At 38.9% G+C, this 121896-nt stretch overlaps 9 protein-coding genes, 2 long non-coding RNA genes and 1 pseudogene across 15 annotated transcripts in view; 8 read left to right on the forward strand and 4 right to left on the reverse strand.

Annotated features, from left to right (window-relative positions):
• LOC146523011 (uncharacterized) overlaps positions 1-4707 on the reverse strand; it is an 8772-nt gene extending 4065 nt beyond the window's left edge. Inside the window, exons 1-2 of the mRNA XM_085141733.1 lie at positions 4606-4707; positions 683-1015 (exon numbers count right to left, since the gene is read on the reverse strand). Of these exons, the coding sequence (XP_084997859.1) occupies positions 683-1015; positions 4606-4681 (409 nt within the window). The 5' untranslated portion in view covers positions 4682-4707. The remainder of the gene's footprint in view (positions 1-682; positions 1016-4605) is intronic.
• Positions 4708-9770: 5063 nt separating this feature from the next.
• Positions 9771-17480, forward strand: LOC146523012 (uncharacterized). 2 transcript variants are annotated; one of them, XM_085141755.1, is made up of 6 exons: positions 9771-9871; positions 10954-11068; positions 13172-13513; positions 13932-14210; positions 14307-14462; positions 14799-17480. In XM_085141755.1, exons 2-6 carry the CDS (start codon positions 10963-10965, stop codon positions 17081-17083), a joined length of 3168 nt encoding a protein of 1055 aa, XP_084997881.1. In that variant the 5' UTR covers positions 9771-9871; positions 10954-10962; the 3' UTR covers positions 17084-17480. The 2 variants fall into 2 exon arrangements, with proteins under 2 accessions (XP_084997881.1, XP_084997871.1); XM_085141745.1 differs by lacking the exon at positions 9771-9871 and having other exon boundaries at positions 10899-11068.
• Positions 17481-24044: 6564 nt separating this feature from the next.
• On the forward strand, positions 24045-66511 carry LOC146523013 (uncharacterized; annotated as a pseudogene). Its single transcript, XR_014871147.1, has 23 exons — positions 24045-24111; positions 24612-24722; positions 24877-24981; positions 25176-25265; positions 25396-25491; positions 25834-25932; positions 26163-26261; positions 26501-26692; positions 26776-26844; positions 27009-27107; positions 46841-46909; positions 47077-47175; positions 47961-48017; positions 48176-48250; positions 61329-61427; positions 61803-61913; positions 62196-62309; positions 62475-62591; positions 62876-62989; positions 63083-63199; positions 63586-63699; positions 63829-63918; positions 64854-66511. The product of XR_014871147.1 is annotated as an uncharacterized LOC146523013 (transcript).
• LOC146523014 (uncharacterized) lies at positions 29887-36812 on the forward strand. Its single transcript, XM_085142890.1, has 6 exons — positions 29887-30365; positions 30463-30549; positions 31286-31402; positions 31507-31602; positions 31801-31896; positions 33302-36812. Exons 1-6 carry the CDS (start codon positions 30354-30356, stop codon positions 33416-33418), a joined length of 525 nt encoding a protein of 174 aa, XP_084999016.1. The 5' UTR covers positions 29887-30353; the 3' UTR covers positions 33419-36812.
• LOC146523015 (uncharacterized) lies at positions 36979-40801 on the forward strand. Its single transcript, XR_014871162.1, has 4 exons — positions 36979-39568; positions 40062-40107; positions 40430-40534; positions 40712-40801. It is a non-coding gene; the product is annotated as an uncharacterized LOC146523015 (long non-coding RNA).
• Positions 51245-57686, forward strand: LOC146523016 (uncharacterized). Its single transcript, XM_085142760.1, has 6 exons — positions 51245-51899; positions 52133-52243; positions 52742-52855; positions 53050-53166; positions 53463-53576; positions 53722-57686. Exons 1-6 carry the CDS (start codon positions 51840-51842, stop codon positions 53806-53808), a joined length of 603 nt encoding a protein of 200 aa, XP_084998886.1. The 5' UTR covers positions 51245-51839; the 3' UTR covers positions 53809-57686.
• Positions 66512-67365: 854 nt separating the features above from the next.
• LOC146523017 (uncharacterized) lies at positions 67366-71927 on the reverse strand. Of its 2 annotated transcripts, none has more exons than XM_085142204.1 (6): positions 71333-71927; positions 70510-70773; positions 69502-69750; positions 68516-68620; positions 68284-68349; positions 67366-68078 (listed from the first exon to the last, which is right to left on the reverse strand). In XM_085142204.1, the coding sequence occupies exons 1-6, from the start codon at positions 71361-71363 to the stop codon at positions 67972-67974; spliced, it is 822 nt and encodes a 273-aa protein (XP_084998330.1). In that variant the 5' UTR covers positions 71364-71927; the 3' UTR covers positions 67366-67971. The 2 variants fall into 2 exon arrangements, with proteins under 2 accessions (XP_084998330.1, XP_084998329.1); XM_085142203.1 differs by having other exon boundaries at positions 68516-68623.
• Positions 71928-73396: 1469 nt separating this feature from the next.
• LOC146523018 (sialoadhesin-like) lies at positions 73397-79756 on the reverse strand. Its single transcript, XM_085142300.1, has 6 exons — positions 79368-79756; positions 78690-78953; positions 77614-77868; positions 77160-77270; positions 76819-76884; positions 73397-73989 (listed from the first exon to the last, which is right to left on the reverse strand). Exons 1-6 carry the CDS (start codon positions 79396-79398, stop codon positions 73928-73930), a joined length of 789 nt encoding a protein of 262 aa, XP_084998426.1. The 5' UTR covers positions 79399-79756; the 3' UTR covers positions 73397-73927.
• Positions 79757-81387: 1631 nt separating this feature from the next.
• Positions 81388-98322, reverse strand: LOC146523019 (uncharacterized). 2 transcript variants are annotated; one of them, XR_014871145.1, is made up of 10 exons: positions 97788-98322; positions 93753-93828; positions 91686-91788; positions 91354-91395; positions 90943-91047; positions 90758-90781; positions 88427-88473; positions 83133-83171; positions 82163-82716; positions 81388-82008 (listed from the first exon to the last, which is right to left on the reverse strand). It is a non-coding gene; the product is annotated as an uncharacterized LOC146523019 (long non-coding RNA). The 2 variants fall into 2 exon arrangements; XR_014871144.1 differs by having other exon boundaries at positions 83133-88473.
• On the forward strand, positions 82601-86652 carry LOC146523020 (general transcription factor II-I repeat domain-containing protein 2B-like). The gene is made up of 6 exons (XM_085154178.1): positions 82601-82696; positions 84133-84214; positions 84564-84734; positions 84838-84906; positions 85004-85088; positions 85226-86652. Exons 1-6 carry the CDS (start codon positions 82601-82603, stop codon positions 86184-86186), a joined length of 1464 nt encoding a protein of 487 aa, XP_085010304.1. The 3' UTR covers positions 86187-86652.
• Positions 98323-107355: 9033 nt separating the features above from the next.
• LOC146523021 (low affinity immunoglobulin gamma Fc region receptor III-A-like) lies at positions 107356-112328 on the forward strand. Its single transcript, XM_085142867.1, has 5 exons — positions 107356-107565; positions 107658-107924; positions 108301-108420; positions 108646-108705; positions 108876-112328. Exons 1-4 carry the CDS (start codon positions 107463-107465, stop codon positions 108684-108686), a joined length of 531 nt encoding a protein of 176 aa, XP_084998993.1. The 5' UTR covers positions 107356-107462; the 3' UTR covers positions 108687-108705; positions 108876-112328.
• A 734-nt stretch (positions 112329-113062) lies between these two features.
• LOC146523022 (putative high affinity immunoglobulin gamma Fc receptor IB) lies at positions 113063-118290 on the forward strand. Its single transcript, XM_085142783.1, has 4 exons — positions 113063-116288; positions 116423-116689; positions 117038-117304; positions 118127-118290. The coding sequence occupies exons 2-4, from the start codon at positions 116527-116529 to the stop codon at positions 118270-118272; spliced, it is 576 nt and encodes a 191-aa protein (XP_084998909.1). The 5' UTR covers positions 113063-116288; positions 116423-116526; the 3' UTR covers positions 118273-118290.
• Positions 118291-121896: the final 3606 nt, after the last annotated feature.

The following is a 121896-nucleotide window of genomic DNA, read 5'->3' on the forward strand; positions in this document are numbered from 1 at the left end:
GAATCAGAGTTTAAGAGACCGATCAACTATTTTAAAAATTAACCAGCATTTGAATAATATTTTCACTTACCAACAATAAGCTGAATGGTAGTGTGTTTATTCAACTCTGGAACCAAACATCTGTATGTTTACATGAAAATTGGCACAGAAATTTTAATATTTTCTTTATCTTTCTCTGCACTGCTGGCCTGTGAGGCTTGTGTTATGACGACAGATTTTGGCTTATTCAAGAAACTCAGGGTTAACTCTGAAGGCGGTTCAATTCTTATTGTATCAGGGTAAATCACCATGGTAACTCATACTGTGAACCTAATCTGCTCTGTAGCAGGCTAGGTTCTGGGACAGAGAACCTAACCTGCTACAGAGCTAGGTTTTGGGACACACCTTTAGAGTTTGTTACTATAGTGAATGACAGAGTTTAAGTGACCTGAAGTTCTCCTAATTTCTGGGTTAAGAAAGTCTGACCCTGCTTTATGGAACAGCTTCATGGAGGGATTGTTTAGTTTTCTATTCTTCTGGCTGATGTTAGCCAATGTTAGCTCATGTTTAATAGTAAACAATAGATGTGACCCAAAACCTAGGCCGCATCCTTCGGAGGACCCAGCCTTTGCAATCTACGTGGGCCGGGTCCTAATGAATTGCTTTTAACAAAAGAAGCCAAATAACCTGAACATCCACTTACCGACAAAGAGCTGAACAGTAGAGTCTTTACGTAGGTCTGGAACAAAGCATCTGTATTTTCCCTCATCAGACAGTTTCACTTTGGAGATCTTTAGAGAAATGTTTCCATGTTTCATTTCACTAATGAACAGAGACGTTCTGTCCTTGTAGAATGGATTTTGTAACTCAGGTCTCTCAGGCCACACATGGACTAATCTGCGGTCCAGGTCAGGTCTACTCCACTCCACAGTCATGTCTGAAGCATCGATGGTTGGGTAGAGGTAACTTTTCAAAATAATGTCATCACCAACTGTTGCCACCACTGGCTGATTTGAACCAATCACTTCCGACTGACCTGAGACAACAAAGGCTTGTGTTTTTGTTTCAGACAGAAATGAACAACAAAGCTTGTTATTACTGTAAGCACATAACAGTTTGGTATAGTTCCAGTGAGTAGATGACTACTGAACTTAACTATTGTGGTCACTTTAAATGTCTAAAAAAATAAAATCAGCAGCTATGGAAACTTTCATACAAAATAATTAATTGAAAATTATAAATATCAAAGATGGGGCCAGTTCACTGTGTTATTTCCAGCGAGAAATGTGATGATCAACTTAACCTAGTCAGATCTTTGAGCTCCATTTTTTTTAAACAGTTTATGAGGTGTGTATATATACGTGATATATAGAAGGCAGTTAAGATTTCTTTAGTATATTATATTTTGGTGTGTGTGTGTGTTTGTGTTTGACCACACACATTACTAATATTGAATAATAATAATAATAATAATAATTATTATTATTATTATTATTAGTAGTAGTAGTAGTAGTATTATAGTAATATATATATATATATATATATATATATATATATATATATATATATATATATATATAGATAGATAGATAGATAGATAGATAGATATAATTATTATTATATTAAACCTTGGGTAAAAAAAAGATTGCTGAGGGAAAGGTGTATGTCCCAAGGCCCTCAGGTGATGTGCATCCCAGCTGTCTGGAGTTCTACGTCTGACCTTCAACATGAGTCTGAAACTGCAGAGGGTTGTGGAAGACATCCTGCATGGTTCCTATCCCCAAAAAGATCAGCCCGTTAACCCCTAGTGACTACAGGCCAGTGGCTCTGACCTCACATGTCATGAAGACACTGGAGAGACTCATCCTGAGACACCTGTGTCTGCTGGGGGAGCCTTGGCTGGACCCCCTACAATTTGCTTATCGACCTCATATCGGAGTGGAGAATGCCATCATCCACCTCCCGGACCAGGCTTATTCTCAGTTGGACATTGTTGAGAGCACTGTGAGGGTCATGTTCTTTGACTTCTCTAGTGCTTTTAACATGATGAGACCATCTGGGGAATAAGCTCACCGAAATGCAGATGACACCCCACTGGTAGCTTGGATCATGGATAATTTAACAAGTTGACCACATCATGTCCGGCTGAAGAGCTCCCGCTCAGATAACATCCCGACCAGTATGGGGGAGCCGCAGTGGACCGTCCTATCACCCTTCCTCTTCACCCTCTACATGTCTGCCTTCAGGTACAAGTCTCAGTCATGTCATCTGCAGAAATTCTCTGATGACTCTGCCATTGTGGGCTGTATCAGGGATGGACAGGAGGAGGATTACAGGAGCATGGTGGACAGATGTGTTGAGTGATGTGAGCTAAACCATCTACAACTGAACATCACAAAAACGGAGGAACTGCTCATGGACTTTAGGAAGCATGCTCCTACTTCTACCCCTGTCACCATCAGAGGGGCTGACATGGAGGTCGTAGAGGGCTACCAGTACCTGGGGGTACACATTGACTGTAAACTAGACTGGTCCAAGAACACCAATGCTGTCCTCAAGAAAAGGCAGAGTCTGCTTTTCCTACTGAGGCAGCTCAGGTCCTTCAATGTTGGTGAAGACAGCTGATGCCAACAGGTTGAACAAGCTGGTTAAAAAAGGCTGGTTCTGTCCTGGGTGTCAGACTAGAGAACTTAGGAGAGGTGTCTGAGAGGAGAATGCTAAAAAAGCTTCTCAGTATCATAAACAACCCCTCTCATTCCATGCACGCCTCCATGATGGACCATTGGAGCACACGCAGACTGATCGCCTCACAATTTTACACTGTGGAACATTTTTGTGATATTGTTCCAACATTTGTAGATAGTTGTTTTGCACATTGGTGAACATCATCTAAATGCAGAACTGACTACAGGAACTACAGGACCTTTTTAGGATTAATATAAATGTAACTTTGTCTTTTACTCAATTGTGCAATGTTATTATTCATCTGTTTGTTATTGATTGAATGTTTGTCTCAATCTCCCATTATTACGCCAGCAAGACAAAGGAGATGATCATAGACTTTAGGAGGAAGTCACCCCCTACAACACCGGCGAACATCCAAAGAAAAGACATTAAGATAGTGGACTCTTATAAGTACCTGGGTGTTCACCTCAACAATAAATTGGACTAGAAATACAGACATCCTGTATAAGAAGGGCCAGAGTCGACTCTGCTGAGGAGACTGAGGTCCTTCGGAGTCTGCAGGGCTCTGTTAAGGACATTCTATGACACTGTGGTAGCATCTGCCCTTTTCTATGCAGTGGCCTGCTGGGGGAGTGGATGCACAGACATGGACATAATCACATATGCTACCATCGTATATAGTGTATTATCTTACTTTTTTCATTGATTGTACTTATTTGTATTTTTGTATTTCCTTCTGATATCTGTACCTGAGCTGAGGTGATGGAAAAATGTCCCTGTTGTGGGATCAATAAAGTCTTATCTTATCTTATCTTATATGCTGCTACACTATTTTTTATAATAACACAACGTTAAAAATTAATTTCCCTTGGGATGAATACAGTTATCTTATGATTAGATACTAAAAGTCTTCACAATTTTGCACTGTGGAACAGTATTGTGATATTGTTCCAACATTTGTAGAGAGTTGTTTTGCAGATTGGTGAACAGCTGCTCATCTTTACGCTTCCACTCTAAAAATGCTATTTCTTTAAGCCAAGTCATTTACTGATATGGAAGTATAGTTAATGTATAGTTAATTAGTATAGTTAATGGAAATAAATGCACAGAGTTCTTCCAGTTGATTTTAATTTTATTTTTTTGTAATACTTTCATTTCCAGCCTTCCCTTTCAAATTCAAACAAAAGCTAATATTTTTCATAAAATAGTAAAAGTTTAAACAAATATAATATTTTCTGTAGTGGTTGTCTATCTCTTTGTGTTGTTGCCCTATGGAAAACTGGGAACCTGTCCAGGGTGCACTATGCTTGTAGCCCTATGGTAGCTGTGATAGGCTCCAGCGCCCCAGCAACTATGAATTAAATAAGCATAGGATGGATTGTTTCCTTTGTTCAATTCTAATTAAAATATAAGCTTTATGTCATTTGCAAATCATTGCCTATTGTATCCATATTACAAAAATTTAACACATTCACTCATGAAGCCAATTATTGAGCAACTATATCAAACTTTAATACTGGCTACACACCTGTATAAATGTAATTAAGTCAAATGATGTCAGTTTTTCCAGCCTGCAAACCATTTGCATTTTGGAAGTTGTGTGTTATTGACATATAGAGTTAAACTATTATGGTGGTGGATATGTCTGTGAAGGTTCTCAGTCATCCAGGTCATCGTAGTCTAAGGAGCTTGGAAAGAAAAGCGTCTGAACTTCTTTGAGTTGCTTGAAGACGTTTCACCTCTCATCCGAGCAGATGAGAGGTGAAGCGTCTTCAAGATTTTGTGATTCATAAATATATATATATATATATCACAAAAGGCTGATTCTGTTCATCTGGACATTTGGTATTTCCTTTCCTGGATGATTGAGCATGCATCAAGAGATAAACACACAATTTATCTTTTATTTATATAAATGAATGACTTGATAATGTAATTTACCGTGACATGAGGATATCAGACCAAGGACAATATAAGTGCATAAAACACCGAAGACATCAAAGCAAGGATGAAGCATCCTACAGGTCTGAAAAAAAAAAGAATATGAACAGATACTTGATAAATACTTATTACTTTAAAAAAAAAATTACTTAAATGATATTCCTGTTGCCACTAAATGTGATAATATCACAAGGAAAAAGCAGATGAAGTTACTCTTTTACATTAAGAATTGAATAACATGGTCCAGTCCCAATAAAGACGTATAATAGGATGGATCCATCAAATATTTTAACCCACTATGCAATAGTACTTTTATTCAGGTTGTACTTATAGAACTACAAATGAACTGTTTTAAAAACATAAATAATTACAGTAAATACTAAGAAATAGACATTTTGCTTTCCCGTGTGCACTCTGTCATTGTTGATGCAAAACAGGCATCATCTTTGCTTCACTTTAATTTGCAGTTACATTAAAACACAAACAAGATTTCCATGGACATTTCTTTTTCTATAAAGGTCTTTAAAAAAATTAAATGTCCAGCACCTGGAGAAATTATTTAAAGCTTATTCAGTCCCCACCCCCCGCCCCGGTAACGTTCAAATCAAAAGAGAAGGTCCTGGAATTCGACGACGATTTCCAAATTAAATGCTACTGAATTTAACCTACAGGCTATAAGATGGAAAGTGTCCGACAATATTTCATATTGATTTTTACAGCTCTATAATTAAAAAAAAGAAAAAAAAAAAGAATCAAAACAAAAAGTGGAGTAACCTGCGCCATGCCCACAGGACAAAAACAGCACTGCCTTCATTGTAAATTAAACCAAAAATAGTCTTTTCGTCTCCTCGAAAGAGCGCATTATACACATCTATGAAATCATAACTGCCAAACTGGTGTGTGTTTCGGAAAGGCCTCTGCCAGTGTTTAACGGCCAAAATAATAAAAAAAATAATAATAATAATTAAAAAAAAAAAAGAATCGGGAAGGAAACACTTCTTGAGCAAAAGGTAATATTCCGCATATCTTTGGCGGCTGGAATGTCAGGATTGTTTCTTAACCAGTTGAATCCGCAGATTCATTTTCACTGAATGGCGTTTTCTGTTTGTCAGTCTCCTGCGGTTTGAAAGGATTTAAGTCATCGGCAAAAAACAAAACAAAACAAACAAACAAAAAAAAAAACATATTCAGCTCGTGAAAATGCATAAACGTATCAATATTATCTTCAGACAACAATGAAATCTTCTTAATAAAAAAAACAACAACAACAACTTAAGAATTCCGCCTAGTAACCCTGCCTTACAGATAACAAGCCGACATATTCCTCAAGACTAGCACCGATCAGCTCGACTGACCTGGGACAGACTGTTCACCAGGCTGTCCCAGGTCAGTCGAGATAAGGAACAGCTGATAGGGACATGTAACCACGCCCACGTTACAAACGACAGACATGGCTTAACGTGGGCATCACAATATTCTGCACAAAATAAATGTAGCTTGTATCAGGCAGAAGTCTTTCTAATTTTTTAAGAAAGGTAATTTTATTGTCGTTTCAAGATGACATTGATACGTGTATGGATTTACACAAACTGCAGTGCAAATGTGTGTGTCTCCGACATAGTTCCAAATTCACCCGCAACGAAATAATAAAAATATAATCACGGAGGGAGAGTGAATCAAAGCTGAAACTGACATGGTTTTGAGTTCAGATTTCACACATTACCCTTAATCCAAGAAAACAGACACTTGTCTTTCCTGTGTGATCCGTTGGTTTCACTTTCATTTACAATAAAAGAGCGATACGGTGTACTTAGATATAGTAAAACGTGTTTACTTAAAATATTAGACCGTCTGAAAAGCAGAATTAAAGCTTTGCTACATCAGCATTCATTCAAATATTAAAACCTAACGATCAAGTTTGCACACGCACGATCATTTCGGAGGAGATTACACTATTCCCACCATCTTCATTTTTATGAACACTAAGTTTTCTATTTTAAGAGCAAAATACCTCTCTTGAAGCATCTGCATACCTGTTTCTGAACGTCCTCGGCATGATGTCAAGAAAAAAGAGGAGAAAGCTCTTTCAGGTCACCTGGAGAATAAGAAGTGCTTCCGTGTTTCCTGCTTGGAGTTTTTTTTTTTTTTTTTAAACTGTAACTGTAATATATGCCATATGATTAATGTTTGCTTGATATGTTTATTTTGCTAAATGTATACTTTAATTAGCTTCACGCAATCATAGCTAAACTTTGATAAATACATATATTATAAGTATATAAGTATATAATAAGACTTTTTCATAGTTGCACATTTCATGTTTGTCCACATAGTGGCACGCACGATTACAGGTGAATGCAAGGTTTACAAGCAGAACAACATTTTTTTTTCAGTCTGACTCGACCCTAATGCTCTAGAGCAGATTTTGTAGGAGATAACGTATGTCTCACGGGATACACTCCACCATCTTGATTTATATGAGCACACTACGATTTCTGTTTTCTGAGCCAAAGCCATAATATAGGTAGAGGATCTGTTGGAGCATCTGGATCCCTGTTTCTGAACAGAAAAAATGAATTTAAGATCTTCTGACATCCATTATTAGTAAGGTTGTGATACTGGGATATTTGAAGCTTCTTATTGATGATTCATCCTGATACATGTTGTTTACAGACCGATCTGTAGGTGTTGCTGTCTCTAGTTTGGACAACAGCCTGGAGTATAGATGTGGGTCTACATGTGTGGATGACGACTATAAAGTAATAAAGTGCTTGTTTGTTTTATTTGACTTCTCGCAACCAGTGGAAGCAGCAGTTTTACTGAGTTGTTACTAAGCTTGACCAACAGGACAGCAATGTGCAAGTAAATACATGGTTATTGCTATGATGAAGGATAAGGAACCTATCTTTAGTATCTTCATGGTTACACAAGATGAAAAATGATCTTCACTATGAGGTGGCAGTTTGACGAACACAAAAAGATTTACGAGCATGTGAATTTCCATCGCCGTTCCCAATGTTACAGTGAGAGCATAGAAACCTTTGTTAGAAATCTCTGTCAGATAGCAGGACGTTTGGACTTTGATGCCAACAAAGATGAATAAATATGGGGCCGCATGGTCATCAGTATAGCGGACAATGAAATGCCACAGAGGCTCTAGATGAAGTCTGACTTAACCCTGGAGAAGGCTGATTATTGCTCGTCAGTCTGAACTAATCAAAATGCAAAATCCTGGTACCGGTAAAATGACAGGGAGATAAATGCTGTTGCCCGTACGTTTAGGACTTTTAGATGGTTTGAAAAGAAACACTTTAATGTCGGCAACAAATCACAAGGAACCAAAAAAAAAAGTAGAGAAGAGAGACAGTAGGAACTGCACAGTATGTGGGAGATTGGATGACTTCAGAAAGTGCCCACTAAAGGTAAATGTAGTGGGAAGTGCCATATGAGTGGATATTTTGAAGAATGTGTAGGTTGCATGTTCTATTAGGAATATGGAGGACAACATAACTGAAGGGGGGAGATGTGTTTTTTACTGACCGATCTGTAAGTGTCACTAATCTTAAATATATATTCACAACATAATAGTCCTTTAGAATATTTAATTTAACTGGTTAAAGTCATTTTTGCTCCTAAATCGCAGGACACAGTTTACACATCAGGGCCGTTGTCAGACACAACGCAGGAACACACTGGTTACATCAGCAAGTTGTCACACATCTGAGATTATGAATATTCAAACTTTGAATTACATTTAAATTAAATTATTTATTTTCCAAACTCACATGGAGCTGCAGCAGAGGAATGAAAAAGCCACATACTTCTCTGAAGCTGTGAGGTGCTGAAACCTGCTCTAGAGCATACACATAGCAAAATTGGTATGGCCTGGATATGGCCCATACAATGTGATAACACACACATTGCCCACATACCGCAAAGAATGAGGTGCCCCATACATGGGCCAGCACAAGGCCAGTTGCAGACACACTGGTGGTCCTGTGCTGGCTCATGTGTGGATTACCTCTGGCAAACCTGATCTGGGCAACCAAAGGGCCGTCATTCTTTGCAGTATGTGGGCCATGTGTAAGTTACGTGCAGCCACGGGCCAGTTGCAGACACATTGCTAGCTCTGTGCTGGCCCAGAACAGTTTCAGCTCTAGCCCCAGATGTCATCCTAATATGTACCTTAATCAAGCCATGTAATAACAACTTGTGCTGGAACATGAAAGTGCAAAAGTAACATAACAAAACTCTGTTCTGACAGTGAATGGACTGATTCTTACATAGCGCTTTTTTACTCTGTCAGATTTTTTAAAGTGCTCCATACAACAAGCCCCATTCACCCAAACACACTTTCTCTAAACTGAGTACTTTCTAACTACATTCATACACATTAACACTCGTAACATGCAGAATGGAGGAGCCAGAGATCAAACCACTAACCTTCTGATCAGTAGTTAACCTACTCTACCTCCTGAGCTACAGCCACCCAGTGGCAAACATGAGTAAGTATTGCAACAAAGCATTTGGGTCTTCTAACTGAAATAGGAAAAAAGGAACACAAATAGTGCCATCATTGCCAGACCTCGCCCACATCTGGTGGACATACACCCCTGCCATGACACCAGTCAATGTCAGAAGTGCCAGCTTGATGCTGGGTCTGGGACAGACCTGTTTTCTATGAGCCTGGGCCACATAAACCAAACCATAATCGGGCCAGACATTGCATGCCGTCACATAAACAGTGCCATCATTGCCTGGATCTGGATGACACACCACTTATCATGCCAAAGGTCGGCCAGCAGTGCTGGCTTGCCACCAGATCTGGGCCAGACCTGTCTGCTATGTGGGTTAGGGTCAAAATAGTTGTTCTGCTCGCCTGACACTTCATTGTTCACCTGTAATCATGCACTGCCACCATGTGGACAGACATGAAACATGCCAAGTGGTGAACTATCATAGATATTTTAAATTAGTCTTATTATTTACTCATTTATTTCTTTAATTTTAGCTTTTAATTTTAATTTGGTTTCTTGAAAGTGATTTAAGTCTAAATTTAGCAAAATAAACATAATAGGCAAACATTAATCATACGGCATATATTACATCTTAAGGCAACGGTGGCGTCCATTCTTCTGAAAAAAAAAAAAAAACAACCCTCCAAGCAGGAAACACGGAAACACTCCTTTTTCTCCAGGTGACCTGACCATATGGCACTTTTTCCTCCTCTTTTTCTTGACATCACGCAGAGGACGTTCAGAAACAGGTATGCAGATGCTCCAGCAGATGTTGCACATATATTAGGTATTGTGGTCTTAAAACAGAAATCTTAGTGTGTTCATATAAATGAAGATGGTGGAGTGTGTCCCGTAGGAATGGTGTAATCTACTATGCTTTCGAAATGTGCCCAGGTAAACGTCAGTTTTTAATATTTATGAATGCTGACTTAAGAAAGTTTTAAACCTGCTTTTCAGATGGTCTAATATTTGAAATAAATACTTGTTGGATTAATTTGGTTCTAGACCGTCGCTCTTTTATTGTAAATGAAAGTGAAACCAAATTCAGTGCACACTGCAGCAGAAAGGACAGATATCACACAGGAAAGAAGTGCCTTTTTTTTAGGATTTAGTATAAAGTTTGATCTCTGAGCAAAAACCAATTGAAATTTCCGCCTCGATTCATACTCCCTCTGTGATTATAATGCAGAGTAATTATTTCACTGCGGGTTAACTTGGAAATGTGTCCTCACGTCCTGCAGGGGGCGCCAACTCCCAGTCTCTGAAAATCCTACAATAATTTATTGAATCAGTGTCTTTTCACTAAAACCGTAAACATTTTTCATCTTGGTGGTGAAAGCTTAATGCTTCTTTTTCTGAGAGGTTTTGTGCAAGTGCTGGTTTCTCACAACAAGTTTTTTCTGGAAAAAACACCAACGTGTGTTGTCAGCTGCAAAAGTTGATGACACTAAAATGAAATTTTATGTCACATCAGCAGAGGCCTTGTCCTGTTTGTAATGAATGTAAAAAAAAAAAATACAAAACCTGACGTGAAATATGATAGTATTATTATTATTATTATTATTATTATATTACTATTATATTATTATTGTCAGAAATCCACATTCAGATTTTTTATATGTCAGATAAGCTGTGAATTAGCAGACCCAACACACGTTATACATCATTATACTGTGAATTGATCCATGTTACTTCTGATCATCTCACTTTAAACCCAAATTAGACGTCTGATGATGGTAAGGCTAATAAAATGATGTTCTCTGTATCTGTTAAACAGGTTTTTGGTTCTGGAAACATTTTCCTCACAATGCTTTTTCATTTCTATTTTCAGAATAGCACCATGCTCCATGTGAAAGCTGAACAATCTTTAATGGTTCTGTTTGATCAATGCGGCTTCCTGGTTTTCCACATAGCTGCTGTCTTTACCCTGATGCACTCATGTAGTGGTAAGTGAAACACATAGAGTGATTGTGTAACACATCAACCTTAACAGAGGTAGAAATAATCTGTATTATGAACTTCTACAACAGATTGATATACTCACATAGAGTTTTAGGTCAACCTGCTGGGGTAATAATGAAACTGTGTCCAGTCTGAATGTGGATGCACATCAGTAATACTGAAATTCATATTTTAAAACAGCATACATCAGCACACCTTTACATAAATAAGTGACTCAAGAAACTGAAAGTCAACTGCAGTATGATAATTTTGTTAGTAGGGTTGCAGCAATTCATCGGGTAATTAGATTAAAACCAATTCTCAAAGTTAATGGTTTGCTTTGATGCTTTGTTAACAAACGGCTCTGTAGCACTCAGTCGCCACCATGTAAACACCTCCCACCTCTGCCCACATTTGCAACTAAAAACAGACCTGCGATAGAATTGCATTTAAGAGCTGTGTGTGAATAAATATTTGGACAACATTAGGCCAGCACAGCTCATTGTTTCTGAGCAAAAAGGTTGCTGATTTATCTTGATTTCAGCAGTGACGATGATGCTGTCATAGTTTAATGTGGAGTCTGTCTTCACTCACACCACAAAGAACAAAGAAAGCATCAGAGTGCAGATTTGCTTGCTTTTCTACACTGGAGCCACCGCATATTCTTTTAACCCTTTAATTTTAAGTGTATGATTTTATATACATGAACAGTTTTTGAGATTTCTTTTTAACTCCTGAAAAACTAAAATAAATTTCACAATACATTCTTAAGGAATAAATTAAAAAACGTCTGATGTAGTAAAAATGTAGTAATTTATATATATATAAATTCCCATCATGTCCCAAGCTCGGGTCCTCTACCAGAGGCCTGGGAGCTTGTGGGTCACGCAAGATCTTAGATGTTCATAGGACTGCGCTCTTCTGGACAGAGATCTCTGATGTTGTTCCCGGGATTTGCTGGAGACACTCGACTAGCTTGGGAGTCACTGCACCTAGTGCTCCGATTACCACTGGGACCACCGTCACCTTCACCCTCCACATTTTCTCAAGCTCCTCCCCGAGCCCTTGGTATTTCTTGTGTTCCTTGTTCCTGATGTTGCTGTCGATCACTACGGCCGTCTTCTTCTGTTTGTCTACCACCACTATGTCCGGTTGGTTAGCCACCACCATTTTGTCCGTCTGTATCTGGAAGTCCCACAGGATCATAGCTCGGTCATTCTCCACCACCCTTGGGGGTGTCTCCCATTTTGACCTCGGGACTTCCAGTCCATATTCGGCACAGATGTCCCTGTACACTATGCCGGCCACTTGGTTATGGAGTTCCATGTATACCCTGCCTGCTAGCATCTTGCACCCTGCTGTTATGTGCTGGATTGTCTCTTTACACAGCCTACACCTGGGGAGCTTGTTTCTGTGCTGCCATGATTATTGCCTCTGTGCAGGGGCTTATCCTTCCATGATGGTACCTCCTCTTGCTCTCCTTCTTTCCTGGGTTTCTGCTGCCTGAGGTATTCACAGAGCACATGGTCATTTGGGGTCATATTACTGATGTATTTTTGGATGTTCTTTGGGTCATCCTGGACTGTGGTGCTGACACTCACCAGTCCCCGGCCTCCTTCCTTCCGCTTAGCGTACAGCCTCAGGGTGCTGGACTTTGGGTGAAAACCTCCATGCATGGTCAGGAGCGTCCTTGTCTTAATGTCAGTGGCTTCTATCTCCTCCTTTGGCCAGCTTATTATCCCAGCAGGGTACCCGATCACCAGCTGGGTGTAGGTGTTGGTTGCCTGGATCTTGTTGTTGCCGTTCCTCAGGAATTGCCTGACCCTCTGCATTTACTTGGCAGTTGCAGCTCTCCTAGCGGCCTCTTCATGGTTCCCATTTGCCTGTGGGACAAAAATGAAAGAAAAACGGTGTGTATGATCAGCCTTGGTGTTTAAAAGGGAATCACTGTTTTTTCACACAGTTTTTAACAGTGTAGAAATGTAGAAACCCTAGTTTAAATTTATTGAGTTGTGGTCCAAATGCAACGTGGCTATTTCAGGCACATGTATTTAGTATTTACTGTTGTCTTTTACTTCAGTTACCAAATGCAATCTTCTTCTCTTCAGGTCAGTCACAAGTTATCGGTCCGCTTCAACCAGTAGTGGCTTTGATTGGTGATGACATAATCTTGCCATGTAACCTGCACCCTGTTATGGATGCTTTTGACATGACAGTGGAGTGGTCAAGACCTGACCTAGACCCAAGATTTGTCATAGTGTGGCGTGACAGTGTCGACCTGGAGTCTAAAAAACATCCATCCTACACCAACAGAACGTCTCTGTTGACAGATGAACTGAAGAATGGAAACATTTCACTGAAGATCTCCAAAGTCAAAGTTTCTGATCAGGGAACATACAGATGTTTGGTTCCAGAGTTGAATAAACATGCTACCATTCAGCTTATTGTTGGTAAGTGAATATATATATATATATATATATATATATATATATATATATATATATATATATATATAAAATTATTATTATTATTATTAGTAGTAGTAGTAGTATTATTCAAATGCTGGTTAATTTTTAAAATAGTTGATCGGTCTCTTAAACTCTGATTCAAATAAAAGAAAATAGAACTTGTTTTAGGCTGATTCACAAACCTCTACAGTATGAGTATACAGTGTACTTATTTTGGCTGATCTTCCCTTTCTTATTAATTTTCAAGATTTTTTTATTTTAATAACTAATTAACCAACATTAAGATCCATTAAGTAAAACATTGATGTAAGAACTATGATCAGCTCCCCCACCTGTTATCTGATAACGTAATGAAGTTAAGAAATCAAGTCAGTGTTTCGTCACTGTTCTCTTTCATCAGGTCTTGCCTCCTCACCTGCTGCATGGATTAACAGAACCATGAGTGGAGTGGTGTTACAGTGTGAGTCTGCAGGCTGGTATCCAGAGCCTGAGCTGCTGTGGTTGGACGGTGAGGGAAACCTCCTCTCTGCTGGACCTACAGAGACCCTCAGAGGTCCTGATGACCTCTATACTGTCAGCAGCAGAGTGACTGTGGAGAAGAGACACAGCAACAACATCACCTGCAGAGTCCAACAGAGGAACACCAACCAGAGCAGAGAGACACACATACATGTTCCAGGTAAAGCTCATACATGAGGTAATGATGTGAATTCCCATGAATAGCTGGACGGTTTTGGTCAAATGTATGAACTACTCTACCCCGTTGTCATTTCAGATGATTTCTTCATGGTCATCAGTCCTTCCAGTCCTCCCAGTAAACCAGCTAGTCATCCAAATATCATCATTGGTGTGGTCACCGCTGCTCTTGTTGTGCTCATTCTGATTCTTACTGTTGTCGTTGTTGTGTGGAAGAAGAGACGAGCCAAATGTAGTAAGTTCTTTTTTTTCCTCCCTTTTTTCAATAATGAATATTTAAGTGTTTAATTCCCTTGTTTTTATTTCTTGTTATTTTTCTCATACAATAAATGAAATGATCAGAGTTTATATTTTGTTATTTGTAGCTGATTTTCAAATTTCTTAAAGTTTTTAATTTCAAGTCTGCAGGATTTAAAAGGCTCGACTGGCACAAATGGAAAATAATATTCTTAATTATGGTTTCATTCATGTAGCGTTGAATCACCTGAACTGTGTTTTCTTAGCCCTTGAACGGCTCCACTTTCTCACTTTTTCATATTGTTCTTCATCCATTTCTCCTGCTTCTTTATAGGTACAGAAAAAAATAAGAGCGAGGAGGACGGAGCTGAACAGGCCGGGAAGAAAGAAAGGATCAGCTATAAAAATGATACCAGCGGTTTGCAGTTGGTGGAAGAAGAACGTGAACCACTCATGACAGGAAGAGAAGAAGAGCAAAAAGAGACACAACAAAATGATCATAAAAAACCAAAAAAAGAAACAGATCAAAGAAGAAACACCAACAGTTCAGGAACAAAAACGACTGCTTTGACTGAAACAGAGCCTCAGTTTGAAATGAAACAAGAAACACATGAAGAACAGAGCAGGAGAGAAAGACATGAAACACATAATATGGACATCAGAGGAGAGAAGAGAAAAAAAGATAAATTAAAAATTGGCAGGACAGAAGAGGACAGGATAAATCAGTTTATTATGGCTGAAAAAGTGTCTCAGTGTACCACAGAAGAAGAAACACATGAAGAGGAGATGACAGGAATGAAAGCTGAGAGGGCTGAAGGTGAACGAGAGAAAAAGATGGAAGCAGGAAAAAATGATTCAGGACTTCAGTTTTTACAACTTAGAGAAAAACTCAAAGAGCCGATAGTGTTTGGAAAAGAATCAAAGTCCTTTAATTTTAGTTTTCATTTAAGCACTGATCAGGAACCCCGGAGAGAAAAAGAGACACAACAACAGCAGCTTGTAGAAAAAGGAGGGATGCAGAGAAATGTGGACATGAAAAAGTCAGACACTGAGAAAAAGAGAGCAGAGGAAAACAGTGATGAGGTAAATAATCTATGTTTGTTATTTATGGCACAGAAGGAAACACAGAGAGAAAAACTGGAGGCAGAACAACAGAGAGAGGAAAATCAGAGGAGACTTCAATCAGAGACACAGAGGGAAAGAGAGAAAGATGAGACAGAACTGAAAACAAGGAAAGATAATAAAAACCAACATCACAGAGAAGAAAAAACAGTTAGGAAGAATCAAAGAATAAAAAAGGTAGAGAGGGAACACCAGAGAGACACAATGGGAATGACAGAGAGGAAAAGACAGGAAAAGAAGTTTGAGAGAAAGGGCAGGATTTCATCAGTGAGCAACAAAGTTCACAGTACAGATCTGAAAATACAAGACAAAACACGAGGACAAAACCACGAGAAACAACCAGACAAAACATCTCAGCAGAGCCGAGAAGAAATCAGAGAGCAGCCAGAGAAACTGAGAGGAGCAAAGAGGAAAGAAGGAGCTCAGGGAGAGGAGCTGGAGGTTAATGAAGGGCTCAAATCCGAGGAAACAAACAGGAAGTACAAGGAGAGAGAAAAACTACAACTCCCACATGAAGGAGAGCTGCAGGTGGAGCAACAGGTGAACGTAAATCAAAAAGAGCAGTTGGAGGAATCTGTTAGTCTCACAGGGAGAGGAGTCAATAGTGTAGAAGAAAAACAGGAGGAGGAGCTGTTGGAAGAAGCATCTGATGTTGATCGACACAACATCCAGAGTAGAAAACACACACAAGAAATAAAACTGCAGGACGTCTGCACATTGCCAGACAAGAAAGAGGAAAGTCAAGCAGGGCATCATCAAAATTTGAAAAAGGTAAAAAAGTATGTGAACATACAAAATGATCAGTTTATGGATGTTGATGATTTTGCTCACGATCAAAACGCAGCAACAGCACAACTGAATGAAACCTTTCAATGTGCCAACCATCAGCAGAGACTGCGAGTTCAAACAGAACCACAAGAATTTCTGAAAGAAAATGATGAAGATCTCCAGGATCAGATGGAGGTTGAAGAATATTGCCACCCCAAAGAACCCAAAGAGGAGCCCACGTTATTATTAGGAGAAAAGTCCTCTAATTTTCCCTTACCTCTTTACACTGATCAGGAACCATGGAGAAAAACAGAGACACAAGGGCAGCTTGTAGAAAAAACACAGAGAGTGGAGAGTGAGGTCATGGAGGTTAATCAAGGGGCCCAAGCTGATGAAGCAAACAGGAAGGACAAGGAGAGAGAAAAACTACAACTCCCACATGAAGGGGAGCTGCAGGCGGAGCAACAAGTGAATGTAAATCAAAGAGAGCAGCTGGAGAAATCTGTCAGTCTCACACAGAGAGGAGTCGACTGTCTGGAGGAGGAGCTGATGGATCAAACATGTGATGCTGATCAAAAGGATGACAAGAATAGAAAACGTTCAAATGAACTAAAACTGTGTGAGGTCTGCACACTGCCAATCAAGAAACAGAAAGTTCAGAAAGCAAGAAAAGCAAGAAGAGCAAGCAAGCATCCGCAAAAAAATTATGTGAATAAACAAAATGATTAATGTATGGATAATTTTGCTCACACTGACTATGCAGCAACACCACGACTGTATGAAAGGCCGAAAGATCAGCAAAAGCTGCCAGTTCCAACAGAACCACAAGAATGCAAGCATTAGAATGCGAAAAGCAGATAAAGTAAAATGTGGAAAAATGAAAATATAACTATATGAAGGTTGATGATGCAACTCACAGCACAAATATGAAAGTATTCAAAGGACCAAAGATCAGCAGAAGATGCCACTGCAAACACAACAACAAGAATGTTAAAATGAAAATGATGAGGCTGACAAACATTCAGGACTTCAGTTTCACAATTTACAAGGAACTCACAGAGAAGCCTGTTTGATTAGGAGAAGCAAAGTCCTTTAAGTTGTCTTTACATTGGCACTGATCATATATATATATATATATATATATATATATATATATATATATATATATATATATATGTGTGTGTGTGTGTGTGTGTGTGTGTGTGTGTGTGTGTCTATATGTATACATGAATTGTTATAACTATTTTGAATATGTTTTTTATATCCTGAGATAATTTTGTATTTACTACTATGATACCTTTTGGATGCTTAATCTGAGATCAGGTGATAAAATTGTGTTGATGTATGTGTGAACAAAGTCAGTGTTAAAATCAGTGAAACGTTTCTTCATTGATTAAAAGCAGGTGCCTCTTCTGAAAATGTTTGATGGTAGAAGGAAATGCTGGGAAATAAATCACTTATACTTCCTGACTTGTTCCCTGTCATTCGTGGAAAATAAGCGTGAACCTGTTGAGCCAAATCTAACAGACCAAACCAAAATCAGCCAAAAATAAAAGCATGTCCTGAATGCACAGGTGAAGTACTGTGTGACCCTGTCTTTGCTGGAGTATCATACATTTTGCTCAAGCAAAATTTTCAACTTGAAAGACATTTTAGAGACTTGTGTGTTTTCTTTTATTATTCAGTTACTGTTCTTAATTATGTTTCAATTACTGTGGAGTTTCAAAGTTTAAATTTTGTATATTCTGTCTTTAAAGTACTTTTTGACTCCTGTCTGTGTGAAAAGTCATAGAAATAATATTACCTTTGCTTTTTTAATATTTTATTTTTGGATTTATTGAAGAGTGACAGGTAACCGGAGGGAGAAAGGAAGGGGTAATACATGCAGCAAAGCGCTGTGGGTTGGACTTGAAACTGAGCCGGCCATGCTCCGAGATGTGGCATTTGGTCATCTGCTTATCCCAGTGAACTAAACCGGCACACTCGCCCTTGCTTTTTAACATCAAACTGGGGCAAAACGTCATACATACTTTTTACGTTTATATGCTGCATGTTGAGCAGTTGCTACTTTAGACCAAAGCTGCTTTTGCCCTGAAATATGTGTTCGACAGGGTAAAAGAATACATACAAATTTGGTTTATAAATAAATAAATAAAATAACACAAATAGGATCAATACATTATACAAATGACACCATGCATAAAAATTACCTAAGCCACTTAAAAACCACATATTACACCAAACCAAACATTGGCTCTAAGAGGATCTGTTGGCTTGGCATGTTTTCAGCCATCCCTCTTTTGATCCCTAAACACTCAAAGGCAACAATCTGAGTTAAAAGAGCAGAAGGTAGAAACCAGAGAAATCACCAATCAGAGACAAGAATAAAAAAGGAAAACAAAGAGAAATTAGATCACTAAAAGGAATCTGAGGATGAAAAAGAAAAAGGCAAGATAAAAAAAATCAGCCTTTAGAGGCAAGAAACAAAGAAAACGGAGTTGGAAGGAAGGACAAGGAATTAGAGACAGAATAAGTGTTTATCCATCAGCAGGAAAATAACAGATCACATGGAAATGTGAGATGGAAGAAGAACTCAAAAATCTGATTTGTTTATTTATTTTTTTAATCTTGTCCTATATTGCTGCTGAAGAACATGATGACAGTTTTTGATGCCATTGAATGAGGATGCTAGGATATTAACACTCAGCAAGTGCCTGAAGATGGGCCATGATTACATCTGTTTACATCTGTGTTTTTGCAGCGAAAACTCACAGATGAACCCAAAACATATTACATGCAGGCAGTCATAAATCTGTTTTGGTGTTAAAGTTAAAATTAGCTTAAGAGTTTACTACTGTCAGTGAGTGTTCTCATAAACACAGTAAGAGTCATGTTTATGTTGAGCACTCTCTGTAGGAAAAAAACAAACTTTTAACTAAATCACAAGAACTCTTCATTCAAACATGCTCAGTTTCGGTCCTGCTTAATTTTCTGCACAAATTAACCATAGAGACATTTATTTGTGATTAAACATATAGCTGAGGACTTGCCTAAGTAATCTGCCTAGGCTATTAAAACAAATACTCATTAAAATTCACCAGCCTCACCACAAACACAGCATCACATTCGACCCATCAAATATGTTTAGCTGGTGTTGAAAGAGTTTGTGAGTTTTTTTTTTTTATTAAACTCTTGATTCGTTTTTAATACTGTTATATAATGTTTTTTATATTCTAGTGGTTTATAAACATACCTATTCGTAACATAACTTGTAGATTGCAGTGATATTTGCTTTGCTTAATATTTTTAAGCAAAGGAGCACAGCAGAGGCCATTCATGGTCGTTTGATGCCATCTGATGGATTCTTGACAACATGCTACAAAGAGATTTAAAATCAGTTTTTGAGACCACTGTGCTTTGGGATCTCCTTGAATCATACAGCTAACATGAGGAAAATAAATATTTCTAATGTTTTGGGGCAGCAGTTTTGGGCTGCTGTCCAGTTTTTCTTTTCTTTCTTTAGATCTCATGTCAGGGTTCTTACAAGCTCAAATTATAATGAGAGCTCAGATATGATGTCACCTGTTACCAGTTTCCAGAGAAGCAGCAAACTAATCAAATGAAAGAATGAAGTAGGGTCTGTCTTAAGAGGTGATGTTAAATGATGAAAAGATGCCATGTATTTTTCCCTTGAATTCTACTGATTGTCATGTGGTTGATTTATTCCTTCATTGAGGTTACTGGGGGGAGGTGCTTTCTTTCCTAATGCTTGTATATAACAACAAAGGGGCTTAAGACATCATGGTTCTTACTTAACAAACAGTGTGAATGTGGAAAACATGCAAGCAGAAAGACAAAATGAAAAACTAAAAATGACATAAACAAAAGACGTGTTGTTGCATGTTGTGCCGTGTTACTTGTTTCCTGCTTTTTCTTCAGCTGCAGTGACCTTTGTATTTCATTTTAATATTTCCCAAGTATTTTTAAACCTCTGATTTAAACAGTGCCAGAAAACCACTCAAAACAGATTAAATGTTACATCATTATATGTAAAGGAACTACTTTTAAAAGCTTTCTTAATTCAAACTAATAACAAACAAACAAAAAATGTACCCTGTCACAGACAAATATAGTCTGATTACCCTAAAATCCTGTAATTTAGTTCTCAGCTTTAGAACTACACACTACAGTCTTTATATTGTGTAAATTTGTACTTTAATCTTGTAGATTGTAGGTCAGTTGACACACTGGTGACCTGGACTAAAGTGACCTAGTGTTCCACTTTATATAGCATTTATTATTCTCTGTTCTCATCTTCCAACAAATTGGAATAATGTCCCACATTTAATTGGGTCTAATGAAGTCAGCAAATAAGTCTAGAAACGTGTGGTTAACAAAAAGAGAAAACGTGCACTGAAGCACAGATTACCTGTCAGAAAAGCAGCTGGAATAACAATACTGGCCTTTAACACTGATTACAATAGAAAGCAACAACAGGGAGGTACAAATGCATGATGAAACAGCTTTAGTTTTCATTTATGCTTATTGAATTAACTTCATTAAACTAAAGTATGCTCACACAGATGCCAACAAACTCGATAAACTGATTCGTAAGGCCAGTAATGTTGTGGGGATGGAGCTGGACTCCCTAAAGGTGGTGTCGGAGAGGAGGATGTTGAAGGATGATTCTGAACAACACAGGAAATCTTTCCTGTGGCCATCTCCCTGTACAACTCATCCACTTAACACACTGTTTACTGCAACAGTATTGATTCCTAGGGATCAATAAAGTATTCTGATTCTGATTATTCAATACCAGAGAACCATAGTTTGTTTGTTTACTTTTTAATTTTTTTTTTATTATCAAAAAATACTTTTAAATATTACTAACATTTTTGCCACATATTTACTTTGTTGATTTGTTAGTTTGTGTCTGTCCTGAAACATGTTTGTGTGCACAAATGTAAACAAAGTATGGACACACTCAAGAAAACATTTTTTCATAGCAAGGTCAAAGGTCAAGGCCTTAGGTTTGTATCAGCTGCTTAACCAGATCGCATCACGCTGGCATTAATTTAAGCATTTAATGAAGTTTCATTTTAAGATGCGCACACTCACATGAACTGATTGTTTGTTTGCTACATGCAAATTCTTTTCCTCTTCAGACTTCTGAAGAAACCACGCCTCCTGTTATGTCAGGTGTTTTCCTTTAACGAGTGCTGAAGGAGTCATGCTGCACAGCCTCACTCACTGCAAGGAAGCAGATGCACCAGTTTCATTTATGAGGTAAACACTTGTTGTTTGTATAATTTACTGTATAATAGAAATACATGATGTGTGTCTCTGTGGTTTTCAGTGACGTGAGACTAATATTTTTACACTGTTAAACTTGTAGCCTCAAAAATGTAAAACTGTAGTTCTCATATGCAGATTTTGTGGTGATTTAAGGTGTATTTGTTTATTTGTGAGGCAATTTACAACAAGCTACATTGCAATGGTTATTATAACTCTGTGCTGCACATTACACAGTGTGTGTGCAATGATGGATTTGATCGACTGGTCTCTGAATGCTATTGACACCCTTTGCTCAACGAGAAGTCTGGGCTCGGGAGAGCCCGAGTGCCCTGGAGGGACTTTTCCTGCCGGATACACGATGGACGGGTGGCAGAAATGGAGGGTCGCGTGCCTGGCAGGACTGTCGATCGAGGACACTGAAGATATCTATCTATTCGGAACCATGATAGCAGGGTTCTTGCTGATTGGAGCTGGCTCGAAAGCAGAATGGTTAAGACCTTGGAGACGCTTACAGCTGCCATAAATACTCAGAATAACACCTTTGAACGTATATTGGGATACATCAAGGAGAGGCCTGCTCAAAATAACACCCTTGAGTGAAAGTTGGATTGTATCGCAGAACAGCTCACTGCAGTTGTGAGTTCTCAGAATCGGCTGTTTGGGCAAAAGAATGAAAACACCAGCAAGTTTGATACCATCATCGGGAAGCTCGCAGTTCTCCAACGGGAGATTGAGAGACCAGTGTCGGAGTGTTAAAGAACAGCTTTGAAATTCTCATGAGTTGTCGCAAAAGAAAAATTACCATCATAATCCAGCTACCCCTTCGGCGTCAGCTGTGGGCTCAAGGCTGGAGCCGAACAAAAACTCCCTGATAACGACTGTGTTTAGTCTGTTCCTTCCCATTCCCTACAAGGCCACCTGGGTTGGCTGGAAGACTGTTTACTTAGCCTAGCAGGGCGCAGGACACTGTCTCAGCTGAACTATGGACACGCACACACATACATATACTGATACTGATAAGCACTCACTGACGCATCACCCTCCCTACCCCGGATCCAACGCCACCTCCAACGCTTACCTCCCCTCTGATGTGGACATTAGGTCAGTTGGAGGCGCAGTCGAAAGATTGCAGCGGTCCCAGATCAGATGTACACACTGGAACACTTTCCCATGTTGCTTGTCTGTGTTTATTGTGCTATGGTGTGTTGATATCTGTGCATTCCTGTATTATCCTTTTGTGTTACACATTTTAATGTTTTTTTTTCCTCGCTACCTAGCCTGACCTGTCTCCCCAATGTGATGTTTGTATTGTATGTACGGTCGGCAAGGTCTGTCATCTCGGTTGTGGGCAAAAGACCTGCAACTGACAAATAAATGCTATCTCATCTCATCTCATCATCTACATCATCATCATCATCCACAGTGAAGAAACAGTAAAAAGCATAATTACAGCAAATAAGTAAGGCCTCATTTACATGAACTCTTACCTTTTTGAGTAAAAATACATGAACTCAATTATTCTGATCATAGTTAAGTGTTGATAGATCATCAAAATGAATTCAAAATGAATGTGGAGGTTTGATTGCCACAGTGTGTGTGCAATGAAGGCCATCTACAGAGAAGAAACAGTTTAAGCATAATTATGGCAAATAATTACAACCTAATTAACATGAACTCTTACCCTTTTTCTTGAGTCAAAATAGATAAAATAATTTATTCTGATTATAGTTAAGTGTTGATAGATCATCAAGTTGAGTTAGGATGCTGTTTTTAAACATCTACATTTTTTGAGCACAACATGAATGCAGAGGTATATCTCTTTAATGTGACAATTTCCTTCTTGTTTTACAGAACAAAATGAGCCTAAAAAGCTGGTTTGGATTCTCAGTCAGCCCAGGTAACCTGACACAAGTATATTCAAATCTAAAGCTCAGTACTTGTTTATATGTGTATAAAAATACTTCAGAAAACTCTTCAGAAAATTATTATTATTATTATTATCATTCTATTATTATTATTATTATTATTATTATTATTATTATTATAGTTATTTTATTTTCATGATTTTCTTTAATTTTTCACTTCAGAGAATTTGACTCCTACTCCGGTGCTTATCTGCATCTGTATTACTGTTGTCTCGGTGCCCATTCTTCTTGTTGTCATTGTCACATACAAGTGTAAACAAAAGAAAAACAGTAAGTTACAAATTCATTTTTCAGTCTGACACAAGTTCAATGAGCTATATAAATAACTTGTTTCATTTTAACTGTATTTTAACAGATGTTGAATAAAGCACAAGATCACCCAGATTAATTAAGACTGTATAATAATCAAACTAAACACTAATCTACAACTTAGGTATTGTGTTTCTGACAGGAGGGAGCAAAAATGAAAATAGGACAGCTGAGAGGAATTCAACTGAAGCTTTGAGCTCAGGAGAAACAGAAAATGAAACCAAGCATGTAAGTAAACAATGGACATTAATTTTATCTACCTCAGATGAAAAAAGAAACAAAGAGAATTGTGTGTCAGAGGGGAGTCTAACCTGAACAACAAGGTTCAGTCAGAGCTGAATCAGAAGAGAGAAATGAACAGGCTGCACTAAAACAAATTACAGATGGTGTAAAAATGAATGACTGTCATGGCTGTGAGTAAAGGCATGATAGAAGGACAAACTTAGACAAATGAAGAAATAGATACCACAATAAAATTACCAACCAGTGAGACTCCATTGTAAAGCAAACATGAGTTTTTAGAGGTGTTGATTTGTTGACTTTTGACAGCTTGTTTCAGTCTTTATAGTTTGTGAAATTATGCACCTGTGGATTTGTTACCTACAACTCTTAATTTCATTTGTCTTCACCTATGATGCAGAAAAGATTGGCTGAGCCAAACTGCCCACAGACATGTTAAATGGTGTGCTTCACTACTTCAACTTTTTTATTTTACATTTCTCTCCCAGTCCAAAGTCAGAAAAGCTCAGAGTCAGAAGGATGAAGGGCACGAGAAGCAGGAGGTTGAGAAGAAGGTGAAGGCAGAGACTCTGAAGGCAAATGAGATCGAGGGGAATGAGGTACATTGAGTTTCTAATTATTTATCCTCTTTTTTACAGTTTACAGTAACTCCCAGTAAAAACTTAAATATGATTTACACCAACAGAAGCGGAAGAGAAATTAAAACCTCTAAAATTCAGATTTTTTTTGTTGCATTTTTACTTTAAAAAACAGTCTGAGACTCAGAGTCAAGATGTAAAAGCTGAAGCCTGGATGGTTGAGGATCAGAATGAAGACCTGCAGACACCAAACAAAGATCTGAAGACCGACAATGCTGAGGTTAAACTCTGCTTTAATACTTTAGTCTTTAAATCTTAAATGTTATCAATTTTAAATTATTTTTTCTTTTTAATTTAAAACCTAATGGTAACACTGCTAAATTATGGAACAGAATAACAAACGATAATGCAACTCTATATTGCTCTATCACCAAACAATCATGCTGGCTCACATACACTCACACTGACTTTCAGCTGCAGCTGTCAAAGTCAGATGAGGTTTTAAATAAGACCAAACCTGAACCAGAGAAGCAGAGTGTGGAGATCAGTACACCAAAGGAGGAGGTGTGTTTGCCCTCGGACAGCTTTGCATGCACAAAACCAGCTCAGATGTTTCCCCAGTTATTATCTAGTCTATGCTCAGGTCTCAAATGAGTGGACTATTAATCCTCTCAGCTGTGCTTTTGTCTGTTAGTTGGAGAAAAATGAAGTAATGGCACCTGACATGCTTAAGAAAAAGCAGAAGACTTCTTCACTGAAGCTTGACCTTGCTGTCACCAGGAGGAATAAAGTACGCAACATCCCCTCTTACAGAACACATGAACACAATTAACTTCATAACTTTATTTATATTACACCAAATAATGACATCTGCCACCTTATGGTAGTTTTTTTAAGGACCCACATTTGAATGTCATTAGATAAATTAAACAGTTACCCCTTCAGTGAGCACTCGGTGATGTTTAGAAGGAAAGGTTTTGTTTTAAAACTGAGGCCGGCTGAGGAAGCACAGCCATATTTGATCAGTAGCTGATCTTTGTCTTACTTTATATGTTAAAATCAAGGGAAAAAAATCCTGCTTCAAGTCTTTTTATATGATCATCACTCATTTCAAACACTTTTCTTTTTTCAGCTGGAAGACACAGTTGATCAGTTTTTCAGTGGTAAAAATCAGTCAATGGGAAACGAGCTGGATAACCTGAAGAGGACGCTGCAGGCCAAAGAAAAAGAGGTTGATTTCTTCACTTCACTTTTTATAAATTGGCATTTATCCTTTTATATTTAGTTTATATGAGGTTTATTTTCAGATATATCAGATTTCAGATATCTATGTTTAACCTGATAGCAACTTTGAAAAATGTGTCCCCTGCACAGACTTATGCTTCATTTGGCTATTCAAACCTCAACCTTGAGGCCAAGTATAAGCTATGGTGCTAACTTAACTGTGTTTGTGTTTGTTAGCTGGAGACATTTAAATGGCTGAGAAATTACCTCATTTATGAAATCCCTGAGTCTTTTTCACAACTGAAGTTTAAGCTCGCCATCAGCAGGGTGCAGAAGGTAAACACACACAAACATACACTCTTCTGTAACACATGCACACATAATGTCAGGGCTGTTTGATTCACCTGAATCTTATATAATATACCAATTTATAACAGAGAAATGTCAAGACTTCTGACCTCAGTATTATATACTATAAAAAGAAAAATAGTTTCAGATTTGTTTTCTTTTTGTATTAATCTCGCCTTTTAATGTCCTGCTTAATAACACAGTGTGTTTCTCGATTTATATTTCAGCTGGAGGACAAAGTAGAAGAACTACTTCATGTTAAGGATCAGTCAAATGAGAAAGACTTGCCGATCCTTAAGTGGAAGCTTCAGGCCAAAGAAAAAGAAGCTGCAGCCCTGAAGCTCAGTGATGAACACCGGAGTGAGGAAGGAGATGAGAAGAACCTGCAGACACAGGAGAATAATTCACCAAACCATGTTGTGGGTAACATTTTTGCAAATTAAATCTTCCAAAACTTTGAACATTTATTTTAAAAGCTCCAACATTTTTTCTCTAATCTCAGGTGGATAAGGAAGTAGCTGTGGCACAGCAGCAGCTGCAGTGTGAGGAGCAGCGCAGGGGGAATGATGAGGTGAGGATGCAGATACTGAAGAGGCTGGAGAGCATGAATGAAGTGGTCTAAATGCATGCAACCAGCTCAGATGTTTCTACAGTTGTCATCTAGTCCACGCGTAGCTGTATGCTAACCTAAATGAATGAATAATTGATCCTCTCAGCTGTACTTCTGTTTGTTAGTTGGATAAAACTGAGGTGATGACACCTGACACACTTAAAGAAAAGCAGGAGGCCTCTTCACAGCTGAACCTCAGCCTTGCTGTCACCACGAGGAACAAAGTAAGCAACATCACCTCTTACAGCACACATGACCTTATATTCAGTGTTGGGGAGTAACGGAATACATGTACCGCTGTTACGTATTTAAAATACAAAATATGAGTAACTGTATTCCGTTACAGTTACAGTTTAAAAAGGTGGTATTTAGAATACAGTTACTTTGTTGAAATAAATGGATTACACGGCGGTACTTCCCTGTTTCATATTGTCGCGGGTCAGGCCTGTTTGGGTTTTGTTTGACAGCTACGTTCTGTTGTTCCAGGCGGCAGCGTTACGGTTGCCATGGTTACAGGGTGACGCTCTCTCTCTGCGTGTTTCCTGGGTGAGAGAGGCCTTTTTGTTGTTGTTGTGCTAAGCTAATAGGCAGGATGCAGAATGTAGCTTCATGGGCAGTGTAGTCCGTGCTGCAGGGAGAATGGACTGCCATACTCGTTATGTGTCTGTGAGCGAGGGAGGGAGAAAAAGGGAAAGTACGAGCTGTCATCGAGCAAAAACGGGAGCTGGAAGCATGTAAATATAATAATAACCACTGCAGCCAAGAAGAGTGCCTGACGAGCCCAGTTGTAAGTAAGCTATTAAGACTCGACTGTACACCGTGTTCGTGTTTTCCTCTGAAACAATAAGCTCTGTTGGAGCAGCCTTTCAAGGCCTCTCTCTGTCTCTCGCTAGCAAAGTGACCCAGACAACAAAGTAAAGCTAGTTTTCAGCCCGACACGAACCGACGTATTAGCCAGAGGTCCTTTACTACGGTTCAGAGCCGCGGACCTTCAGTAACAGTAATAAATCACAACAATAGTACATTCACGTAGTTGTAAAATGCATGATAATATGTTAAGTAATCCAAAGTATTCAGAATAGGTTACTCTCATTGAGTGACGTAATGGAATACGTTACAGAATACATTTTGAGGTATGTATTCTGTAATCTGTAATGGAATACATTTTAAAAGTAACCTTACCAACACTGCTTATATTACACTAACTCAGGACAACCATGATATGGTACTTTTTAAAGAACTACATTTGAATGTCAGGAGATAAAGTAAACAGTTGGTGAGCACATGGTGATGGTTAGAAGGAAACGTCGTCTTTTAACAATAAAAAAAAGTCTCTAACAAACTGAGGGTGCACAGCCGTATTTGATCAGTAGCTGATCTCTTACGAAAAAAAATTATCAGTGGATGGAAAAAGAGCTGGATAACCTTAAGACAACACTGCAGGCCAAAGAAAATGAGGTGGATGTCTTACCTCTACTGTTTATTAATTGGCACGTATCCTTTTATATTTAGCTTATATGAGGTTTATTTTCATATATTTTTTACCTGATAGTTAATAAAGGTAGAAAAATGTTTCTCCTGCAAAGACTTGGTAAGTCATCATTGCTGATGCACCATTCCACCAAACCTGTGGTTTCAAGAGAAGCAAAAAGTCATTTTAGCATTAAAATGTAAACAGATTTTGATCTAGATCAGGAAGTAGCTACAGCACAGCAGCAGCTTCTGGGTGAGGAGCAGAGGAAGGTGGATGTTAAAGTGAAGACAAGGCTGGAGAGCAAGAACGAGGTGATAGACAGAGTGGGCAGGTTTGAGCGGAAGCTCCCGGGTGCACAGCAACAGAGTAGGGAGGACACTGAGGAGCATCTTCAGGACAGAAAAGTTATTCCCTTCATTTTAAGTTTTACTGTATCTATAGATAGTACAACTAATTTCAGTTTGAAATGCATTAAATAAATTCATTATGTTTTGTTTTATTATTCTTTTTAACTAATAAGTGTTACGGATTCAAATATTGAGGATGGATACAGGAGGAAAACCCAAAATAACCACACTGGTCCGGCCGGGTCAAGTCAAACGATGATTTAATGAACACATGCGTGGGAGATGGACACCATACAGCAGACAGCATCAGATCTCAAAATGGTGGAGCCTTGATCAAACTCTTATAGCCTCTAGTGGCCCCCACCTCATCATAAAAGCCTAAACATTCACATTCTTTCTCACACACAGCGCCTAAGCTACGACCTTGGCTCCCTGTTTATCTGCTCCTGATGAGATGGGGCAGTATGCTCTGTTCTCTTCTAACCAGACAAATAAGGTGATGACTTTCTGTGAACAGTATTTCTTATAACTCAGCAGTATAATGCATCATAAAACAATATCATTCATTCACAATAAATCAGCAGTCTAATGTAATGCAAATCAGTTTACCAAATGTAATAGTTATCACCTTCTTCTAATTCAGGAGCATAATGCAAACTAAAACTACATAATAATTCACAATCTTTAATTAGGGGTCTAACATTGCATAAAGTAATATCATAATCCGACATAAGGAAGCCAAATCACAGTGTGACACAGACAGCAGTTATGGGCTTTATTACAGCAAAATTCAAATGTTTTTAAGCATGTTTAAGCCGTCCTACCTTTGTTACTGTATATAATTATGAGTGATGATATAAAACTTAGGCCCTGCTGGCTATTTTTCAATTACATATATTAAATATTTACATAACTGTGATTGTAAACCACTTACAGTGGAAAATGCTGCTTTGATAAGATTTTTTTGAACACACGTTTTATCCTGATTTGTGTCTATTGGTTTGCCTGTCGTAGTCTCCTCTTTCCTGTGACCCTGATGATTTGTTGAAAGTCATTGAAGAGATGGTTGCAGAGTTGAAAATGAAAGATAATTATGTGCAGACGCTGAAGAAAGAGCTGGAAACCAATAAAAAAACAGGTTATTTCCTTTAGTTTAATTCCATGAGTTCATCTCATATTTGTCTCTTACATGTAGTTTGATATCATATCCACTCAGTGTTCTAACATTAATGGGGTTCAGCTGCTGCTCTGGAGCTGACACAAATTATCACTGATATTTGTGTTCATTACATTTATTGCAGTAATTGTTTTTATTCATTATCATTTGTCCCTGTAGTTTTGTCTCATGTCTCAAAAGACATCAACAGCTTTACTCAGTTCTGGTGTTACTGGACTGTTATAACTGAATCTGTCTGAAAGATTCATGAATGTGAATAATTGGCACAATGGGTTAAAATAAATGATTTGCTACTCTGTGTCTCAATTTAGATTTACAAAAACATGAGGTGTCTTAGTTTAAAAATCTCATTTGTTTGTGTGATTTATAGATCAATCGGCCATCAGCTGATCATGTGGACACAAGTCATACTATTGACGAGCTGAAGAAAACCCAAAATCTGCTGGAGGAGAAGAATGCAGAGATCAGGAAGATGTGGAAACGGGTATGTGGAAATCCCCCCTTTTTAGCCTAATGATACATACGTGACCAAAGGCTGGGGATAGCTGACCTGTTTCATTTTGATCATCTTTTCCTTCCAGTTTAAAAACACACTCAATGAAGAGAAGCAGAGAAATAAGGAAGACCTGAATTCCCTGAAGAAGGAGCTTGAGGCCCAAAACAAGAAGGTTATTTCCTTGATTTTAATGTATTCATTTTTCATATGATATTAACTCAGCGGTCCCCAACTTTTTTTGTGCCACGGACCGGTTTATGCCCGACAATATTTTCACAGACCGGCCTTTAAGGTGTCGCGGATAAATACAACAAAATAAAACTAGTACCGGTACCGAAAAAAGATTTATTCGTAACACATGTAAAAAGACCCAGGAAAACCAAGTTAACGATAAAAACGATAACAAAATAACGCTGAAAACCGATAAAAACTCTGAAAACCATACATTTCACACCTGAGCCTCAACTCTCGCGGCCCGGTACCAAACGACTCACGGACCGGTACCGGTCCGAGGCCTGGGGGTTGGGGACCGCTGTGTTAACTCAAACACAGTTATAGAAAACTATTTTATTCAGTTTTATTCAGACATTAGCTGTACGTTTTGTACTTAACAAGTAACATATACTACATTTGAACACGAGAATATTGAAGGTGCTGCTGTAGCAATAAAGTGTAGATACATGTAGATACATTATTTGTCTGATGCAACATTGCATCAGACAAATAATGTATTTTAGCCATAATGCTACAATAATAAATTTTAGCATTATTGCTTTTTTCCAAATCGCAAATCCAAATTTTAACAAAAAACAAATAAATGTAAATCTCCTTATTAAACCAAAAAAAGGACATGTCTCATCTTCTCTAATTATTTTCAAAGACTTACATTCTCTTCTCTTTCCTCCCAGCTTGAAATCAAGGTAAGTGAAGTCCAGCAGCAGCTGAAGGATGAACAGCAGAGCAGAGAGAAAGCTGAGAAAGATGTGCAGACTCTGAAGGATGAATTGGAGAATAAAAACAAAGAGGTGCATATTCATTATATAAAGATCTACATATCCACCATAATCTTTGTGTGTTTTTCAAGGCTTTACAATTTGTTCAAAATCCTACATGTTTCTTTGTTTGTTAGCTACAAGAGTCCAAGTGTCAGTTTGAGACTCTCACAGAGGTGAGCCAAAAGTCTGAGAGACAGCTGAGTGAACTAAAAGAAAGATACAAGGAGGAGGTCAGTGAGTTTATAATCTGCTCTTTGAAAAACACGCTTCACACAGGAGGGAAGTGAAACAAAATCTCACCATAAATGTTCAACACAAGATTAATAAAATGAATTCTAGTTTTAAAATTACATTTATATGTATATATAAATAAATAAATTTATATGTATGTATATAATATAGCATTTTCTTTCTTTCTTCTCTTCCAGTTCAAGAAGAAGATTCGGGGCGAAGAGCAGAGGAGGAAGGAGGTTGAGGAAGATATAAAGGCCCTGAAACAGGAGCTGGAAAACAAGATAAACCAGGTATGTGCCCATTTTTAAAGATCTTTTCTATTTTCCTATTTTTGTTATTATGAATCATTTTATGTATTAATGCTCCATGCTCATTTTAAGGATGGCCAATGTTTTAGATAACGAGGTCATTGCATGTACAAGTAATATGTGTGAGCCAAAAGCGTTCGCTTGAGACAGTTTTAAACTTTTTTTTTTTAAATTCTGTATGATGTCACTGAGAGGTAATACATATATCACGTTATCCCAGGTACAGAAGCCACACCTACTTCTGTTCAGATCAGGAAAAAGCTGCTATTAAAGGATAAAGAAAGAGTGGAAGCTGGGCTGTTTTAGCCAGCTGGGCTGGAATTATTACATTATGCACTGTGGGCTAGAATCACAAAAGTATTTCCAATAATTACACTGCTGTGTCTTTGTGAGCACCAAAGATAAGGTATTATTATTACAACTACACAACAACAAAAAAGGATACAGTAATTGTAGTGGAATTCATGAGCAGAGAAAGCTTAGTGTAAGCTACGACGTTTCAGATTCATACCAAAAAATGAAACACCACACTGAACATTTCAGAGGGTTGCACTGCAAAGGTAAAAGTGTGTCACAAAACGGCCGGAGGCCAAGTACCAAAGATCAAACCCACGTGCAGAAAACCCAAAGCGGAGGCTGAGGAAAGGGTTTAACAAAGGTTTATTAACTAGCACAAAAATGATGTTTACGATAGCGCTTGACTTAAGGCTTGACACATGGGGCATGAGGGTCTTGGCCAGGGGAGAGGGATAAGCAAGGGGACAGGTCCAAGAAAGCAGCGGCAGCTGGCTGGTGATTAGGTGCGTACTGGAAGAGAGGAGAGCAGTAGCCAATGAGGAGTTCTGGAGAGACTGGAAGCTATGAAAATCTTCGTCTTACTGTGCAGGTGGGAGATGGAAGCGTTGAAGGAGAGGTGGTGTGGTCCAGGTGGGTTAGGTGGTGTGTGTCGGCTGTCCTGAGCGGTGAAGATCCCGTGGTGGTGTAAGGGCAGGAGGGCAGGCAGGTGAGGCAAGGAGATGATTCTGAAAGCAGGCGGGTTAACCAGATTTCCAAGATGAGTGGTTCAGTGTGATGGAATTTCCAGGAGTAACTAGAACACAAGTTTGCAAGACGACACTGCAGGCCACAGGATTGCAAGGTTAGGTTGAGAATCATAGACATGAAGCGTGAGGCCTGGTTACCAACATAGGGTAGTTGACGAACTGGCGAGGAAGCAGTGTCAGCAAGCAGCTTAAATCTCCAACCTGATTGCCACAATCAGCTTCAGGTGAGGGAGGTTGTAGGCTCTGCCCATGGGTGGACACCAGACTTTCAGCGGAATTTTACAGCCACACACCCAGACCATGACAAAGTGGTTCTTATTGTGTGCATTAATTCTTTGCTTTAGTTACAAAAAGCCAAAGAAGAACCTGAGGAGGCTGAAGAATGTGACATCTCTGAAGATGAACATTTGGTACCAACAGAACAACCAAAGCTCCGGATAATTAATAAAGTACAGTTATAAATAACAATGTCACGGGCAAAAAAGAAAAAAATCCCCTGAATTTTATTTAACTGATCTCTGTTTGAATGCCGTACACACACACACACACACACACAGTGAGCTTTATAAATATTTGATGTCAGTAGTTGAATATTTCTTTTACATGATTGTTTATTGAATCAATTTCAGAATTGTTGAAGGCTACAGTTTTTTCTTACTGTGAATTTGTATTACTGGACAATCTATGCAGTAATGTAATACTGTGACAGCAGGAGGATTTCAATGCAGATGTTTGTACTTTAATTTCTGATGTTTCACGTATATGTTTACTTAGCTGTCACTGGCCTTTATCATACTCACATTTAGTTTTGTGCTTCGTTCACTAATTATTAGTGTAACAGTCACATATGAAACTATTCTGTCGTTATTCTGACTGTGTGACTTTGTATTATTATTAATATTATTATTATTGTTTTATAGCTGAAAGATTGGATATACATTTAATATTCTTTGTTAAGAGTATTTTCTGTTCAGTTTGGACTATTTACTTTTATCTTTTATAGCTCTTGATAAGTCTCTTCTGCTGAAACTGTTAGAACAGAAATGTATCTTATCTTTGAAAGAGCATTTGCACATCGTTTGTCCTAAGGCCTGATCCCTGTCTTTCATACAAACTTGTTTCCCTGGAAAATAATTTCTTGAAAAAAGTGTGTTTCCTAGTAATAACCAGTTGATGGTACAGTGCACACATAGTGCAGCTGTTTGTCTGTTTACCACAAATCTCTCTGATTCTTTGCTCCCAAATACAACTTCAGTTACCAAATAAAACCATGTTCTCTTCAGGCAAAGGTCACTGGTACAGTTCAAGCAGTAGTCGAACTGATTGGTGTTCACTGTGGCACACTTGAGGCCTTACCTAGACCCCAGATTTTATCCTTGTGTGACATGGTGGGCTGAAACGAGCCCGTTTTCACTCCCGAGGCGTAACATGCCGACGTTTTGTCACGTCCCACGGCGTTCCTGAGGAACGCGAAAGGAGACCTTCGGCGTTCTTATGGTACGCGGTGGGTTATGGGCGAAATCCAGTGCAATGACGCTTCCGCGGTAATAGACGTTCCAGCCCTGTATTCCAGCCCTAAACCTAACCTTATCCCTAGCCCTAACCATAACCTTTTTCTTGAGCTTAACCAGGACTTCAATGATGTTAAATAGCGTGTTTCTAAGTGATTTGAAGAAAAAGAGCGAACATGTGTAGATTGAGTCCATACAGTTCTCATATTTCCTCATTTTTCCGAGGTCGTCATTTAGGAACAGGGTGGGTAGCCGAAAATGTAATATGTTGACGATTTGTCACCTAGCGTAAAATGTTACGCTTTGGGAGTGAGAACGTGTTGGCTGAAACACATCTGTCCTTTGACAGAAGAATGTCCCTGTTTTCATGATCTGAAAATGGAAACATTTCACTAAAACCTTCAAAGTTAAATTGTCTGATGAGGGAACACAGTTGTGAAAATAAAGTTTTAACAGATCCCCATTCAGTCCTTTGAAAAGTACATCCTTACTGTTTCCATAGGAAATTACAGAGTCACTGTCATTCAGGTGCAGAAAACGGATCATCACAAAGTGTCACAACATTTATAAAAGTTGTTGTGTTGGTCAGTCTTTGATCCAATGCAGTTATGGAGCTTCCGGGTATGTGTTAATATAATGATACAATCGTCCCCCGAGGATATGCAAGCAAACTCACCTTTAGGTCAGATTGTGTAAAATGACATATATAGTACTAAATGAATAAGCAAGTATCACTTACTGTATTTGGAAGGGTTGAAAGAAGAAAGTATCTTCTCGCTAAAAAGAACAAGAGCACAAAATATCTCAAACAATGTCCTTTGGACAAGCAAGACCAAAGGGGAGATGTTTAGACACAATGTACAACCGCACATTTGGATAATCATACTGCAAAAAGTTATCATAAACACATGACTGCATACTACCCAGAATCCCGTAAAACTTCCTTTTTCCTATGACTGAATGCATTGGTCCAGACAACAGAAACACTACAATTCAGCTTTATGTTGAAGAGGAAGAATTTTATGCGTAAAGCTTTTTACGCATTTGCTTATCTTTTATGTGTAAAATAATTTCCCCTTCTCTAATTCTGAGTCATTTATGGTCTAGTCACATTAGCAGTGCAGCCTTCTTCTTTTTTCCTTGTTTTGGGATTGGTAGTCAGTTACTTTATACATGTGAGGGAATGTATAGATTTTTTGTTGCAGAGTTAAATAAACACACTACAGTTCAGCTTGTCGTTGTTAACTGAAAATATTATGAGTTCAAATGCATTTTATTTTTAAAATTGTTGATCTTTCTCTTAAACGGGGATTCATAAATTGACTAAATTTATGTTGACTTGTAAAACTGGAGGTGGCAGAGTTGAAAATGTTAAGATTTTTACTGGGATCGACAAAAATGGACAAGATTATAAATGAGTACATCAGACACAAAACTCAGCAATTTGGAGATAAAGTCAGAGAGGAGAAGCTTAGATGGTTTAGATATGTGCCGAGGAGTAGAGGTAGATTCATGGGTATGTGGCAGGAGACATGCAGATGGAGGCAGTTGAGTGAAGCAATTGAAGGAAGAAGGAGAAGGCCGTAAAGTGCAGCTGGGAGCCTTCAGGAGGAGACAATAACAGGGGCCGATCCAATCTTTTTTATTAAGTGTTTTTGTAGAACTTGGCCTGAGGATACAGATCCTCTTTCACTGATCAATATTCAGGTAATTTTTATTTTAAATTTTTTTTTATTCAGGTTTTTATTCAGGTAAATTCAGTTCAGCTTATTGATGCAGACCTTGATGTGATGCACTACGTCTACAAGTCTTTGAATGCACAGGTGAAACAGTCTGTCTGCCTCTGATAAAGTCTCATACCTAATGCAAAAAAAATATCAGTAGAGGATGGGGAAAGGGTATAATCAAATTTCAGATGCATGTGGTGAAACAGTCCAGAGACACTTATGTTTTCCTGCGACATAAGCCTTTGAAATATGGTAGAAGAATGCATTAAAAGGAAATAAATGAGTATGTGGTCAAAAAGAAGGCTGAAGCACAAAGAGGAAGAAAACATCCTAAAAATGACATTATATATGAAAACACCTAAACTTTCTAAAAGACCCCCAAAAACAAACAAAACAAATACTGGCACCAACAAGAGCCTTTGACTTGATAAACACAGAAAACAAACCTGATGCAAAACAGGAGACTTAGGAAAATCAAAAGAAACATCAATAAGAGACAAGAATGCAAAAGAAAAAAAAAACAGCTCAAATCACTGAATAGAAAAGACAAGATGACTAAAAGGGACCTGAGCATGACAAAGAAAAAGAACAAGATAAAAAAAGAAAAAAAATCTTTAATTTTATCCAGTGGCAGAGAAATGTATATATATATATATATATATATATACACACATTTCTCTCAACATACAAAGAAACAAACATGGTATATCATGTTTAAGCGAAAACTAGTGAGCTAACTTCCTGCTAACTTCTAACTCTGTTAAATGTAACAAATTGTAATAAATTCTGTTTTCATGGATGCCTGAATGTTAAACTTCATCGTTACACCTGGTAAAGCAGCAACACTGATGATTTTATTAAAGATGGAAGAATTTAGAATGCTTTTAACTCTCAGTGATGCCGCAGTGTTCGTTTGACTTTGGGACTGTCATGGCTCTGTGCAGGCAGGCAGGGAGAAAGGACCCAAAATCCAGGACTCACGGAGGCAAACATAACTCAAAACACTTAGCTTTATTGCTGGATAGCAACCGAACAGAAAACTAACCAAACTGAGAGTATAAAAACAAACTAAACAGGCAGGCAGGGTAGCAAAGAGAACACACGGTGAAAGTGAGGGTATGACACGACAACGAGGAAGACGCAGACAATAAATACAAGAGGTGAACAGGACTAAGAGGAAACAGCTGGGAGACACGGCTGACGCTGATTACACTGATGAGACAGGGAGAGCACAAACAGAACACACTGATAAAATACACAGACCTTCAAACTAAAACAGGAAATGCAATGACTGGACTCAGAGATGCGGTACAGACAGAACAGAGGGAAAACATGGGCAGACACAAAACAGAGGGAGCACAAAACCAAACCTCTAAGAACCAAAGGGTGTAAACCCAAACACACAATCAGCATAAACTAGAACAAAGAATAATAATAACAACAACAAAATAATAATAATGAAAATAAACACAAAACACTGTTTCAAATGACCCAAGACCGCGATAGGGGCCTGAAATGGACGGAGTTTTGGACCCAGATTACTCCACAAGGCTCCTGACTACGGCAGCCGTAATGCTTCGACAATCCATCAAGCAGTGCGGCTTCGTAGCTTACCAAAGTTGTAAAAGATTTTTTGACAGATTTTTGAGCGCCGTGTACCACATAACATTGTTTAGAGGTCAGTGAGCACAACCAGAATTCATACATAACGCGCACCGTTGATTTTTTAAAGAAAATTAAAGGACTTTAAGTGCCCCTTATAGTGCGGGAAATACGGTATTTTATTCATGGTTATTTGATGCCCTGTGTTGGATTATTGACCCCATGTGTGTTGGGGTGTGGGTGGTTTGTTTAGTGTTGAGCACACCTTCATTGTTTCAACTGATAATTATTAACTCAAAACCACATTGAGGACATTGCTTTACCAGCTACTGTAGTTACTCTAAATACGATTTCTTGTGGTATTTTTGTATGTCACAGTCTCTGGAAAATTCTGGATGCCCGCATCATTTGTGGCTCGGCTTCAGGGATGACAGTGTTGCTCTGTGCCTGCTCGTCAGTCTTTGATCCAGATTAGTGCATGTCAGCAACCATTTGAAGGAATGAAGTCAATCTTTATTGATCCCAGAGAGCTTGAATCGTCCAAATTGTCCTCTTGCTTCATGGTTTAAAGTCAGCCAGTGGATAAAATGCAAAGGATATTTATTTATTTATTTGTCCACTAACATCATGAGGTTTAAATGTCAAAGTGCATTTCAATACTTAATGACCAAATCTCATCAAAACAAATTGTAATGCCCTATTTAACAAGTGTTATCACTGTGAGATCTTAAACCAAGATACTAAACATAAACATCAACATCTCAGTATTGTCATCATTCACATGTTGTTATACTAACGTTACCTGTGAGGTGTATTGCCACAGCCACTAACAATAATGTCCAAAAAGATTGGACTTGGGAAGACATGGGACCCATGGACGCTTATCCCATTTAATCTGTGAGCTGTAACAGGACACCACAGTCTAAAACAGCGTTGTTCCAGTGAAACAGGAAACTGATCAGATCTTGAGATAAAGAAGTGAAGCAGCTGTTATGACAAGTAAAGTACTGAATATTTGTGGTGACCTCATGCTTTCATTGTCCAAACGTAGTCATAAACCTGTTTGTGTTTCTGTGCAGAAATGTTTCCCTTGATTTGTTTTCTTTTTTCTTAGATTATATCAGTAAATGTTATCAACTAAAGCTGATTTCAATAAAGGCAAAAAACTAAAAGGAGGATTTATTTGATTTTCTGAAATAGTAATACATGAAAAACTGATACTAGTGAAACAACATACAAACAGCTTTAAACTCTGTTTTTGAAGACAAACTGATTCCAGATATTTTGCTTTTTTATTTCCTTCTTTAGATCACATGTCAGGGTACTTATATGCTCAAACAATAATGAGAGCTCAGATATGATGTCATCAGCTTCCAGAGAAGCAGGGAACTGATCAAATGTTAAGATTTAAGATTTGTTGATTTGTCAGTTTGTGTCTGTCCTGGAAACATGTTTGTGTGCACAACCGAAACAAAGTATGGACACACTCAAGAAAACATTTCATCATAGGTCAAGGCCTAAGGTTTGTAACAGCTTAACCAGATCACATCACGCTGGCATTAAAAACATTTAATGAAGTTTCATTTTAACATGTGGACACTCGCAAGAACCGTTTGTTTGCAACACACACATTCTTTTCCTCATCAGACTTCTGAAGAAACCACACCTCCTGTTACTGCAGGTGAGTGTTTCCTTTAACCAGTGCTCAAGGACAAATGCTGCACAACCTCACTCACGGCAAGGAATCAGATGCATCAGTGTAATTTATGAGGTAAATACTTTATGTTTGGTTGTTTGTATAATTTACTGTATAATAGAAACATAAAGTGTGTCTCTGTGGTTCTAAGTGACAACTTGTTGCCTCAAACATGTAAAACTTTAGTTCTCATATGCAGATTTTGTGGTGATCTAAGGTGTATTTGTTTATTTGTGAGGCAATTTACAACAAGCTACATTGTAATAGTTATTATCCCTCTATGCTGTACATTACACAGTGTGTGTGTGCAATGAAGGCCATCTACAGAGAAGAAACAGTTAAAGCATAATTATGTTAAATAATTATAATCATTTACATGAACTCTAACCTTTTTTGATTCAAAATAAATAAATTATTCTGATCATAGTTAAGTGTTGATAGATCATCACATAGTGGCATACATCAAATTTGAATTAGGATGTTGTTTTTAAACCACTTTTTGTTTTCATTTCAACGTGAATGCAGCGGTATATCTCTTTATTGTGACTATTTCCTTCTTGTTTTCCAGAACAAAATGAGCCTAAAAAACTGGTTTGGATTTCTGGTCAGCCCAGGTAATCTGACCCAAATATTTTCAAATGTAAAGCTCAGTACTTGTTTATATGTGTCTAAAAAGTCTTCAGAAAACTCTGCTTTTCTTCACTTGCTAATTTGTACTGGCAGTTAGATGACAAATAAAGAAACAATTTTTTTGACATTGGAGATTATTATTATTATTAGTAGTAATTCTTTTGTAGCTAATTTTTACTGGAATTTAGAAGATTATGAAGAAACCTTTTTGTTTTTGACATCGAAGATTATTATTATTATTATTATTATCATTATTATTATTACAGTTATTTTATTTTTATAATTTTCTTTAATTTTTCACTTCAGAGAATTTGACTCCTGCGGTGCTCAACTGCATCATTATTATTGTTGTCTCGGTGTCCATTCTTCTTGTTGTTACTGTCACATACAAGTGTAAGCAAAAGAAAAACAGTAAGTTACAAATTCATTTTCCAGTTTGATACAAGTTTAATGAGCTCTATGAATATTTTTTCCCATTATAATGGTATTTTAAAAGATGTTGGATAATGAGAGATACAACCCAAGTTACTTAAGACTTTATAAGAATCAAACAAAACACTAATCTACCATGTTTTGTGTTTCTGCGAGGAGGGAGCAAAAATGAAAATAAGACAACTGAGAGGAATTCAAGTGAAGCTTTGAACTCAGGGGAAACAGAAAATGACAACAAGCATGTAAGTAAACAATGGACATTACTTTTATCTGCTTCCGATGAAAAAAGAAGCAGAATTGCGTGTCAGAGGGAAGTCTAACCTGAACAACAAAGTTCAGTCAGAGATGAATCAGAAACACAAAGATAAGATAGCAACTCGGGAAAAAAACAGGGGGAGGAGAGAGAAATGAACCAGCTGCACTAAAAACAAATTACAGATGGTGTAAAAATGAATGACTGTCATTGTCTGTGAATAAAGGCATGATAGTGGGGAAAACTTAGATAAATGACAAATTGTTTGACAAAGACTTTATATCTGCATGAATCTGAATGGAGCCAGTTAAGCACTGTAGTTGAGTCTGTCCAGAACACCACATCGTGGATGTCAAGGGTCAGTTCTTTCTTCAGAACAGAAGCCAGCTGTGCTCCTGTAAGGGCTCCACACAACTCTAGCCTTGGAATTGAGAGTTGCTTCTTGGGTGCAACTCTCGACCTCGCAGCCAAGAAAGCCACCTGGACCTTTCCTTCCCCTTGGTCGGTGCGTAGATATGCCACAGACCCATAGGCACGCTCAGAGGCATCACAGAACACATGAAGGCTTCGATGGCTGTTACTACAATCCAAGCATGAGTCAGTGTAGCATCTCGGCAGCATTATCTGTGAGAGCTGGCCGAGTTCACTTTCCCACAAATGCCGAAAAGCAGATTCTCAGGTAAGTGAGGATCATCCCATCCTCTTTTCTTGTCCCAGAGGTGTTGCACGATGACCTTTGCCCTGGTTGTATATGGAATAAGAAACCCGAGAGGATCATACTGCTGGGCGAGCAGCCGATAAATGTTGCGCATTGTTGGCTCTGAACTGACGCTCTGCTTATGCTTGTACTGGAGTGCATCAGTCTTACAGTGCCATACGCGCTCTTGAGGATCGGCTGACTCCTGGGAGAGCCAGAAACGCTACCCTCTGACTGGGACTCAACTGGTCGGTGGCTGATGACCGTGTGGACATTGCTAGCCCATTGTCGTAGTTCAAATCCACCCTCCAAGAGGAGAGACTGCAGGTGATCCACCAACTTCTTGGCTTGGCCTTCTGATGGGAGGCTCTGCAAACAGTTGTCAACATAGAAATTACGTTCTATGGACAGACGAGCATCCTCTCCTGGCTCAGTGTGTTTCTGGACATGGTGTTGAAGTGCAAAGGTAGCGCAGCACGGACTGCATGTAGTCCCAAAGGGAAGCACCTGCCATTGGTAGATGGTGGGTTTTTCGTCTACCTTCATGTCTCGCCACAGGAAACAGAGAAAGGGTTTGTCCTCATCTAGCAGACGGACCTGATGGAACATCCCCTTTATGTCACTGCTGAAGGCGACTGGGTATTCCCTGAACCTGAGAAGGACTCCCAACAGGCTAGCTCCCAGTGTAGGCCCTGGAAGAAGGCAGTTGTTCAGGCTCTGACCCTTGTAGGTGAAGGAACAGTTGAACACTATCCTGTCCTTCCCATTGTGGTGCACCATGTGATGGGGGATAAACCACGAACAGTTACTCACTGCAGCCTCTTCCGGTGCAACAGCTGTGACGAAGCCAGCCTGGAGCAGTTTTTGGATTTCCCGAGAGTAGGCAGCTGCCTTCTGTGGTTCTCTGGCAAGTCGCTTCTCTGTACCACGAAGCTGGGGCAAAACTGCCTCTGGTGTAGCACGGAGAGGGGGAAGATTCTTCTTCCACAGTAGTGGGGTGGCATAGCGGTTTACTCCATCAATTGTTACTCGAATTGTCCTTTCCTCAAGTCTCTGAATGGCCTCAGCGTCTTGTCGGGACCTGGTAATGAACCGCTCACTCCGGTATGGCAAGGTATCCATATTCCAGAGTCTCTCAACATGGCTGAAGAGCTCAGCTTCTGGTGAGGCCCCAGAGGTGAAGAGACACAGAGGCGAGGCTGCCGTTTACAATAAAATGTACTTAACGTGTTAGAATCTCGATGGACCCTGTAAAGTCCATCCAAGTCGGGTGTGCACAGCTGCTGGTCCACCTGGAGGGCCTAGACATACTGGCTCCACAGGAGTGAGAAGATGTGGATTATCCAACCCAATAAGCAGAAGGGGTTGTACTTCCTTTATGTCTGGCAGTGGCAGGTGCTTAAGGTGACGGTACTGCTCCTGTAACACTCTTATTGGGTAACTATGGCGTGCTAGGCCAAGTTCCTTTGCTGTGAAGGCTCGGTGGATCTGGAAGGACTTGTTAGGCTGTGAGGCAGGAGAAATGGAGAATGACACACCATGGATGGTACAGATATCTTGACGGACAGTGCGGAGTGCTAGGTCCTCAGCTTCCCCGTGCAGCCCCAAGCGATCAACCGCTTCATGCAGAAGTATGGTACGCTCTGAACCATCATCCAGTATAGCATAGGTTTCAACCATCTTGGTACTGCTCCTAATGATGACACGACTTAGCTTGAGTAGCACCTGACTGCTATTGGTCTGCCGGTCTACGTACAGTGTCTCAGAGGTAGAACTTACTAAGCATGTGCTTTCCTCTGGTGCCCTGGTTGAATCAGAGGCTGTAACATCTGGGCTGGTATTGATATCATGAAGAACTTCAAGATGTCAGCGCCCACATGGTTTACACTTGGCTTTGATAGCTGCTTGATGATCACGGGCGCATTGCCAGCACCTCTTATTCGCCTTAATCCACTCTGTCTTCTGCTCCTTCGACAAGAGTTTGAAGTTACTGCACTGATTCAGGTAATGCTGCACCGTATTACAGAATGGGCAGTACTTCTTGGACCTTTCTTGTGTCGTTGACATGTCACCTTCCGTCTTTCTCCTGGGCTCACTACCATGGAGAATGGTGGTAGCCTTCTGAAACCTATGCTCAGGCCTTTCGTGAAACTTGCCTCTCCCTGTCCGAGTGGTCACAGTATTGGTCTCCAATTACCTGGACACGCACCTCATACTCAAGCCATTCAGCCAGATCAAGCAGTGTTGGTATAGGGGTGTTGATGGGATTGACAAATCTCTGGAAATTTGCTCTTAGGTCATAAGGTAACTTAGCTAAGAGGCGAGATACGTGTGAGCCACACCTCAACTCTGTCCGACCTTGTTCTCCCAACTGGTGTAACATACCCACTAGTGCACGGACTTGGAGTGCAAAAGACTTGAAGGCTCTGATGTCACCATTCCTAATGTTGGGTCCATCCATCAGTTTGGTAATCCTTTTTAAGGCCAGATGTTGAGGTTGCCCTTACATTTCTGTAAGTGCTCTCATGGTGTCAGCAAATGAGAATGGACTGTTACTGTATGAGTCAGCTACAAGTAGTGCATCTTCACACTTAAGGTGATCTGTCAAGATCTGGAACTTGAAGTGTTCAGGAGCATCAAGTGGAAGTATGTTATCTAGGGCTAACTTTAATCTTGCAAACTCACGTGGGTCCTCGTGCACAAAGTCGGGGATCGTTGGTTGAGGTCCACAATAAGTCTCTATTGGTTGGGCTCTGCTGAGAGAGAGTGGTGTCTGAGGGCACCCACCTGGTTGCAGGCGATTGGGCGGACACTGTCGGCGGTCATCTGGGTAGTTACCACAGCGCCTGTACTGATGACTCAAATCCTGATACCCATATCCATAAGGAGGACGATAGTGACTGTCAGGGCCGCTTGGGTGACCAGGGGTAGTATACCTGTCATCTTGTCTGTAGGATGGATCATCTTCATAGCAGGCTCCTAGTCTTGGCAATCTCGGAGGAGTGGCAGCCTGACTGTAGCTCCTGTGGCGACGAGCATACACCTCATCAACCCTTCTTTGGTGTCATTGGTGGAAGAAAATCTTGAGATTCAGGGCATGAGTCGACTGAAGGTGATGGTGACTGTGCGCTGCACTCCCTGTCGAGATCTGCTTCATTTAGACTGTGAGTGAGCTCCTCAATCAGGCCATGCTGGCTGTCCTTTGGATGTTGAGACTCATCCCCAAATGACACCTGTGGAGCACTTTCAGGCTGATGTGGGCTCTTCTGACCTTTGATTGGCACCAGCTTACTAGTGTGGGCAGGTGTGGTTGACGTCCCATCCTCACAAAGTCCAGACCGTGATGTGGCATGCTGTGGAGCTAGTACAGGTGAGCTAGAGATCAATTCTGTCAGGCGTTGCACATCTAGTCGGAGTTGATTGTGTTCCTCTTTCATGTGATGAATATATTGGAGAATTTCAGGATGAGTAGAATGCTTGCCCTGATCATCACGTGAGAGTCGGTTCTTAGCGAGGTCGTCCACTTCATAGTTCTGGAGGTATGATGGCAGCTTGCTACGTCTGTGCGGACGGTCAGACTCTCTGTATGGGTATCGGTCTTCCATTCTCAACATATAAGGCTGAAGCAGTTGCTCACATCCGGCTTGAAGGACCAAATGTTTAGAAGGGTGAAAGAAATCTGAGCTGGCAGCAATCACTTCAGAGTGTCGGGTCAGAACACTTGCAAATGTTCAGATGTGAGAGGAACAAACAGGCAGAGTCCAGGAATAAAGTTGTCATTCTTTGTATTTCCAATTGAGCCCGCAGCTGGGCAAGAGAGTGTGTGTGGGTGTGTGTGTGTGGTTTCTGCAGACAAAGCATAATGATACAAATCAATTAGGAATCAAATTACATAATAAACATAAAGATACAACTGAGGTGTACTCAAGTACAGTATATAACTAAATAAGCTGACATTATACTTCAGACTGGTTACATAAACTTAAAGTCAGACAGTATGCATTAACACACCGCATACAACTATGCACTGAAGGCAACTTTACATTGGTTTATCATCTGTTACACAGAACACAGAATCAACAACACGATAACAACGAATCTCTCTGCTAGAAGCTAATTAGCGAACAAATCTGTTATGCTAGCGAACTGCCACTTGTACATAACGTCAATTAAACAGAAGCAGAAACTGCTGGTAAGTCATCAAATACACTCATGGCTGAACATCAACATAACTTAGTGAAGTAAACATTAACTTACGGTCTTATGAACGCACACACTGTCCGTTGTTCGGCTGCCGTTTGTCTCTGAACTAAAGTCGCGGACATGCACACCGATGGAGCATTCAGGGGGCATAGGAAATCCCATACACAAACCTAACCCTTTTGTACAACAAATAGACTCAAGGACAGCTTTTACAACAGGGCAACGGCCCTAATCAGTGCAAACAGTTGACCTGATTGGTTACCTCCCAGGACTTCTTTTGGGGGGTAACAACAATAACAATAATAATATTTTTGTATTTTTATAAAAAAAAAACAAGGTGCAATAATAATTAATGTGAAATAGTAAGAGTATGCAATAGACATACACTTATTCGTCATTTTTATAAGTTAAGTTGTGATGTGTGGTATCGTGTCATGTTGTGTTGTATCTAGTGCTGATATTGGACAGTTTTCCAATTTCATTCTACTATACACCACCTTCACAGAATCTGTGTGGCCAATAATTATACAATCTCTAAATTCAGCAAAGTCATTAAAATAAATAATCCATTAGATTTGACTTCAATTGATGACATCTTCCATTGAAATTATGCACCTGTGCAACAGAGGCATGAAGAGGGAGCACAGCCATATTTAATCAGTAGCTCATCTTCCTCTTATTTAAAAAAAAAAAAAAGATGAAATGTTCTGGCTTTAGGTGTTTTTCTATGATATATATAGACTCTTATCCTCCATCAGAAGGATGCATTGCAGTGTGTCCATGATATAATGCTGGCAGTTTTATTGTGTTAAGCTAAATGACTGTAAATAGTCTGAAATTTCACTTTTAGAGCATTTCCTTCACACACACACAATATTCTTTATGTCTGATGATCGCTCCAAAACATGCTTCTTTTTCATAATGTTCTACTTTTGTTAAAGTTAAAAGAAAAAGAAGCTGCAGCCCTGAAGCTCAGTGATGAACACCAGACTGAGGAAGGAGATGAGAAGGACCTGCAGACACTGGAGAATAATTCACCAAACCATGTTGTGGGTAACATTTTTGCAAATTAAATCTTCCAAAATTTTGAAGCTTTATTTTAAAAGCTCTAACATTTTTTCTTTAATCTCAGGTGAATGAGGAAGTAGCTGTGGCACAGCAGCAGCTGCAGGGTGAGGAGCAGCACAGGGCGAATGATGAGGTGAGGATGCAGACACTGAAGAAAAGGCTGGAGAGCATGAATGAAGTGGTCTAAATGCATGAAACCAGCTCAGATGTTTCCCCAGTTGTCATCTAGTCCATGCTTAGCTGTATGCTAACCTAAATGAATAAATAATTGATCCTCTCAGCTGTGCTTCTGTTTGTTAGTTGGATAAAACTGAGGCGATGACACCTGACATGCTTAAAGAAAAGCAGGAGGTCTCTTCACAACTGAACCTCGGCCTTGCTGTCACCACGAGGAACAAAGTAAGCAACATCACCTCTTACAGCACACATGACCTTATATTACACTAACTCAGGACAACCATGTTATGGTACTTTTTAAAGAACTACATTTGAATGTCAGGAGATAAAGTAAACAGTTGGTGAGCACATGGTGATGGTTAGAAGGAAACGTCGTCTTTTAACAATAAAAAAAGCCTTTATCATACTGAGGGTGCACAGCCGTATTTGATCAGTAGCTGATCTCTTACCTAAAAAAATTAAAGCAATCTGACAAAAAAAACCAATTGTTTTTTCAAGTGTTTTATGCAATCTTCTTTGATTAAAAACACTTTTGTTTTTTCATTCAGAAGACACAGTTATTAGTTTTTCAGTGGTAAAAATCAGTCGATGGAAAATGAGCTGCAATGGCCATCGATGCTGATGACCACTGTACCAAACCTGTTTTTTAGAGAAGCAAAAACCACTTTCAGGATTAAAATGTAGACAGCTTTTGATCTAGATCACTTAAAATCATATTTGTTTTGAAACCTGATTACACTTGGAGATTCACCAATTCAAGAATATGTGTATTTTGTTAACAATGCTAACAAAATATACATTTAGTATACAAATTTCTTATGTTGTTTTTTTTCTCTGTGATCTCAGGTGAATGAGTGGATTCCACTTGCATAAGTGGATTTTGTTAGACACTGCCATCAAGTGTAGTTTCATTCTGATGTACACATCATTAAAAAAAACCCACTTGCATAAACTGAAACAACTTCCTCAACATGTGTGTAATGAGCTCCTGATCTTTTTAAACATAGCAGTTACAAGCTGAACTGAAGAGCAAGGATGAGGAGACTGAGGTGCTCAAGACTCAGGTAATTCTATATAACAAAATTAAAGGACTTTTTAATTGTTCTTTCAATCACATATGCGTCAATAAAAGCAGATGCCTATCAATGAGTCTCCGAGTAAAGATATAAAAGCTGATGTCCTGATGCTGCATGATGAGAATGAACAGAATGAACTCCTACAGATAGTCGAGCAGTTGCAGAAGACAGAAGCTGAACTCAAGAGCAAGGATGAGGAGATTGAGGAGCTCAAGACTCAGGTAATTCTATATAACAAATTAAAACATTGCTCTTATCTGTAAGGAGGCCCCAGGGCAGATCCAGGACACAGTGGAGACACATATCTCTCCTGACCTGGGAACCACTTGATGTTCCCCGAGAGCTGAAGCAGGGGGCTGGAAAGAAGGAGGTCCAAGTTTTATTGTTTACACTACTGACCTCATTCCACAAGCCTGGATGAGCAGAAGAAGATGGATGGATAACATGTCACTGCTATCTGCATATTTGAGCTGAGACAGATCGGCAACTCTTCCCCCCATTCATTATGTAGCCATTAAGCTAAGCTCTAGGAGTATAACCAGTATGACTAATGTGATACTGAGCCACTGTGTTTGTTTTTTGTTAGCTGGAGAGACTTCAGTGGCTGAGAAATGACACACTTTGTCAGGCGTTGTGTGGAGGCGAGGAAGAAGGAACCCAAACGCAGGACTCACAGGTAGGTGAAGACTGGTGAAGGTTTATTATAGGGAGTGGAGGAACAGAGGGTGAACGGAGTCCACAGAGAGACAGTTCAGGTGGGTGGCCGCGTGGCCGGCGGCCGAGACGAGACAGTTCAGGTGGGCGGCCGCGAGGAAGACGGCGGCGGCCGCTGAGCTGGTCCGGTGGGCGGCCGCGAGGAAGGCGGCGGCGGCCGCGGAGCAGGTCTGGTGGGCGGCCGCGAAGAAGGCGGCGGCAGCCGCGAGGAAGACGGCGGCGGCCACGAGGGAGACGGCGGCGGCCGCAGAGCAGGTCCGGTGGGCGGCCGCGAAGAAGGCGGCGGCGGCCGCGAGGAAGACGGCGGCGGCTGCGAGGAAGACCCGCCACGAGGAAGACGGCGGCGGCCGCGGAGCAGGTCCGGTGGGCGGCCGCGCCGGCGATGACGTCCAGAACGTGGCTGGGGCGAAGCAGAGGCTGACGCCAAGGCTGAGGCTGACGCCGAGGCTGAGGCTGGCCCAGGCGAAGCGGAAGCTGAGGCTGGACCAGGCGAAGCCGAAGCTGAGGCTGGACCAGGCAAAGCCGAAGCTGAAGCTGAGGCTGGACCAGGCGAAGCTGAAGCTGAAGCTGGACCAGGCGAAGCTGAAGCTGAAGCTGAGGCTGAGTCTGGACCAGGAGAAGCTGAAGCTGAAGCTGGACCAGGCGAAGCAGAAGCTGAGGCTGAGGCTGGACCAGGCGACGGCACGGGAGCCGGGGGTGACGGAGCCACAGCTTTAGGGCCAGCGGCCGCGGAAGCCCCTGGCTGGAGACAGGCAGGGCCAGCGGGCGCGGAAGCCCCTGGCTGGAGACAGGCAGGGCCAGCGGGCGCGGAGGCCCCTGGCTGGAGACAGGCAGGGCCAGCGGGCGCGGAGGCCCCTGGCTGGAGACAGGCAGGGCCAGCGGGCGTGGAAGCCCCTGGCTGGAGACAGGCAGGGCCAGCGGGCGCGGAGGCCCCTGGCTGGAGACAGGCAGGGCCAGCGGGCGCGGAGGCCCCTGGCTGGAGACAGGCAGGGCCAGCGGGCGCGGAGGCCCCTGGCTGGAGACAGGCAGGGCCAGCGGGCGCGGAGGCCCCTGGCTGGAGAGCGGCCGGGCCAGCGGGCGCGGAGGCCCCTGGCTGGAGAGCGGCCGGGCCAGCGGGCGCGGAGGCCCCTGGCTGGAGAGCGGCCGGGCCAGCGGGCGCGGAGGCCCCTGGCTGGCAAGCAGGAGGGCTCACAGCTGGCTCTGGGTGCTGTGGCTGCAGGTCCGGGAACTGAACTGACTGGACGGGAGGCGACTGGACTGACTGGACGGGAGGCGACTGGACTGACTGGACGGGAGGCGACTGGACGGGAGGCGACTGGACTGACTGGATGGGAGGCGACTGGACTGACTGGACTACAGACTGGACTACAGGGGACTGGTGAACGGGAGGAGACTGGACTACAGGGGACTGGTGGACGGGAGGAGACTGGACTACAGGGGACTGGTGGACGGGAGGAGACTGGACGACAGGGGACTGGTGGACGGGAGGAGACTGGACGACAGGGGACTGGTGGACGGGAGGAGACTGGACGACAGGGGACTGGTGGACGGGAGGAGACTGGACGACAGGGGACTGGTGGACGGGAGGAGACTGGACGACAGGGGACTGGTGGACGGGAGGAGACTGGACGACAGGGGACTGGTGGACGGGAGGAGACTGGACGACAGGGGACTGGAGGGCAGGAGGAGACTGGACGACAGGGGACTGGAGTGAAGGCTGAAGAGCAGGTGAGGGAACTGACTGGAGTGGGGAAGCTAAGGGATGAACAGAGGTTGGCGATGCTAATGGCTGAGCTAATGACAGAGTTACCGAGGGGATAAGATTGCTGCCTGGGCTAATAAGGCTGGTGCCTGAGCAGGGGACACCTCAGCCAGCCTAACCAGGGACAGTGCGAGGGCGTGAAAGGCTGGATCAGGAGGTGGATGAAGAGGTGTAGTAGTAGGTGAACCGGTTAGCTCTTCCAAGCCTCCAGGGAGGTCAGGTTGGGTTGAGGCTGCCCTCAGCCTGGGCGCTGGGACAGGCACGGGAGGTGGCTGGACACCAGTCACCCCCACCCGGGAAACAAGAGCGGATGTGGAGGTAGACTGCGTCGCAGCTGCCTTCCTCCTGGGAGCTGGCACCGGTGTGGGTGTAGGCCGGGCCCTAGACATCTGAGGAGGTTATGTGTTTTATGAGAACAATCAGATGACGGATGTGGAAAACAGTTAGTGGAACTCACCACCGGGAGTTGTTGAAAATAGTCCATCTTATGGCGGCGTGTGCGCCGCTTTCTCCGGGAAGAGGAAGCAGCCGGGGTAAACAGCTGAGCCTCTGGCGCGGTAGCCTCCATTGAGCCGCGGTGGGAGGCGTAGCCGCGGTGCCGTGGCGAAGGTGGAGGTCCGGCGAATGAGGCGGCGGGTGTGTGAACGAGGAGCGGAGCGGCGAGAGAGGGAGCGGCCGAAACGCGGCATGAAACGTCCGCTCTCCGCGGCAAATTGCTCCGGGGCAGGTGAGACAGCAGGTGGGGGAACGCGGCGTCTCCGAGGCCCGCCCAGAGCCAGGCGAGTCCCCTCGAAGACGTGCTCTCTCTCCGCGAAGAGCCGCTGTTTTCCCCTGACCACCTCTGCCCAACGGGAAAGCGCTGCCACCTGCCGCTCGTAGAGGTCCGAGTCCGCTGGGTCCCAATCGTGTCTTCGTGGCACGGGTCGTGTCATTCTGTCAGGCGTTGTGTGGAGGCGAGGAAGAAGGAACCCAAACGCAGGACTCACAGGTAGGTGAAGACTGGTGAAGGTTTATTATAGGGAGTGGAGGAACAGAGGGTGAACGGACACTGACTGGCTGGAACACTGAATGGCTGACTGACTGAGAGAACACGGGGAGGACAACATCACACGAACATCAATGACACGACAAAGAACTGGTGAAACCGAGGAACTTAAATACACAGGTTGAATGATGACAATGATTGGAAACAGGTGAGTACAGGGCTGAACATAATCTGACTAATGACACGAGAGACAAGCTGACATGGGGAAAAAACAGGAAGTGAAAACATTGATGTGGGAAAACTGAAAACACTGGGTCACCGACCCAGGAACCCTGACACACTTAAAGGGATGGATGAGTCACAAAGGAAGTTCACCAAGCTTACCCTTGCTATCAAGAGGATGGAGAAAGTAATTCTCAAATACAAACACAAACTTCCACATACAATATCAGCACTGTTCCATTAAGTTTGTGGTAGATTGCAACACATGCAACACAACACAAGTTTATGCAATCGAGCCTTTGTTAAAAGCAGAGTTAGGAAAACAAATCATGTCATCTCAGGCTGACCCTGGTATTAGAGACACAGAAGAAATACGTTTTAAGCTTAATACAACAACATGGTTCTTCAATTATTTTTCAGTTGGAGGAAAATGTAGGTTTACACAGGGTCCAATCACCTTGTTCTAAATATGAATCGTTGGAGAAAGACCTGCAGAAACTGAAGACAGAGCTTGAGGCCTGCCAATCAAAGGTTAGTGTCTTTTATTTCTTTTACCTCCATATATTCAGTTTTATATCAAGTTATATCTCTATGAATATTTTTATATGAGTCCATCAACCACCTTCAAAAAGAGGAATAGAAGCAACAATATTTTGCTACTTGCCAGTGCTAAGATTGTTGCCAATGTTTGGTAGCAAATTAAATATTTCATTAGCCCATTTCACAATATATTCTGTTATATTGATTCTGTATTAATACACACTTCATCAATCAGTTATAATTTCTCTCTGGACGTGACTATCTCTCTGTTCGCCACATATTTTTTGTTTTTAAAATTGTTAAGGTGTTTCTAAAGTAGATATTGTTCTTTGTAGTAATTTTTTGATGAACTCAATACCAGCTTTATTCCATCATTTTGGTTGGTAAATATGTTCCCTAACTGAACAGATAGATGACTTACACAGTACAATACAGAAACTTTTCCCTTTTAGTAAAAATGACTGTTGTCATGTTTTCCTTTTCTCCAAGGTCAAAGATCTAGAGGCTGAAGTCCTCAAGTTTCGTGTTGAAAAAAATAAGTGGTTAGGAGATAAGGAGGAGCTACAAACCACACAGAGGAAACTTGAGGCAAAGAATAAAGAGGTGAATTTTTCATTCCTTATGATGAAGAAGCCGATTGTTTGAGGGTACATAGAATTATTCAAACTGTTAATTTCTCAATAATCTTTATTGTGAGTACCCTTACTGACACAGCAGATAGTGGTTAAAATATTTCTTTGAAAACATTAAACAACCTGAAACCACCACAACTTAAAAAAAAATTTCTACTTGCTCAGCTGAATGTTGAAGTATCACAACTACAACATCTGCTTAATAAAGAGAAGCAGATGAGGAGGGATACTGAGATGGACGTGGAATCCCTGAAAACAAAGCTGGAGACCAACAGTAAAGAGGTAATTTTATTTTCATGTTTTTTTTTTATTATTATATTAACTTATTACCTTATATCTGTTTCCTTCTTTTATGCATTCAGGTTTGAATTTGACTCCAAATATAAACATTTTCGAAAATATTATATTTTAGCTGCAGTTTCTCTCTGGAAATGACTGTCTCTATTTAATGTCTTTTTAAAGATCATTACTGATGTTTACATTAATTACATAAACTGAAATAATCAGGTTAAAAATTTAATATTTGTTTTGTTCTGTTAAATGAGTCAATTTTCATTGTTTCTCCTTCCCATGAAAAGTTAAAAGAAAAAGAGGCTCAACTCTTGGAGCTTCGCGCTGAGAGAAATAGAAGAGAAAGAGATGAGAAGGAACTGCAGACCAAAAATAGGAAGCTTGAAGCCGAGAAGAAAGAGGTTCATATTTTGTTCATTAGATTTAATATCTAATATTTCTAATGCAAAATAAAAAGTTAACATGCTTTTTTTTCTCATCACAGTATGTAATTATGTTGTAGAAACTCTTATAAATGTACCTTTACCTTTTTCCCTCCCGTCCCAGTTGAATGAAGAAGTAGCTGAATTACAGCAGAGGCTTGGGAAAGAGAAGCAGAAGAGGCAGGATGCTGAGATGGCCCTGAAGTCCTGAATGAAGGAGCTTGAGACCAAAGACTAAGGGTTCATATCTTTAATTTAACTGCATTCGTCAAGGTCTTCATTACTTCATTACAAATTTATTCAAATAACGCAAACTTTACATTGGAAGTTCATCAAACTATCTAATATATGATTTAATCATTTTCTGTTAAAGTGCATGGACATATATCAGTTTTAAATTTGTTTAAACATTTGTTTTTATTTTGTTTTCCCCATTTTCTGCCTCTCAGCCATTTTTACACATAGTAGGTCCCATCTCATTCGGTTAATTATTAATCTATACTACTTATTTTTGTACATCAGTTTATTTCATGTATTATACTTCTTAGGCATAGACAGTAATATTGTGGGTCAGAATGACCTATAAATCCTGCTAGCTTGCATACTGTAAAAAGTGACTGCTTAGGAGATCCAGCTAATTTTGGCAAAATGTGTTTGAAACACTTTTTTATTTTCTTCTAATTTGTTTGTTCGTTCAGTTTTTTTCTGCCATAGTAAATATTATTATTATACACATATTGAGAGTGATCCAAATGTTATATAATTATAACTCCGAGTTTATTTTTTTATTTTGATTTGATAATGCCATGAAAATATTCTACACCCTAAAAAAATTGGGTTAAAAATAACCCAATTTGTAACCCAATGCTGGGTCAAATATGAACAGACCAAACGCTGGGTTGTTTCAACTTAAGATGGTTGGGTTAGTGGTTTGACCCAGCACACTGGGTTAGGATAACTATCCAAAAATTGGGTTGAGGTTGAGTTGAGGTTAACAAAAATTGGGTTGAAACCCATCAGAAGGGTTATATTACCCTCTGCATCTGGGTTAATTAATGGTCATGGGAATTTGCAAATGTACTGTTTATGAGATTTGGGGAAACCTGCAGTCAGCTGAGACTGAAGAAGTCACTTGGATGAGTGATGAAACGTTTCTCCCACTGAAAACTCTACATCCAGATGAACAGAATCAAACTTTGGGGATTTACTTATCTGGATGATTGAGCATGCATCAGGGCATTGTAAGGTGTGTATTTTAGTATTAACCAGTTGATGCTACAGTGCACACACAGTTTGTTGTTGCTGTTTGTCTGTTTACCACAAATCTGTCTGATTGCTCCCAATTTTAACGTCAGCTACCAAATAAAACCAAGTTCTCTTCAGGCCAATCGTAGGTCACTGGTACAGTTCAAGCAGTAGTGGATTTGATTGGTGTTCACTGTGGCACACTTGAGGCCTTACCTAGACCCCAGATTTATCCTTGTGTGACACGGTGGGGTGAAACACATCTGGCCTTTACCAGAAGAATATCCCTGTTTTCATGATCTGAAAAAATGGAAACATTTCACTAAAAATCTTGAAAGTTAAATTGTCTGATGAGGGAACATACACAGTTGTAAAAATAAAGTTGTGACAGATCTCCATCCAGTCCTTTGAAAAGTACATCCTTGCTGTTTCCATAGGAAATTATGAAGTCACTACCATCCAGGTGCAGACAACGGATCATCACAAAGTGTCACAATATCTATAAAAGTTGGTCTGTTGGTCAATGTGTTGATAAAATCATACAATCTTCCCCCGAGGACATCCAAGCAAACTCACCTTCCGATCAGATTGTGTAGAATGACATATGTTACTAAATGAATAAGGAAGTATGACTGTGTTTGGAAGGGTTGAAAGAAGAAAGTATCTTCACAGGGTGGTTGTAGCTCAGGTGGCAGAATCTGGAATTCAAAATGTCCTCTGGATTTGTAAAAAAAAAAGAAAAAGAATTTACATACTGTCTTGGGAATAGTGTCGCACACACAGTGTGTCGACATTGTATTAGCTGTGTTGTTAATATGGTCCTATCAGTGAAAATCTTGGCCTGTTGGCCAGTCTTTGGTCTGTTGCAGTTGAATTCTTTGATAGCTTTGGTTACGCCCTGGTTTTCATCTACTTTAATCAGGTTAAAATCTAAATACATGTTTCAGTTTGCTTTGTGACCAAATACCTGAAATCAGGTAAAAACAGCCCTGAGGCCCTTTATGTTGTCCTAGCAAACCATGACACTAAAAATCATCTTAACATTCCCATTGCAATTATTTCTCATTGGAACATTTATAACGGATCATGTATATGAACGATACTGTAATAAAGAATAGAAGAGTGATCTCAGTGATGGTGAGACCAATGCCATGTGTGCCATGTCAAAGTGTACAAAATGTGTAATTTTGTTTGGGTTTTTAATTATAAGCAGGAAATAGTGTGTACGTAACATGTAATATTTTATTACTGCAAAACATTGTGGTGGTGAAGAAAACAGCATTAAATGTATATTGTTGATGGGTTTCTTTGGTACGCAGATGTGAAAAGATTGAAGTGTTAATAAAGTTAGTGTCCCTAGGATTTGTGAAATCTGTACAAGTGCTGGAGCCTGTTGGATACAGTCATGTGTTAGGCATTGTTGTTCAGTGAAGGGGAAAAAAGAAACAGTATTAACCTAATGATATTAACTATACAAAGCCTTTAAAAAGCATCTGTCAGAAAGTAGAAATTAATTTTAAAAAACAGAAGTGAAGATGTGGATAAACATTCTGTGAAAGTAACTATTTTATATCTTTAATTCAGTGGGTTTGTGTATGTATGTAGTATCAGCTGTTACCTGTGTCTTCCTTAGCTGTATTCTCAGGTCTCTTGATCATTGGTGTAAACCGACTCTTCTAAAAAAATGTTTTAAATGTATTAATTTTTGTTGTGCTTCAATCCTAACATACATGGTGAATGCATTTCTTATGTCAACTTTTACCTAGATCTTTTTAGCGTGTTTAAAAAACTTTGGCCTACAGAACAGGCTTAACCTGTTAGCACTACCAGGTGATTAGTAGACAGCTGGGCTAGAGTTTAAGCTTTCATTTAGCCACATGATAAATAAGCAGAGTTTCATAAACTTGAAGACCTTAACTTTCAAACAAGTCTATTACATGTATTTTGCTTTGTTGTTCTTTTCTATTGTTTCCATCACAATTATAATGTGTATGTTTGCTTCTTTTGGCGGATATAGGCTATCATAATTTTATGAGGTGTTTCGATCTAAATTTTGTTTGTTTAAGTTGTTGATTTCTGTCAGACATGCTTCTGTGTGCAAATGTAAACAAAAGTAAAGGTGCACTCATGCAAACATTTTTTCATAGCAAGGTCTAACATAGTGTAGCTTTTAATGTGCAGCAGGTGAATATAAGACACTGCCATCCAGTGTACTTTCATTCTGATGTACACCAAAAGGAAACCACCATAAAAAAATCTACTTACATAAACTGAAACAACTTCCTCAACACGTGTGTACAGAGCTGTTCGCAGTGTATAAAGGAGAAGTCAAGCCAAGATACAAAAAGATACACTGTCACAGATTATTACAAGTAATCAACTATATTTATCTTGTAAAACCTAAATCAGTTTTTGAACTACACCTCTGGAGTCTTTACATTATGTGCATTTGTAATATAATGTTGTAGATTGTAGGTCAGTTGAAACACTGGAGCTCCTGCACTAAAGTGACCTGGTTTCCCACTTTATGTGGCATTTATAATTCCTTGTTCCCATCATCCCACAAACTGGAAGAATATCCACATTGTATTGGCTCTAGTGTATTCAGCACATGAGTCTAGATCAGGGGTAGGCAACCTTTCTGATGATGAGTGCCATCTAAAATTTCCTAAGAAGTCAATATGCCATATGATTGCATTAGAAATAAATTGAACAACGCTATATATCAACAAACACTATATAGAACAACTTTATAGAATTATATTTGTTCGCAGATGTTGGCAGCTATCAGCAAATAGTTATCAGCTATTTCAAAAAAAGGACAATTTTATCCATAACAAGAACTCCATAACAGCAAATGAACTACACAACAGAAAATACAAATGCTATTTATGGTCTCTTCACAACAATGATAAGAAAATAAACTGGGCCAATATGGCATGTTTGTTAATACAGAGATACACATGTTAATGGGATCCCTGGTCTCCCACTCAGAGACACAGGTCTCCAAGTGTCCAGCATTCAGACGGCTACCTGAGGAAAATCATATGAGAGAAAATCTGCTCACACAGATATGTAGATCCAAATACTGTCAATAAGGCCTCTGCAATGTTCTGAAGACAGTTAACCTTGTCAGGTAGTGATGTCCAGCAGGTGAAAATGCAAGCTCCATGAACACGCACAGCTATGGATTCCAACTGCATCTGTAGTTCTGCAAACTTTGACCCCGACAGAGTCGAGGTTTTCAGTTCAATCAGCTGCATTTCGATGTCCTCTGTGTCCAGCCAGTTAAAGAGAGAAAAAATCCAGCTGCTCATTAAAACTTTCTGGTAAGAAAAGAAAAGAAAACTGGTCCATACACCTGAAAGTCCCAAAAACACATTGTGAATTCTGTCTACAGATGTATCCATGTACAGTGGCTTGCAAAAGTATTCGGCCCCCTTGAACTTTTCCACATTTTGTCACATTACAGCCACAAACATGAATCAATTTTATTGGAATTCCACGTGAAAGACCAACACAGTATGATTTATTGTAACTGACTGTAAAACGTCAGCATAACGAAAATAAACTCCACCTAAACTTGGTTTATACCCAGATAGACTGCAGGTCATAACTTCTTACCTGAAGTTCAGTTCACCTGACACTCGGACCGCCTCGGGTCTCTCCTCCTCCACCAAAAAACTGAGTTATTTTTCACACCAGCCAGCACCTGGCCAATCCACCACCTTTCATTGTTTATACCGTTACTAAAAAAAAAAAATTAAAATGAAAATGAAAAAAATGAAAAATCACCATCGGCCCACTGGACAAATGGTCGGTATGCCTGATGGGCAGTCCAGCTATGGTCGTGCCATAGCTGGACTGCCCATCGCGAAGGGTCGGCAACGGCACACGTGCCCAGGGTTGCTGACCCCTGGTCTAGAAGCATGTGGTTAACAAAGAGAGAGAACATGAAGCACAGATGAAGCAGCTGGAATAACAATAATGGGACAATAGAAAGGAACACCAGGAAGGTACAAAGGCTAACGCACAATAAAACAGTTCAGTTATCATTTATGCTAATTGAATTATTATTATTCATCATTCAATGCCAGAGGAGCATAGTTTGTCTGTTCATTTATTTATTTATTTAGTTATTTATTATTATCAAAAACTAATTTAAACCATTAGTAACATTTTTGCCACATATTAACTTTGTTTTGTTAGTTTTTGTTTGTCCTGGAGACATGTTTGTGTGCACAAACAAAACAAAGTATGGACACACAAGAAAACATTTCATTATAGCAAGGTCAAAGGTCAAGGCCTTAAGTTTGTAATAGTTGCTCAACCAGATCATATTATTGGCATTACAAGCATTTAATGAAGTTTCCTTTTAACATGCGCACACTCACATGAACTGATTGTTTGTCTGACAGGCACAAATTCTTTTCTCATCAGACTTCTGAAGAAACCACGCCTCCTGTTACTGCAGGTGAGTGTTTCCTTTAACCAGTGCTGAAGGAGTCATGCTGCACAGCCTCACTCACTGCAAGAAAGCAGATGCATCAGTTTCATTTATGAGGTAAATACTTGTTGTTTTGTTGTTTGTATAGTTTACTGTATAATAGAAACATAATGTGTGTCTCTGTGGTTGTAACGGACAACTTTAAACTGTTAAACTTTTAGCCTCAAAAATGTAAAACTTTGATTTAAGGTGTGTTTGTTTATTTGTGAGGAAATTTACAACAAGCTACATTGTAATACTTAATATCCCTCTATGCTGTACATTACACAGTGTGTGTGCAATGAAGGCCATCTACAGAGAAGAAACAGTTTAAGCATAACAAATCATTACGACCTAATTAACATGAACTCTTACCCTTTTTTTTTGAGTCAAAATAGATAAAATAATTTATTCTGATTATAGTTAAGTGTTGATAGATCATCAAGTTGAGTTAGGATGCTGTTTTTAAACATCTACATTTTTTGAGTACAACATGAATGCAGAGGTATATCTCTTTAATGTGACGATTTCCTTCTTGTTTTACAGAACAAAATGAGCCTAAAAAGCTGGTTTGGATTCTCAGTCAGCCCAGGTAACCTGACACAAGAATATTCAAATGTAAAGCTCAGTACTTGTTTATATGTGTCTAAAAATACTTCAGAAAACTCTGCTTTTCTTCACTTGCTATTTTTTACTGGCAGTTGGAAGAAACATTTTTGTTTTTGACATTGGAGATTATTATTATTATTACAGTTATTTTATTTTCAGTATTTTCTTTAATTTTTCACTTCAGAGAATTTGACTTCTTCTCCGGTCATCTGCATCGGTGTTGTCGGTACTCTTGTCTCGGGGGGCGTTCTTCTTGTCAAATACAAGGTAAGGAAAAGAAAAACAGTAAATCACAAATTCCTTTTTCACTTTTCCTCTCTCTGACATAAATGTAACAAGCTATATGAATAACCTTTTTAATAATAATAGTATATTCTAACATGTCTGATAATGAGAGGGACAACCCAAGTTAATTAAGACTTTATAAGAATCAAACTAAACACTAATTGACGATTACCAACTTAGGTGTTGTTTTTTGAGAGAGCAAAAATGAAAATAATACAGCTGACAGAAACTCAACTGAGGCTTTGAGCTGAAGAAAAACAGAAAATGAAACCAAACATATAAGTAAACAATGGACATTTCTTCTGTCTACGTCAGATGAAGAAAGAAACAAAGAGAATTGCGTGTTAGAAGGAAGTCTAACCTGAACAACAAGGTTCAGTCAGAGATGAATCAGAAGCACAAAGCCAAGAGAGCAACTCAATACAATAAAATTACCAACCATCACATCGAGACTCTGTTGTAAAGCAAACACAAGTTTTTAGAGGTGTTGCTTTGTTGACTTTTGACAGCTTGTTTCACTCTCTCTTTAGTGCCACATTTGTGTGTACAAATCTAAACAAAAGTAAAGGTGCACTGATGAAAACATTTTTAAATAGCATGTACACTAAAAGCAAACCATTAAAAAAGCATAAAAAATCCACTTGCATAAACTGAAACAACTTCCTCGACATGTATGTACTGAGCTCCTGATCTTTTTCAACACAGAAGACACAAGCTGAACTCAAGAGGAAGGATGAGGAGATTGAGGTGCTCAAAAATGAGGTAATTCTATATAACAAATTAAAGCATTGTTCTAATCTGGAGGGAGTGCCCAGGGCAGATCCAGGACACAGTGGAAAGACTACATGTCTCTACCAGCTTGGGAGCTGCTTGATGTTCCCCAGAGCTGAAGCAGGGAACTGGGAAGACGGAGTTCTTGGCTTTCTTGCTTACACCGCTGCCCCCATTCTACAAGCCTGGATGAGCAGATGAAGATGGATGGATGTGATAATATGTCACTACTCTCTTCATTTTTGACTCTTCCCCCATTTATATGTAGCTATTAAGCTAAGCTCTGGGATGACCAGTATGACTAATGTAATATTGATCCTCTCCACTATTGTTAGCTGGAGAGACTTCAGTGGCTGAGAAATGACACACTGAAGGGGTAGGGGTCACAACGGAAGTTCACCAAGCTTACCTCTGCTATCAAAAGAATGGAGAAAGTAAATCTCAAATACATACACAAACCTTCTTGTACAATGTCAGCACTGTTCCATTAAGTTTGTGTCAGATCACAACAGAAGTCGTCTCAAGGGACTTATATGATGGGGAGGCAAAACCACTTTGAGAATGAAGCCTTTGTTAAAAGCAGAGTGAGGATGTGCAGCAATGTTTACTGTCTCTTCAGTTGGAAGGCAAAGTAAACAAATCTCTACATAAATTAATAAACATTTTATACATTTCTAGAACCAAATCATGTAATCTGAAGGTGCGTTGTAGGGAAAGGTCAAAATCTTTAGGTGACCCTGGTATTAGAGACACAGCAGAAATACATTTAAACTTAATACAACAACATGGTTATTCATTTATTTTTTCAGTTGGAGGAAAATGTAGACTTAGATAGGGTCCAATCACTCTGTTCTAAGAATGAATCGTTGCAGAAAGACCTGCAGACCCTGAAGACAGAGCTCGAAGACAGCAAATCAGAGGTTATTGTCTTTTATTTCCTTTACCTCTGAACATTCAGTTTGATATCAAGTTATATCTCAATGCACTGAATATTTTTATATGACCCCATCAACCTCCTTCTAAAAGAGGACTAGAATGAACAACATTTAGCTATTCTCTAGTGCTAAGATTGTTGCCAATGTTTGTAGCATCAACATGAACGCTTGTTCACCAACCACCTGGCTTTCAGAGAGCTTTCTTCACTTCACTTAACAGTTAACTCAAATATTCCTCTTTTGAAATAATGTTTCCCTTTGCCCAAGTTGAAAAAGAAAACTGATGAAGTCATGAAGCTCCGTGCTGAGAAAAATAGGAGCACAGAAAATGAGAAGGAACTGCAAACCATGAAGCTGAAGACTGAGGACAAGAATAAAGAGGTACATAATTTACCATTTTAGTACTATTAAGCTTTTAAGCTAAGATAGGGCCTGTTGACATGAGACCACTGACATTTTGTAATTATATCTTTAGATATCAAATATGATTTTTTTTTTTATTCCACTGATATCTGATGTGTTTCTAATCTTTTTCTCCTTACTCAGCTGAATGAGGAAGTATCAAAACTACAAGGTCTACTTAATAAAGAGGAGCAGAAGAGGAGGGATACTGAGATGGACGTGCAATCCCTGAAAACAAAGGTGGAGACCAACGATAAAGAGGTAACTTCATTTTTATTTTTATTTTTATTATTACATTAACCTATTACCTTATATCTTTTATTTTATACATTCAGGTTTGAATTTTACTTCAAATACCAACATTTTTGAAGCTGTTATATTTTAGCTGCAGTTTCTCTCTGGAAATGTCTGTCTCTATTCAATGTCTTTTTTTAAAAAATAATTACTGATGTTTAAAATAATTACATAAACTAAAATAATCAGGTTAAATATTTAATATTTGATTTGTTTAGTTAAATGTGTTCATTGTTTCTCTTTCCCCTGAGTTAAAAGAAAAAGAGGCTGAACTCTCGAAGCTCTGTGCTGAGAAAAATAGAAGAGAACGAGATGAGAAGGAGCTGCAGACCATAAATAGGAAGCTTGAAGCCGAGAAGAAAGAGGTTCATATTTTGTTCCTCAGACTTAATGTCTAATATTTATCTGTAATTATGTTGTATGCAAATGTATCTCTACCATTTTCCCTCCCCTCCCAGCTGAATGATGAGCTAGCTGAAGTTCAACATCAGCTCAGGGAACAGCAGCAGAAGAAGAAGGATGCTGAGATAACTGTAGAGACACTGAAGAAAGGGCTGGAAACCAACAGTAAAAAGGTTTACTTCAGTTTTTTCAGTTTTAAGTATTATTTCATTAGCCCAATATACCATATATTCTGTTATATTGATTCTGTGTTAACTCATGCTTTATTAATCTGTTATAATTTCTCTCTGGAACCAATGATCTCTGTTCGCCACATATTTTGTTTTTAAAATGAATGTTGATATTTTTAATGTTGACATTGTCCTTTATTTTTATAATTTGTTTGATGGCCACTGCAATTTTGTCTAAAATCTGAACGCAATAACAGCTTTATTCCATCATTTTGGTTGGTAAATATTTTCCTTATCATAGTTGAACTGAACAAATAGATAACCTACGCAGTACCTAACAGAAGCTTTTCTCTTTTATTAAGAATGACTCTGTTTTCCTTTTCTCCAAGGTCAAAGAGCTAGAGGCTGAACTCTTGGAGGTCCGTGCTGAAAAAAATAGAAGAGAACAAGATGAGAAGGAGCTGCAGACCATAAATAGGAAGCTCGAAGCCGAGAAGAAAGAGGTTCATATTTTGTTCCTTAGACTTAATGTCTAATATTTCTATAAATAAATAAAAAGTTGACATGCATTTTTTCTCATCACAGTATGTAATCATGTTGTATGCAAATGTACCATTTACCTTCCCTCCCAGTTAAATGAAGAAGTAGCTAAATTAAAGCAGATGCTTGGGAAATAGAAGCAGGTGACCTGAATGAAGGAGCTTGAGACCAAAGACATAAAGGTTTGTATCTTTCATTTAGGTGCATTCACCAAGATCTTCATTACTGATTTTTCACTGAAAGACAAATGTATTCAAATAACAAAAATTTCAAATTAGGAGTTCATCAAACTATCTTTAATTTGATTTTAGTTATTCTCTGTTTAAGTGCATGGAAATATATTGGTTTTATATTTGTACATTTTTTAAATTTTGTTTCTCCCTTTTTCAGGCTCTCAGTCATTTGTACACATAGTAGGTCCCACCCCACTTACGTATGTTCAATTCATTAATATTAACTACTTTTAGATTTTTACATCATTTTTTATATTATACTACTTAGACATAGACAGTAGGGTTGTGGGTCGGAATGGCCTTTTAATCATGCCAGCTTGCATACTATAAAAAGTGGCTGTGTGTAGCAGTAGATCTAGCTAATTTTGGCAAAATGCATTTGACACACTGCTTTATTTCCTTATAATTTTTTTGTTTGTTCTATTTTGTTTTAGTTATTTGTCTGTCATAGTAAATACCATTATCATACACGTATTGAGAGTGATCTAAAAGTTATATAGTTAGAGTTTATTCATTTATTTTGAATTGATAGTGTCATGAAACCATCCTAGAATTGACCATGAGAACGATAAAATTACCTGTTTATCTCTGTATTGTTTTATTGTACAGCCCAGTATTACACTGCATTTTTTCATCTTTGAATCTTACAGTCAAGTTAAATGTTATACATCTTGTAATCATATGCATCATAACATGGATTTATAACAAATTATGTTCTGGGTGTGAAAAGTAAAGCCAATTAAGCAAAGTTTGTTCAACCTATATTAATTATAATGACCAGCAGGGGGAGACTACTGTGCAAATAAATGTACTCAGCTGTAACTTATGTAGTCATTCATTAAAGATTAACCTCTCTTCTTATATTTCCTTCTCTCTCTTTCAAGTTTGAAGATAAAATAACGGAAGTCCAGCAGCAGGTAAAAGATGAACAGCAGATGAGAGAGGAAGCTGAGCAACAAGGGGAGGTCAGAGAGAACAAGATGAGAACTACAAACTTGTCATCTGGAATTCTTTCAGAGTTTTTTGCAGATAGTGTGTTATTTACCATAAAGTGATTCAGAGTTATTCATACCAGAGTAACCAGAGAGGATCATATGTTTTTAAATATATAACTTTCTACAGGACTGAATATAATATCTTTATGTAAAAGTCCGGAGCCTCTGGGGAGTATCTGAGTATTTATAACATTACACAAGCCAAAGGTCTCATCATAGTGTTGATGAAATGCTGGGTTTATCCATCTTCTGGGGCGGGCCTACGGAGGAGTGCTGAAGATTTCCCTGTGAGGGAGCTGCTGGTGAAGATCATGAGTTCGGCTTGATCAATGCCATGAGCTTCAGTCTTCCTGGTGTTTCTTAAATGATGCCTCTTACAGTGGGTCAACAGAACTTCCGGCACAGGACAGCTGTGATGAAAGAAAGGGAAGAAGTTTCTCCAAACCTCTGGACCCGGAAACCCAGCTTGGTCCTGATGGTCTCCCTCACTAGTTTCTCTCCGGGGTGAATGTAGCTGTTGATATAATATGGACTCTATTATTAAATGAAAAAAACAAATTACACTACACTACTGAAACGTTCTGCTGATGTTTTAAAAGTCTCCATGTTACCAGGCTGTAGAGGGCTCTGAAGATTTAAACAGTTTTAGATCCATTACACTCACAGTCTTATGTTAAAATCTCAAAGGACAGCATTATATTTTTGATATTAACAGTAACTCTGGGCCTCTGTGGAGTGTGCAGCTGATATCATCGCTGTCTAAAAATAAATAAAAAAAACCCCTAAGAAGTGCTGAATCCTTCAATAACACAGACTATTAGAGTAACAGGTGTGTAGCATCGCTAACTAGCTAGCAACAAGCCTCCAACAGAGTGCGTATGCTAGCGGCTAATCTAGCTAACGAATTAACAACAGAGTGATTTTAGAACTATAAGATGATAAGCTGTGTGTCTTTTTCATAACAGTGACATGGTTGTATTTACCTTAATTAAACGAGTCGTCAGTCGCGGTAAACCAGCAAAAAACTCGAGTCGCCAGGCTACGTAAAAAGTGTAGGGGGGCGTGTTTCCGGTGTCCTATTCGCGCCTTGTTTACGGTCCAAAACAAGTTAAGCAAATGAATGAATCAAGCGGCAATTTACATTTCTATAGATGTCTTGGGCATTTACCCAATATATCTGTAAATGATGTTCATCGACTTGTCTATATTTTTCCCCCGCGCCTCAGAGCAAAAGAGAAAAGGGATTCAAATGTTATATTTCTCAGTATGTGTAAACAGCGGTCCCTCGTTTATCGCAGGTGTTATGTTTTTAAAATAACCAGCAATAAGTGAAATCAAGTAGCCAATTTTATCTTTTGACGGTGCAAAACGTTTCATCAACATCCAGTACTGCACTTCAGAGTCACACTGCTAGCGTTCGATGCAGCGATTCTGTACTGTACAGGAGAGACGTCACGGAGGAGATTGTCTGCAGCGATCAGGACGCAGGACATAATGTGATGTAAAAAAAAAAAAAAAAAAGCATGCAAACTTGCACTAAAAAATCTGCGAAACAGCGAGGTGAAAGGTGAACCGTGTAATAGCGAGGGACCACTGTAATTTTGAAGGTAAGTCATAACATACCCTTCGTAAATACTAATGTATAGAAACCGTTACCAGCAATCATTCATTTTTGTGTGGCTTTTTTTCACGGCTTGTTAACATGCTGTGTAGGTGTGTACTTGACTAGCTGATATCGACATAACGGGGAAACATCTGGTTTGACTATTGTTCACCTGTAGTTTGAATGCTGAACATTTGCCTGTTTAAATCATAAGACCAGTCACTATACAGAGATGTGCTTCTGAATGTGGACGATGTGTCTTCTGCTGCAGTGATGCAGTTCTGCTTGTGTTGAGTGATGTAAACAACTGATCGATCTAAACGCTTTAAACGTCAAAATTGATCATTAGATTTTTTATGACACAACAGTGGTGAGTGTTCCCACCTTCTGCTCTTTGTAACTTAACGCAATCTTTCCGTTTTTGAGTTTTGGACATGATTTTGGAGTATATCTTCGCAGTAGCGATTGACCGCAAAGTAAAGCTACCGGAAATGTACAACCCTACATCCGGTCTCAAACCAAGAAGTTAGCATTTTCTCGTGCACAGGATCTATTCCCAGTTCATGTTCACAAAGAGAAAAGTTCATAAATATAATGATTTCATGGTTTTTAGTGATTTCATGTATTTGCATTATATGGTTGATTGCTGAATCAATTTGCCAAATGTGTAAGTCAGTTCTAACTATGCATTTATATTAATCGACAATGACGGCAATAATGACAGCAGGAGAAGAAGAAGAACTAAGGTTTAAAAAAGAGTGCATATGAAAGCATTTAAATGCAAATATACAATATACATAGAAATATATATATATATATATATATACAAATATAATTTACTTTTTTTGTATTCTATTTTTCTTTGTTAAAAAGAAGAAAAATATAGTTTTATAAATGCAGCTGCAATACAGGTTAACAAACTCCAATGTATTTTTAGATCAGATGAGGGTGGCTGTACAAAACGGTATAGAAGTAGATATAAATATATAAATAGTGTACAAATTCTCTACATGAAACATGTTGTGAGCATGCAGTGTGTGTCATTACATTTTGTGTGAAGGCAGAATCAGAATTGATCTCAGCTTAAAGTTAATAGGGGGCAGTCAATTTTCTGCACTTATGCACTCAAGGAAAAAAAACACGTTTAGTACACAAACTAAAATGCAACACATAGAGTTCATTCATGACCACTATTATCAAAAAAATATATATATATTATTATTTTTATTTATTTATATCTTAAATGGGTTTACTTAAAAAGAGGCCAGTGAGGATTTCCAATTCTAGTGTATTTCTTTATTTCATTCTTTCTTTTTAATATGTATATTTCTTTGCAGGTGCAGTGTGGAACACAAAGTTTACAGGTGGGTTAAAGTGCTTAAACATATCACCGTTATCTCTTCATCAGCTGTCGGCTTTATAAGTCAGCACAGTGCACGACGTGTGTGTGCAAACGCATCTGTATGCAGCCTTAGATGATAACAACAAGGACCTCTTCCTCAGTCGTCGACCTAACAAAAAAAAGAAAAAAGTAAAGATGCAAATGACCAGACAGGAAATGAGCATGCTTAGCACCAACATGTCGGGGGCATTTCACTCATATGAGTCATTTCTGGATTGTGGGACTCAATGTTTAAATTTGAATTGGTGCCATTATTATGATTATTATTATTATTATTTAGGTTAATAACAAGGTCTCTGTATATGTGTGTTAACCTTTTCTCCTGCATTTTTGTGTGTAGATGACTTCAGTGTACGGCACGACCACAGGGTCAATTTTACCTGCAGCAAAAAAAACAAAGAAAGTGTTGCAGAGCATTTAAATGATAAAAGTTGGACAGATGTTTATTTGTTTCATTTACAATATTTTAGCAGAGTGAAACTGTAACAGTCTTCTGAATGTTACTCTTCACATCTCACAAGATAGTAATTTCTTCTGCATGCATACCTTTGCTGCTGAGGCTGAGCAGAACAACTGAAAACAATAAGAGGAAGATGCAAGCCACAGGAAACCGAAAGTGTGTCAGGCCAGGATGACGCAGTTCAGGATGTCCTGCTTCAAAGCACAAAAACCACAGGTTAGCATGATGATAGAAACAACTATGTCCACTGTGTACATGGCTCTTTATTATTCTTTATTTTCATCATCAGTGATTTAGGGCAGAACAGAACTGAGGATCCTTCGATTTGCCAACCACTTTATCGGGAACAAAAAAGAAAGTCCCCTGACATCATTGCACCATTTCACCTCCTTAAATCTGTCAGCTGCACATGCATGACACATCCAGTTTACAAGATTTCACTGTTGTCACTGAGGAAGGCTGTGAAGTCTAAGCTTAACCACAACGCTCCTTCAATGTGTGAGATGTCACACTTTCTGAAAATGTCAAGAAATTCTGCTGTTTTGACAAATTAACATGCATAACCATTACTGCACAATGCCAGAACATATGTAATGACAGGTGATGAAACTGGATAACTCGCATGAGCGTAATCATCTTGCTCCTACTTCCTCTCTGTATCTAAGATGGTGAACATTGGCAGCAGGGGGTGAACCGCTTCACAATCAAACTTTTCCTTTTATTACACCATCAAGTACCAGCAAAGTCTGTACTGGTACTTGTCAGGATACATTTTTTGACTTAAAATAGCACGTATAAGTAAAATATTAGATGAATTTATATTTGTAAGCCAACAGTTACGTTGTTAAATGTGATTCACATAGTCATCAACAAAACTTTCAAAATACGACCATCCTGACATCAACACACTGCCAGGAGCAGTTTGATCAATTTAAAGCAGCTTAGATTCAGTAGGCGTAAGCCAGTATACATTTGCTCCTAATAAAATTCACTCTACAGTTAAACAAAGTAGTAATAATAATAATTATTATTATTATTATTATTATTATTATTATTATTATTATTGTCTTACCTCTGACAGTCATCCAGCTGTCAGGTGATTCTCCTGCTCCAGAGATGTTGCACTTGTAGAGTCCCTCATCACATTTAGAGACTCTGTAGATAGTCATGTTTCCTGTTGAGCTGCGCCCAATAAGAAGCTCATTTTTGTAAAATTCACTTATGACATTATCATAGAGAGTGGCCATGTATTTACAGTTCAGAATTACAGTATCTCCCTCCATCACAGGATGAACAGGACTCTCCAGGATCACAGAACCAGCTGAAACACAAACATGCAAAAGGTCAATGTGATACTGGAGTTTACTCAGTTCTGGATGTTTTAATTGAAACAAACAAACAAACCAACAAAGAGCAAAACTTCTTCTTCTTGTCACGCTATAAATTTACAAAATCAAGAATCCATGCTGCTATAAAAAAATCTAAGTTAATTAAGTAATGAGAAAGTATATAAAGACATACGTTATACTCAAACATGCATGTGCACTCTGTCAGGTTAATATTAATTAATAGAACTGGGTATGTCAGCAGTGTCACCGGGAAAGCAGGAGGACATGGCACAAATGCAAACATTGCGTTATTTAAGACTACTGAGCTGGGCAGAGGGGAGGAGAGTTATGTCTTCAAGCAGACTGTAAGCAAATGGACACAGAGGTGCTCAACAAGCTGGAAGTATTTTTTGTTTCTGTTATCCCCAATAAACTTTGCAAGCAAAGTTTATGTATTCTAAATTATGATTCTTCAAGTTGAATACCTCCCTACCGAAGACAGTTTGCAGTATATTCCACAACTGCATTTCTCGAAGCCCTGAATCACAACTGAACTGCTTTTATTAGCTTGCCAGATGTTGTCATCTTTACATGAGTTTGTTTTTCATCATCATTCATCGTCACTCATTTAGAACAGGAATGCAAAATATTTTTAAAAAAGAAAGAATTTGAAACACGTGACCTGACAATTAGATTCACATTTTAAGTCCATTGTTAACAGAAGAATGAAAAATATATTAGTGGAAACCTACCTGTTACTGTGATTCTGACAGCATCGAAGCACTGTCCTGCTGCAGACTCACACCAGTAAACTCCAGTGTCTGCTGGGTAAAGGTCACTGATGGAGCAGTGAGATTCATCTATTCCATTTGAGGATGATGGACATGTTGTGTTTATGTATAAGGACGTGTTCCTCTTAATACGCCACACTGAGGAGTTGTCCTGCTGCCCACAGCTCATGGAGACAGACTCATACTGGAAGAACTGGGATTTGTTGGGAATGATTCTTAGAGAAGCTGCACAAAACAGAAAAATGATGGAAAGCTTAGATTTTTAATTAAACCTGTTACACATGCCCACATATATTTAGGTTATTAGTGGAAACATTCTTATTGACTGACACAAAGGCATACTTTGCAGGAATGATAATTTATGAGTATTGTCATACTATTGTCCATGTCTATGACGGTGAAAATAAAGTGCCTAAACCATACATTAAATCAAAAGTTGCTACAATGAATAAAGTTGGTCTAATTTAGCCGTTATGACTTTAAACATCCCAGAACATAGTTGAATATTTCTCAAAACACACCAGAAAAAAAATAAATAAAAACTAGTAAACTTTAAACATCAAAAATTAAATATTTGCTACTTCCGCTAAATCGTGTCACATTGCCTCCAGTTGTGAGAGCAGATGTGAAAGTGAATTGTAAAAGAAACCACTTCCTCATTAAAGCCCATACTAAATTTTGATGTTATTTGAATTTTATTGTCTTTATAGAGCACAAATTAAACACACTAGTCAGTGGCTAAAGTGGATTTCAGACGGCACTCACATATAAATACAGTACTCACCAACAATAGCACAAAGTGTAATGACCTCCATGATACTTGGCTGCTGATATACGGACTGGCTCAATGGTGTCCTGAGAAGGTTAAGTCACACCTCTATCACAGAGGCCACAGCTTCCTGCTGGTGTGGAGACGTAAAGCATCACATCTCACAGTCACGGGTTGTGGCTCCACCTTATTTACTTCAAATCAACCACCTTCACCTAAACAAGTACAAAAGCCTAACCCTTTGTGTGTATCGTATTAAATGTGTAACAATTAAGATGTAAAGACTTGTGCATTAATACTGTTCAAAATGTCACGATCCTGGCACGTCCTCCCACCCCAAAATGATCCTGTTTTTCACTGAGATTTATTGTTATCATTCATTTAGAGCTGAAAGATAGATTTTGGTTACATATTGTCATGACCCAGCTCCTAGTAACTAATTAGCAACCAATCGCCATAATCATTTATATATTTATGTTTATAGTGACCAACTGCCTCATAAGTGGTCTCATAGGTCTCATAAGTGAGAAAAAACAGCCTCTGAAAAACATAAAGATACCCATATGGAAAAGATATATATAAATCTATAAAGGTTTGTATCTGTCTTGTGTAAAACTTGTATGAAAAGCATACAAGAGTGAAAACAGATATAAGATCCCTTGAAAAATTATATAAATGGAACGTGTATGTTTTGGATACTTACTTAAACAATATATGACAGTGTCCACTTTCATGAGTAAATCATATAAGCCTTATATGATTCACTATATATAAAAACACTATATAGTCTTTTTATAAGTTTTTCTTTTCCATATATGTAAAACAGAATTGTCAGAATTGCACATGTGTGTATGTACATAATATTCATTCCTGTCTCTCAAGAGACGTTAGGCAGGGTGTCACAAAGATATTATCTTGTGGGGAAGATTTTGTACTGAAGATGTTACTACAAAGAAGCTTATACAAAAAAGGACAATTTAAGAAAACAAAAACAAGCCCCTATTTTGTCTTTAGTGTCATCTCATTGGCTGATTTACTGTGTAAAACTGTAATACTCACTGAAGACAAAAACACCTGAAATAACCTCTTAGTGTATTTTAAATGGGAACTCAAATTCTGCATCTGGACTCCAGTTAAAGGCAGATGTACTGTATATATATAAAAAAAAAAAAAAAACAAGATACAACATGTATAAAAGTACACGAAAAGAAGTCTGTAGTGGAAGCATGTTGAACACTGAAGAGAGTATTTTGATCCAAAACCATTGCTGTTATCAGTAAATCATGTGTAAAGGCAAAATTTAGGATGGATCCATGTTTTTAGGCACATGAATCATTTGTAGGGATGGGTACCGGCACCGGTTCTGACATAAACAGTAGTAACCAGACCGAAAAGCAGCGCACATTTCGGTGCTTTATTTCGGTGCTTTTTTTTTCCTGAGCTGTGATACACTTTAGATTCTAGCCAATCATTTTACGTTTCCGGGGATAGTAGGCGGGTCCAGGTACGTACGTTCTTTTAGAGCAGAGCTACAGAATAAAAATACCCAAGGCGAAGCGGTCAAAAGGCTGGCTGTACTTCACAGCAAAAGATGCAAACTCAGCAGCCTGCAACAAGTGCTTTAAGGTGATACTGTGATACTGTCAAAGGAGGTAACACCTCAAATCCGATGAAACACCTGGCGACGCATAGCGTTTTTTTTTAAAAGCCGAGAAATGTGCCGTATTTGATAGCTTGCTGCGAGACCTCACATCGTGCACATCTACTGCGGGTGTGGTGCCTGTTATCGGACCCGGAGTTAGCAACATCCCCCAAAAACCCAAAGAGGAGAGTCCTGGCCCCTAGCCCTGCCAGTGTAGCAGAAATGATGAGGATGATGATGGCAGCAGCAGCCGTTCTTCTCTGCGTGAGTAGCTTAATGTTCGTGTGTAATTTACGTTGAGTAGGCTAAACACGTTATTACATTAATGCATATAAGGTGAACTAGCAAACATCATCATAGTTACATGTGGCTGTCTTCTTGTTTGATGGCAGATGCTCTCTTCACCCTGGCCAAAAAGGCTAAAATGACCAAAGAAAAAGTGGAGTTTTGTTTTTTTCCATTGTTTAAGCACTGCTTCCAGCCAAGAGTGATGCCATAAACCCCCTATAGCTGCAGAAAAGGCTAACATTGTTATCTTTTTACAAAAAAACAGCTGAACATGAGAGGTTTTTGGACAAAGTTTGTGTTCTCCATTCTTTAAGCACCGGTTTGAGCACCGTTTAAGTACCGGCACCATTTCAAAAGTACCGGTTTGGCACCGGTATCGGATAAAACCTAAACAATACCCACCCCTAATCATTTGTGGACATATTTGATATGAGAGCTAACCCAAAATTGATAAGAGGCTAAATTATGACGGGTCTGTTTAATTTTTACAGTTAATGGACCCAGAAAAGTTCATTTCCCATTTTTTCAGTTGTACAAAGAGTAACTATCACAATAAAAATGTATTTAATTTTTATTGTGTTTTATTTATGTAATTTGTATTTCAGTGATGTTTTTTTCTTAAAAACACATTTTAAAAGTCTTTGCAGGCTTTGTGAGTCAGCTCATGGTGAGGCATTTATTTACAGACGAGTCTTTGGAGCCTCAGAAGAGAATAAAGAGGATCTCTTCCTCGGTGGTTCCCCTGAAAAACAAAGAACATAATTCATGAAAAGTGTGAACCACACCTTACACTTACACGTTTATATACCACCTACATGAAGTCTCACAGTCTGCACACACTGTGAGACTTCATGTATGCAGGCTTAATTCGTGTGATGTTTTAAAAATCGTATCTCCAAAAGTTGATACTGTTCATCTGGAAGTAGTGTTTTCAGCGGATGTGACACCGAGGATGTGGACAAGTGGGTGAAGAATTTGTCTGACAGACAGCTCACCCAAACAGAGAAAAACATCCTTGCTAAAGGGTTGAATTTTGCTGTCACGCCGAGACAAATCCAGCTAGTGGAACTGATCACAGCCACAGAAACAGCAATTTGAAACAACAATATTGCTGAAGTGGAAGCGGAGCAACTACGGACGAAAGTTTCAGCCTGTCTCAACAATGCAAAGCCCCCAGCATCCAACATCACCATGGAGGAGAAGAAGGCACTCGCATCACTTAGTAATGACAACAAAAATGGTAAAATGGTAAATGGCCTGTATTTGTATAGTGCTTTACTAGTCCCTAAGGACCCCAAAGCGCTTTACAGATCCAGTCATCCACCCATTCACACACACATTCACACACTGGTGATGGTAAGCTACATTGTAGCCACAGCCACCCTGGGGCGCACTGACAGAGGCGAGGCTGCCGGACACTGGCGCCACCGGGCCCTCTGACCACCACCAGTAGGCAACGGGTGAAGTGTCTTGCCCAAGAACACAACGACCGAGACTGTCCAAGCCGGGGCTCGAACCAGGCGAACTCCCAACTCTTGAGCCACGATCACCCACAACATTATCATCCTTCCGGCAGACAAGGGTAGGTGCACAGAATGGTCAATGGTAATTTTATTGTCCCCATTGGGAAATTGATTTGCAGTATGCCCATATATATATATCTATGTCTATGTCTCTTTGTCTTCACTGCAGGTACTTTATAACGACGACCTGATGGAAGCAGTTAAAAATCATTAAAGAGAGGATGATCTGAACACAACAAGACAGAGGTTGCCTTCCTCCTGTTATAAAAGTCCACAAGCTGGACCTGAGACCTCCCTGAAATCTGACCAGCCACTTTAACCAGGTTGCTAAGTCTGGTCTTATTATTCAAGGACATACTACCATACCAAGCAATGATACATAAGGTTTAAACTTATCCAATAAAACTTTTATAAAAAAAGAGTCATCATTACAGATGAAACATTAAAACCTCTCAACCTCCTTAAAAAGTACAGTCTTTGTTGAACCTTTTTCACTGTAGCAGCAAGATGAGACTCAAAGGACAGAGCCTTATCAAGAACAACCCCCAAATACTAGATAGAAAGACTATCATGACAAAATTTCATCACTACTCAGTGATCAAAATACTTATGAGCCCCTGAAACGAGACCCAGGAAGTGCCTACAGGAAGAGGGTGATAGACTGTCTGAAGCAGTTAGAACAAGACAATTCTATTGACCGGACATCATACCACAGGCTATACACAGGGGAATCTACACCAAATCTGTATGGTTACCCTTTACCGAAGATACATAAACAGGGTGCACCTTTAAGACCGATTGTCTGTATGATCAACTCGGTCACCTATAACATCTCCAAGTTTCTGGCTTCGATCCTCAACCCGCTGGTGGGCAGCTCTGAACACCACATCCAGAACACCCTGGATTTTGTTGAGAAGGTGAGAGATCGACCAGGGAAGTAGAAGAACATCACATCAAGAAGGCCCTGAGTAAATGTGGTTATCCCAGCTGGACTTTTGTCAAAGCTGGGAAGGCACCTAAATAAAGCTCCAGCCGATCCAGGAGAGAAGGACAACCGCTGCCCAAGCGAAAACCTGTAGTGATCCCGTATGTGTCAGGAGTATCGGAGCAGTTGAGACGCATTTTCTCTAAACACCGGGTCTCTGTGGCTTTTAAACCCCAAAACACGCAGCAACAAAAATTGGTTCATTCCAAAGATCGGGTCCCCCGACACAAACAGAGTAACACAGTGTACGCTGTTAAGTGCCAAGAGGATTGTCAGGATTTATACATCGGGGAAACCAAACAACTTCTGGCGAAGCGGATGGCACAACACAGAAGAGCTAACAGTTGTCAGGCCAGGACTCTGCAGTCTATTTACACCCACAGGCCAGTGGACACTCTTTCAAGGATGAGGATGTACACATCCTGGACAAGGAGGAATGCTGGTTTGAGCGCGGAGTCAAGGAGGCCATTTACGTGAAAAGGGAAAGACCATCTCTGAATTGAGGAGGGGGCCTAAGGGTACATCTTTCACCATCTTACAATGCTGTGACTGCAGCCATTCCCCAACTCTCTGTGAATGGTACTCATGGACATTGATCAATGGCCATGAGAATTTGCATAATTAAGATTAAGGAACTGACCTCACAGCCCATTGTTCCTTCAGTGGGCTGCTTTCAGTCATTATGCAAATGTACTGTTTATAAGATTGGGGAAACCTGCAGTCAGCTGAGACTGAAGAAGTCACTTGGATGAGTGACGAAACGTTTCTCCCACAAAACGCTACGTCCAGATGAACAGAATCAACTTTTGGAGATTTACTTTCCTGGATGATTGAGAATGCACCAAGACGTTTCAAAATTGTACCACTCTCCATTTTATTTTTATTTATTTGATAATAATTTAAACACTAGAGTGTGCTGTTTTCTAATGAAATCATTATTTTTTGACACAAATTCTACAAAGTTTCTTTTGATTTACATTCAAAATGTGAGAAATTTGCAAAAATTAACCTACTGATTAATTGTTGCCATCATTAATACTGAGATGTGTGTCAGTGTGTTTACCTTTTCTGTTGTAGTTTAGTTTGGTGGCGACTTCAGTGTAGAGCACAACTGAAGGGTCGATTTTACCTGCAGCAAAAAACAAATCAGAGAGCATTACAATCTTGAAATCCTGAGATTTTTTTAAGGTGGATATGATGAAGTAAACTGAAAGCACAGCTGTGTTTAAAGTTAATTGTGAACCTTTAGTATGCTAAACCTGGGCACTGAAACTGTGACAAACATTTGAAACATTACTATACAAAACATTATTTCATTAACTTCTTTAAAAGCTAAAAAAAAAAAAGAAGAAAGTAAAATTGTTTTTTCATTTACAGGGGAGTGCTATTTTTCCATGTGCTGACCTTTGTGGGTTTTCCAGAGACTGAGCAGCATTACTGAAACCATTGAGAGGTAGATGCATACCACAGGAAGGAGAATGTGTGTCAGGCCAGAGTGAGCCAGCTCACGGGGCACTAAAGCAGAAACACTCCAGGTTATCAGCAGTGGGGAAAAAACAAGGCTTACTTTACTCACTTTATATTTATGTGTCTCTCAATTACAGTAAATCATGCAATGAACAAAGTGGAGGATGCTTTTTTAATAGCCAAAAACTTTATTGGGAACACGAAACAAAAACAGCTCCCATGACTGCCTCACATATTTTATCCACATAAAATACAACTACACATACATGACATATTCCAGAGCAACCAGAGAGCATTGCTTTTGTCAGAGCTGTTCAGAGTAAAGTTGAAGTTGCATAAAAAATAACGTCCCAATATAAATAAAGAGGGAAAAAAAATTACGCCCCCTCACCCCCGAGACTGACAGTCAGCAGGCTGCCTGGTGATTGTCCAACTCCAGTGATGTTACACTTGTAGAGTCCTTCATCTGATTTGGAAACCCTGTGGATGGCCAGGTTTCCTGTAGAGCTGCTCCCAATAATATCATAATTTTTATAGAATGTAGAAGTGAAATTGGAGGAGGAGTCTGCATTGTGTCTACAGTGTAGGGTCACAGTGTCTCCCTCCATCACAGGATGGGCAGGACTTTCCAGGATCACAGAACCAGCTGAATGACAAAGATGTCAGAGAACAAAATGAGTAAATCAGCATATTGGAGTCTACTCTATTAGTTCAATCAGTTTTGAAACAAAGAGCAAGGTGTCTCTAAATTCTAAATTCTCCCCAATTACACCAACAAGTGTTGCTCACAGTTTTGCTGCAACATTAAAATTAGTACCAAATATCCTTGGGCAAGATAGTAACCCCAAGTTGGAATGTGATGAATTTCAAATAGAAAGCATTTAAGGGTGAATGAGGCATGTTATATAAAGCCATTTGAGAGCTCCAGTAGAGGAGAAAGGTGCTATATAAAAATCAGTTTGTTTACCAGACCTTTTGAGAAGCTCATGATGAGAATAATTTTTGATAATGTGGGCAAAAACTTGTTAGAAGACTAAAATCCAATGTGGACGTCTGTAGTATGCAAGCATTTATGTCCTTAGGATCGAAGAAGTCTTTAACTGTACTGGACATGTCGACACTGTTACCAAGAAAAAACAGGAAGCTTGAGATGAATTTCTTAGGAAGGACATTAACAAACTGTCAGATTGTGTAAGACAACAAAACCAGGCAGAGAAGGAATACTTAGTAAATTTATGAAATTTGATTAGATTAACGTGAAAAGACAAAATAGCAAATTAAACTTTGTCTTCCCCAATGTTTCTGTGGTTGCTACTGAAAAAAGGGCACAAAAGGGCAATTAAGATTTGCAACAGATGTCTCACTAGTTATATTACATTTTTTGTGTTTATGGTTGAATGATGAGTAACTGTTGTGTATCGCATAAAAAAAAGAAAGAAAATCGGAAACTTATTTGTTTAAACCCACCTGCCACAGTGATGGCGACAGCATCAAAGCACTCGCCTGCTGCAGACTCACACCAGTAAACTCCAGTGTCTGTTGGATAAAGGTCACTGATGAAGCAGTGAGATTCATCTATTCCATTTAGGGATGAGGGACATGTTGTGTTCATGTATAAGGGCGTGTTTCTCTTAACTCTCCACTCAGAAGAGTTTTCCTGCCCCCCGCAGCTCATAGAGAAGGACTCATACTGGAAGAACTGTAATCTGTCGGGAATAATTCTCAGAGAAGCTGCACAAAAGAAAAAAAAGGTGGAAAGGTGAGATTTTTCTTTTGCCATCAACCAGCCATTTAGTCATATGATGATTTCAGAAAACCAATCACAGTAATTCAAGCTTCTGGCTGAAATATGTGTTTCATTACTGTTAGAAACAGTTCAGAGATATAAACATAGATTTGTTTTCCAGTAACACTGCAGCACCTGACTCTTGCAACTCTAGTAAACAACATTAATCGATACCACAGCAGAAACTGTTGGTTTAGGACATGATAAGCAACAAACAACCTTATAAGAAACCACTTCCTCATTACAGACTGGGCTAAAAACTGAAGTTACTGGAATGTTATCGACAGCATAAATCAATCTCATTATTTGGTGACTGAAGTGGATTTCAAACAGTACACAGGTATAAATACAGTACTCACCAACAACAGCACAAAGTGCAGCGACTTCCATGATGCGTGGCTGCTGATGTACTGACTGGCTCAATGGCAGCTGAACAGTGTTAAGTCACGCCTCTGTCAGAGGCCACAGCTTCCTGCTGGTGTGGAAACATAATGTGTCACAGCTCATCACCTCACTTCCTGACTCCACTCTAATTAAAACCTTTTCTTTTGTTTATTTGTATTTACCCACAATAAACTTCTAATAGCTTAAAATATCTCAGTAACTCTACCTCCTTCTTTCACACTTGAACAGGTAGCATTAGGTTGAATGTGTGTCACAAAATATTTTATCTCTACCATCTCTTAGACTGATTTCTGTGGAAGTCTTTTAGCATATTTTGAGAAAAGTTGACTCAAGACTTATAACAAATATAAAGACATATAAAGCGTGTGTCTGTTTCTCTGTGTTAGCCCTGCGACAGACCCGTCAAGGGTGCACCCCACCTGACAGACTCCAGCCCCCTGACCCTGAATAATCAATGAAAAAAAGGGATGGAGTTGATGAACCCCAAAGGCGACAGAAAATTCACACAATATTAATCATAAGTGCTCGTATTAAAATCCACAAAAAAAGCACATTTAAAATACACTTTTCAATGTGACACTAGTATCAACACTTTTATTATCACTGTGAAATTTCAAAGGTTTTGATTAGTGACCACAGATGACCAACCAACCCTTAGAAAATTATACAAAATATAAGATTATTATCTAATAATCTCATATTATTAGATTCCCCCCATAGCCATTCATGTTATACCAAAGTAGTAAGTAACAGATAAACAATTAAATGACAGTAAATTTCCTGTTTACACTTTCTAGTACAGAAATTTCTTCTAAAGTAAAATAAAAATTTCATCAATGAACAAAAACTTTATTCTTTTAAATACAGGACACTCTGGGAGCAGACGGATCTTTTTTTCTGTAATTTTGCATCTTTATCATGTAGAAAAACTGAGATGTGCTGTTGAAGTTGCATTTATTTATCTTATATTAAAATTTCTCAGGGATTAAATGTGTAGTTAAACATCTTTGCAGTGACAGAAAGTGCAGTTTCATTCATTCATTCAGCCCACTTGAGGTCAAAGTGGGCTGTATGTAGCCCTTGATGTAAAATAAGTGTGACCACTAACACATCCCTGCTTCAAATGCCAGCGAACAAAATTCATTGCTGTGTGCAAAAAAATGTATTTCACTGTTTGCTATTATCCATATACACACACAATAACAGCCCCTCTCACTCAGTTTTTGCATTTGCTCTTGCTCAGATCTCTGCAGTGTGTTGCTCGCACTCTCAATATCTCTGCCCCTGCACGTTCAACTTTCTGTACAGCGTTATATTTGTGCCACAAAACCAACCAATCACAGAATTGGATGCAAAAATTCAGATTGGCTGTTTTGGTCTCCAATCAGCTTTCTAGCTACTGTAGCCAAACCTAGGCAAATATCCAAGATACTAGTATCCTAGTATCCTAGTTCAATTCTCTTCCTCCAGAGTACTGTCATTTCTTTGAAGCACTAACCTAGCTAGAAGAAATCCTTCTAGCACTAGCTTATTCAGTGACAGAGCAAAACAGCTGAAAACAGTAAGATGTAAATGTACAGCACAGGAAGTATAATGAATGTTGAACAGTGAGTAGCTGAGGAAGTTCCGCTTCGAAGCACAAACACATCAGGATAGCATCAATGCAAATAAAAATAGTCTGTGTCTAGATGGCACAGTTTAATTTATCATTCTCTCACTTAAAATAAATTATGGTCCAATGCAGTGACGTCATCAGTGAGCCAGGTGGGAACGCGAGTGAATGGAGACTGGCATAAACAGTGTGAGAAGAGAGAGCATAGGTTAGCAATGGCATGCTTCATGTAAACTGCAAAACTGGACTGCAGGAAATAAAGCTGACTTACATATACAAAGACATGAGTAAGAGATAGGCAATGTATCAGCAGTGTCATCTCAAACTACTACAGAAAGGACAGTGGGTGGTTTTGGTTTAAGGTTTGCAGTGAAATGGAAGTTACAGAAAATCCTCAGTGGGGGTTTGCATTCAATAAAGTGGTGACTTTGTGAGGACATGCCAATCAATGTTCATAAGTGTTAGAAAGGTGCTAACAATGACACCGGTTAAGTGAAACAATTCCCTCAGATTCTGCAGGCGTAACATAAGAAGAGAAGCCTTAAGGTCTTTATTTAACAGTTCACAATTAACCATATGGATCATACATATAACAAAGTGGAGCTATATGAACCATGTTGAGGTTTCTTATATAGAAAAAAGAAAAAAAAGTGAAAATAACCATTACTGAGCACTATACATGCTAACTAACAACATAATAGTCAACAACAAGTTGAATAAAAATGAGTATAGAGAGGAGCACATGGAAGCTGGTGACAGTAGACCTAATCCACAGTATCCAGAGGAGCAGTCAAAAAGCTGTTGTTACTGGGTATTTTAATGCAAGCAATCAGTCCAACAAAATATTTGGGAAACTAAATGAAGGATTTCACAGAAAAAGCAACAACTATTACAAAAGTCGATAACTGTAGTGCAAGAATTCCAAAAGTTGTTCAAACAATCGCAACATCTTGTTAAGCTTGCGTCCCGACTTGTAGTGATAGCTGTGTACACGAAAACACACAAGAAAATGTCAGTATCATCCAAAATAACATGCATTTTAGTTATTTATTTATCATTCAGGATAATAAATGATATTATCATTATCATGAGGATAAAAAATTGTAAATTTGGGTTTGAGAAAATCTTCACATTTACCTGGCTGCTGCTGGTTAGTTGTTCCTTTCAAAGCAAAGACAAAAAACTGCTGCTGTTATCAGATATTCTCATTTAAGCAACCAAGACATGCATTCAAATGCCCACAGCAAGTTTGCAAGTTTTAGTTTTTCATAAAAACCTCCACAATATTCCAAAAAAGTCAGTAAAAACTGGTTTGAAACATATGCAAACGCTGTTCAAACACTTGTAACATCTTGTTAAGCCTGTTTCCTGAAGTGCTGTGATAGCTTTGCATACAAACACAAACACGTACGCAGACTTGTGAATGTGATCAAAAATAACAAGTGTTTTAATTATTTATCATTCAGGATTATCATTCATATTTTTTTAAATAGTTTCTAATATTATTGATAATAGTAAATGTGAAGTGTTATCCTTGAGTATTAGAGTTTCAAATGTAAATTTAGTTTTGAGAAAATGTTCACATTTACCCGTCTGCTGCTCAGCCATTCCTATCAAGGCAAAGACAATCACAGCCACAATGACAACAGCAGTGATGATGCCAATGTCAAGGTAAATGTCTGCCTGCAGTCCTGAAAGAATAAGAAAACTAGCAGTTGGAACAAAAAGTCCACAAACAATTACATAAATAATGATAATTATATGCATTCAAAGTTCAAAACGATAAAAAAGGAAAGAAATATATCAACATTTAAAATTAATGTTATTGAAGGAAATAGTTTCATAAGGGTATCTGTTAAAATTAGATTTTTTCTAAGTGGTTGAAGATAAACCTGTTATAATCCTGTCACTCATTTGTGCTTAATGAACTTGTACTTAAAGTACAGTCGTATAGAAATATCAGCAAATGTTATTTCATCATTTTTGTTTCACCAAAATGATTTATCAGATTGAAAAACACATGGAAAACAATAATAATAATAATACATATATAGAGCAGTTAATTTAAATAAAAATATAATAAGAAGAATTTTAGGTTGTTTCTTACGTGAATCCTCTGTCAGTGTTGAACCACTGTCTATTGGAGCTGTTGGACAAAATGATTGCGATAAATGTAAGAACACTCATTCAGTCTTACCCCTATTTTGATTAATTATTATTATTTTGCAGTACTTTATCTGTTTTACATACCAGACAATTACTTGGTTGTTCAAACTGGAATAAACTTTGTTGGTATTATTCAGCTAGTGCCATATCTGTTGTACTATATAGTAAGTATATGTAACATACCTGTTGAGGCTGCATATGTAAGAAACAAAATGATGAATCCCACTGATGACTTCATTGTGCTCAGTGAAATCAGTGAGCTGACAAATGACAAAGACTAGAATTACTGTACTACTGTTTTAGAAACACTGGTGCCAATATATAGTCTGTCTGTGGAAAGGGACCGGTTTGACCAGATAAGCTACAACAGGAAGTCCACTTTGGAAAAATTAGTTCCCCCCTTAAAAGTGGCTCAACATTTGTTTGGTGCAAAAGTTAAATGAAATGAAATTAACTGTGCAGTAAATACAGCCAATGTGAGCAGGCCTAACTTTAGTCTAGGTTTATACCCACACCCTGTTTCTGTGAAAGGATGAAAGCAGATTGTTAGGGATTTTTAAAAAATGAAATATATACCTGTATACACTGCACATATACATATATACTATTTAATATGCATGGAATTCTTGTATTTTTGCCAATCATATTATGGAGTCATGTGACCACCAGGGAGCCTCAAGAGGGATTTGTGTGGATGTTCGTGTGAAACAACATCAGCATCTGATTCATCAATGGAAACATTTATTATGCAAACTGGAACAACACTGAAAACTTTAACAATAAAGATAAACACAACAGAACATTTAAAATATAAAAACATTTCAAACCGAAATATCCTGGCTTCGAATATGTGATGTATGTGTGTGTTTGAGAGAAATACATAATTAGATTGAGAGAGGATATGGCTTTCTCTCTTTGTGTGTACGTGTGTGTGCATTTAGTTCATTTCTAGCAGCAGGAGAGCAGGTCCTGCACCATGTGACCAGGTGCTCTCTACAAATGCAGCTGCTACACTTGATGCAGGTGGAAGAAGAGCTCTTTTCAGACCTGTGCAACACAAAGGTGTTGAAAGGGTGCAAAATTTAGGGAGGGCACAAGGGTTCATTTTGTTTTTAAATACTGATCAACAGTTTAACTGCTTTTTTTTTGATACTGCATGAAAAGAACTTTGTCACGGACCCGGTTCCAAGGACTCGGGGTCTGTGAGCAGTGTGGACTACTATTGTTGTTGTTGTTGTTGTTATTTTCATCATTATTATTATTATTATTATTATTATTATTATTATTATTATTATTATTATTATTACTATGGTCGTGTCTTCTGCACTGCTGCTGTCCTGTGTTCCATGTTTGTGTACTGTCGGGTGTTTAGGGGTGTGTACGTGTGTGAGGGTGCGGACGTGGAAGGCACTTTCAGGCCTGGTGGGTGTGGCCCTACCAGCTGACCGTCACACCCAGGAATCTCCACACACACCTGGTGCCGATAAAGCCTCGTCAGAGGAGCTTCAAAACAGTGTGGCTGAGAGCTCCTCGATCCTGGATGGTTGAGTGACTTCCCGTCAGTCTCAGTTTAATGTGCAAGGTTAGTGCAAGTCTGCCGTTAGGTTTTGTACTCACGACTGCCTTTTGTATGCGTGTTTCCCCAGGAGGAATTGTGGCGTCCAGGAGGCAGCACACGGACAGTACACAGGGAATGGAGACAGAGCACGGGATAAGTGAGAAGACACAGAATGGGAGTCGGGATTGCACTGGGGATTTATTATTGTTTGGATTTACACCACTGTAAATAAACGCATTGCCTTCATCATCAAGTCCTGCATTTTGGGTCCTCATTCCTCACATCCCTACGGTCTGCCATGCAGCCCATGACAAACTTTCCTAATTTCCTAATTGGAAGGTTGGTGGTTCGATCCCTGGCTGCTCCAGTCTGCATGCCAAACATCCTTGAGCAATATACTAACCCCAAGTTGCTCTCTGATGCATCCATTGGAGTATAAATGTGTGAATTATAATCGGGCCATGGAATCCCTAAAGGGGTAAACAAGGGGGTGAGAGGACTTGTATGACAGCATGTCAGAGGTCAAGAAACTTAATAAACTGTAACACTTTTCAATTATCCCAAAATCATCCCAAACTGTACACTTTTACAACTGCAAAAGTCACCACAAATGAATCACCATATCTGACTGGAAAAAAAGTCAGGTTGCTCAAAAGAATCCAGCGCAGGGTTAGAGAGTACAACCCTGAGCAGGACATAATTTGTTTACACTGCATAATCCACCAGGAAGCACTGTGCAAATCTGTATTGCAGCTCGATCGTGTAGTGAAGCCAGTTGTAAAATGCATTAACTTTATTAAAGCGAGGGGACTCCAGCATCATCAGTTTATTAAGTTTCTTGATGAAACTGACGCTGATCACCAGGACTTGCTTTACCACTCCAATGTCTGTCAGTTAAGTTTGGGGAAAGCATGTCAACAAGTGTGGGAGCTCAGGAAGGAGATTGTCTCATTTTTTGGGCTACTTGAGAAAGATGGTGATTTTCCTGGGCTGAGTCACACAGATTGGCTTTGTGATTTAGCTTTTGCTGTGGACACAATGACACACACGAATGAGCTGAATGTGAAGCTGCAAGGGAAAGACCCGTTTGTGCATGAAATGTACACTAACATCAGGGCCTTTAAAACCAAGCTAAATTTATTCTCAAAACAAATGTCAAATAAGTTAGTCACTCATTTCACACTGGCTATGCTGAAAGAGGCACCTCAACATGTGAAAAACTACAGGAAATCACTGGATGACCTGCATGTGGAATTCTGCCTTCGGTTCTCTGATTTTGGGATAATTGAAAAGTCACTTCATCTGGTGTCATGTCCCTTTACGCAACACCTTGAAACAGCGCCACAGTTGCAGTTAGAACTGATTGATCTCCAGTGTGACACTGTCTTAAAGGAGAAGTTTAACTCTCTTAAACTAGATGAGTTTTATGCACACTAAAGCCAAATTTCCAAACATCCAGAAGATGTCAATGGATGGAGGATGCTGGTGATGTTTGGCTCTACGTATGTATGTGAAAAGACTTTTAGTGTGATGAACAACAACAAAGCATCCCACAGATCCCAGTTGAGTGATGAACACCTCAGATCTGTTCTAAGAATTGCCACAGCAAAACTAACACCAGATTTCAATGCTCAGACAAAAAAGCGTGATCAGCAACACTGTTTCCACTAAAAGTGGATGCAAGTATTAAAACTATAATTCCTTCTTAATGTTTTTGTTTAATATGTGCATCTGTTTTTTTGTTTTTGTTTTTTTATTTTAAAACTCAGTGTGGCCCCTGAGCCAAAACGTTTGCCCACCCTGCTCTATCAGCACTCTTTCAGATACTTTCTCTGTGCAGCTCCTTCTGACCTTCTCTATACTCTTACAGCAAACAGCATATCTGTAGTGCTGTTTCTAGGGAGACAGAAAAGAGCACTTCAGATGCTACTTATTTCCCAATTTTCAGTTTTGTTCTATTGCTGCTCTGGTTATGCAGGAGGTTTGTATTTTTGCAACATGGCAAAATATATTATAGTGTAATAAATATGTTAATAAACTAGTAAACACAGTAGTACTTAAGTCTATGAAGATAATCCCAAAAGAAAAGACAGACACGCTTCAATCTGAAGAATGAAGACTCCCTTTATCTTTGTAATCCTTCATGAGTCAAACATAGAAATCGTGGCGATCGTGGCTCAAGAGTTGGGAGTTCGCCTTGTAATTGGAAGGTTGCCGGTTCGAGCCCCGGCTTGGACAGTCTCGGTCGTTGTGTCCTTGGGCAAGACACTTCACCTGGTGGTGGTCAGAGGGCCCGGTGGCGCCAGTGTCCGGCAGCCTCGCCTCTGTCAGTGCGCCCCAGGGTGGCTGTGGTTACATTGTAGCTTACCATCACCAGTGTGTGAATGTGTGCGTGAATGGGTGGATGACTGGATATGTAAAGCGCTTTGGGGTCCTTAGGGACTAGTAAAGCGCTATATAAATACAGGCCATTTACCATTTACCAAAATTACATTCATGTTTTTAAATATTGCATATTGACTACTTCTGATTTTTTTAATATCTTATCATGGCAACTGCAGGTTTAAGGATACCTTGCAATGAAATTTTGAGCATGCACCCACATTCTTCACAGTTTATTACATTTAGTTAGATTAGTTAAAACTCCTGGGAAAAAAAATATTGAAAAAAAAAATTAAAACCCTGAAATATGGATAATTTAAAAAAAAAAACTATAATAGCTATACACAAGCAACCATGTATTTGAGCCATGATTATAACCCAACATAAAGATTTAAGAACTAGTGATTTGTTCTGTTGTCTTCTGTTTGAAGTTTCAAGAGATAAAATCAAAAGTAGTCAAATCTGGCCAATTATACCCTCGACCCCAGGAGGTTAAACTATTTTTTTAAGTAATACAATAGTTACTTTTCCTAGTAATTAGTAACTTTTCCAATATTTTAACTCAGTTACTTTTTTGAAGAAGTAACTAGTAACTGTAACTAATTACTTTTTCAAAGTAACTTGCCCAACATTGTCAGTGATACATGGTTCATCGGGTTCACTGTATCGAAAAAGCCAGTGTTTGTCATCCTAACCAAAATGAAAATCATCGCTGGGAGCTAAATCTGGAAAGTAGGGTAGACAGGCAAGTAGGTTTTCAGTGCATTGTCAGACGGCCTACAGTAGAGTGACAGATAATACCAACATTTAGGTCACTGTGTCAGTGTGTGTGTCTGGATAGCGAAAGTAACACTGCTCTGTGTTGTCATTTTGAAGAGCGTTTGTAACTGTGTAGATGATGTTGCTGCAAGGGAGGCAATTTGAATGCATATGAGAAGTTTATGTAGTTATTAAAACACACACACACAAAAAACAAAAACAGCAATTTGAGGGACAAGTTTGTCGGAATAAATAGTTGACCCACGAGCAGAACTGACGCATACAACATGTTTTCACAAAGGAGACATGAAACCCCGATGACAACTGCAGGTTTAGAGTTACCTGGCACACCCACATTCTTAGTATTTTAGCATATTTAATCAGTTAAAATTCAAAGTCCTGTTCAAATAAATTTCAGTTCATTTTTTCACCAGCGCTTAAAACTAATTTTGTTTTGTTTTTTCTTAGTTTAACATTATTTCAGATGAAGTAAACACAAGTTCTGTTGTAGTGTTGATTTAAATTTTTTGGTTTACCTCAGTACTTGTTTTGAGTGTGTCATCGCTACCTTCAGAGTTTCAGCCTTGTAGAAAATCAAGAATGATTCAGGGCAAGTGTCAGAATAAAAATTAGCAAATATGAACAACAGTCAAAAACTGGAGCTTTTATTCTTGCAAAGGAGCAAAAGCATCAAATACAAGGTTTCATGCAAGTGCTCAAAGGTGGAAGTCCCCAGTGAGCTTTATCACATTTTATCAGTCCCAGCCTCCTTTGTCGTAAAACTGTCACACAACAACACTTTTCCTTTTACAGGCTTCTCACAAGAACAGTTATAAGCGTCTGTCGTTTAATAAGCAGATACTGTAATACTTCTTTTGGTAACCAGGCATGCTTACAGGCATTAAGTGTACTGAGTGTGCCCTTGACTATCATACAACTCACACTAATTAGTACATTGCGTAACATATTTTTTCCATCATTTCCCTCCTGTTTATCCAGTTATGCCCCAAATTATAACATGACACGACACACAAAACAATTTAAAGAATATACACATATACATACACATAATTAAGGCTGTGTTTATCAACAAAAACATTCAGTAACATCTCCTCTGGTTAGGATTTTCGATATGCTCATCCTAAATGCTTTTCACTTTAGCTACTGCTGTTATCATACTCTTTGTTCTCCAGCTCATGATTATTTGGGTCCATGCGTGGAATTTAGATACATCTCTGCTCACCCTTTCTTTTCTTTTTTTTAGTGGGTGCTGTCTTCGGTGAGGGCTTTAAAATGTTTAGGGGATTATTTTTACTGGTTCTATTCCTAGTTTAGTCATTAAATTTATCCCCTGCAAATTTACAGGGCCTAAGGATGAGCAACAGACTCCAGCACTCACAGTTTGTTTCTCCAGACTCCCTATTTTCCATTTTCACAGGTTTTTTTTACCCATTTCTTTAGACAACATTAGCCCGTGTGATTCCACTATCACAGAGTAATATTATGTCTTTTCCCCAATTTTTAGGGTCACATGTGGTATATTATCCTCCATGTGTAAAATGTCTTTCAAATTGGCTCAGCAGATCATCTCTTTTTTTCTCCCCTCCTGCATCTGCTAACAGTCCCTGGTCATATAAGAAAGTCTTCCTCCCTTCTTTGCCAGCTTTACTTCCCCCTCTTTTGTTCTTTCCTAAGGAAGCTCGTGCCCAATGTGCGTGACAACTGCAGTTAAAGTAGTCTTCACTGTCCCTTTCTCTACCATAAATTCCTTTTGTCTTTTGATTTGCATAATTCCTTAGTTCGTATTTGGTTTACTAGGTTTTTGCATTTCCTTGCATCTAGCTTCTTTTGGAAAACCTATTTGCCCAACAACAACAATTTATTATTATTACTTTTGCTTTTAACGTGTACAAGCTGCCCTCTAGTCCCGGACTAGAAAAGTCGGACGCCCACCATTCGCTCCTCTGGTTTATGGAGATCATCACTCTCCCAGTCGCCTCTACATCCTCAAACAGCTTTTTTGGAGAACGTCTTTCTTTTTAAGGAGTCCCAGACTCTAGTACCTCATATGCAAGTGCTCAAAAGGGGAAGTTTCCAATGAGCTTTTTATTACATTGTATCATTCTCACCCTCCTTTGCTGTAAAACTGTCACACAATAACACTTTTCCTTCTACAGGCTTCTCACAAGAACGGTTATAAGTGTCCTTTTATGAACTGATAATGCTTTTTTTTGCAAGCAGGCGTACTTTCATCCAGTAACTGTACTGAGTGTGCTCTTGACTGTCACACTGCTCACACTAATTAGTACATTGCATAACATATTTTTCCATCACTAACTATGCTCCAAAGGCTTGCAGAGTGTAAACAATAGCAAGTAATTTCTGAGTCCATGTGGATGAAGGGAAGCAGCTTGCACTGTAAAGCAATGTTGTCTGTTTACTGAGTAGAAAGGTTATATCAAAACATATTCAGATACTTTCATGAGCATGGATAGCTGTATAACAGTAAAAATTATGTATAGAATATTCAAAGGATACTTTAGAAAGGTACCATACATCCATAACCTAGAGACATGCAGCATATGTCACAAGCTTTGGTAAGTGATTCAGCACAACCTGAACAACAACAGGATAAAAGACTGCAACAATATTCAGAATATTTGTTGCAACATTTTGTACAGCATGTTTCCTGGCTTGAAGTCATACCTGCACACACACACACAAACACACATATTAGTGCCCCCCAAAACAATAAACAGTTTTAATAATTTAATCATTCTGGTCAGTGCATGAATTTTTGTAATATTACCCACTTTAACCTAGTTTGCACACTAGTTTATATCAACAGCAAAGTCAAGAATACTCACCTTTATTTAACTTGACACGTTCGTCTAAAAAGAGTAAATTAAGTCAAAGTTAGTCAAAGAGGGAATAATGTTTTTTATAAGATTGAACTCTAGCATTAAAATCTTGCATACAGTGAATATGAAAGATGATGTTGTCAACTCTCAAATGTGTGTGTGTGTGTGGTTTTTTTTTTAAATACACTTACCATCCTGTTCCTGGTCAGACATTCCTATCAAGGCAAAGACAATCACAGTGACCATGATAATGCCAGCTATGATGCCAATGTCAAGGTAAATGCCTGTTTGAGGACCTGAAAGAATAAATGAAAGCATTGGCTGTAAAAACATGTTTTACTTGACTAAAAGTTTACATTTATCTATATATCTATATCTATATATATATATCTATATATATATATATATATATATATATATATATATATATAATGAAAGTACTTACTGTTGTAAATTATATTTTCTGATGTAAAACTATCCTTGAAATATTTTATGTTCTAAGTGCTAAAATTAAGCCTGTTTTGCTCATTTGTGCCAAGTTCCTTTCTTATCATCTGGTATCATCCTTGGAATATAACCAGATAAGTGAAGTATTCTCTTACTTGCATTCTCTGTCAATGCTGAAGCAATGTTTATTGGAGCTGCTGGAACATTGAGAAAAATAAAATATGAATTAATTTTTTCTCAAATATCACTTGATCTCACCAAATGACATCCGGTGTAACATTCACTTTAGATATGATACTTCTATACAGTGTACTAACCAAAATCAGAATTTATATATGACCATTTTAAATAAAACAGAAAAAAATGACTTACTGAGAACAGAGGAAATAAGTAAATTCGACCAGTTACATGCTTTGAAATGTAATACCTGGAATGGTTAACATCAGATCAAGTTTGCGTTATTATATGAGAAAGACATATAACGTACCCGTTGAGGCATCATGACTGAGAAGGAAAATTAATAATCCTACTGCTGACTTCATGGTGCTCAGTAAATTCATCATGCTAGCAGGGCCGTTTAAAAGTCTTTCCTGTTCAAAGGAACTGCAGTCAAAAACAGGAAATGCCAAATAAGGTAACTTAAAACATAATATAATCAGACTGGTTGACCCTGATCAGCACATTAGAAGTCAATGTTTGCATACAGTGGGGCAAAAAAGTATTTAGTCAGCCACCGATTGTGCAAGTTCCCCCACTTAAAATGATGACAGAGGTCAGTAATTTGCACCAGAGGTACACTTCAACTGTGAGAGACAGAATGTGAAAAAAAAATCCATGAATTCACATGGTAGGATTTGTAAAGAATTTATTCGTAAATCAGGGTGGAAAATAAGTCTTCTGTAAGAAGCTTTTCTGTCCCCCACTCGTTACCTGTATGAATGGCACCTGTTTGACCTCATCATCTGTATAAAAGACACCTGTCCACAGCCTCAACCAGTCAGACTCCAAACTCCGCCATGGCCAAGACCAAAGAGCTTTCGAAGGACACCAGGAAAAGAATTGTAGACCTGCACCAGACTGGGAAGAGTGAATCTACAATAGGCAAGCAGCTTGGTGTGAAAAAATCAACTGTGGGAGCAATCATCAGAAAATGGAAGACATACAAGACCACTGATAATCTCCCTCGATCTGGGGCTCCACGCAAGATCTCATCCCGTGGGGTCAAAATGATCATGAGAACGGTGAGCAAAGATCCCAGAACCACACGGGGGGACCTGGTGAATGACCTGCAGAGAGCTGGGACCAAAGTAACAAAGGTCACCATCAGTAACACACTACAACGGCAGGGAATCAAATCCCGCAGTGCCAGACGTGTTCCGCTGCTGAAGCCAGTGCATGTCCAGGCCCGTCTGAAGTTTGCCAGAGAGCACATGGATGATACAGCAGAGGATTGGGAGAATGTCATGTGGTCAGATGAAACCAAAGTAGAACTTTTTGGTATAAACTCAACTCGTCGTGTTTGGAGGAAGAAGAATACTGAGTTGCATCCCAAGAACACCATACCTACTGTGAAGCATGGGGGTGGAAACATCATGCTATGGGGCTGTTTTTCTGCCAAGGGGACAGGACGACTGATCCGTGTTAAGGACAGAATGAATGGGGCCAAGTATCGTGAGATTTTGAGCCAAAACCTCCTTCCATCAGTGAGAACTTTGAAGATGAAACGAGGCTGGGTCTTCCAACATGACAATGATCCAAAACACACTGCCTGGGCAACAAAGGAGTGGCTCCGTAAGAAGCATTTGAAAGTCCTGGAGTGGCCTAGCCAGTCTCCAGACCTCAACCCCATAGAAAATCTGTGGCGGGAGTTGAAAGTCCGTGTTGCTCGGCGACAGCCCCAAAACATCACTGCTCTTGAGAAGATCTGCATGGAGGAATGGGCCAAAATACCAGCTACTGTGTGTGCAAACCTGGTAAAGACCTATAGTAAACGTTTGACCTCTGTTATTGCCAACAAAGGTTATGTTACAAAGTATTGAGTTGTATTTTTGTTATTGACCAAATACTTATTTTCCACCCTGATTTACGAATAAATTCTTTACAAATCCTACCATGTGAATTCATGGATTTTTTTTTCACATTCTGTCTCTCACAGTTGAAGTGTACCTCTGGTGCAAATTACTGACCTCTGTCATCATTTTAAGTGGGGGAACTTGCACAATCGGTGGCTGACTAAATACTTTTTTGCCCCACTGTATTTGGATTTGACATGCAATAATATCCTGTCATCACTAGAGTGTCTGACAAATGTAAGTAATGTAATTATTGTAAATACATATATATGATAATGCATCATATTACATTAGATTACATTTCATACAAGTAGTTTAAACAGACCAATAATTTTGGTTTAAAATTCAAACCACAAAATTTAAACCTGAAAGCAGTATTCAGCACTGATCACTGTCAAAATCTGTATATCTGCAAAGCACACAAACAACATAGTGAAGCATTAAGGCATTTATTTTCATGTGACTGATTGTAGTTAGCTTACCTGTAGATGAAGGGCAAAAATCACCACAACTCGGCCTCCTTCCTTGGTTGTGTAAACTTTTCAGCTGAACTGTTCTCTGTTCAGAAAAAAGGCAGTGCAAATTCAAATAAGAGAAAAACACAATTACAGATTTGTATAACACAGTCAGCCCACACATCTATGGCCAGGTTCACACTGCAGGGCTTAATGCTCAATTTAGATTTTTTGATCAAATCCGATTTTTTTGGTCTGGTTGTTCACACTACAAATAAAATGCGACAGCAAACGCGCTCTAGTGTGAACCCTCAAAGCGGCCCCCATGCATAAAAGAAGACGTCACACACAATGCGCTCTGTTTAGAACCCGAGCAAACAATATTGTTTGACTGATGGCCTTAATGTAAAGATTTTGGACTTTACGTTTCCCAATTTTTGCTTTAAGTTATTTTGTTATTTACATAATAATGTAGATAACCTAATAATTATCCTTATTGCTGTTTTAGAGGAGCGGTGCTTCAAAGGATAGTTGCAGATTTCTGTCAGAATCTGCAGATTATACAGTACAAATAAAATGTTCATGTTTCTCCAACATTGTCTTCCCAACAGTTTCACTGACATCTACACTGGATGGCCAGGAAGTGTTCACGATGTCTTCTCCGGCGCTGATAATTGCTGTCTGTCTTGTGTCAGTGACGTAAAAGACGGATTTAATGCGACATGACCGTTCAAACAGCAGTCGCTTTCTAAAACATCGGATATGTATCAGATTAAGTATCACGAAAGTGACCCAGATCGGATTTGAAAATATCGGATTTGTGTCGTTCACACTGTCATACCATGATCGGATATGGGTCGCATAGGGTCAAAAAAAATTGGATTTCATGCGCTTTCGCCTGCAGTGTGAACGTATAGCCTATGTCTACCCCATGTTCTTGGTGCAGGGCTCATTGATTGTATGAAGTCAAACCAGTCTAGCTTGGATGCTAGTCAACCTTTCACACCTAAGAATATCTGGAAAAACACTATAAAAACAAATCCAAACTCAGAGTGTTTTAACTTGTTTCACCTCTGAGGGTTTGTAGAAAAGGACTTACTGTATAGCATTCCATATGTACACCATATAGCTTGTCCTGTAACTAGGCAATGACCCACCATTGCGGTGAAAAAACTAAGCAACTTTGTGACTACAACACAATTCATTAATATTTTTAATCCCCCTGATAGAAGTTTAGAGTTTACCATGTCACACACTATCAAAGCCTTTTAATTTACATGTTGAAATGAGATATGCATTGTGGGCATATAAAAGTAACAGTTATCTAAGCAGCTGCAAAATATGTGTCTGTCTAAATGTCACTCTGATGAGATAAATAATACTAATAATACTAAATTATTACTAGCAGAAGTTAACAGACACTTGTCATTCTGCAGAATGAAGACTCATTTTCACTTTCTGATTCCTGGTGAGTCAAACAAAAACAAAGAAATCTAATGTATATATTTGTTCATTAAATCTTCAGTTCTCCCATTTCTAGAAGCATTGCACTAGTTTTTTGGAAATGGAAGATCTTTGATCATTGAAGTAGTCTGACCTGCTGGAGTTTAAGGTGTAAATAAGCTGTTGCTTTGTGAGTTGCATTTGAGTTCTTTTTCCCAGTTCTAAAACACAATGAACAATTAGTCATGGTTCACTTTAGGTGGAGGAAATGCTTCGATTACATGTTATAAACTGTTTTAGTCAATCTAAGGGAACATAATCATCCAGTTATTTTTCCAAGTGTGGGTGTCATCTGTGTGGCTATGATAAGCAATCTTGAGCTCTACATGTCTAAACTAAAAGAAGAATGAGTGATGCATGTTTCATCTCGTCCAGTATTTCAGAATGTCAGGGAGTACGACAGGCTGTTGTTTTCAAAATCTTGCCAGATGGTCCACAACAGAATCACAGCACAGAGCATCAGTCTGGTTATTGTGTGTTTACACAATTACCAGCTCCAACCTCACATACATCTCTGCCAATGTTGATTTCCTGTAGTAACACTTTCTAGGCACGTTATCATATTCTTTCTCAAGATCCAGAAACACAGTGCAACTCCTTTTGGCCATTTCTATACTTCTTCATGAACACTCTCAAACATCACATGTTTAGCGTTCTTTGTGAAAAGGAGAAAGAGAATTACAGGTGTCACTCAGTCCAGACTTTGCATTTTTGTTCTACTATTGCTCTTGATATGCTTGAAGTCACGGTGCAAGTTCGGCGTTCAGTTACTGAACAGAAGGCGGGTGGTTCGATCCTTGGATACAAACCCCAAGTTGTTCTCCAATGTGTCCATCGGAGTGTGAATGTTGGTTAGATTGCACTTGAGTATAGAAGGAAGTGCTCGTATGAGTGAGTGAATGGGGCATGTTGTATGCAGCGCTTTGAATGCTCCGGGAGAGTAGAAAAGCGCTATATAAGAATCAGTCCATTTACCAGCCCATATGTAATGTAAAATATAGTAATAATCTGGTAGTTCAAAAAGTTTTTGGCTTATTTAATGAATAAGTCATATAATGTCAAACATTTTTATCCATGCTTTTTTAAACTGCACTCATTGAACACTTAGATTGCTCACTTGTTCTTGGGGGTGACCTAAACTCGGGACTAAAGAAAGAAATGGACTGGCTCAAACAGCAGGAACTCAGCGCAACTGGCAATCCACAAATTTAGTTAAGCAGTACATGAGCTATTTCAGACTTTGCGAAGCACAGTGTTCTGTTGTACTAGCTGACGTACCCGAGCACTGACTGTAGTTGGTCGACTGATGCCTCTAAACACATCATGTATTATTGATACCTTGTGCTGCGCAGTGACATTTAATATTTCTTATTTGGTGTTACCTATGCCTATGTTGTTTGCAAAAATAACACTGAATACTTATGCGACCAAAAACAACAGCAGCTTCCCTGCACAGATTTTCAGTGTTTTCTCTGTCTCTTCATCTCCCTCTGTTAACTTTCTCCTCAACTTTTCTTTCTTTCTTCTTTTTCTTTTCTGTCCACCGGTCTTGTCTGTTCCGATTATAATAACTCAAAATAAAATAATCCTAATAAAGATCTAATGTGACTATCAAATGGGCCAGTATAGCAAAATGCATAATGATTCACTTGGAAAAGTAATTCTGTTGGCCATTTTTTTTGGTCTTCAGACAACAATTCTTCTATATATATTAAAAAAAATCATGAGAAACATTTTGACTACATTTTGTTACTTTACACAAGAAGATGCCATTAACTAAATGGGATGCAGGCTTGAAGATACCTTGTATAAAAATGATGTCTGTACAATGATTGTTTAATTTTACTATGGTAAGCTGGAGTGTTTGATATGATATGAATATTACATTAAAACATGGAAGCAAAGAACATTCTGCTCTGTTTACTTGCATGACCAAAGAAATATAAATGTATTTCTTTGGTCATTTTCACATCAGAGAGAGAGGGATAAAAGCTGAATAAAATAAGATGAAATAGAATAGCTATTCAAAAGCAGTAATGTATTTCAGTTGCAAATGTAAACCATCATAATAATTCAAGAGCCAGTGATGTGTTCAGTTCACGCTCCTTTTTTTTTTTGGCAATAGCTTCTAAAAGCCTGTGAGTCAATTAGTTATTCTGGACTCACCGGATGTTATCTGTATAATTACAATAAGTAATCTTGGGCTGTACAGGTCTAAACTGTAAGAAGCACATTAAAAATGTCATTGTTTATGTGGCTATGACACATACTGTGACACAGCAAGTAGCCAAGTAGGTTTTCAATCCATTGCCAGGCAACCAGCAATAGAATGACAGTAAATACTACCATCACTGTGTCAGTGAGAGACACAGTTATCTGAGTGGGCCTGATTATGGCAAATGAGACAATTCTCTATCTCTATTTAATTCTCTATTACATTGAGACTGTCTCTCGACTCCATTATATATTCCACATATACAGGAATGACCCGTATCCCGTTACACTATAAGCTAAAGAGATTAAATAAATTGATAAAAGCAGAGGAATATAGTCGCCTACCTTCAGGAAACAGAGGAAAATGTGGGCGCTGTCCTGCTGCGCCTCCACTCGGAGCGAGTATGGCAAGCAGAGAGGGCCACACTTCTATGGGAGGCGGAACATCTTCGCCTGGGAGGATCGGCATTACGCAGCTGACAGTATACCTTCTGCAATAGTCTCTTCGTTTAACATCGTCACACAGATACAGCCATATTTACTTATACCCGCCGTTCAGGCTGAAGAAGGCGCTGCGGTATTCTCGGTAGGTGTCGCCACTTAAACAATATCGCACCAAACGCGCTGATGAGGAGAAGTCAAAACCGAAAGCGAAAATGTTAGTTTGTGGAAAGAAAAGAGAGAAAAAAAAACTTGACAAACTGTTGTGTGTCAGTATGTTCTGCGCTGGAATATCAGTAAAATAGTGGTAAAAAGCAACACGATGGTACACTCGTGTCTTCGGCTCAGCTGTAGAATTTACAAAAATCAAGCAGTGCACGACCCCACGACGTGTCACAGAGACTGTGCACCGCTGAGTGTGATGTTAAACTTGTCACGGGACGCACGGCACACCGAGCATAAAAACCTAAGTGGGGTTGCCTGTGCATAAAGCCCTGTGTGTTGCTCTCAGAGGTTTTCACGCCAGCGTCTCCCCGGTGTGCGTTAGCAGATTTATTATGAAATCTGTGGGTTTTTGACCGTTCTCCAGAATATTGAAAAGTGCAATGAGCATCTTGGACTGTAGGAAACTGTAACAGAAATTGTAATAGACCTTTTTAAATATTTTAGAAAATCACATATTCAAATAAAGGAAATGATTTGTAGGATTAATATGCTTAAAACAATCGTCAGTTTCAGCTAAAAATGAACTAATTAACTGTATGAATGTTTGTGTTCAAAATACAAATTATTTTTCGTTCTTAATATAATTTTCTAAGCACGGCAAACAATTGCAAATAATGCAGAGTTATTATAGTTTGGGAAATAGAATCATTTTATTTTATTTTTTTACTTATTTTATATCAGGAGAGCATAAAATTGTTGTTAATAAGCACGTGAACACACATAGAGGCTGTGGTATTCATATGAATAGATAACAGCTGAAGAAGAGGTTTCAGCATAAGTTCATCACTAATAAATTCATCATAAATAAGCAATAATTGTGTAGTCCATCTGCACTTCCTTCATCTATAACAGGCAGCTGCACAAAGCACTTTCGTAACTGTCCAATATGACCGAAACACCTGCTTACAGCCCCATTGTTCCCTCATCCCTCTGAACACACTCCCACCCTCCTGTGATAGCTCATTCTTGTGAACCAAGCAGAATAGCCCAGATCCTATAGTAATGTTGTTACACTAGACAAAAAAAACAAAAAAAACAAAAACAGCTGACCCTACTGTTATCTGATACACATACAGTATGTATTCGCTCTCTTTCACATATAATTTATCAGCCTTTCAGGGCTTTGTGGGTCCCTGCTGCGTGCAGCCATAAAGAGGGCTGGGTTTTCCAGATTCTCCAGCTTAAACCAACATCTCTGCTGCCAACATAGCAAGAGCCACTAGTGCGTTCTTCTCTGGCCACAGCAGGCACCTGGTCGGCTTCTCAAGATCATAAGTCACATGTTTAGCACTCACCCAGAGTCACTGCGTCCAGCTGTGGTACCTCTGGTGTTTTGTCTGTGGGTCGCGGGTTTACATGCTAAGTTGAACCTCACTGTGGTCTGACGCTGTCAGCCCAGTGAGAGATTCTCCTGGTATTTGAAATGTGCCGCCTCCCACAGAAATGTGGCACACCTTCCTCTTCATCCACTACACCACAGATTTCAGCCACTGCACAGAGACCTGCCATCTTCAGAAGTTTTCTGATGACACTGCGGTGGTTGGATGCATCGGTGAGGGTGATGAGACTGGGCTATGGTGGACTCTTGTTTCATGTGGAGCAGCAGAATAATCTGCACCTCAATGTGACAAAGACAGAAGAATTGACTGCTACCAGGAAAGCTGTGACCCCTGTTTAAATCCAGGGGGTTGACGTGGACATAGTGGAGGACTAAACCTTGGAGTACACACAGAGAATAAACTGGACTGGGTTAAAAACACCACTCTAGAGTAGTATTTAACTGAAATAATCTTGGGTGGAGGAGTAAACATGATCATGTAAACAATGCTGATAGGGTAAGGGCAAACAATGTAAAAATACTGGTCACAAGTGGACACCAGTCATTTCTTAATATTTTCACAACACAAATAATGGTATAGTAATAATAAATAGCTTGAATCCCACTTTTAGTTACTTTACAAAACAAACATTGATTTCCTGTAATTTAGAGGATTTGGAAAATTGGAAAACCTGTAAATGTATTTAGACTATTTATACTTTTATAAAGTTAAATTTGTCACACAAGAACCACACAACCTTTAGCCTATTTCTGTAAAATATGTGGATTATTGTATTCACATGTGTTTTCCCTTATTCACAGCTTCTTCTGTGACTAACAACTCCTGGCCTCTTATTCCTGCTTTCTTTCTGGTCAGACTCTAATGCCATCTAGCGGTTATATCTGCATACTGCATTGCCACTGATCTTGTGGTTTCCATTTACTGCTGCAGGAAGATAGATTTGTAATTCTTGTTTTAAGCATAACTATAAATACATAAATTCCCTGCTGCTCCCTTTTCCTTATATATACTAGTTTTGATAATTAATGAGTTACCTATCGTTGTTTGCAGCCAATTCATTTGTAGAAAATGTGCACAAATTTACACAATAACACAATTATTTTAACAGCAATTCACTGGCCTGATAACTTTCAGAGCTGGGAACCATCAAAAAATTGTACGTACCATATATGTTTGAAATCAATGTATATAAACTAATACAAACTAGTATTAAGATGAATGAAGGTGAATTATACAATATGTGTTATATGCAGGGCAACTGACTACTCAAATCCAGTGTAAAACACTACACCTACAGTACAGCTTTAATGCTAAGCAGTTTTTAGCTCAGTTAAAGTTCCTTTTTAAGTTACAAACTATGTTACAGTTTCCTAATTCCACTGCAGTAAGACCACCAGCTGTCACCATGGAGATGGTGCAACACGCTGAAGATGAGTGGGCTTCCAATGAGTGGGCTTCCAATGAGTGGGCTTCCAATGAGTGGGCTTCAAATGAGTGTGTGCTTTTTTGTAAAAAAGTTAATTGTATGTATTTTTTTATCAGTTTTAACCAATAGCAGATGTTATACTTTTTAATCACATTGTGGTATGTGTAATAGACTGGACTGGACAGATTTGTATAAAACACAGACATGACAGAACCAGATTGTTAAGATATTTTGTCACTGTCTGTTGTATCACATCCGCAGTGTTTTATAACCCTGGTTTCAGTTCTTGTTTGTTGGTACTTGAGTGTGTTATCATTGTGTCACCATCATTGACTCTGTACTCCTGCTTGTGCTCAAGTTCTCTCTGTATGTATCCAGGTGACTTGAGTGAACTTGTTAAATGCAGGTATCTCAAAATATCTGCATATTGTAAATGTATGAACAATGTACGAGTATTTTCAAAGGAAAACAAGGGATAGAACAAACATACATCAGATACAGTGCTGTGAAAAAGGATTATCCCCTTCCTGATTTATTAGGTTTTGCACATTTTACACACTTAAATGTCAGATTATCAATCAAATTGTAATAATAGACAAAGACAACATGAGTATGTAGAATACAGTTTTCTTAAGTTCTAATTTAATTTATTAATTAAAAAAATAAAACAACTAAAAAAAACTAACCAAACTTTCCTGTGTAACAAATTAAACCAATGGGCTTTGCCCCCTTTGTTCTCTCTTTTTTGCTGAATTATTTGAATGTAGCCACAATGGAAGGTTTTTGAGCATGAACAGCATATTTAACTTCATATCAAACCATCTTAATCTGATGTAATTTAAGGCTAGGCCACTCTAAAAATATTCATCTTGTTTTTTCGTTTACTTATTTTTTCTAAGGTAACCTTGAGTGTTTAGAAAAGTGCCTAACGTGTATTGTTATTGTAAACGTATGAACTTATAAACCTATTTGAGAATTATTATAAACATTTAGTCTTATGTGAAATGAAAGATGAGCCCAGGCAATCAACTGACAATAACTGTAGTGCGTACAGTATCCAAAGGAGTGGTGAAACAATTATTGTTGATGAATATTTCCATTTAAAATAGAGACATGCAGCATATGTCACAAGCTATGGTGAAGGATTCAGTACAACAACAGGATAAAAAACCTCCACAACATTTCTGGCAATTGTTGCAACATTCATCACAAAATACAATGTAATGCACAGAGGATAAAAAGAGAGAAAGACTAATTTACTTTTACAGAAGAACAAGACCATGTCCAAACATGAGAACACCACCCTAACTACTGAACTATCCCTTCACTGTAAACCGCAAGACAGTATTGTGCAGTGGTTAATACTTGCCTCACAGCAAGACAGTTTTGAGTTAAACTAGAGCATCTAGCTGTGACCTTTCTGCTTGTTGTTCCCATGTTCGCGTGGGTTCTCTCCGGGTACGCTGACCTAAAGAGGTTGGTTAATTGGTTGTTGCCTATGCGCAATGTAGACAAAAAAAAATGCACATAGATATAAATGATTGTTTGTCTCTTTGTTAGCTCTGTGACAGACTAGTGATCTGTCCATGGTGTACTCTGCCCACTGCCCTATTGTACTGTAACTGGGGAAGGCTCTGCCCCCCAGAAACCCTGATAAGCATAAATAGAAGAGAATGGATTGATTGGAGTGACAGCTCAGCCTCCATCTCCACTGTTTAAGTGGGCATCTGCGATGTCTTCTTGATCAGTCTGTTCTGTTTCTTTTGTCCCAGAGATACGGATGCCCCAGCACACCACAGCAGATTCATAGAAGGGCTTCAAAAGATCCTCATGCACTCCAAAATTTGCAAGTGTCCATTGTAGATACACCCTGCCCAGTCCTTTCCTGTAGATGGTATTTTTGTTGTTAATCCAGTCCAGTTAATTGGTCGAGTGAACAACCAGGTCCTTTTATTGTATGAGTCTACTGTCCTTTTTCACATTTCTTCATCTCAGCTCATAGAGTTTATGTGAATTGTGAAAAACTCCCCAGTAACTGATGTTAAAAAAATCTACGCGAATTTTTGGCTTTGGCTAAATGTTTAAATCATCATCATCCTCATCATAGTTTATTTATATAGCACTTTAAAAACACACAAGGCTGACCAAAGTGCTGAACAATAAAATATAATAGATACCATAAGTATAATAAATACGATAAAATAATAAACATAGCAAAAACAATAAAATATAGGTAAATACAAGTCAGTTAACCACTGAGTCAAAAGCCAGCGAATAAAAAGGTGTTTTCAATCTGGATTTAAAAACCAGCACTGATGTCGATTGCCTAATGTGGAGAGGAAGATTATTCCAAACTTAGGAGCCACGATAGAGAACGCTCGGTCTCCTCTCAGTTTCTTTTTTTTTTTTTTTTTTTTGCCTGTCCCATTTGCTTCTTTAGCCGTCAGAATTGTTGTCTGAAGGCCAACAAGGATGCCCAATGGATTTACTTTGCCAAATGGATCATCACGGCCTAGCCGTATTGGTCCATTTGATTGACCTTTGTTGTTATTATTTATTTTATTTTATTTTATTTTCAGTTGTTACAGATGGGACAGACATGACTGGGGGATAGGAAAGGGAGAAAGAAAGATGAAGGAAAAGAAAAACAGAAGAGAAGAAGGAAGTGAGAAAGGGCACTTAAAAAGAGAAAGAAGAGAAAGCAAGCAAAAAAAACAAAACAAAGCAACATACTAAACACAACACCATCGCATTAATCTAGCTAAGTGTAAACAGCAGTAAATACTAAATATTGAATGTTTTTGTGCAGCACGCAGGACCGACAGCGCACAATGTGCTTTGAGGTAGCAGCCAAGAAAGGTGTAATTTATGTCTATGAACAGTGAACACCCGTGTGCACACCTGTGTGGGTCAGCGCGCTTGTATTCAAATGGTTTCCCCATGTAATGGTCTGCTAGAGGGTGTAGGGAGCCATACCTCCGTCCCCCAGGGCATGAAGCAGGCATGGATAGCCCAAGGAAGACCACCGGAGGGGCATCCGTGCCACCCTCCTGGGAAGAGCTGAGGAGAGCCCCAGATGAGGGGTCACCCAGCAGCCACGGAGCATAAGCCAGACGGGGCTGCACTGGCGTGCCCGCCGGCTCTGCCAGAGTGAATCGAGCCGCAGGGCCAGAGGCCGGAGGCCCGAGGGCCCCCCACACCCTGGAAGAGGCCTGACCAAGCAACAGGCGCCAGGCCCCGCCAAGTAGCCACCGGGAGTGAGCTTGTACATACCTGAGCGCCCAGCTCGGACACCAAGAACCACCAACGCACCGACCCCCGAGGGCATCAGCCACTGGCAGGGAGTGTGGTGAGGGGAGATAGGTCTCCATACTTTGGAGGGCCTGGGAGTTCCCAGAGAGGTGGAGTCTAAGACCCGACCTGACATATAGACACAGAGAAACAGGCACACACAGACACAGACATGCATTCCCACCCTCATGCACACATATACAAATACTCAGCACTCACCCAACGTCAGGATAGACACAAATGGACATGTACACACAATCACACTCTCCAAACATACTCTATACCCCGGTTCCAGTTGCCCTCGCTCCAAAGGGGGAAACAGCACCTAGACCCAGGAAATTTTACCCTTTCCCCCGGGGTGGAGGCAAGCACACCACCCCGGCTCTGCAGCAGCAGGGAGGCCCCGCATCCCAGATCCCAATCGGACGGCCAACACCTACTCCCAGCCCCCCCACCCCAATGGCCAGCAGAGAATGGTCTCCTCTCAGTTTCAGCCGTGATTTGGGGACTAAGAGCAACAGCTACTCAGCTGACCGGAGCGAACGGGTGAGGACATAGGGCTTCAGCAAATCAGACAAATATGCAGGTGCCAGACCATTTAAGGATTTAAAAACCAATAAAAGAATTAAAAAAAAATTGGAAGCCAGTGCAGGGAGGCCAGATCTGGAGTAATGTGCTCAAATTTCCTTCTACCAGATAAAAACCGTGCTGCAGCAGTAAATGCAGATAACTGTAAAAGTGCAGACTAACAATAGAAAGACAATGTATCAATGTCAGCCCATTCGATAACTTTCTTAACTTAACTTAAGCATATATAAGACATTCTTGCAACATGACAACAAGAAAAGGGAAGGATTTATCCTTTAACAATTTTTTTGAACAGAAATTGTGTGGAATTTGTTGCATATATGTAGCTAAAGAAACTGCTGGCAAAAAAATAATATACAGCTGTATATATCACCTTATACTCTAATTAAAAACTGCTCACCATCTGGTGATGTGCGTCAGTCAAAGCACACCAGAGTCAGAGTCCTCTATGCTTCCTTGGCTCTAACCGCAGGTCCAAATGCAAAACCTTTGAAACTTGGGTCAAGCAGTGTGCCCAAAGTCAAACACCCGCAATGATTCATATGTCGCACATCTGATGTGCAGGAAATCCTTCAAGTGTGACCCTAATGTACAAAACAAGAACAAACAGTGAAATATTAATAAAATTAACAGACGCAGTCTGATTTTTATGGCCAATTATGCAGTAACTACACATAGTTATACTCTCACAGCAACTTATGTAACTGTATTGTGGGCTCTAGTCTTACAGGTTTCATTTTTGCAGACAGTTTGTTTGCATTCTCTCCTCCTCTGACTGCTCTGTTGTTGCAAGCTCAAATGATTGAAGGAGTGTCATACATCCATGAATAACGCCATAAAGCTTGTCAGTGGAATGATCACACAAGTTGGGACGTGCAGCTCCCACTGGCTCACATTGCTCATACAACTATTGCAACATGTCAAATGTGCTCTTCCATCTTGTCTTCATTTCTTGAATCAGTTTCAGTGGCGGTCTGCCCATTAAGCCCTGTATCTCCACTAGCTAACCCTTTTCTTTATTTTTATTACTTTCTACATTGTAGATACATATTGAAGCGATCAAATATATGGAATTATGTAGCAAAGAAAACATTGGTAAATTACTCAAAATGCTTAATATTTTAGATTCCTCTAAGTAGCTACCCTTTGCTTTGTTGACTGCGCTACAAACCCTTGGCCTTTTTTCAGTGAGCTTCATGATGTAGTCACCTGTTTTTTATTTCACAGGTGTGCCTTGTCAGGGTTCATTGTGGAATTTCTTCAAAGTTGAAGGCACACTGAACCAGCATAGCTACTACAGCACCCTGCAGGAACATGCCATCCCATTCGGTTTGCGTTTAGTTGGATGTTCATTTATTTTTCAACAGAAAATTGACCCCAGACACCTCCAGGCTGTGTAAGGGCTATTTGACCAAAAAGACAGGGATGGGGGGTTGTGCCAGATGACCTGGCCTCCAAAGCCACCTGACCTAGACTCAATAGAAGTGGTTTGCAGACGGAACGCAGAGAAGGCAAAAGAGTCAGCAGTGCTCAGCATCTCTGGGAACTCCTTCAAAACCATTTCAGGTGACTACCTTATGAAGTTCATCGAGAGGCTGCCAAGAGTGTGCAAAGCACTAATCAAAGCAGAAAGTGGCTCTTTTGAAGAATCTAAAAATATAAAACAAGATTTGAGTTATTTTACAGTTTTTCATTTACTATATAATTCCGTATGTGTTCAATTCATAGCTTTGATACCTTGAGTGAAAATCTACAATGTAAAAATTCATGAAAACAAACACAAACCAATGAATGAGAAAGTGGGTCATTTTTTTTTTACTGGTAGTGTATATGCCACTAACTTAACTAGTCTATCACTCCAAAAATTACACCGTGATTCGTTATATATTGCACTGTCGACATCCACATTAAAAACTAATACGCAGTCACACTAAACACACTTCTCTGCTGTCTTTTTTTGCCTTAATTCAAGTTTTAAATGTATTTTTGTGAAGCACTTGCAGCAGTATTTAAAAATGTTTCTCTAAAGTCTGCTCAACACCAGAAGTGACCCTGCACAGGAAGCAGAAAACCTCAGCTGCATATTAAACATTAAGGTTGCTTCAGTGTCACAGTGAGCAAGACAGCATGGAGGTCATACTTTTCTACAGTAAACTCTGTGAGTACAGTATGTCTCTTGTCTCATGTACTTTACTTAAATATGCACTTGTTTTTGTTTTCTTTATTGTGTAGCAAGGGCTTACTTCTTATTCTACCACAACATGTTTTCTTTAAAAAATATATTCAATATTATTATACTGTGTCTATAATACATATTAGTATGTAAATCATCTTTATAAAGAAAAATCTGTTTATTTCTACAGGGTTGATGGTGATGACGGCACATGTGCATACAAGTTATTCTACGATGTCTTGTAAGTAGCATGAATTGAAGTCGTGTTTTCAGCCCTTTTGCCTAAATCCTTACTTTGTACTAAACTTGGATTTTGTGTTCGGATTGGTAAACCTCAATTTTTGGATCTTTGGGAACTCAGCAGATTACTGCATTTTCCTTCTTTCTCAGATTCACCTTTTCATATCACTCCATCCAGACTGCAGCTCTTTGAATATGAATCAGTCTATTTTACCTGTGAAGGGGTTAATGTTTCAGCCGAATTGAAAGTGAGGAACAGTCGGCAAGTCCTTTCGAAATGTTCAAATAGCACTGTGATGAAAAGGTGCAGAATCAAATATGCTTTTGCTTCTGATAGTGGAGAATACTGGTGTGAGAGTGGGGCAGAGAGGAGCAATGCTGTCAGTATAACTGTTTCAGGTATGTTATTATCAGAATTAAAATGTAAAATTGAAAGTTCTGTGATTAGCCATTGCAGATTTATAAATCTCTACATTTCTTCACATTTTCAGCTGGTGGTGTGATACTGGAGAGTCCTGTCCATCCTGTGGGGGAGGGAGATGCTGTTACTCTGCACTGTAGAAACAGGAAGACGTCCTCCAATTTCACAGCAGATTTCTACAAAGATAACTTCTTCATTGGCACCAGATATGAAGGAAAACTAGAAATCCCTGATGTTTCAAAGTCTCATGAAGGACTCTATAAATGCAGAATACATGGAGTTGGAGAATCACCAGAGACCTGGGTGGCTATCAGAAGGAAATTGAATGCAGGGGAAGGTATGGTTTTTTTTCTACATTTTTTTTCAATGTATTTGTTTATTAGTAGCATGGATGAATTTGTAATCACAGAACTTCCACGCTTTCAGTGTGCTTTAATCTGAGCCTTGCTGTGCTTCAAACATATTATTCATGTTTACTAAATCACAGGAATCCTGGCTACTATAATGGGCTTGCATTTAAAATAGTAAGTTGATCAAAATTTAAAATGAAGAAAGCAAAATGTACACTAAACATTAAAAGTTTAATGATATTGCTGTTCTGAAACAGAAAGAAGAATGGTGACTTCCTGGGGGAACCAGAGTTAACTTTTACAGAATGACTTATCAACCCTAAAGAATCTTATTTTTTTCTTTTTGTGTTTTTATTCTTCCAGTATCTCATGAAGAAATTGCTTTTTCACACAATTTCTACATCTTCCGGTGCGCAGCTGTGACGGTTGGGTTGGCTCTGCAGCTGCTGGTGTTGGGACTACTTCAGTGGAAGCAGCAACTGGGTATATAATGTTGTGCTTGACAGTAAATTTTACAGTCTGTAACATATTCCCTAATTGGTTTCTTTTACCCTCAAGTATTTTAATGACTAAAACTAATTTATTTATTTATTTTTAATTTATCCACTTTTGTTTATAATATTATACTGTTTTAAGCAATATATAGCCAACATTTCTCCAACCATCTACAGCATGTAAACGTGATGCCCACTTTCTTTCTTCCTCCAGTGCTCAGTGTGCTCTTGCTTCTGACCTCACATTTTCAGTGAAATTGTGCCACGAGAAGTGGTAAGTACTCATTGCTGCACTTAGAAGAAAAAAAAAAAAAATATATATATATATATATATATATATATTACATTGTAATAAAATTACATTGTTCTCGACTTGGTAAATGTTAAGAGGTAAATTAATTTTGATCAACATGTATTGATATTGGTGAACTTTATCTCTTTCAGTTGATGCTGTGATCCAAGAGTCCTGCTCATAATGTGATAGAGGAATAAGCTGCAATAATAACACATTGTCCACCAGCCTCCTGCCAGTGTTCCATAAAAAGTGGTATAATCTTCACGTGACCCTACAAGTGCATATTCTAATTGGGCCAGACAATTCAGAGAAAGCTGGCTATCAGAGTTGAGACATAGACTTGCTTCCTTATGATTTATACTTATACAGATGCAGTTAAAAATAAGATATGGGTTTAACCCTGTTGAATTACTTGCTGCACTTCCATTTAACTTTAAAATAACTTTAAAATGCTGACTTAGAAGACTGGCTTTTTTCCTCCAAAGTGAAATAAGTGCACTGTGGGAAATTCATGTTGTCAATACATGACTACATGTACTTTCTGGTGCCTTTGCTTCACAGAGAGGCTCGTCTCCTTTTAAAGGTTGTTCTAACTATTGTAATGATGGCTCTGCTCTTGCAGCTGCTGGTGAAGAATGCCTTTACTGTCAGCCAGCAAGACAAGGATTAAATGTGTCTTTAAACATAGGTGTACTGAAAACTTTGCTCACAAACAAGTAACCTGTGAGGTATTTGTCATCTATCATTATATTATTAAATGTATATTTATCTTTTTGCAGTCAGGTGAAAGTAGAATCATTCTAACTGTCAAACATCTAAAATATATTTTTCAATATGCTTTTTTTCTCTTTTTATTTGAAACATGTATTTGAGGTTTGGGGCTGTGGTTGTAGTTTCTCATGATGTCTTGACCCTTGAGGTTAAAACAAAACATAGGTGTGATAATGTATCGACATGCTGCTGTCTCCACATTTATCTTTGCAAAGGCTGTTGCCAAAAATTAAAAACCGCCATCTCTAGACACATGTATATTTTAAGGGCCTGGACGGGGTTTTGTCAGCAGTCTTTTTACAGGTTCTACTACATGCAGTTCAGTAAGGCCCAAACATCTGAAAGAAGGACACAGTTTAAGTGAATAAGAACATGCTTTCAAAAAAAAGGTTTTTAAAATGTTTTTTTTTTCTTTTTTTTTGCACAAAGAGCTGGATTTAAACCTAAAAAAAATGATTTTATGACAATACTCTCCATAAAGGGAATGATCAACAGTAGGTGAAACCAATGATACTCAGACAAATGAATTTGTAAAATCAATAGCAAAATAATCTCCAAAAAGTTGATTCTGTTCATCTGGACGTAGCGTTTTCTGGGAGAAACGTTTCATCACTCATCCAAGTGACTTCTTCAGTCTCAGCTGACTGCAGGTTTTCCCAAATCTTATAAACAGTACATTTGCATAATGACTGAAAGCAGCCCACTGAAGGAACAATGGGCTGGGAGGTCAGTTCCTTAATCTTAATTATGCAAATTCAAGCCCACTAATCAATGTCCATGAGTACCATTCACAGAGAGTTGGGGAATGGCTGCAATCACAGTATTGTAAGATGGTGACGAGGTAGCTTTTCTGTGTTGTGCCATCTGCTTCGCCAAAGGTTGTTTGGTTTCCCCGATGTATAAATCCTGACAATCCTCCTTGCACTTAACAGCGTACTCTATGTTACTCTGTGTCGGGGGACCTGATCCTTGGGATGGACCAATTTTTGTTGCAGCATGTTTTGGGGTTTAAAAGCCACAGGGACCCGGTGTTTAGAAAAAATGTGTCTCAACTGTTCCGATACTCCTGACACATACGGGATCACTACAGGTTTTCGCTTGGGCAGCGGTTGTCCTTCTCTCCTGGATCGGCTGGAGCTTTCTTTAGGTGTCTTTCCAGCTTTGACAAAAGTCCAGCTGGGATAACCACATTTACTCAGGGCCTTCTTGATGTGCCTTGATGTGGTATATCTTTCGCCATCTTACAATACTGTGATTGCGGCCATTCCCCAACTCTCTGTGAATGGTACTCATGGCCATTGATCAGTGGTCTTTGATCAGTGGGTTTTGGTCAGTGGTTGTTGATCAATGGTCATGAGAATTTGCATAATTATGATTAAGGAACTGACCTTCCAGCCCATTGTTCCTTCAGTAGGCTGGTTTCAGTCATTATGCAAATATACTGGTTATAAGATTGGGGAATCCTGCAGTCAGCTGAGACTGAAGAAGTCACTTGGATGAGTGACGAAACGTTTCTCCCACAAAACGCTATGTCCAGATGAACAGAATCAACTTTTCTGAGATTTACTTTCCTGGATGATTGAGAATGCATCCACACAATAGAAAAATACAACTAAAAGCTCATTTATAGAAGCCACCAGAAACACACAAAAAGCTTTTTTGTTGATCATAGATTACACTGAAAATAATATATACAGACTAATAAAATTCTCACCATAAAGATTTTTATCCTTACATATCATGTGTTTTGTGTTTTTTTTTAAATTTTTTAGAATATTTTTACTTTGTATTGGTGTAACTTTCTGTGATATACAAATAATACATTTACAAGATTTTTTTTCATAAAGATTTCTCAGCTTTTGCAGTATAAAATGTCTTTCTCACTAAGCTGGTCTATATTTTATTTAACCAAGTGTGCTATAACTTATATTATAACAAATTAAAATAAATTGTGGTTAAAACAGGAAGTCTAACAGATGACTTCAGCTTGTATGTCCACATTAAACAAAGAAAACTGTGACCCTCATGGTTCTAGAGTGTCTTGGCCTCCCTTTTTAGCTCCATTGTTTCTCTCTCTCTCTCTCTCTATCTCACACACACACACACGGTTCGCAGCGGCTATGCCGACAATATTGCTCGCCCGTGCCTGTCTGTTTCAGGGCGGTGCTACGAGGTAGGCCGTGTTCAGGTGTGGAGTGTGGCTGGACTGTGCGGTGACGCGGCGTCAGGAGGAGACAGGTCTGCTATTGTATAGGGGTATTTTAAAATTGTATTTGTAATTCTGGTTTTACCTTTTTCCATGGATATAAATGGTGTGTTTAAGGCCGATTTAGTCTCTGCAGAGGTGGGTTGAGTATCCAAAAATTGTACTCCATTAAGAGTAGCATTGCTTTAAAATATTATTACTCAAATAAAAGTGAAAAGTAGTCATCAAAAAAGTTACTCAAGTAAGAGTAAAAAAAGTACTTGGCGAAAAGACTACTCAAGTAGCGAGTAACTGTTTGAAATGTCCGATTTATTTTATAAATAAATGCTATCAGACAAATAAAAATAAATAAATATACAAATTTTAGTATTTTCAAAAGGAATATATGTAAAAACATCAACAAAATAAGGTACAACAATTCTAATTTCCAGATTTCAGTTTTTCACAACATAAAGCTTTTTTCACCAATACCTACAGTAAATAATATAAATATATAAACAGTGCAAACAATTTCCAGTGACAAGATATGCTGTAAACTTTATATTCATTTTTGCTCCAAATGGCACAGCAGCCTCAGAGAAAACATTAGAACGAGACATCTTCAACATATGTTCATACAAGGCAGCTCAGTTGTATGGGTGTGCATCTATTTCTGCATATTTAGCAAAAATGTTCCATTTCTTCACTCAGTGAGGTGATGGTTAAGCTTCAGCAGCAGTTTGCTCTCAAGGTTCTTTCTGTGAAGCTCTAACTGTTTAGCAGTGAACAGGAGTCCTGCATGACTAGGAAGTCCTTCACAAGCTCCAGATGCAGGAAGAGCTGTATTGACTTTGATTGACAGCTTCTTGATGTGAGGAAAGCCATGCAATAGATCCACACCTCCAGTGAATGGACATGAAAGGTACCTCTCCAGCTCCCCTGCTTCTGGCTTTTCTGACCTCATGGATTCATCATCTTCGTCGGTTAGGCTGCTGTTTGTGCTGGCCTCATCCAGCTCTGAGTCTAGGTGATGTCCGATGAAGTTGAGACCCGTGGAAAGATGTAAGGTTTTCAAAAGAATTAGGTCTGGTCATTATAGTGCTGTATACACTGCCAAGCTGCGGATGTTTGTTTGGAGCTAGCCTCCAAAAGCTGACCATACACTGTGCAATTTTTGGCCCATTTTGAGCCGATTTTTCAGTCGCGCAACCGTTTTGGGGATCGGCCCGAGTTTCGCCTTAATTGTGTGTGCATCGTGTAGTATACATGGGGTAACAAAAAGCAGTTAACACCTCACGACCAGCTCCCAATCATCAATTGTATGGTCGCAAGATCAACGCAGCAGCTCACACTGCGCATGCACAAACACAAAAGTTTATTGTTCTAACAATATACCTTTCACGTTTGAACAATATAATATTTATATTGTGTCTGTTTGAGTGGGTGAAAGACAAGAGGGAGAGCAAAGGACAGATTTTGTATGATAAGCTTCATGTTATGAATGCACAGTTTGAGCACTCAGGTCGCATCAGAGCATCAGGCCGTATAGTGTGAGACCCTGCATCGTGACCTCTGTACTTCTAACCCCTGAGATTCAATTGTACAGTTTGAGCAGGAGCTGAATAACGCGACTGAAAAAAATCGCATGGTGTTTGCCCATCTTAATGCAGACTGTTTAAACTAAACAAGCTGCTGTTTCACATAATAAACCCTGTGAGCCGCAGTATTGCCTTCTATTTTAACAGTTAAAGCAGTAGAGACGAGCTGTTTGCATGTGCGTGGAACTCTAGCGTCATTAACCAGGCAGCCGAAGCTGCACAAAAAAACCCACAAACTTCTCTCACTACAACGTAGCGCCGAAAATATGACTCGCAGCTCGAGCTCGACACAACTGTTGTAACATAAGACTGACATCCAGCTAACCACAGCTAAAAAGATATTTACAGAAAACTTACCATTTCCTCAGGTTACACGAGTTGAGTTGTTTCACGCTGAAAAGTTGGTTTATTTTGGCTCTCACTGAAGACACCGACACTGAAGACATAGCTGTTCTTTTGTACTGCTTTTAAGCGAAACATTCTTAGTATATGAGGCCAAGGGTGTTCATTCTCTTCAGCTCTAGCGTAGACAACTGGCTCTGCCATGTGTCTTCTTTCCGTGTGTCTGCTACTTTGAAACGCTCGGGCCGCTCTGCCCGCCACAGTTTCAAACTGGTCATGTGACTGCATGGCCACATCTGATTGTTAAAAAAGTTACCGGAAACTCCACTGGTGGCATGTTATCTAATGTGTTAAACTAATTATTTTTTTTAAAAAGTAACGAGTCGAATTTTGCAAATGTAGCGGAGTAAAAGTACCGTTTCTTCTTCACAAATGTACTCAAGTAAAAGTAAAAAGTATCATGCAAAAAAGATACTTTAAAAGTAATTTTTTTCAAAAACTTACTCAAGTAAATGTAACGGAGTAAATGTAACTCGTTACTACCTACCTCTGAGTCTCTGTGCCCTGAGCGTTAACAATTGGAGCGTTAATAACGTTTTTCCCAATGGACCCAAGGCATGAACCGGACATTCTAACTTGGACCAACCCACTAAAAAACGACAAAATGGCCAGGGGGGGTACAAACCACACCTGCTCAAGGAGGGACCTAACCAGAAACCAGCTAACCCCAGCCACCAAGGTGCCACATCTTAACCTGCCCAGAAGAGGCCATCCAGCCCGCCAGGGAAAAGCATCTCTCTCCAAAAGATATGGATTTTCACTAAATTCATATGTTAGACAATTTAAAAGAATAGCAATGAAGTTATGCATTGTGTTTAGCAACTAATTTGTCATTTGCCATTTTAGTAGGAGCCCTGTACACAAATTAATCTAGTATGATTGTGTGTGCCGAACATGCCCTGTAGAGGTCACTGGGTCACTTTGGATATCTAAATATTTGTAACAGTGGTGGTCATTAGACTGCTTTGTTCTCATTGCTCCCCGTGTGTGTTGTTATTAAAATAACATTCCTGACTTAACCATTTTTTTTTAGATAAAATGTTAGTCATTGTTCCTGACCAACAACCAAGCGACATGAGATAATATGCAACAACAGGTTTAATTTTGCACTGGGGAGCTCCAGAATCATCATGCTTTAGTTGGTTTTTAGTACTTAATATAGGAGGTTCCCATGAGGTATCTTGTAAAGCTATTTTTTGGGCAGATCAGTTGTGTGTATGGGGTCATAATACCAGACAAGACCTCATGCTACAGTAGAAAGTTGACACCTCTATACTTCAGCAGTAAGCCAAACAGGAAGAGGTTGTTAGTTATATTAAACTGCATATCACTGTGATGATCTGTCAGCAAGACAACATGAAGGTTACGCTTTTCTGCATTAGATCGTGTGAGTACTGAGTTTGTTGCACATCTGAGGTGTTGCTGCTGCTTTTTATCTAGCAGTTGTAATCATTTGTAGCTCAATACATTAGTATTAAACTTTCGCCAGAAGAGTATCAGCACTATTGATTCTACAAATATCAGAATCTCCAACTGTGAGCGTAACTTTCATTTTTCTTTAAAACATATTCAGTATTTTGATGATTTTGGTGATGAGCCTTGTGCAATGCTGTTTTCTGGCCAAACACAAAGCATAGCAGGATTACATGCAAAGTCTAATAAGAAGAAATACAAATTCATTCAATGACCACATTAGGCTGTGAAGTTTTACAGACATGAATGCTGCTCATACCCTTTGCAGAGTTTCCAAACCACACAGCGTCTCTATATTCATATTTATGCAACTCGTTTATTCTTTTTTAAATCTTAGTATTTCAGCCTGACAAACTATCTGCAGTACAACCACAACACTTCTCGAACTGTGTAAAAAGAGGCTGTGAATTTGTTTTTTTGAGGGTTATTTAATGACTACTAAGGTCATGATTTTTTTTATCCAGGGGAGCATTGAACATATACTAATTTACATGAAAGAATAGGAGTAAAAAAAGATTCAGTACAGGTTAGCAATCTAAGCAGAGATGACTACACCACCTTCTCTTCGACCATCTCCAGTTTCCAAGCGAGCTGAGAAACATGATCTCGCCGGCAAATTCTGGGTCTGCTTCTGTATTCAGGACATGCCTGAAACACTTAATCTAGGAGGTTCCCACGAGGTGTCCTTTCAGATGTCCTGATATGTTCAGCTTAATAAATATTGTTCTCTCTTAAATACCGTATACTTAAAGCAGAAATATATTTATTGGAAGCTGATGGACAAGTCACAGTGATGCAGTCAAATCTGATATATTATTATAATATTATTTATTTTTTGGACCTTTTGGGACGGGTAGGTTTATAAACAAGTTCACTGACAACATATTACCATCAAGACTATAGTATATAATTCACATTATTCTGTCATAGCCTTTAATTTTGCATTCAGCAAAATTGATTCCAAAGTCTAACAAAGCCATAAGATCACCTATGGGTCAAGTTGAGTTATATTTTATTTAAATGTGTCTTTTATTCACTTATCTTTAAAACTTTCACATGTTATTTTTCTTCAGTGATAAATACCTGGCTGCTGCTGGTGATACAAATTTGGGATAGTTGTGATGCTCAAACAAGTAAGTGAAAGTTAATTTGATTCCTTTGCACAATTTAGTAACTTTCTGATTAATGTCAGTCAGGATTCTATGTTTGATTTGTTAATTGTCACTTGACATATTTTTAATGGTCCTGTCTTTCTCTTTGTCAATAGATTCAGCTTTTCCTCATGTTGTTCCAAACACTTCTCAGCACTATGAATACAGCACAGTGTCTTTTGACTGTAAGGAGTTTGATGTGTCTCCTGGATGGAAACTAATGAGGAAAGCAACAGATGTTGATACAGCGTGTGGGACTAGCTGGGGAGTTTTCAGTGGGTCCATTTGCATCTTCAGAAATGTTTATATTGAAGACAGCGGACAGTACTGGTGTGAGAGCGGAGATGGAAAGAAAAGCAGCCCTGTCAACATCACCATTTCACGTAGGTTTACTGTATCTGTGTTCACTGACATTTATGTTTATGTTGGTAAAGAAATCTGTGGTGAATTGCATATTAAAATGTGTTTTATGAGCTAAAGTACACCACCATACAGAGCTTGTTGAGAAATCAGCTAAATATTCTGATAATTATATATATGTTAAGTGTTGGCCTGTGCAAGTGAAAAAAAGAAAGAAAATTAGAGTTCAACAGGGGTGTCACAGAAAAAAATTGATAACATACTAGACATCAAAGTGCTCAAATCCTATGAGAAACAGGTTTCAAACACATGATTTTCATTTGTGCTGAGCTATAAACGTCTAATTATGCCATATATTATAATTATAACAGCTGGTCCTGTGATCCTGGAAAGTCCTTTAATTCCTGTGGTGGAGGGAAATACTGTGAGTCTGCGCTGTAAAAACAGCACAGATTTCACCAAAACCTCCACTTCCATATCCTTCTATAAAAATGGCCTCTTTATCAAGAGCACCTCCACCAGCACTTTGATCATCCGCAATATTAACAAGTCTCATGAAGGACTCTACAAGTGCAACATCTCTGGAGCTGGAGAATCACCTGAGAGCTGGCTGGCTGTCAGAAGCAGAGACAACACAGGTGAGAGTACACATTACTGGTATACATAAGTGTGTGTGTGTGTGTGTGTGTGGTGTAATGTATTTTGAGATGTGTTTCCGGTCACATACTTTTCAGGCTGTTAGAGGCCTACACTTCATATAAAATATGGACATATATTAATCCCCCACTAAAAGTTGGAACTCTGGTAGACAAAGAGACAAATAATCACTTCTTTAAAATGAGAGACAAAAGCTTCCAACCAACATTGGAGGGTTTGTTTCTGTAAAGACACTGCAAAACTGCAAAAACCAAGAACAGGCATTTTGGGGAAAAAAAAAACCTTAGTGCCTTATATTACATGACATACTCCAATGCTTTAGTAAATCAAACTGTACCTAATATAACCACTAGAAAAGAGTAGACAATAGTTAGCATTTATTCTGCTAGCTTAATGCAGAATAAATGCATTAATAATAGATATTATTAGAAATTCACTAAGAACTCATTGCATGTGCTAATGTAATTAGAATTGGCAGTGTGATCATATGATAGCATCATAACTTACCCAGTATAAACTGAAATGTTTTCACTCACCTGGAATATTTGACCCTTTTATTGCTTTAATAAAGAAACTCATTGTCAGTATAACTGGGCTTGTATCACCTGCCTGTACAGTGGATGCATGTATTTGAAAGTATGACAGAGCATCATTTTGGGGCATCATTTGTCCTCTAGACGAAGAGTTTTATATTGTAAATTCAGTATTTTTTTTTTTTGACAAAAACAATTAATAATTGGTTATTTAAACCCAAATTTTACAAATTAAGGATGTTTTTTGTTGTGTTTTGTTTTTTTTTACAGACAATGATATGGTGACTCTCCTTTGTTATGATCAACTTCCTGTTTTGCTCTACTTCCTGCTAAGAACTGTTGGCACCATTTTATGGGTCACTCTGCTGCTGGTGGTGTTAAGAAAACGTCAGCCTTGGAATGACCATGCTATATAGAAAATGTGCACAATTGTAAGCAACAAAATTGTAAAAAATACATTTTCTATATTATGATAGAATATATATATATATATATATATATATATATATATATATATATATATATATATATATATATATATAATAACAGAAGCCTTTGAAAATTATTTCTATGGATAAATGCAATTTAGACAGACTGCTCTGTCTACCACTGGTAAACAGAGCAGTCACCCGAGACTGCAAGACCAGCCTGTGCACCGCCTGGATTGACTGCAAGAAAGCCTATGACTTGATGCCCCACACTTGGATCCTAGATCAACAGGACTAAGAGCCTTCATCTCTCTGTGAACTCTGTGGGGGATGTGGGGAACAACACTAGAGGCCATCTTCAAGCCAATAGCATGTTGCCATCAAGTGCAGGATCTACCAAGGAGACGCAAGGAGCAAGAGGAGGAGCATTCGTGGAAGGGTAAAGACCATCTGCAGGGGAGAGAGGATAATTTTTTGAATAGATATATAGATATAGACAGATATTTTTATCACCAGCTAACCTGTTTAGATATTTTGTCATGGACCTGTTAGAAAAAACCCAAAACAAAGAAAAAAAACCACACATTATCTGTCTAGTATAACTATGTATTTTGGGCATAGAAGTAGATCAGTCGTGTATATTAATTATTTTACGTGCCACAATCTCATGAGTTTAAATGTCTTTTAATCTTCTCAGTGTTTAAGTCTGTGATACAACCACAGTGTCTCCAAAGTTCTGTCAACAGAGTTTGCATGTTTGCAGAGAGCTCAGTGAAAGACTACTGTGGTCATGAAAGGAAGAACAAATAAATGATTCAGTTACTTCTTTCTGACTTATTAAAAAAAAATTATCATGTAGATTAAAGGCCATGTGTGATGTCATTTGTACTAGAAGCGGATGTAAGATGGACTCCACTAAATCTGTTTCTTAATTGTATTATTATATATTATATTGTTAGAAACCCCATAAAAATTCTAGATCCAGTTTATGCGTCATATACCTTGAGCTGAATTTAATTTGAATGTCGTGTGTAGGTTTCAGAAATGCCCAATGGTTAATTGAATGTGTTAATGGGATTGCAGTGTATAAAAACAGTGTGTTATCATTTTGATAGTGACAGTAACACACATTATGAATCTTCACAGAAACAATATCCCCTGATTTATTTACTGATCTTTTTTTTAGATATCTCTAAAAATGTAATTTACATTTTTTGAAAGTAGGGTATTATGTTAGATTTTTGGTGTTTATTGTTGGTATTTAACTAACGTTCCTCTCTGACACTGAAATTCTATTTAAGACTTCTTTAGACACAATATATTATTGTTTGAGCATGAGGAACTGAAACTAAAAATTTGTAGGGTTTTTTTGTTTGTTTTTGTTTGATTCTGTTTGGTTTTAAGAACTGAAATTTCTTTGGCTCTCTAAGTGGTTTCTGTATTTAACGTACTTCCTGAAATCCTGGTTTTTGAGGCTTCATGTGCTGTGATACTCATCACTAAACAATACTGGACATAAAGCCGGTATATATTTATTTTTATTGTTAATGAATCATTTTAATTTTATACCTCTAATAAGAATTTCCGAATAAACAAATATTACAACTTGTATCTGGTGGGTCTTAGACATCTGGCCTGAGACTCTTCTCGGCTCTTGTTAGCTAGCCTCTAGCAGGATTGGCTGCCCATTTCCTCTAGTTCTTTGGGGCTCTTGTCCATTGGCTTTGAGAGCTCTGTCTTCCTCCTTCCTCTTAGGTGGACACAGGTTTGTCATTGAGATGTGTGGCCTTCATCTTCATCATTGCTGCATCTTCTTACCCTCAAATGTCTTTCGTGGCAAAGACATTTGTAACTCTATTCTACAGTGTATCTTTCTGTGTCTTTTTTCTCTTTTCTCTCCCCTCAGGCCCTACTCAGTCACAGCAGATGGTCCCCATTGCTGCCAAGTTCTTGAACATAACGAGTTTTCTGATTGTTGGGGTTTTCTGTGTATTAAAATACAGTCTTTTGCTTAAAATATAAAGCACTTCGAGGGGGCTATATATTTTAAAATTGACCTCACATATGGCTGCAACAAAACAAGAAACGCATATTAATAAGTTGATTAAAAGAATAAAAGCAAACGCTTATTACACCATCATTATCTGCAAATGCTCATTGGAGCAGATATTTTTGGTGGTTTAGTATACACGTAGATGAGATAGTGTGGTTTCAAATGAACTTTAATTACTTTAAACATGCAATTGAGTTAAAAATGACCCAGTTTCTGTTTCTAGTAATGAAATGTGCCCCTTCTAAGCATAGTGTCCTGCATAGACACACCAAAGATGTTAGGCAGAGGTTTCACTGTTAGACTTAAATAAGCTGCTTACTCTTAAATCAACAGTCATTACGTGACTTACCAGACAGACCACATCTGCTTTTATTAAGCTACACACACCTCTTGTACTTTCATTTTGTTCCACTCAGCTGTTTTTTTTTAAGGTGTCATGATGACTTCTCACTAATAAGGTGCATAATGAGAACTTTAGAGATACCAGTGGGTGACTGAAGATATCCAGTTGCAAGGATATTGTTTTTACAAAGTCGTACTTTGTAAAAACAAAAACAAAAACAAAAAAACAGTTTATCTTCCCTACCAATAGTAAGAACAACATTCTACAATATTTAATCAGACATCTACTGGATTGGAAGAAAGATTCCCTTCACATTTTTTGTAGAGAATTAAAACATTGAGTCATCTTTTCTTCAGTAATCTATAGAGCACACAGGAAATAAACCTTCTTCACAGGGAGCAGGAAGTGAAATATAACAAGCACCTGAAAAAAGACCACACCGACCACTGCAGGGTTTGAATTAAATCGTGCAATTCACTGCAGCTTTTCTTTAAGTGTTGTTTTCACAAACCTTACAAATAAAGCTTACAGTTATGTCTGGATCACATAACCCTGGATTTTCTCTTAGTTATCCTGCCATGGTGCATCATGGGAAGCCCCCAGCACCCTAGAAATAGGAGTATTTCTTCTACACGCTGCTCTTTTCATTGTTTATACACAATTCTGCATTTAATCAGTACTTTTTTAATTGTAGCAAGACTTCACACCTTTAAATGGTCATTTGAGATATGACCTATTGCAAGTTCCTGTTTTTATAAGTTTAGCAGGACTGCTACTTCTGCTTTTGTACGTGTTCGTTTGTTAACCACCTTGAAGCCACTTTAGTTGTGATTTGGTGCTATATACATAAAATTGAAATGAATCTTCCACTGTGATCTAACAACTATAGTAGGAGGTGATGGCTGCATATATATTTGCACACTAACTTACATGCTTGTAGGTTTGATGTCTTGTGTCTTCAGAGCCGCTGTTTTGCATACTTTTGTTGCAACAAGTTGTTGACTTACTTTTGAGTTCCTATTATTTTGAAGCAATCTGGCTTCTCTCTTCTAACCTCTGACATAAACAAGGCATTTTCACCCACAGAACTGCCTCTTACTGGAATTTCCTCTTTTGGAATATTCTCTGGAATCTATATAGATAATTGTGTGGTAAAATTCCAGTAGATCTCAGTTTTTGACCAAGATGCATAATTACATTATGCATCTATATATTA

The sequence above is a fragment of the Neolamprologus multifasciatus genome, chromosome 3, assembly GCF_963576455.1.
Source record: "Neolamprologus multifasciatus chromosome 3, fNeoMul1.2, whole genome shotgun sequence".
Lineage (NCBI taxonomy): Eukaryota > Metazoa > Chordata > Actinopteri > Cichliformes > Cichlidae > Neolamprologus > Neolamprologus multifasciatus.

Coding starts and splice junctions, on each gene's coding strand:
- LOC146523022 (XM_085142783.1), top strand. CDS start 116,527: ATGAGGAAAGCAACAGATGTTGATACAGCGTGTGGGACTAGCTGGGGA. Junction 116,690..117,037: donor TGTCAACATCACCATTTCAC/GTAGGTTTACTG, acceptor TAATTATAACAG/CTGGTCCTGTGATCCTGGAA. Junction 117,305..118,126: donor CAGAAGCAGAGACAACACAG/GTGAGAGTACAC, acceptor TTTTTTTTACAG/ACAATGATATGGTGACTCTC.
- LOC146523012 (XM_085141745.1), top strand. CDS start 10,930: ATGCTTTTTCATTTCTATTTTCAGAATAGCACCATGCTCCATGTGAAA. Junction 11,069..13,171: donor CCTGATGCACTCATGTAGTG/GTAAGTGAAACA, acceptor TCTTCTCTTCAG/GTCAGTCACAAGTTATCGGT. Junction 13,514..13,931: donor TACCATTCAGCTTATTGTTG/GTAAGTGAATAT, acceptor CTCTTTCATCAG/GTCTTGCCTCCTCACCTGCT.
- LOC146523021 (XM_085142867.1), top strand. CDS start 107,463: ATGAAAAGGTGCAGAATCAAATATGCTTTTGCTTCTGATAGTGGAGAA. Junction 107,566..107,657: donor TGTCAGTATAACTGTTTCAG/GTATGTTATTAT, acceptor TCACATTTTCAG/CTGGTGGTGTGATACTGGAG. Junction 107,925..108,300: donor GAAATTGAATGCAGGGGAAG/GTATGGTTTTTT, acceptor TTATTCTTCCAG/TATCTCATGAAGAAATTGCT.
- LOC146523017 (XM_085142203.1), bottom strand. CDS start 71,363: ATGGAGGTCATTACACTTTGTGCTATTGTTG. Junction 69,751..70,509: donor TGTCAGAATCACAGTAACAG/GTAGGTTTCCAC, acceptor TTTGTGTTTCAG/CTGGTTCTGTGATCCTGGAG. Junction 68,624..69,501: donor CAGCTGGATGACTGTCAGAG/GTAAGACAATAA, acceptor TGTGCTTTGAAG/CAGGACATCCTGAACTGCGT.
- LOC146523018 (XM_085142300.1), bottom strand. CDS start 79,398: ATGGAAGTCGCTGCACTTTGTGCTGTTGTTG. Junction 77,869..78,689: donor TGTCGCCATCACTGTGGCAG/GTGGGTTTAAAC, acceptor TTTGTCATTCAG/CTGGTTCTGTGATCCTGGAA. Junction 77,271..77,613: donor GCTGACTGTCAGTCTCGGGG/GTGAGGGGGCGT, acceptor TTTCTGCTTTAG/TGCCCCGTGAGCTGGCTCAC.
- LOC146523020 (XM_085154178.1), top strand. CDS start 82,601: ATGTTCACATTTACCCGTCTGCTGCTCAGCCATTCCTATCAAGGCAAA. Junction 84,215..84,563: donor AGCTGCTACACTTGATGCAG/GTGGAAGAAGAG, acceptor TCGGGTGTTTAG/GGGTGTGTACGTGTGTGAGG. Junction 84,907..85,003: donor GGAGACAGAGCACGGGATAA/GTGAGAAGACAC, acceptor TTCATCATCAAG/TCCTGCATTTTGGGTCCTCA.
- LOC146523016 (XM_085142760.1), top strand. CDS start 51,840: ATGGATGAGTCACAAAGGAAGTTCACCAAGCTTACCCTTGCTATCAAG. Junction 52,244..52,741: donor TTGAGGCCTGCCAATCAAAG/GTTAGTGTCTTT, acceptor CTTTTCTCCAAG/GTCAAAGATCTAGAGGCTGA. Junction 53,577..53,721: donor TTGAAGCCGAGAAGAAAGAG/GTTCATATTTTG, acceptor CTCCCGTCCCAG/TTGAATGAAGAAGTAGCTGA.
- LOC146523014 (XM_085142890.1), top strand. Junction 30,550..31,285: donor TTGAGGCCCAAAACAAGAAG/GTTATTTCCTTG, acceptor CTTTCCTCCCAG/CTTGAAATCAAGGTAAGTGA. Junction 31,403..31,506: donor TGGAGAATAAAAACAAAGAG/GTGCATATTCAT, acceptor TTTGTTTGTTAG/CTACAAGAGTCCAAGTGTCA.